At 39.0% G+C, this 143,276-nt stretch overlaps 7 protein-coding genes, 3 long non-coding RNA genes and 6 other non-coding genes across 16 annotated transcripts in view; 3 read left to right on the top strand and 13 right to left on the bottom strand.

Annotated features, from left to right (window-relative positions):
• Positions 1–3,405, top strand: part of nsrp1 (nuclear speckle splicing regulatory protein 1) — a 4,415-nt gene extending 1,010 nt beyond the window's left edge. The window contains exons 2-7 of the mRNA XM_084730335.1: positions 358–448; positions 658–714; positions 815–943; positions 1,177–1,384; positions 2,075–2,177; positions 2,280–3,405. Coding sequence (XP_084586461.1) covers positions 358–448; positions 658–714; positions 815–943; positions 1,177–1,384; positions 2,075–2,177; positions 2,280–3,114 — 1,423 coding nt within the window. The 3' untranslated portion in view covers positions 3,115–3,405. The remainder of the gene's footprint in view (positions 1–357; positions 449–657; positions 715–814; positions 944–1,176; positions 1,385–2,074; positions 2,178–2,279) is intronic.
• A 1,844-nt stretch (positions 3,406–5,249) lies between these two features.
• Positions 5,250–15,287, bottom strand: LOC146319176 (calpain-1 catalytic subunit-like). Its single transcript, XM_084729772.1, has 21 exons — positions 14,989–15,287; positions 14,746–14,833; positions 14,541–14,656; positions 14,309–14,442; positions 13,302–13,494; positions 13,152–13,226; positions 12,978–13,063; positions 12,757–12,828; positions 11,482–11,639; positions 10,462–10,619; positions 9,612–9,623; positions 9,281–9,483; positions 8,348–8,414; positions 8,170–8,247; positions 7,984–8,041; positions 7,802–7,857; positions 7,486–7,554; positions 7,273–7,351; positions 7,047–7,160; positions 6,877–6,929; positions 5,250–5,441 (listed from the first exon to the last, which is right to left on the bottom strand). Exons 1-21 carry the CDS (start codon positions 15,226–15,228, stop codon positions 5,415–5,417), a joined length of 2,136 nt encoding a protein of 711 aa, XP_084585898.1. The 5' UTR covers positions 15,229–15,287; the 3' UTR covers positions 5,250–5,414.
• Positions 15,288–26,750: 11,463 nt separating this feature from the next.
• On the bottom strand, positions 26,751–33,374 carry LOC146319175 (calpain-2 catalytic subunit-like). Its single transcript, XM_084730333.1, has 12 exons — positions 33,053–33,374; positions 32,896–32,965; positions 32,338–32,456; positions 32,068–32,201; positions 30,491–30,665; positions 30,324–30,398; positions 30,021–30,106; positions 29,407–29,481; positions 28,983–29,143; positions 27,765–27,913; positions 27,541–27,585; positions 26,751–27,455 (listed from the first exon to the last, which is right to left on the bottom strand). The coding sequence occupies exons 1-12, from the start codon at positions 33,284–33,286 to the stop codon at positions 27,252–27,254; spliced, it is 1,527 nt and encodes a 508-aa protein (XP_084586459.1). The 5' UTR covers positions 33,287–33,374; the 3' UTR covers positions 26,751–27,251.
• Positions 33,375–34,121: 747 nt separating this feature from the next.
• Positions 34,122–35,826, bottom strand: LOC146319172 (uncharacterized). The gene is made up of 3 exons (XR_014771564.1): positions 35,337–35,826; positions 35,088–35,144; positions 34,122–34,412 (listed from the first exon to the last, which is right to left on the bottom strand). It is a non-coding gene; the product is annotated as an uncharacterized LOC146319172 (long non-coding RNA).
• On the bottom strand, positions 35,221–35,294 carry LOC146319174 (small nucleolar RNA SNORD65). The gene has a single exon (XR_014771610.1). It is a non-coding gene; the product is annotated as a small nucleolar RNA SNORD65 (small nucleolar RNA).
• LOC146319173 (small nucleolar RNA SNORD49) lies at positions 35,472–35,549 on the bottom strand. The gene has a single exon (XR_014771616.1). It is a non-coding gene; the product is annotated as a small nucleolar RNA SNORD49 (small nucleolar RNA).
• Positions 35,827–36,637: 811 nt separating the features above from the next.
• Positions 36,638–37,414, bottom strand: LOC146319169 (uncharacterized). The gene is made up of 3 exons (XR_014771574.1): positions 37,347–37,414; positions 37,087–37,152; positions 36,638–36,882 (listed from the first exon to the last, which is right to left on the bottom strand). It is a non-coding gene; the product is annotated as an uncharacterized LOC146319169 (long non-coding RNA).
• On the bottom strand, positions 36,967–37,040 carry LOC146319171 (small nucleolar RNA SNORD65). The gene has a single exon (XR_014771612.1). It is a non-coding gene; the product is annotated as a small nucleolar RNA SNORD65 (small nucleolar RNA).
• LOC146319170 (small nucleolar RNA SNORD49) lies at positions 37,232–37,303 on the bottom strand. The gene has a single exon (XR_014771614.1). It is a non-coding gene; the product is annotated as a small nucleolar RNA SNORD49 (small nucleolar RNA).
• A 90-nt stretch (positions 37,415–37,504) lies between the features above and the next one.
• LOC146319168 (small nucleolar RNA SNORD65) lies at positions 37,505–37,578 on the bottom strand. The gene has a single exon (XR_014771611.1). It is a non-coding gene; the product is annotated as a small nucleolar RNA SNORD65 (small nucleolar RNA).
• Positions 37,579–37,632: 54 nt separating this feature from the next.
• Positions 37,633–41,385, bottom strand: LOC146319166 (uncharacterized). Its single transcript, XR_014771573.1, has 2 exons — positions 41,051–41,385; positions 37,633–37,960 (listed from the first exon to the last, which is right to left on the bottom strand). It is a non-coding gene; the product is annotated as an uncharacterized LOC146319166 (long non-coding RNA).
• On the bottom strand, positions 37,769–37,840 carry LOC146319167 (small nucleolar RNA SNORD49). Its single transcript, XR_014771615.1, has one exon. It is a non-coding gene; the product is annotated as a small nucleolar RNA SNORD49 (small nucleolar RNA).
• A 3,199-nt stretch (positions 41,386–44,584) lies between the features above and the next one.
• rab34b (RAB34, member RAS oncogene family b) lies at positions 44,585–54,684 on the top strand. Its single transcript, XM_084730332.1, has 11 exons — positions 44,585–44,721; positions 45,051–45,276; positions 46,575–46,666; positions 47,827–47,892; positions 49,318–49,419; positions 50,579–50,643; positions 50,756–50,807; positions 50,879–50,960; positions 51,780–51,870; positions 51,988–52,095; positions 53,435–54,684. Exons 2-11 carry the CDS (start codon positions 45,229–45,231, stop codon positions 53,494–53,496), a joined length of 768 nt encoding a protein of 255 aa, XP_084586458.1. The 5' UTR covers positions 44,585–44,721; positions 45,051–45,228; the 3' UTR covers positions 53,497–54,684.
• Positions 54,685–55,685: 1,001 nt separating this feature from the next.
• Positions 55,686–77,608, bottom strand: supt6h (SPT6 homolog, histone chaperone and transcription elongation factor). The gene is made up of 36 exons (XM_084729770.1): positions 77,462–77,608; positions 77,203–77,373; positions 75,157–75,230; positions 74,847–75,027; positions 74,630–74,711; positions 74,150–74,405; positions 72,902–73,003; positions 72,623–72,736; positions 72,444–72,533; positions 72,084–72,226; positions 71,766–71,911; positions 71,526–71,633; positions 71,128–71,408; positions 70,881–71,035; positions 69,422–69,617; positions 69,085–69,224; positions 68,575–68,692; positions 68,394–68,470; positions 68,164–68,299; positions 67,861–67,998; positions 67,447–67,614; positions 66,920–67,047; positions 66,583–66,790; positions 66,190–66,337; positions 65,351–65,493; positions 64,716–64,856; positions 64,062–64,257; positions 63,765–63,910; positions 62,460–62,552; positions 62,242–62,355; positions 61,976–62,100; positions 60,588–60,700; positions 60,417–60,494; positions 60,127–60,305; positions 58,501–58,769; positions 55,686–57,577 (listed from the first exon to the last, which is right to left on the bottom strand). Exons 1-36 carry the CDS (start codon positions 77,559–77,561, stop codon positions 57,385–57,387), a joined length of 5,250 nt encoding a protein of 1,749 aa, XP_084585896.1. The 5' UTR covers positions 77,562–77,608; the 3' UTR covers positions 55,686–57,384.
• A 2,005-nt stretch (positions 77,609–79,613) lies between these two features.
• On the top strand, positions 79,614–85,256 carry sdf2 (stromal cell-derived factor 2). Its single transcript, XM_084729769.1, has 3 exons — positions 79,614–79,845; positions 82,082–82,278; positions 83,978–85,256. The coding sequence occupies exons 1-3, from the start codon at positions 79,662–79,664 to the stop codon at positions 84,275–84,277; spliced, it is 681 nt and encodes a 226-aa protein (XP_084585895.1). The 5' UTR covers positions 79,614–79,661; the 3' UTR covers positions 84,278–85,256.
• Positions 85,257–92,880: 7,624 nt separating this feature from the next.
• caln2 (calneuron 2) lies at positions 92,881–135,307 on the bottom strand. The gene is made up of 6 exons (XM_084730331.1): positions 134,425–135,307; positions 123,710–123,834; positions 113,844–113,987; positions 109,997–110,109; positions 98,379–98,532; positions 92,881–94,240 (listed from the first exon to the last, which is right to left on the bottom strand). Exons 2-6 carry the CDS (start codon positions 123,825–123,827, stop codon positions 94,113–94,115), a joined length of 657 nt encoding a protein of 218 aa, XP_084586457.1. The 5' UTR covers positions 123,828–123,834; positions 134,425–135,307; the 3' UTR covers positions 92,881–94,112.
• Between the last annotated feature and the right edge of the window lie 7,969 nt (positions 135,308–143,276).

The following is a 143,276-nucleotide window of genomic DNA, read 5'->3' as shown; positions in this document are numbered from 1 at the left end:
GAATAACAACTTATAAAGGTTTTACATGTGAAATTTCTGTGTCATGGGTGCCTGATATTACCAGCACATCAGTACTATTGGCTGATATTGACATTAGCCCAAAATGCACAATTCTGCTGATATGACATGAAATGAAAATTCCTATTGGCTTTACAAAATTGTTACGGACAATCGTAATGTTGAGAAGAGGGTTTTAAATTTCCGATTGTATTTTCTATGCTGATTCATAATCTTTCAAGAGAGAATTGTAATGCATCAAAGAAGTGATTCCCACCCCCACCCTGATCATGCATTCCTAGTATGTACAGATGATTTTTGTTGGATAGGATTCAAGAAGCCTTGCTTGATTGTCCTCAGGTATGGGCTGATTTTGCCACAGAAAAAAGGAGCCTCAAAGACAGCAATCCTACAGAAACCCTCAGTGTTTGGGGATGACTCAGATGATGAGGTTCGTAAATTCTTGGATTTGTTATCAGAAAAGCAGTATAATTTGTCTCTTATCATTCACCAATCACTGCATGCACATCTTGCAAGTGTTCACACTGTTAAACTAAAAGAGATTTCTGTAAAAACTATCCAGGCATTTAGCAGATTTCTGTTAAAATATTTTATATATTTTATGTATTTATATATATTTGAATATGTTTTGTTTCTCAGACCTCAGTTGGGGAGAGTCTGCAGAGAGAAGCAGTCAAAAAGAAGATGATGAAGCAGGTGAGAGGAAGGATTAGAAAAAATCTTAATGTACAAACATAGTTATTCATCTGTGATTTACATTTCTCTGGTCTTTGTCTTTGTCTCTCTCTGTTCAAAGACACGTTTGGAGATGCAGAAGGCCCTGGAACAGGACAGCACTGTATATGACTATGATGCTGTGTACGATGACATTCAAAACCAGAGACTTGAGAGCAACAAAAAAATTCTTCATGGCACTGACAAAAGGGTAATCGTGCTTATGTTGAGCTCTTGTATTGCTGCATTTGTCACCACGGGTATTTCAGAATGATCTCATAGTTAGAAAGACGGTCCAATCAACATGATTCCCTGTACTGTTGTGCTGCTGTTTAATTTATATGAGTTCTGACGTCTAACTGGTAAAGAATAAGGAAAGAGTGAGCTAGAACCTCCTCATGAACATTAACTTATCTATTTTTTGTCTGTTTCTCTTTATTCCAGCCAAAGTATATCCACCAGTTAATGAAAGCAGTCGAGGACCGAAAGAAAGAACAAGAACGAAGGGAAGAGAGAAAGATCCAGAAGGAAAGGGAGGCAGAGGGAGAGCAGTTTGCTGATAAAGAGGCTTACGTTACCTCTGCCTACAAGCAAAAGCTGCTGGAGCAGAAGGAGGAGCAGGAGAGGGAGAAGAGGGAGGCGGAGATGGAAGGTTAGATACATTACAACTATTTTTAGGCTGCATGAAGAGAAGATTTAAATGAAGCAGTGAACATTCACTACAAGACTGTTTTAATATTCACTGACTATACAAGTGAATTTAAGCTCAACAACAGTGCTATGGTTTGCAGACTCATCAGTACTTATTCTGAATTTGATGCCAGCAACACATTCCAAAAATGTTGGGAGAGGTGAAACAAAAAACTTGGAAAAGGCTAATTAGATCTCTACTGTGCAAATAATTTTGTAATTGGAGTTGTACAAACACGTAGTGGGTGGAAAATATTAGAGACGCTTCGATTTCAATTTTCTTGGCTGATTCAGATTCTCAGTCTTTCTAAGAAGTATAATAACAGCATTCACAAAGATTTTTGCAACTTTTGTTGTAAAAATTTAATTGGATGTCCACCAGGTTGTAGCCAGGCCTTATTATAGTTTTATATTAAGATTATGAATCGGGTGAATGTGATTTTTAACTGTCCCTCTATGAACAGTGGTCTGCTGCTGGCTAACATTAGCCTGAAGAGCTACAAAGTTTACGGCTGACACCAGTCAGGGCCAGTCACGCTGAAAACCAGCTGGTTCCAGTCTCTGGCCGGTCGATCGGTGCATCCCTAGAAAATATACAACTGTATGTGGAACAATGTAAATGATGTGTTTGATTTATTTTTGTTTCACTTAGCTGCTTTGGATGTGAAGAAACAAAAGGACTTGAGTGGCTTCTACCGGCACCTGCTGAATCAGACTGTGGGAGAGGAGGCGATACCAGATCGGTCAGCAAACAAGTGAGTCAGAGCTTCACATTTCTATCTCATCGATAGACACAACAAACACAGACACTACTATTCTGAGCCTTTAATTGAATTTTTCTGTTTCCACTTCCACAGATCTCAACCCTCAAAGGTTTCAAAAGACACAGAGAGAACTTCACCTCTTCTCTCATCTACATCCCATGATCATCTCCAGAGTTCATGCAGCGACAATGAGGAGGGGCAAGAGCAGAAGTCTGGGTTTACAAAGCCTGCAGCAGGCTCGGCGCACTCAAAACGGCAATACAGACAGAGGTCGCCTTCATCAGGCAGCGGAGAGGAGAAGGAGAAAGAGAGGGAGAGAGACAGACACAAGAAGAGCCACAGAGATCAAGACAGAGACAGAGGGAGGGACAGAGACAGAGACAGAGAAAGAGACAGAGACCGAGACCGAAACAGGGGAAGGGAAAGGGATGACAGACATGGAGGAAGGAGAGACGACAGGGATAGAAGGAAAGACAGGGACAGAGATAGAGACAGAGACCGAGGCAGAGAAGATGACAGAAGCAGAGGCAGGGGGGACACAGAGAGGGAAGACAGGCATGGGAAGAGGGACAGGAGCCCTAAAGAAAGAGAGAGGCATAAGAATGGAGAAAGAGAGAAGAGGAGGAATTCAGATGAGGACAAGAGGAAGGACAAAGATCGGGAAGAAGAGAAGGAGAGGAGGAAGGAGCCAGAGAAAGAAAAGGCAGTGAAGCAGGAAGAGAAAGATCCAGAAAAGAAGGAAAACCGAAAGGAAAAGGAAGACGAACAAAAACAGGAAGGCGAGGAGAAGGAGGAAACAGAGGAGAAGGCAAACAAGTTTGCAAAGCGCAGCACAGATCAGACTGTGAGTTCGGCAAGAGACAGGTACATGGCGAGACAGATGGCACGCTCGGCCTGTAAGACTTACATAGAAAAGGAGGAAGACTGAGGGAACTTTGCACCCAACTCCGAACTATGTTATTTCATGTTTTTCCTGTTTTCCCCTCAACAAATCCTGTGAAAAGGCCAAAGCCAACAATTAGTTAGTTGCTTCTAGGGATGATTTGAATGCTTCAAATCTTCCACAGTTGCCATGGTAGTCAAAAGGACTGCCACAATTTCAATATTAAATTGTAAATTGTTCATAATGAGCTGTCAATTTCAACAATCAAATCAAAAAGACGGACAGGTGATTGAGAATTGAGATTGAGAATTATTTTCCCCTATCCACTCTCGCCTACTTGTGGTGTCAGGTGTATGTCCAGAGAAACCACATCAAACGCATCAAAGACGACACAGCGTAGCTTATTGCCTATTATATCATGCTTGATAACATATGATCTTTTCAAAAGAAGAATTTTAAAATGTAAATGACAGTTGTCAGGGCATAAAGCCAATGATCTGTTGATCTTTACAAATCAAGACTCCGTGGTCAAATAATGTCATAGCTGTCATTAGTTCAAAAAATATGTTTAAATCAAAAACCAAATTGATTTGTGACCTTAAAACCATCATGTATTTGCCAAAATAGAATGTGCTTGTCTTGTGCTCCTGCAGTGTTCCTGAGCTTCTTTGTGTCTGGGGAGGAGGTGGTAGAGGGAAACAACTCCCTTCAACCATAGGTCATATATTAAATAGGATTTCAACCTGTGTAATATACCGTCTGTGGCTCCAACTTGCTATTTGGACTCAGTCGGCTGTTGCTCTCTCCTCCAAAGCTTCGAATATTCACGTGAAATTGTCACTAAAGCTTTCAAGGCCCAAAAATGGTATTTGGTGCAGCCCTAGTTCCTTCTCTGAACACTGTCTTACAACGCTGCCCTGTTCGGGCAATCTTGGTAATCTTGAATTATAGATTTTCTTTCCAATACTAAATAATTGCCTAAAACAGCACTTTAGTTCTTGGCAAATGTCTCTCAGCCAGGAGTAAATAGTACATTTGCTGGAGACTGTTTTCAGCTGTGGATTAATACACATTTTGCAGAAAAAGTCAATTCAAACAACAACTCAAACTCAAATAAATGTTCAGTGTAAGAAAAGAATGTCTCTTAGTGCAACAGTGAGGCTCAATGATTATGTGTACATGCACAAAATAATCCTGTTGTTTACTTACTCCACAAAAGACAATATTCCTCCTAAGTTGTTTAGATGAATATGATTAATGGATTTTCCAACAGCTGGGGTTGGGCCCTTTTGCCCAACCACCTTCTTGAAAAGGTCAGCTTTGCAGTATTTGCATTTATCTTTCATAATGTTTAAAACTAGGTGTGTTTCTCCTGTGGGTTTTTATTTTGTGCATGTATCTCTGCCCCAGCCTTTCAAACTGGTATATATAGTTTGATTGTCCTTCATACATGTCCAAAGAATGCTCCTAAAACTTGAATAATACCGGAATATTCCATTTGTCCAGACTAGAAACTGCTTGATTCAGAATAAGGTTTAATTCAGTTACTTGACCTGTAACAAATTCAAAATATTCATATTCTGAAAAATAGTGTAAATTGTGCATAGAAACATTGTCACTAGTGTGTTTTTTAATAGTTTTTGACAACAGTGGAGGTCTCTGGCATATAATAAAATCAATTTCTTGTTAGTTTTTGTCTTTTCATGGGATTTGTTGACAATAAGAAGAAATATTGAATATTGCCAACCCTCATCCTGTAATTTTTGACTCCACCATACACCACAGTGGACAGATTCAAACAACAGAGTGCGTTCATCATCTTTAGTGACAAGAGAGACACCTGGACAGTACCTTATTTGGACTTGAATAGCAGGGTTTTTGATTTATCATTGTGAAATAAGAACACTGACTTGTAAATATGAGTTCTGAGCCTCTTGTAACATCACATAAAGGAACGAGTGTGTGCAGAAAATTTAATCTTATTGCTTAATTTGTAAGGTGGGTGAGTGTGAGCCATTGATGTTGTGTTTGATGACTTTTGTTGAGGTTTTGTATCTTTCTGATGTAGTCAGTGACGACTTAATAAAATCTTTTCTGTTCCACAGTTTCCTCTGCTACTTCTCATTTGTTCTGCAGCTTGGTGTTAACATGTGTAGAAGAATCAGGATGTCGGCTCACAATTCAGAGTGTAACAGCGTTTATTTCACAGAGATCATTTGATCATAGAAACGTGTTACTGCTTTACAGGTGTTTTGCACAGGAAGCCATCAGTTTTAAATGAAGCAGCGTTTGATTGCAAGGAATCTTCTCTTGTGTGCCTCCTGCGCTCCTGTGTCAGCTTTGGTCTAGTTGTACAACTGGACATTGGACCACTGAAACAAAAGAATAGTTTGCAGAATTGTTAGTATCTTTAATGCTTTTAATGAGGCATTCAGTGGTGTAGCTAAGTACATCTACTTAAGAACTGGACATTACTTTTTCCATTTTATACTATTTTTTACTACTATAGCGCCATATTTCAGGGGGAAATATTGCACTTTTTACAGTAACTGCTTTTAACCATCTTAAGAATTTGGTTTTCTTTTTAACATAGATAAGCCAAGCATATAGAATAAATACAGGAAACAGGAAAAGAGAAATTTTGACAGGTACCAAGCTTGCTCATCTGTCACTGGAGCACAGAATTCAATGGGGCAGGACTTAGGAAGGGTCAGTTGTTCATACATAATTCAAACATTCATTGTCAAAGACATTTCATGCCATGTCTTTGCACATGCTTAGGTCATTGCTGTCTACTTTTATTTTAATTTGTTAAGGAACAACAACAAAAAATAATTAAGAAAGCCATAATTTTTCTGTTTCTTTGTTGTTGTTTTTTTAGTATTGCGATGCATATTAGACTTATTATCGTAGTATTATCATACCCTGAGGTTTTGGTATCATCACTTGTCAATCATTGATCAAACTAGGATCAGTATAAATTACTTGTTCCAACTTTTAAAAAACATGATAAAAGTTTAAATATTCTATACTTCCTTTTGCTGTGAACCCCCTACAACCTACTCAAGGACCTCTGTTTGTACCTAGACCTCAGTTTGAAAACCACAGAAGTACTCTTACTTTTATTATTTTACATTTATTTTACTAATTAGTCTTAAATACTTGAATGGACTTCAAGCAGTTTATAAACTGGTTATGAACCCCTAGCATCTATATGACCTACATAAGCAAACAAGACCATCAGCACAAGATTGACCATTTCTATTTATAAATTGCTTTGGTAAATACTTTATTCTGATTAATCAATTATAGTATTCTAAGGTCTCTTATTTCTGTATAGCAGGCTTTGCTATGAAGAACAGACTGTTGCTATGGATGATTACAGACTCTGCATGAGCAATGAAATCATTTTCAAATCCGTAAAATCATTTAAAATTAATATTTTGAGTCACATTATTGACATTTTTGTAAGTAACCATGTAATAAGAGAAACAATCCTTTACATGATCCTTTACATGGTTACTTTTGATGCCTGCTAGCTATGTTAGCTAAATAGAAAGAAGCAGGAGGACGTTTTTCTTATGATAATTTTATGATTTTTTTATGTCATATTTTGAGGTTATTACAGAGGAAACACTTTTGCCCACAAGAAGCTCCAAAGTTCTTTGTTGCTGCTTTGTGTGACTTTTCAGCGCAGGACTTCTTATATTTTTTATTTTGCCACGTCCATAGATCATGTTCATAATGTTTATATTGTTTGTTATTGAGAAAAACAGAATACATCCATAAAAATGGAAATAGACTTACCTCCTCCCAGGTGAAGGAGATCACTCCGTTGGTTTCTTTGTCCTTGAAAATATCTGTAAGGAAAACAAACTTGTCACATTTTTTTTGTTCAGGTTATGAGGATTCGAGGTGACGACTTCATTCAGAACAAATGAAAGCCTAATTTGCAGCCTGGTTTCCACGACACTCACTGTATGTCTTGTCCAGACGCAACATGAGAATGATGAATTCTTCCAAGCTGGTGGATGAGAAGCCTGAATTACGGTGCATCATCAGCCTCACCATGAAGTCATTCGTGTCCATTCCTGGTACAGACACAAGCACTTATGTTACAATTGTGAATATGAAGCATGTTCACCTTTCTGTTATTGGTATAAGCTTAATAGTTAAATTTAAATCGATAACAAATAGTGTTACCTGCAGCCTCAATTGCCTTGCCGAGCTCATAGTCGGACAGAGCTCCACTCTTGTTCAAATCTGAACGATGGAAGAGTCTCTGCAAAGAAAGTAAAAACATTAAACTACAGGTAGAAGCTGAGAACACTTTTAACCTTTGTTATCAACTGCACATCAGAGGCAGTGTCAGAAAATTAGATGAATTAACTGGAATATGTCTATTTGCTGCATCACCTGGTATTCATTCATCTTCTTCCAGAGAGTTGAGAATTCGGTGTAGGTCATCGCCATCCTTTGGTCAGTCTTTGCATGTTAAGGACGTCTCATGAAAAACGTGTTGAAAACAGTTCAACTCCTGAGCAAAATGTTGTCACTTCATTTTGACTTTCTAGCATGATAATATAGGATGATTTGATAAGAAAAACACAGTTAAAGGCTATTAATATGAGATTCTTAACATTAAAGGACCAGTGTGATTGGACAAGACACCGTGGCTGTTCAAGTTGTATATAGACCCCTTTAAACATTTCAGTTTTTCTTTTTAGGATACATCCACCATAGCCATCATGCTCCTGCAGGTGTCCAGCATAAAGCCGTACTTTGTTCCTGTGAATGGCAAACGCAGAGGACAAAGTCACTCTACTAGTTATAAAACTGCCAAAAGATACTGAGTCGCGGTTTACATTGAATAACTTTGGATTGTGGATGTTCTGAAAGCACACATGAACTCACCGTGAGGGAAGCTGTCATGCAGGAGTCTCTGAAGCTGTCTGGCATTCAGCTCACCGTTCTGACCAGACACAGAGAAACAACAGAAACTGTGACTGTTTTGTATCAGAAAAAAAAAGGAGAAACTGGCAAGGAGATGGATTTAAAGAGATTTAAAGAGGCGAGGTAAACGCAAGAAGAATAACACACCTGGTCAGCATAGCGGTTCATCAGGGCACGGATGGGATCCTTGTCAGTGATGTCCTCCTTGTCATTGTCTTTTTCTCTCTAAGGTTGACAAGTTAATGGATCAGACATGAAACTGGCAAACGGTACTTGCTCTCTCTAATTTACAGCTAAACATGCGCTCCATCCTTTTATTTCATACCTCGGGAAGAATCACGTTCTCCTCTTCTTCGTGGTCATGTTCGTCATGATCATCTTTATCATGGACGCTGGATGCAGAGGAGAATGTGTTAAAACTCTGATTATTAGTTTTGACAGAGAAGTGGATTGCTACTGAAGACTTCAAAACCAGATAAGACTGTTAAAGTTTAGCCGGTGCTTTTAACGCTATTAAATTGGTAATTTTATTGCCACCAGCTGCCTATTTACACATTTAGCAGACACAAAACAACATTATCACTTGTTTGGATTGATAAAAGCATGCTTATTTATTTATTAAAGTATCACAGGCAGCTAACTTAAGATGTGAATAAATTTTAACTTCACTTTTAGAACCCAATGAGGGGTCTCTACCAAGAACCTTTTCATATTACAAGGGTTTTATCTAGAACCCGCTCAGGGGGTTGTATCAAGAACCTTTTAAATTATGGCACAAAGAACTCTTGGCTAAAGATTTCTTCAAGAATTTCAACAATCCTTTAAGAACTTCCTCTTCCAAATGGATGAAAATGGTTCTTAATAGAACCTTTCGTGTTAAAAGGAACCCTTAATGGAAGAGTTCAGCAAGATTGTCCACATTCCTTAAAGAACTCTTTTTTCCCAAAGGAGTTCTTTGGATGAAAGTGGTTCTTACTGGAAGATTCAATTCATGAACCCTTACTTCAAAAAAAGAAAAAGAAAAAGGATCTTTAGGAGAAAATGGTTCTGGGTAGAGCCTCAGTCCTTAAGGAACAACCCTTTTGGAACCTTTATCTCTAAAAGTGTAAGGCTGTAACTTCAATATACTCAATGATAGCTTTGACCCTGATCCATTATTGCTTTAATATCAAGTATCAATCACTTTAGCAATCATAGGTCAAATATTTTGAAAAGACCCCACTGGGATTTAGAATATATGTTAAATACAAGTCCTTACTTGATCTTAGTCTCAGCCTTGGAGTAGACGGTGAGAACGAACTCTGCGTCCATGTAGGGCTTTATGGTGGAGGGGACGACCACGTACTCTCCAGGCTCCAGACTGTGCTGCTCAATCAGATCCCTTTCGTAGGTGTAAAGCTGTTGTTGCTTCATGGGCCTGTTTGTCCTGAAGAAGTCGGACCTCAGGCGTCCTTGTGGTGTCTGGATGAAATGAACTTTAGTTATTAATCTAATGAAATTGCTTCCAGAGCATAAAATTGCATTCCTCTGGTTATTTTAACGTGGAATTTGCTTGGTGTGCACAGGTGAAGTGTGAGGTTTGCTCTTACCCCTGGTGGAACCTGTTGGATGTGAAATGGGAAGCAGAACGTCATTTTACAATATTCAAATAAGTCAGTAATACCTGTCTTTGTTACATTTGCTGTGATTACAGTTTTTTTTTTGTTTTTGTTGTATGTCCTGCTCCTTTTTACTCTCCACTCCAGTAACAACTGAGCAAACTTGAAACCTTGGTCAACTTTCTACTTTCCTGTTTCCTGTACTTAGATATGCTACATGCGAGGCTCATCTGTACTGAAATGAAAAACAAGCAGAAAACAAACACTGTATTTTAATATTAAGTCACTACCGGAGCCAAATACATTCTATTTCTGTTAAAATATCATTTTATTTAAAATTTTCCATGTTTTTCCCCCCTAAACTTAATTTATCTGTTTTTCTCCTTCTTCTTCTTCTTCTTCTTCTTCTTGTATATAACCTTTTTTTTTAACTAAATGTATCACTACTAATGTTAATGGTAATATTATTGATCATCCTTTATTTTGATTATTATCTTTTGGGGTGCTGGGATTATAGGGTGAGATGGGTTGAGAAGGATATACAGTATGGTGCCTATAAAGTTGTTTGATAACTCTGTTTCTGTACTTTAGTGAAGTTACTACTGTTAGGGACTACAAACAGATAAATATAAATAAAGTTTAAAAAAGGAAAGGAGAAAGTTGACTGAGGTACCAAGCTTGCTAAACTGTTATTGGAGAGCAGCATAAAAGGGCAGGACTGAGGAAGGGCGAATTCTTTTGGTTAACATTCAACATTTGTTTCTTTTGGGTTTCATTGCTAATATGCATTTTGTATTAATCAATCATTAGTTAATATTCAACCAAAATGCAGGATGCAAACCTTAAAGACGCTGAGTCCTATTGGGTAGGACTTTCTCTCTTTGCGATGCTCCTGCTTAGGTTTCTGCATCAGAGAGAGCAGGATGTTTTTGTCTTCCTTCTCCGTTTCATCTATTTTAGTCACCTGGATGCGATACTGAGGATTCCTCCAAAAGGAATCTACAGGTGATGAGGAACAACAACAAAGCAGATTACATTTTTTGTGTTTCCACATATAAAATAATAAAAAAAAAACTTTTTACATGGATGTCCAGTCAGTATTGATAGTAAATGTGATGTGACTAATGCAATAAATTTCTCAGTGTGTTGGATTTCTGGTTTCTAGATTTCTTCTTTTAAAAAATGTTGAGTGGCCGTAGAATTGTCTTTCTTTCTTCTTCTTCTACTTCTTCTTCTTTCTTTTGTGTTTATTAATCTTCAATCAATGAGGGGAAAAATGTACCTAAAGCACAGCTATTTTAAGAGATTAAAAACAAAAACAGTTTCACTTATCACTATACTGAGTTTACTGAAAATGAAACAATGGTTTTTAATACTTAAAATTAATTTAGTTCTGTTCATTTATTGCAATCAGTGAATGAATGAAAATTCTGAGTTGCAATTACTGAAAATATTTGATTTGAATTAATCATTTAACTGCAATCACAGAGTATATGTAAGGAATTGACTTCAAATATTTAAGCTCTGATCACCTCTAGCCTTTGAGTTTATGAACTTTATGAAATTGTGCCAATTGACTGCCTCATCTTTTTAGTACTACTAACTTATTTGTATTTACAGTGTATGTTTTGGCCATACACTGTATGTATACACTGTTTGGTGTGCAATGCATCCTGGTACATGTAGGCACTGTCAGCAAAGCTCCATGAGAAGTAAAACTGTCTAACACTCTCTCTGGGTCGATATATCACACACTGATAATTTACTATTGACGCATTAACTTTACTATCAACACTGTCTTGACATCCTTATAAAAAGTGGTGAATTTTCCTTTAAAGGTAAAAGAATGAATTGGACTCACAGTTGGACAGGCTGCCACCTGCAGATGACCCAGATACCCAGCTGCCATCATAAATCATGCACTTCCACTGGCAGGTGAGGTCTCCGTCGAGGAAGTTTGGGTTCTCACAGCAGATGGACAACATCATGAAATAGTGGCAGAACTCCTCCAACTCCATCCTGTCAGATAAAGGCAGACGCAGTGAGAGAAACAAAAGAAAAAGACCAGAACTTTATTTAACATCAAGCGCTGGGACAGACATTTAAACACGTAGTGTGTAAATCCTGCCACCAGGAGTCTCTCTCACATTAAAGGTAGTATGGGATCATCTGAGTTACCATCATTGTTGAACAGCCACCTAAGCTAATGAAAATCTACTTCACATGATTCAGGCGGAATAATGTTTAAGTCTTATTCATGTTCCATTGTGTTACATTCACTCACTTCCTTCATTCCTCACTCTCTGATGTATTCCACTTTTTCTTGGATATAGCAGCTAGCAGCTACCTTGAATGAATTACAGATTTTTCGTTGCACTCGATCATTGTTGGAAACACTTGGGATAATTTTGTGTCACATTTTTGATTTTTTGGTGGAAAGTAACCATGTAATGTAAGGGAGAATGTATAGTGAACTGCTTTGCTTTGGGGTCCTGCATCATCCTGTTGGTATTTCACAATAACGACCTGCTCACTATATATTATCCCGCTTATAACATGATTACTGACCAAAATAAAAAAAATATTTGGCACTCATTTATGTGACACAAAACATCAATTTTTAACTGATTTTATGGCTTTATTTTGCTATAATGACTTGCTTACTTTACATTATCCTGTTTGTTACATGGTTATATACCAGAAAATGTCAGTGTTTTGACACAAAATATTAATTTCAAAATGATGTAAGTGACTTAACAATGATTTTATTATTCCCCCAGGGTGTACGATCAGAACTGTGTCCATAGCAACAGTCTGTTCTCCATAGCAACGGTATGCTATAAAGAAATAGCAGACTTTAGAATGCTGTAACTGACCAATCAGAATCGAGTACTTAACAAAGCCGTGTAATAAGCGGGTTAATGTACAATGAACGAGTCATTATTGATAAATAAACCTCCACAGGGTGATGCAGATTCGTCGTGACTCATACTTTTAATGTTGCTAACCAGAACAGTGTAACGTTTTGTTAACTTTTAGACTAGCTCACAAACAATATAAAGTTTTATGTACTTTCCACATGGCTAGCAAACAATGTAAAGATTTGTAATCATTAGGTTTAATATCGCTAAATTACCAAAACTCTCCATCGTCGCGGTCAAAACACTTTTCCCGATCCTCTGGGCTCACTCTACTCCACATATCTGACCTGAACACAGGAGGAAAATTAATAAATGACAGAATTAAACATTTTGAAACTGAACAGATATTTTCCCTCACACGTCTCAGTTGTAGTACAGTGTGAGTTTTTTTGCTGTAACATGCACATATGGGTGGATATATGATCAATTCAAGTACTTGTCGCTCCACTTTCCAGACCACTCCTGCCTGCCCCATGGGTTCATGATTCGCACCAGCTTCACTTTGGAGCCGTAGTATTCAACCTAAACATCAAATAATAAATTCACAAATGAGCCAAAACCAAACTACTGCTGTCTATTTAACCCTTCTCCTCAGTTGCCATATATTTACCTCAGTGACTGCTGTGACAGAATAGGCATGTGCATCCACCAATCCAGTGTGCGCCACAGTGTTTATCAGCTTATCCTGAAACAGACAAAACAGTTTTATCACCCCAGTGAGTTAGAATGTTTTATTTCATTCTGTGAAACTGGTTCTCACCCCTTTCTGGGCAGTTCCACAGCAGATCATTGAGTTGCAACCAGTGGCTCTGTCGAGTTGGTTCCACAGTTCTTCATCATGGCCTGCAGTGTGGGACTCCCTGAGCAGGTAGCTCATATGGACGCCTCCACTGAAATCCTTGCAGGCCTCAGATGGCAACCCGGCGTTCATGTCAGCATATGAACCACACACTCTGGAGGACACAGACAAAAGTTTGCAAATGTTACTTTTGCATGTGGTTGTCAGTGGAAACCATTTATCCAAGGTGGGATTCAGGCTTCGTTGCACCAACAGGGATTCATTTTTAAGCCTGATTAATTCATGGCTCAAGCATTTGGGAGGATTGATTAACATGATATGCACATAAATGTTTTCATTGGTGTTAAATCACCTGCAAATAAGAATCACTGTGTTTTTTTCATTTCCTTAGAGGAGTTTACATGCTTGGTCAACCCGCCTAAGTGTATCTGAATAACGCATCCTTAAAATAGCAGGAAAATACTGCACCTTTGACTTTATTGTTTTGGTTGGTCAGTGTTTTTGTTGGTCAGTGGTGCGATCACTTTCTGCTTCAAAGAAGGTTAAGGGACAGACAATTAAGTTTCATGATGTGCCTTCTTCCTTTTCTCTGGTTAATCCTGTAAAATAGTCTGCCAGTCGGTGCTAGGCAGTCTCTTGTTTCCTTGCTATTCTTGCCATATAGTCCAATTACCTTGGCCAAAAAAGTTTTTTCAAAGGAGGTAAAATTAGACCTTCTCCGCCGAGCTATCATCATTAGGCTAACTAATCTTCTAACAATGTAATGTTTTGTTAACTTTTTAGGTAGCCAGTAAAGAATGGATAACAATAACAATGTGATTTAAAATTAATCCATGATTTAATCAGGTAAAAAAAAAAATCCTTGTTGATGCAACCCAGTCTAAGAGCTTAGTTAATTTAACATTTTAGGTCTTGATTCTTGTTTATGCCGCCTACTACAGCATTTTACGTGTGAGTTTGTTTCATACTTAGCATATGCTTTCTCCAGCAGAGGAACCCAGAACTCATTTCCGCTGTTGGAACGCACAGACAGCAGACGACCGTCGATTGTTGGCAGGTGGTCGTCAATGACAACGTCAACCCATTTGCCAAACCTCCAGAACTGCCGCAGAAAGGACAAATGAGATTTGTTAGCTGATGACCAGAGCACACTGAGGAAGGATTTTTGTAACATACTTAAGTATTATTCATTTTCTTTACCCTGAAGTGAAATATCCCTGCGTAGTTGTTGAAGGACTGGTCCATGGGCACAACTTGCACCATCAGGCTTTTATGGAACGTCAGTGCGGAAATTGCGGCCAGAAACCAACAGTTACCTGATAAAAGAAGTAAACAAATACTTCTCTCAAATAGTTCATATTTTCACTTAAGTATTTATTTTTTCTTGTCAGAGATTATTGCGTACCAACATTGCCTTGACCAAAGTCAAACCGTGAGGCGCCTTTTGTACAGAAAGTAGGCTCATCTTTGATGTTTTGTAGTGTCAGGATTTCCTGGACAATACAAACAAAGGAAATATATAAGATGTAGATAAACATGTAAAATTATACGTTAGAAAAAATAACTTCACAATGTAAAAACGTGTATTCCTCTACAAAAATATAACTGATTAACATGAGGAAGAAAAAAACATGTTCAATTATTTTACCTGTGGTCGAAGCCACCTCACTTTGGCTTCACGCCAGCTGCTCATATCAGGCAGGTCTCCCAGGGACCGCCCGTTAGGCGGGAAGGTGCGGTCCACAAACAGCTCCCGTCTGCGGAGGCTGTTTTCTCTCAGCTGCATGTAGTCCTGGTTGTTAAACTTGGCGGGGTTGGAGCGGCTCCCCTCGCTGCCATCTTGGTAGCGCAAGTTGATGATAGAGGTGCAAGTTCCAGATTCAGGCATGTTGACGAGAGGCTTCAGACAGACTGTGAGATACAAGAAGGAAAGATCACATGAGAGAATCCTGCATGTAATTTGAAAAGCAGAGGATGTGTTTCGGAGGACGGGTGGTGGTCATTACCTGCAACCAACTTGCTGCTTCTTTACAAGAGAAGTGACTTGGAGGAGTCAAGCCTGGTCTTTGCAGCAGACTGTGCCCAACTTATATACACACTGTCTTACATAAGTCTGTAGTAAGACCCTCCCACAGAATGTATAGAACAAGCTGAAATTGCAGTGGGCTGTTCGGTTTCTTTCAGAAAACTGGTTTTATGTCATAACTCATCACCTCCCCCTGAAGTGCCACCTGACTTTGTCTCCTGTCATGTCAAGTCTGCTAAAACTGCACAGTTTCATAACATGTGAAATTCACACTACTGTCGTTGCACTTCTTTCTATTTTTTTTATTATATTATCTGTTTTTATTGTGTACATCACTGCACTGAAGGGACACAATTTCTCTGCTCTTTTATGCTGAGCATTATATTATGGAGAAAATGACAAATTCTCGTTGAAGTAGAAGTACTGATACTTGTGCAAAAAAGACAACCTATATATTATATAAAGCAATTTCTTCACTCAAATGAAAATGAAAAAACAGAAAAATAAAAGTCCTCTTTGTCTGTTACGTCTTGTTATGTCTTTTATGTTGTTTTTCGTCTTATTTACGTCTTTTTTGGCTTTAACATCTTGATACGTCTTTTTTGTCTTGTTACATTTTATATATATCTTGTTAGGTCATAAACGTCTTTACTTATTTTGTCTTGTTAAGTCTTTTGCATCTTGTTAGGTCTTTTACGTTTTGTCGCGTCTTTTACATCTTATTATGTTTTTTTAAAAAAAAAATCATTTTACATTTTTTGCATCTTAAGTCTTTTTTGTCTTTTACATTTTGTTACCTCTTTTGCATTGATTTTCATCTACTTTCATCTTTTTTTGTCTTGTTATGTCTGTTGTGCTTGATGTGTTCTGATTGGATCATCAAGGAATCGTCTTTTCTGCATGTTATTGTCTCACCCATGATGATTGAAATCAATCTTGACATTGAGAAGGCGGCACACAGTGATGCCAAATAAAAATCCAATCCAATGATTTTCCACAAATGCAGTAAAACTCAAGTAACAAACCAATTTTGAAAATGTAAGGAGATTATTGTATTGATTATTGTTGAGTATTTTACTTTGTTACTTCCCGTTTCTGCCAGAAGATAGTTGATTGTTGAGTTGCATTTCCAGGACTTCAAATACCAACATCTTGTGCTGGTAAATCAGATTCATGTTTATTGTATACCTGTGGTTTTCATATTTTGAGCCCAGGGCAAGTCAAACAGTGAGCCAAAATCTCAGGGCACACCTGTATTACATATCTGCATAAAATAGCTTCATAACCAGTCTAACCTACAGAGTCAAGAAGTACAAGCCAATCAGAGGCACTGAGGCAGAGTTCATGAAGTGCAAGTGGGAAACAAAAGGCAAACTCTCTAATGATTCCCACTATCCAGCAACTGTGCATATGAGTCCATATAAGTTCTTATGTAGTGAATTGAACCCTGGCACGTCGTTTGGGAACCATTGTTCTATACTATGATGGTGGGGTTAGTGATACTTGCCCCTGGCAAAATATGTTTATGAGAACTGCATGTACATGACGATCTACAGGAAAAAAAAGTGAGACAATTCGCTTCAAGTAGAGATGGGAGGTTTGACTTTTTTTTTTTTTTGACTGACTTGAGTCTCTCACTAAAGAGAGTCAGGGTTTTGATCAGATTTATTGATGTTTCCAATATGCATTAATAAATAGGAACATAACTTACAGTAATAGTGAACATAATGTTTAAATACAAAACAAAAACTAATGGCAACTCCCATGCTTAGATGGAGTTCTATATAATTACCTGAAACGTGTATTGGAGTGACATAATAAATAAATACCATTGTAGGGCTGCAATCAGTGATCAGTTTCATTATTAATTAATCTGTTGATTATTTTGATGATTAATCAATTAATCATTTAGTCAAATGTGAAAAAAAGAGAAAGCTGCTCATCATAAGACCCACACCCCAAAATGATGTCTTCATATTGTCTGTTATGTTCAACCAACCTGCCAAAAACATCATAAATGACAAAGAAAATCAGTAAATCCTGACATTTAAGAAACTGAAACCAGCAAAAGTTTGACATTCGTGCTTGAAAAATATCTAAATTGATTAATCTGTTATTATTAAAATAATTGGCAACTAATTTTCTTTCAATCAACTTATCAATGCGGCTCTAAAGCAATGACAAAACATGTACAAACGTACAGAGGTAGGAAGTAACAAGGTACAAATACTCTTACAAATACAAGTACTGTTAGTGTACTTAAGTAGAGTTTGCAGGTATCTGTACTCCCAACCTTTTAAACACAAATATGTAAACTTTCTTCTCATTACATTTTCAAAACTGGCTCAGTAGTTTAGTTTTAATGCATTTGAATTATTGATCATTTTTTTATTTTGCATCAAGGCAAACAATGACGTAAAAGATGAAATAAACATAAAATGCACAAGATGAAAACAACGTTAAGGACACAACAAGACAAAAAGGTGGAGTCTGACTGCAGGGAAAAGGAGAGGTTCAATTAGCTTTGCACAGAAACAGCCAGTAGAAATGTTTTTCGATAGGCTGCTTTTTACTTTTCTACTTTTTTGTACATTTCAGAACCTGTACTTTTTTGCTTTTGAGTTACTTTTACCAGAGTCTTTTACTTCTACTTGAGTGAAGAATTGTTTGTATTGTTGTGGATCTGTCTAATGATGATTTCCTGCCTGTTGCAGAATTAATCCACTAAACCACTCATCATTCACACTCTGATCAGGAAGAACCCACTCAACCAGACACAGCGTCGAAAATGACGATGCACATTACCAGTGTCACTGTATGTGCTGCATTGTCTGTGCACACCAGGTGCAGGAACAGTCTGTACTCTGTCAGTTCTGACACACGAAAATAATACTCTTATCATGTTCTTTACTGTCAGATTTTTTCTTCCTCTTTCAGGTTTACAGTTGCCTCTAGGAGAAAATGTGTCTAGACAGGCTATACATCCCTGACAGCACATACTGCAGTACTCTATGCAAATAATCTCAAGTAATGTTACATAAAGCAGACTCAGCACAAGTTTCACAGAGGAAAAAATTGGGAATCTGTGCAAATCAATCCATAGAAACTTCAGTATTACTGCATAACCTGTATTGCTTGAATTGTCTTGTTTGATAGTGAAAGTAAAATTGAAGAAAAACCTTGAATGTCAACATGTTTTTAAGACTGTATGCCTGAAAGGAGAGTCTAGTGGTGCAGTGCCAATTCTCTGTGCTGTAAAAACAGCATGTTTTTGACACTAATGACACGGTTTAAACATAATTATCATGTTTGTGATGTACAGTGTTATGATATGGAAAAATCATAAAGGCACACTCTTTTTTTTATTCTTCTCACAGGGTTGAAATTACAAGCTTACTGAGATGCGACAAGCACATCTTTGTTTTTCCTGCCTGACATGTCAGGACATATCTGCAGACACACTGCGCTGAGAGACATTATGGACTTGACAGAATAAGTGCAGGTAAAATTTGCCCTTGGCACAAATTCTTCCTAAACAACATGTACACACGCTATGCTTACAACGAGCTTTTTATTATGGGACCTTTCACATAATCCACACTGTGTTTTTACAAGTATTATATAAAGCAGGCGTTTCCAAACTGTCCAATGCAGAGGCCATCCAATAGCATCCCTCTATAAGGCGTGTTTATAAACCCAGTGCAGCAAATGTAAAGTGAATCAGCACTATACCTGCACAGATGTTTACATCCAGCTGCACCTTGTTTGGATATATTCTGTATTATTCTTAATGCACTACTGATTATAACAATAAGCTGTTAATTTCTTATTGCCTTTTTTAACTGTTGTCTGATTTGTGTGAATGCACCAATATAATAATTTTTTTAAAATAATTTAATTCCTCCTCCAGATTCTGTGATCAGAACTGCATCCATCGCATCAGTCTGCTATGACAGACCCTACGCTGAAACTGACCAGTCAGAATCAAGATTTAACAAAGCAGTGTCATAAAAGACAATACTGGCTGCAACAGCTTATATGTTGTGTTATTATACTGTATGTGCTTATTGCTGTTTATTGTGAAAACTTTGTTATGCTGTTTTAACCCTCATCCTACTAGCATGTTTAACATATAAGGGCCACCAAGGATAAACTCCTGTAAGAAATTTTTTAAACTTTTTTCTTTCTTATTACATTATTAGTTCTACAATTACTGTCGTCTGAAGAAAATCTCCTTGACTGACAGTACATCGAGTTCTTTTGTGTGTTTGTTTGTTTTGTTTTTTGTCAAAGTCATGAAAACTTGGAATGATAGATTAAAGCACCTGTGAGAGAAGACAAAAAGTACCTCTGTGGTCTGCAGGTACCACAGTCCATTTCCATGCACTGAAGGTACACTGCAGAGGCAGATCATTTGTTTGTATGAACAAATTGCAAGAGCACAGATTTGTACATACCAAGTGAAACGTCTACATATGTATGCTTACTTTCTCATCTGCACATACATTGAAACTGGTTGCAACAGCCGGGTTCAAACTGGTGAAGTTTCCCTCTGAGCAAAGCCCTCAGCACCTGTCAATCACTGCCAGACTGTTTTAGTAGATATGCAGCGCACACACAAAGAGAAGGCGTGAAAGCAATGAAATATTACCAGTGTAATAGCTGACATGCTTTCTGTCATGCTTAAGTGTGCACTGGAGTAACTGAAGACTCAGAAGAAATGTGTCACCATATCTGCTGAAACACTAAATTAAATACTGCAGAGCAGAGTTAGAAAATACTGAAGAGCAAAGAACTAGCATGAAAACAAGCATCTGCATTTATTAAACACAATTTAAAGCATGCTTTGGCTTCAAACAAAAGACTTCATTACTCAACCTAATTACATTTTAATTAGTGATAATAGGAAATACACAAAATTTCAAATGGTGGGTAAACTTATCAACAGGTACCAGCAATTTCTGGCAGCTTTCCTTTACATGAGGAGTTATGCCAATTCTCAAGTCACTGATCAAATAATCAATTAAGCCTTTAATCACAGAAAACAAGAATGTGGAGGTGGGATCTGGGACTGCAGGTGTTTTAAAGGAATATACTGTAGATTATATACTGTCACATTTTGGCAAACATTGACAATAACACTCTGGGCCTGAGGGTGTATCAGCACTATACCTACACATATGTTTACATCCAACTGCTCCTTGTATGGATATATTCTGTATTATTCTTAATGCACTACTGACGAGCATCTACATTTCTGTAAATGCTCAGCAATGTGCAATATCCAGTGCAACAGCTGCACTACTGTTTTTATAGTGATCTTACTACACCAAACAAGCTACTCCTTACAACAATAAGCTATCTTACTGTAACGTAGTAGCATAAGTTTTTTTTCTTTCATTTTGAGAATAAAGTTGAACTTTCTGTATTAGTGTCAGGCATAAAAAAAAATGTTGAAATACCATGTCGAGAATAAAGTCAAAATAGTATGGTGTTAACTTCATTCTAGGTAGTTCTACTTTATTCTTAAAATACAAAATAAAATTTAAAAAATCTCCCCCCTTTAATTTTTCCCTTCATGCCTGGTCCTAATAGTCTTCCATACCATAACAATCTACTGGGAAAAAAGAGCAGTTATATGAAAGTGAGAAAAAGATAATGAAATAATGTGCATTTAAGATTAAATGAAACATGCACAAGTGTCGAACACAATAACGGCGACTACAACTTACAAACAATATATCCCAAATAGCCCTGTGAAAAATAAATATAACAAAATAAACCATTCAAACTGTCCTGGGGGCACTTAAAATGCTGTTTACTTGAAGGACGGTAAAAATTGTTAGACATTACCACAAAACATTACACTGAACATTAGAATTTTCATAAATAGTATTAAATATTAGAGGTGCTGTAAAGGTTTACATGGTAGATACATCACTTTTATTATTTAAACCCCCTCTAGGAACCCTACAGTACCCTCACTGGATCAGTGCAATGATCATTTCAAGCCTTTTGCAGAATTAATGCGTTAAACCACTAATCACGCTCTAATTAGGAACAAGCAGTTCAACCCGACACAGAGCAGAATGTGAAGTATTAAGTACCATCACTGTACTGTGCACACCTGCGGCACGAACAACCTGCGCTCTGTTAGATTTTCCCCTCCAGGTTCATACTTGCCTCTGGGGCGAAATGTGTGCAGAGTCTGAACGTTCACACCATCTATACATGCTACTGCCACATCTGAACTGCAATAAATACATTTGTATTTAGATAATTCCATAAATCATTCTGTTTTACAACATAGACCTTTCCCATCCTTACTCTCACATATTATTTGCATATATAGGTCCACCAAGTCTGAAATAGATTCATTATGGAATGACAATAACAATCCTGAACAGGCCTCATCACCCTGCATCAGTGGCCGACCTCACTAATTGTGTTGGGGATGTATGGAAGGAAATCTCTGCAGCCAGAAGAAGGCTGTGAAACAGAGTGAAAATGGTTTTGATGAGTGGGATGCTTGAGTGTCCACATACTTTTGTAAATATAGTAGCATGCATCTAACTTCTCAACACAAAACTGCAAGGAATTTAACCATTTCATCATGTACAAACCATGATATCATTAAAAGACTCAGAGTCTGATGAAATCTTGTAAGGGGCAAGGCCGAAAAAAAAATAAATGAAAGAATGTTGAACTAATGCACGTCATGTCATCGTGATGTAAGAGGAAAAAGACCATCCAGATTGTTACCAGTGCAAAGTCCAAGTGCCCATGACATTATGGGTAACTTGGCAGGACTTTTACTTGTGATAGAGTATTTATTTAGTATGGTTTTGGTACTTCTACTTTTTTTTTGAATACTTCCTCTACCACAGTCTGCATTTGCATCAACAACACTGAATGCAGGTATCACCAGAGTTAAATTGGTTTAAATTGCGTTTGTGCACCAGATTACAAATATCTGCTTTATCTACTAACATCTGAGTTTGTTACAAAACAGAGATGTGTTTTATTTTTCTCAACAGTCGCAGTCTTCCAAGATTTCCAGTTATGTTATGGAGTTGCAAATAGGTTTTTGGAACATGTTGTTTGCAATTACACACTGTGGAATCAAATAACTGCAAAGAAAAGGAAAGATTTTGTTTGTGACTATAGGAATATGCACCATTAAAGCTCCATATCCACTCACATAACAGGAGAGTACTGTACACAGTGTACAGAGAGTGGGAGTGGACTGGAGCCCTGCAGCACATTTTTGCCCAGAGGATCCTTAAGCGTGTGAACCTCACTGTCATGTATGCCACACATGTCAGGTTTAGATTTTACTGTGGCTTTTTTTTTTTTTTTTTGATAGTTTTATTAGAACTTTCCATCATCTATCGTTCAGTCACTCATCACTTTCAGTACCCTACAATTATGACCTTGAACACAAAGCAAGTTTTTTCATTTATACAACAGGTGGTTTTCAGGCATTGTTAAAAACAGCTCTGTGCAAAAGCATGAAAATTCGTTATGTGACAGCTTCACTGCAGACAGATTCATAGTGTTTCATAGTCACGTCTCAGCAAGCAAAGAAGACGACAGGAAAAGCACACAGAACTTATACATATCTACAGTCAGCAAATCAACAGACTGGACAAGAAACAGGAGAGATGCAGAACGGTAAGTGCAGAGTATGAGAATCCATGACGTGGATTTCGGAAAGAAACGAGGACTGAAGTGCACTAACTGATCTGCAGCTTTTAAAAGGGTGAACACACCAATGTTTTATCACTATTGTGTCTTCACACATACTGAAAAGGATAGTTGGTGGAACAGGATTTCAAATCCATTGACCCTTCGCTAAGCCCCTCCTGCAAATATCAACAGCCCAGTCATAGAGTAGCAACTGTAACTAGGGAGATGAAGGCCTGTCAAGCCTTGCGTTTCTCTCCATGTTGAAGCGGCGGTCACGTGGTGCAATGTGTGATGTATGTTTCCTGAGTCTGGACACTGGTCTGTTCTGTAATGCAGCTGTTCTATAAATGTACATATTTTGTACACGTTTACTTAGTTCTTGTTTTAAAATGTGTCTGATGGAAAATGGTCCACTGGAGTCAGACTCTAGGAGTTCAAACCATAGATTTATTAACTCGACAGGGTTGTGCCGCTCGGCCCTGCTGCCAATTTTTTTCAGTGGTCACTTGTAGTACTGGAGTGAAAATCCCCCACCAGAATCTTGACAGGACACCTCGAACTGTACTATACCAAGCCAGAAAAAAAAATAAAAAAATAAAAAATCTGTAACATCTCCACAATGTTAAGTCTTTGGGCTGAGCAGGAACTTGCAGGCAGGGGAAGAGGGGAAACACAACTGTGTGTTTTCAGTGTTATTAGCTATACATTTTTTTTTTTTTATCATCACAATTAAATTATCTATAGTTATACAATAGTCAAAAAAAATATTCAGTGTTTTACCTTGTTGCACTGTTAAAGTGAAATGTGTCATATTTTTCTTTTTTAAATATTTTATGAGAGTTTGTTGGACAAAACAAGTAATAAAAAAGTAACCACAAACAACTACTATATCACCAGTAAAAATGGATCTCTTTAGAGGCTGTAAATGGTTGTTATTACATAACCTCCACCTGCATGTGCATTCTTAAATCCTCAAATTCTTCTTCTTCATTCTTAACTGCAGTTCTGTCAGTTCTACTCACAGGTGTTAGTTATCACATGCTTAGAAGAACATGACGTGCCGTGTGAAGTACAAGCTGTTTGACTTCCATCACAGTGAAGGCATGATGGTCCACCACAACTTACGTGCTCTCTATTATCTACATCTGATATTAATGAATTAGTGACAGAACTTTTTCTTATTTCTGCCAAGGATTATTTACCGTGCAAACTAATCAATAAGAAACTTTCTTAAAGCTTTGCCAAAAAGACAGAAAGGACTTTGATCAAAGAATTAACATTTTAGTGGTGATCTGGGTGTGAAATTTTAGATGGTTATTGTTATTTTAGCCACAATGAAACAAACTGAGACTTAATTCCAAATCCTAATGGTGAAAATAAATTTCACATGACTGATAAACTGGGTGTGTTTACAGTGATTTTAGTGTGTGGTGCACATACTTGGCAGATGTTTTCTCCAGCAGGGGAGCCAGGAGTCTTTTCCACATCTGGAGGAAACTGACACAGGTACATCGTTTCCACGCTTTAAAAGAGCAATGAAGCAATTAGTACACAATTACCTCTCTCTGAAAACAAATTTTAAATCAAAAGGATCACCCAAGGATTTTATAGGTTTTTAGTTCAGTGACTGACAAGCAGTGATTACTTTACCCTGGAGCGACATATCCCAGGATACATTTCTTTGAAGCTTTGGTCCAGAGGCGACACTTGGCCCATCAGCAACTTGTCAAGAGTCAAAACTCCAATAAAGAAACCAGCAGTTTTCTGGAGGCAACCACGGATCACACTACAATACCATAAGAGATTGAAACAAGGCCTAGGCAATAAAACTATGGTGATATCTAACAGTAATAGACACTGAATCAATAGCAGTAAGAACATGGTTTGGTAAAATATTCAAGAGTCTCACTTACACGCATTTAATGCAAACTGCCATGAAAACACATAACTCCAATATGCCCTCGGTCATATACAGCCTGTGCAGGTGTGTTGCTCGGTTGCACCATCCAAATGTGACACAACAGAAAAAGCATGGAGTGAGGAAATGTTTGCATATACCTGAAAACTCTATTTAAGTACAAAGCATTTACTTTCTACCTCTGTCTAAAAAGTCAGTCTATTAAGTCTATTTCCTGTGTGCCTTGATAGATAGTGGTTACAGGTTAAAGTAAGGTGGTTAAATTAAACCTTTTTTCTCCTGGTCTTTATTAAAAACAGGTAATTAAAATTAACAGTAAGTATTGATATTGACTGAAATGTAACATATTATTGTGATAAGACTTCCAGCTGTATCACCCAGATCCTAATATCTTCATAACAGTTTGTTTTACTAGATTAAATGCTCTCTCACAGGGTCAAAGTTTTAGATTACTGGAATATGTGTCCAACTGTAAATGTAGTAATAGATGTCCTCATATCCTTCTAATATGTAACATATTGGGTGGAAAAACAAAAGTTTCTCTGACCCCATCAGAGACAAAACAGCACAGAGAGTAATCTCTCACATGAAACTTTAAAAACTCTTTTAACTTGGTCAGAAACTGTGTAGGCTGTAATAGCTCAGAGTAAGACGCAGCTGATAACATGGGTTTTCAGGGGTTTAAAAATGTTCAAATGAAGACAGACCATTGATGTAAAAAAAAGATTCCAGCCACTGTACAAAAAGTGAAGCCAAAATATCCCGGACCACCATCTGACTTGCGTTGGTGACTCCAAATGACGTCACCGGTGCAAGTCTGGTGACCTGCGTTGGAGCTGCGTTTTCAAGTTCTCATCCACATGATTGACTCATTTGCAAGCAGAGCTCAGCTGTTAATCGCGGCATGAAACCCCATGTTTATATCATCAATAACTAATTAAAACTAAACTGATCAGACAAATGAACACTTGAACAAACATCAGTGTGACAAGAACTACTTAAAATGTCTGGGAAAAATTCATTTGATGTGTACTTTAGTGCTTTAACATGGCCCATCTCCCACCTATTAACAGTGGGGAGGATTTATGACCTGTACTACAGCCCACCACCAGGGGGCGCTCATGACTTGCATTGTTAACACTCTTCTTTACTTGTTAGCAATCCTCTGTCCTGCACTTAACTGGTGAATTGCTGTGTGTTACAGCCACCTGTCCATCAGTGGAACAGTGTGACACCATTGGCAGGATTGTGTTTCACGTCATCCACATGCTCATGTGGTCAGTTGAACGAAATCCCTTTAAAATTCAAAGAGTATTTGTTCAATACAAACTTTTGATAGAGAACCACAGTTACCAATCAATACCCATAGATTTTTGTGAACATAACAGAGAGGGCGAGAAGGTATTTTGTATTTGACAGCATGTTGGAGTTTTAGAATAGAATATCTTGGCATGCCTGTAAAATGTAACAGCTCATTACTGTAATCAGGATGTGTGACTGAATTACGACTCTATATTCGAGTACTTGGCGATGATTTTTCAAGTGAGTGCAAAACCATAATCCCCACTAGTGGCTGGCATGTATTTGGGACTCCTGTGGGAATCCCACGGGATGGGAGTCATTTTCTCTAGTCATTATGGGACTGGGATGAGACAGGAAAAAACGTCAATGTCAGCGGGTGGGACTGGAATCATAAAAGCAATAGATTTTAAGATGTTTTTACATATAAATATGCAGTTCCACTATAAATAAACACCATTCTTTTTCTTAATGCTAGTCATTATGTTGTCTTTCTTTATTTCTCTTATAGGATTGGGATAGGAGGGAGTATTTTTTATGGGAGTGGGGTGGGAGGGGAGTGAAAATCCTCTCCTATCTCACCCTGTCATTCCCATGTGATGTTGAGCATTTTGTTGCATCTTTTTATGAATGTCATTTTAAACATAAGACATGTTAATCAGAGCGACTGCTGCCATCTTTTGGCACAAAGTGCTTAAACTACAGTTTCATGGTGTCTTATATTATGTAGAAATAATTCAAAATGGTCTGTAAATATTTGTCTCATCACAAATTCATAAATCACAGATGACTTTCTACAGATTTATGATGTGTCACTGAATTATTTATTTGTCATTTTTAAGTGCATACAATTCATATAATTGTTAATGATTAGTTCAACATCTTCCTGAAGGTTACAAATGACTTTTAATGATTGTTATTATAAATTGGTCCGGCGCGCTGATGAAGCTATTTTTAATCCGCTATCACTCAGGTGTCTTCACTCTATCTGGGCCTCTGCTTTGGAGTAGATGGTGATGATGAAGTCTGAGGTTTTGTTTGAGTCAAACGTGCAGGGAATGATGATGTACTCTCCCGGCTGCAAACTGTAAAACTCGATCACTTCTCTCGAATCGTGGAACAGACTGATTTCTTCAGGTTCCTCATGCTGGCAGAGCGAAGACAGACGTCGTCTTTTGGTTGTCTGCAAAGATTACAAAATGAGACATTTCCTTTTATTTATCAACATGTATGTCTGATTATTTCTTTAATACAAATTTAATATTTACCCTTTTTACCCTTTTACCCTTTATTCTATTTACCTCTGATGGCACCTGTTTAAAAAGAAGGAAAAAGAAGGATTGAGGGAAGAAGGGTGAAGATATTGGATTAGATACTTTGCAAAACACAATATCAATAATGCACAACAAAAATGTGACAGAATGACCAAATGCATATATATTTATTATTCACAGCTCAGGGACAGACAAAAAAACAAGATCACGCCACTGACCTTGTAGATGAAGAAGCCAATGTGGTGATACTGAACTTTGCTGCGACATTCTTCATCAGGCTTTTGCATCAGAGACAGTAAGACGTTCTTGTCTTCCGTGTTCTCCCCCTTCACTGTGAGACGGTACTGTGGATTTGTCCAAAACTCCTCTGAGGAAAAGTATGAGTTGATTATAGAACTTACAGGTATGTGATACTTTCCTCTTTGTTTTGGCTCTGTTTAAGCTACATACATCTATAATACTGTACTACGTCACAGTTTAATTAGTGGTTCTGTTCAGCTCTTTTCTTGGTTACACTCTGACCAAACTTGTTACTTGAGACATTTAAAAAATTGCCATGTATTTCCAGAATACCCAGAGCTGTGCAACATGGCGCAGGACTCCTACAAGGAGAAACAATACATGCAACTTGTGGAATCAATGGGCTTCATGCAAAAACCACTTAAGCAAACATTTGTTCTTATGTTGTGCGTACGAGTGATTTCAGAGAACTTGTCACATTCACTAATTTTCTTGTATTTTGAATTTTCTTTCAGATACGAACACAATTTAAAAGTGGTCCAGACCTGTGGTAGAGTCATGTGCAGTTAACCTTAAATCTCCAAACCCGTAAAGTTCTACTTTTTACTCTTTGATGCCGTTTTCTTGAATGAACACTTCCTGACATATGGGACAATTTACAGGTCTCACGCATGTGCACTTAAATACAAACAGGTGAATCATTTACACAATTATCTGTTACGAGTTATGAGTGTTTGCTATATGAGCCTTTTGTACGAAGAAAAGCAGGAGTACAAAGAATACAAATAATACAAAAAATGATCTGACATGAAGCCCAATGATTGAAGCCTACTTTCTTGGGAAATTATTTGCACAAAGGAAATGGACTGCAGCAGCAGTTGACTTTAAAAACACTTTGCTTTCCAGGGGAATAGTCTTATTGCTTGGTGGTTGTCAGGGTGGTTACCGTGCAGCTGTGGTAAAGCTCCTTAAGATGGCGTTTCGCCATGTGATAAAAAATAAAATACCTCCCCCACATTCATTTGACAGAGGGCAGCAACAGTGTTCATTTCAAAGCTGTAAATTCCTGAGCATCACATAAACTTCTGCACTGTTTTTGGAGTCTGATAAGCTTTTAAATATCGTTACCTAAACTGGACTAAAACAATTTCTAGATAATAATAATTCTGAAACAGTTATTAAAACTCGGAGCTCACCTATTTCTCTATTTGAGCCCCCTGCAGATTTTCCAGCCTCCCAGCGGCCTTCTTTCATCGAACAGTTCCACTGGCAGGCAGCATCACCATCCACAAAGTTGGGGCTGTCGCAGCAGATGTCCATTCCTTCATAATACATGCAATAATCCTGCATTTTCATCCTGAGACAGAGAGGAGGATGTGGAAACAACTCTCTAGTGGCACAGATTAAAGTCAATATAGTCAAGGTTGGTCATATTAGGAGATACAAACAGAAGAAAAACACATTTTGGGTGGAGGTGACATTCTAAAAATTGGTTAAAAAACTGTTGAATCTGCCTTTTGCTTTCATGCTCCGAGCCACTGGAACATCCTACCCGATAATGTTTGATTTGTCACAACATTGTAATACTGTTGTACGTCACGATGCTATTTGTTGCGTTACCAGAATTCTCCTTCGTCGCGGATTTTCAGACACTGGTCACGGTCCTCATCACTTACAGTTTTCCACAATTCTGACCTGAAACACAAATCAAATTAGCTTATTATTCACACACACACACACTGCTTTTTGGTGATTGTTATGGTAACTTGTGCAATTGTCTTTCAGTTGGCCTCCAGAGTGGTTTTACACAGTCCCACTGAGTTCTTCATGAAGGCTCTTAGTGTCCTGTTGATGTTGCACATTTCCAGGCATTTTCTAACTTTCCAGACATCCATACATCCCCATTCTCTACATGTAACCCTTCTCACTAGGGTTACTGTTGGCCTCCAGAGTGGTTTTACACAGTTATTCCTCTTCTGCAAAAACTACACAGCTGCTAGATGCATGTATGCATATGTACATATATATATATATATATATATGTATGTATGTATATGATATATATGTGGGTGCGTGTGTATATGGGGGGACAATGCGTCACCTCGGTACATGCTGCATTTGATGGTAACAGTGTTGTAACAGTGTTGGGACTAAAGCTTTGGACTAACATTACAAAGTAACAAAGTAACAAAGTAATAAAGAGGGCTGCTTCATGCAGCTTCACTGCTCCTTACGTGTCACTCCAGTCTCCGTTCCACTCTTTCTGACCCCATGGGTTCCAGATTCTCACCAGATTCACCTTATTCCCCTGACTCTCTACCTGTTAAATAAATCATAAACAATTGCCGTAATGACATATGAAAGTGACAATTTGGATATTTTCAAGTGGGGTTGTATGAGGTCATGCTGACTGACATCTACTGAAAATAATACACTGACTATGGATACCTACCTCATATAACCCTACTTCAAAAAATCAGAACTACCCTGTAATAACTCTCATTTTATTTCCTCTTATTTATACATACAATACTAACCTGTTTGACTCCTGTCACAGCGAAGGCATGACCAGCCACCAGACCAAACTTATCAAAAATTTCTTCTCCTCTCTCCTGAAAGAAATGAATTTCACACGTTTACAGTGGATGATGGTTATTTTGAATCCCCATGTCATAACCTAATGAAACATGGTTCAGTCTTTTACCCCTGAGAAAGTCGCACATCCTATCATAGTTTTGCACTGGACGGCTCTGTTCATGACATCCCACAGGTCAGATGGGCTTTTAGACATTGTGTAGTTCATGTGGACGCCGCCACTGAAGTCCTTGAGAGCCTCAGGGGGGTTGCCAGAAATCATGTCTCCATAAGATCCACAAATCCTGAAGTAAAAGCAAATAAATAGGAAACTTTGACTGTACAGTGCCTATAAAAAGTATTTACAATCTTGGATGTTTTCCCCTTTTATTGCTTTTACAAATGGAATCATGGTCAATATAATTTGGCTTTTTTGACAACCCCCCCCTTTAATCCAAAGTGAAAACAGATTTCTATTAAATAATGTCAATTAAATAAACATATATAATGCAAAATAAAGTGATTGCATAAGTATTCACCCCCTTCAAGACAGTATTAGTATAGTAGATGCACCTTTGGCTGCAATCACAGCACTGAGTCTGTGTGGACAGGTCACAATCAGACTTGCACATGTGGAAACTGCATTTTTACTCCATTCTTCTTTGCAAAACTACTCAAGCCCTATCAGGCTGCACAGGGATCGGGCGTGAACGCCCCTTTTCAAGTCCAGCCACAAATTCTCTATTGGATTGAGGTCTGGGCTTCGACTCAGCCACTCCAAAACATTAATCATGTTGTCTTTGTTGTCTGTGCTTCAAGTCATTGTCTTGCTGGAAAATAAACCTTCTCCCAAATTGTAGTTCTCCTGCAGACTGAATCAGATTGCCCTCCAGCATTTCCGTATATTTTGCTGTTCATTTTACTCTCTAACTTTACAAACCTTCCTGCTGAGAAGCTGCTGAGAAACGTCCACACAGCAGGATGCTGCCACCACCATGCTTCATAGTGTGGATGGTATGTTTGTGATGATTTGCAGAGTTTGGTGTCTGCCAAACATGGCTTTTAATCTGAGGGCCAGAAAGCTCCAATTTGGTCTCATCAGACCAAATAACCTTCTTTTGACCATGAGCTCTCCCACATGCCTTTGGGTGAACTCGAGAGCCGAGATTTAATGAGCTTTCTTCAACAGCGGCTTTCTCTTTGCCACGCTGCCATAAAGCTTTGCCTGGTGAAGAACCTGGGCAACAGATGTTGTTTGTTTGTTGTTTGTTGAGTCTCTCCCATCTCAGCTGCTCTTTCAGAGTTGTGAGACTACAAGCACCAACTGGTTAGACCTCTGTTGAATTTTAAAGAGGGTGAATATTCATGCAATCACTTATTCTACATTATATATTTTTATTTAATCAACAGTACTTTGTAGAAATCTGTTTTCACCTTGACATTAAAGAGGTTTTATGCAAATTTTTGTGTCAGAAAAGCCCAATTATATCGACCATGATTCTGTTCATAAAAGCAATAAAAAGAGAATACATCCAAGGAGGTGAATACTTTTTATAGCAGCAGTGTTGGTTTTGTCAAGAAACATGAACATTTTTGTGACATAGGTTCTTCCAAGGAATAATTACAGAGGTGATCTGGATCTGAAAGTGCTGTAGCCAAACTCCTAGTGCTAAAAATAAGCGTAACTGTGCACAAATTCTCACATACTTGGCGTATGCTTTCTCCAGCAGGGGGGCCCAGAACTCTTTTTCAGATCTGGATGAAACCGACACAGGTACCTTGTTGAGTGTCGGCAACAAGTCATCGATGACAACATCCACCCATTTCCCAAATCTCCAAAACTATTAAAAGAGAAATAAGGTACTGTAAAGTTACTTACATACTTGCATCTTGAAAACAAATTAAAAGTTAAACAGATTGAGTGAGTGATTGTTTTGGGTTCTTAGTTCACTGATTGATAAGAAAAGATTGCTTCACCTTGAAGTGAAATATCCCAGCGTAGTTATCCTTGAAGCTTTGATCCAGTGGCACCACTTGTGCCACCAACGACTTGCGAAGAGTCAACGCTCCTACAGAGGAGAGAAACCAGCAATTGCCTGCAAGCAACCACAAAACACAGAGAATTAAACTAAGAAAGGCTTCTTTGTCTGTGTTTTACAGTTATTGTTAATGATAAGGAGGACAGGATATGTCCCTATTTTCAAACCCATCTCCAACTCCACCCAAATGTTAACATAAGAAGACCGAAATAAATTCATACATACGTACTAGAGTACAGAAATTCACAACACAGAGCACACACTCAAATGACACATGGGAGCTGTTATGTTCATTGTTACACAGCCACCATAGCTGATGAAAATCTATCTGAAATGACTCGGTGTTATTCATGAGTTAAGTTGTGTGTGTCAAGCAGTTTCAAACACTTTAATCAAAATCCAAGTACTTTTAAAACCTTTAAATCTCTCAAATTTGTTTTCAAGGATCTCCAGTGCCCATAAAAAGAAAGATTAAAGTAGTGAAAAGTTTACCAACCAACATCTCCTTGTGTGAAGTCCAACCTTGAAGCTCCGTCCACAACAAACGACGCATCAGGGTTAAGCTCCTATAAAAGGTGAGAAACATGTACATTTCTTCCATCTAAAACACTGCACCTCTTTGCTAACTTTAGACAACAGATGAGCTGACTTACATGTGGTCTGAGCCACTCCACCTCACTGAGCTGCTTTGCGTCGAGTTCCTCCACATTTCCCAGAGAGGTGAGGTTTGCTGGGAAAGTTTCATCCTCAAACATTTTCCCCTCATTGAGCAGAGTTTCCTTCAGTCGCTCGTAGTCTTGACCTTTAAACTTCACAGGATTAGAAGGGCTTCCTTCACCTCCATCCTCGTAGAGAGTGTGAGTCATCCTGACACTAGTGCGTATCATGTTGAAGAGCAGTGGCAGAAGTGTCTGAAATCAAACAGCAACTCGTCAACAGCTTTCAAGTAAAACTGAATGTAGTAAGTAAGCATCAACACAGTGAGACTGGAGAGGAAATCTTTCTATTTATATATCCACTGACTGCATATCAGGCATACATTGGTCAGTGTATCACCGCCACACCCAGTCAGATCTGGCAAATAAATAAAAACACAACATACGGGAATTATAAAGGACTTACTCTTAAGTTGTAGACAAACAAACATGGCTGCCTCATCATGTTCAAAGGCAACAACGTCTTGAAATATCACTATATTAAAAATAAGGTCAGGTGAGGGGTGGAAGTTCAATGACCACTTGTTCATTGCAGCCTTTCAAGTATGACAGCAACATCTGCTCATGTCATGAGAACTTTAAATCCTGAGCGCTCAATGCAGTGTCAGAGAAATCCTTCAAACAGCCATTCCATGGTATCAAAGTAATTTAATAACATTACACAACACAGGGTTACATTGAATGAGTTGCAGCTCCTTTGTGCTAAACACATAGGCAATACAAGGAATTCAATTCAGAATGTAACAGAATAAAAATATAAAACAATTTAAATATATGCTGTTATTTCTGTATAAACATCTACATCACAGAAATAATTCTGTAGTGCATTTTTGAATTTGCATCTGGTTGCAATTTAAACAGCAGCGACAAGATAATATGGTCTTCACAGGACAAAAATTCAAACATAATCCATCATCTGTGACTGCATTTGGGCAGGAAGCATCATTGATGTACTGTCATGTACGTTGCATTACTGTCACCTTGCATATGGTCCACCTGTTGAGTGCAACCCCTTGATCCTGTGGTGGGCATACCAGTCTCGATTTATCATTGGTTGGCCATCCTCAGTCTCTTGTTGCTGTCCGTGGTATTTCAACAAGCTGATCTGGCTCGATATTGAAAGATGGAGTTCAAAGTGGAGGCTCAGAGAAGTAACACCACTGTTTCATATCAGGCTATTTTTTTTTTCACTTTATTGCCGTTATACCAAACATTTTATCAGTCTGCTTTATACAAAAATGCACCAAACATGTTGACATCAATCTTGACATCCTGTTCCCATCAGTCCTCTTGTCACCTGAAGGAGAGTGAGACCGATTAGTCTTTGAAAAACAATGTACTTTGAGTTAAATGAAACTGGTCAGAAAATCAACAGTCACTGCAGATTGTTCAAACTAACATCTACAGTATTACAGTCACCGCTGAATCAGGATGGCAAACACCTGGTGGATAAAGATCAGCTGATCTCAGACTGCAATAACTGATTGAGAAAAGCCAGGCAGTTGTATTTTGTCAAAATTTTAGTTCACTGCAACAATACCAGACTATATTAGCTGATGGGAGTCTGGATTAAGTTGTAGGAAAACTAATATTCCACTGATCTTTGCATTTTCCTACTTTAACATACAGAGAGAATTCACCAAAACTTTACAAGATGGCAGGGACAATTTATATAAATGATTTAATACAAAAACCCTCAACATCGCTGCAAAACCGTAAACCTGATCCAGAAAGCAGTTTGCTTTACAAACTGGTCTCTCTGGAACAGGTCTGTCACGAGTTTAAGTGGATCCTGTTTGTAATTAATGTTGCAGTGACCCAGTTTACCCTGCAGGGGTCAGCCTGAGCAGCACTTCTGACAGCGAAGGGATTTCCTTGACATTTCAGCAGTGCAGCTGATCCAATTTTAAAACTGACATTTTCTAACCGTTTTTCCATTTTTAGCTTACAAATGAACATATTGACATCTTACCACATGTAGCTTTGCAGGTATAGCCCTACAGAGTCCATGCAACCACATGATCCAATTCTAAAGGATGAAAAAAAGAGGTGGTTAGAATGCAAATTATTTCATGCAGGTGTGCTGTGAGATGCTGCTGTTTAATGTTCAGAAAACCGAGAGTCACCACTGAACAATCTGCCGGTAATTCCAGCTATTTCAGTTTAGATTTCATCATAACAATTGACAACTGGCATTTGTGTGCTACAGTTTGAAAGGTACCTGTCAAATTCACTTGACAGCAGACTTCAGGATCAGACTGGAAGAACGACACCTGAAATAAAACCAAAGATGGAAAAATTAGAATAGACAAATGTATTTTGAAACCCAGCTTTCATGAAGTATAGCTTCAAAAAGTCTCAGAAAAGTGGATTAGAGACAATCGTCAGTTGTCGCATCTGACGGCACTTCCTATTCCAGGTTTTCATCACTGACAAAGCTACACAAGGATTCATTTACATCTGAACAAATAAGCTTTTCAACGAACTCACCATTGTGTATCAGTCAAAGCACCCGTATTTAGCAGTATTTTTTATGAAGTGTATCAGTATTAAATTTAATTGTCACTGCTAGACAATGCTCACTTCACATCCAAAACATGTCTGGTCCTGTCTAGTAGCATTTAATTGATTAAATAACAAAGTATATTTATGTGTTGGAACAAAGCATTTGTTAATGCAAGATTGTGTGCTTGAATGTATTTCTATCCATTCACACTGTCTTGTCTACTATAGTCATACCCTTGTAATATCATTCTCGTGTTCAAATCTACAGTATATAAAAAAAACAATATTATGACTCTGTGGGTCATGTGTGATTGTGTGTGTTTTCCTTTACTGCAGTGTCTCCTCTCCCCAGTGTGTGTGTGTGTGTGTGTGTGTTCCTCTCTCTCCAGTGTGAATTGAGAACAGGTGGCGCTTGATTTTGATGATGATGATTGCTGCAGCGCGATTGGTCAGGGGGTGGATCCCCAGGCCTATTTGAACACCGGTGGCCTGCACTCTGTCTCTTTTCCAGCCTTTCCACCACAAGGAACTGCCAGCATGGTGCTCTGAATTGTTTGGTTAGATTAAACTTTGTAGAAGAGTCGACGTAAGATTATTTGTACTAGGACAGAGTAATTCTTTGGTATATCGCTTGGAGCATGTGTAAATTGAAGTAAGTCTCAAACTTTTGTAAATATTGTAAATACTTGTAAATAGTAGGGCAGTTAAGTGGGGGGGGGGGGGGGTCTTTTGTTTTGAAACCAGTTTTCTATGTTAGGAGTTTAGTTTAGTAATTTGTCATTTATTTTTCTTTGTTTTCATTAGGTAAGTTTAGGGTATTTTTAGTTTGTTCTGTCTGTTCTTCCCCTGAAGCTAAATAAAACTGCACCTTTTTGAACTTGGCTTACTTAGTCGCTAGCCTTCTTTGGAGTGGGAAGACTGGGGGAGCACCATTATCTGTTATGTCAAGGGTTCCCCTAGACTGGAGCATAACATGTAACATGAAAAAAGAAATTTAATATCTGAACAGACTGTGCTATGTTCTTACAATATGTGCACAAGTTTAAGATTTCAAATCTCTGCCCAGTTTATCCGGTGATAAACTGGAGTCAAATACAGAGTGCTTTCACTGAACACAGGTGAGCTTCTAGAAAAGCTTATTTTACTATGCTACATTTAAGAAAATCAAATTTAACTCACAAGGATGGCAGCTGCATCTCATCTGCATCCTCCAAGATGAATCACTTTCTTTCAGAGGAATCTTCTTCAGTAACCAGCTCAACCTTGAGAAAATGGAACAAAAGTAAAACTGGTTTAAAACTAGCCGTAAATCAAATCCATCCAAGACTAGATGTTTCTGTAATCGTGTTCAGAAAACCAATAATCACCACTGAACAATCTGACGGTAATTCCAGCTATTTCAGTTTAGGTTTCATCACAACAGAAGGAGCAAGTTGCCATTTTTTCGACAAACAATGCAAACTCACCTGCAGGAAATGAATCTTCTTCAGTCGGCTGGTTTAGTTGAGGGGAGGCAGGGAGCTGCGTCGCAACTTAAAAGGAAAGAAGGAAAACAATGTTAGACAAGCAGTAGCGAAGGGCAGCTATATTAATTTAGAAACAAGAGAAAAAAATCAGAAAAGTAGATAAATCGTCAGTTGTCGCATCAGACGGCACTTCCTACTCAAGGTTTTCATCACTGCAGTTTCACATTAAGAAGCACTGCCACCAGGATGTGTTTACTTACCCATAAAACACTGGCATCAGGTGCATTTTGCTGGCTCAGACATCTCCTGTCTCATGTTGTTTTTGTTTTGTTTTTTTTGCTGTAAAGGTAAAAAACAGGGTTATGATTTGTTAAGTTACATTTTGTTCAGTTATTTTGAGAGAACTGCATCATCTACTGTTCAGAAAACCGAGAGTCACCACTGAACAATCTGCCGGTAATTCCAGCTATTTCAGTTTAGATTTCATCACCACATTTAATAGCTACAGCACATTTTATACAAGTATAAGTGAATTATTAAACCAACCTCATCCTTTACTTTGCATCATCTGGACGTGGTCCATTCTGACCTGAAAGAACAAAAATCCAATGAGTAACCTTCATTAACAGTTTGAAAAGACTGATCATAATTACTGAAATTCAGTTGCAGTTTTAGAGGCTCAGATCAGTGAGTACGAAACATCGTCAGTTGTCGCATCAGACGGCACTTCCTATTCACAGTTTTCATCACTGACACAACTGCATCAAGACAAAGAAGGCTTAACTTCAGCATCACTCACCTTGCAGGGACATGAGGCCCCATGTGTCCAGTATGAGATTGTTAAATTCATGCGGAAAGTTGCCAGGAAGTCCATCTGAGGAAAAACAAGACGTTCCTTGTTAAGAAAATGATTTAACTGTCTGGGGCCATAGGCTGGCAATTTAATCAATACTGGACAAGTATTTAAGGAAATTCTAGATAAAACCGTACAAAATTTTCATCATTAGTGACCAAAATTATGTTACCAGCAGTAACTCAGTAGACACACATTGAAATCATTTCACCTAGATTTGTACAGAAAATTGAAGATTTTGATTCTTGTGATTTTTTTTACTGCCTGCATCTAGGACACAGATACAGAATTTACAGTGAGTTGTTTTTTTTTAAACCATGCTAATCAAACACTGTTTACAATTTGAAAGGGTAATGGCAGCTGAGCATTTTATTGCAGTTTACTGTGAAACTACTTATTGTTTCAACCATAGTGGATATTAAGTCAAAATATCATTCAGCATCTTAGGATAAGCAAAGGATAGCTAACAATGTGTGGGGAGTCTGTACTGTGTTTAATGAAGGAATCTTCTTGTGGGCAGGCTGGGCCATATACAGGAAAGGCAGGGAGAGCATGTCAGCTTCCTGCAAACAAGATCCTGCATAATAACCTCATCGAAGGAGCTGCTTAGAAAACCATTTAATTTTGATGACAATCTATGCTCATTTTGCGAAAAAGAGGTTGAGACCACAGATCATGTATTTTTCTCGTGCCAGTTTGTACATGCATTCTGGAATGATGTCCATGAATGGATCAGGGAGAAAATCCCATCCCTTCCAGAATGTATTACAATAAACGACATAATATATGGTGTACTGTTGAAGAACAAAGATAATGAACTCTCCCAAATTTATTGTTTTTCTAAATGAATTCAAGCTATATCTGAAATCCCTTAAAACACTGAAAGGAACACAAGCACAAAAATTATATAATTATTTAACAGGATTCTCTCTCTAAATTAGGTAACGGCTGAAACCTTATTCTCTTCCCTTAAGTATTTATTATTTATTTCCCTTCTCTCATTTTTGTCATTCCATGTTACTGGTTTCCTTAGACCTAATTGACTGTTTTCTATAATTTTCCTATGTTTAATCATTATTTACTTAATTATTATTTATCTTGTTTGTTTTGGTTAATTATATATGCATGTATGTGTGTGTGTGTGTATATATTTCATATTGATGGATCTGCGTACACTGTTACCTCTGGCAATCCCCTTGTATTGTTTGGCATATGTAATCATTTACTGCAGCCATGTTTGTTTTGTACATGTGTAATAAAGCTTAAAAATAAATAAAAATAGATCCTGCATAATATCTGGGCAATGCAGTCCTTACACTGTATTACCACCAATGATTTGCAGTGCTGACCTTTTTTACACTCAACATAAATTACAATTAACCATGGTAATGTAAAGGTGATTGTTATTTTTCAGTTGTAGCGTGAATGATGTGTGAGAACCCACACACACACACACACACACACACACACACACACACACACACACAAACACACACACACACACACAGTATTCACGTTGTTAAATAACGTCTTAATATTATTGTAAATCGATTAAACATTAAGATTATCACTTCGTGATTATGTTAGGCTTTTCATTGCTAACATCTCAGTTTTACATACTGTATAAAGTCGTGAGAAGACTAAGTCAATTAATTATTAAATTGTACAGTATGGAGCGGCGAATAATATATAAGAAAAAGACGACCAACTTCCGGTTAGGACTTCCGGTTTGGAGTAGAGCTATGGCGGCGCCCTTGTTTTGCCTGAAATTGCAATACGTGACACAATTATTGGAAAAGATCAGTTTCATGATGCAGTTTTATTTCTGGAGGACAAGATTTTTCAAGTCATCTATGCAACACTACAGTGCCGCACAGTGTCGTTTGCTCATTGTCATTATTTCTGTGTCAAAAAGTTGCAATTTGGTTGTGCAATTTGGATATTGCACCTGGCCATATTGCAATTTTAGTACGATAAACTCACGGCCTTGTCTGAACTCAATAAGAGCTTTTGCCTATAGGAAGATGGCGGACAGGGGCGCCGCTATAATTCTGCTCCATATCCGAAGTTTGTTTTCTTTCTTGTATATTATTCGCCATTCTATACCGCATAATTTAATAGTTAATTCAGTCTTTTCACCAGTTTATACAGTATGTTAAACAGATGTTAGTACATATGAGATATCATTCATGCTAGAACACCTTCACTTTAGCATGGCTCATTGTAATTTATGTTGAGTGTAAAAAAAAAAAAAAGGGAGGCCAGCACTGTTGGTAATACAGTTTAGACTGTATTGCCCGGATATGCAGGATCTTACCTTTATTAGTAAATTTACAACACAAATTGGCATAGTACAGTGTGGTACATAAGTCATCGTAATAAGAAAATAAAGTCGTATAAAATAAACAAAAAAGGTCCATAAATAAAATAAATGCAGTAGGGAATAAGAGCATAAAGCATAAAGGTTAAGATCATCTGCTAACTTGCAAAGTTTCATTGCATTCTTTTTCTCAGTTTATTTCAGTCAAGAAAAGTAACGACACATTTCCTTGTGAAAAACAGACATCTTATGCAGGACCTTGTTTGCAGGAAGCCGGCATGCTCTCCGTGTCTTTTCTGTATATGGCCCAGCCTGCCCACCAGAAGACTCCCTCATTAAACACAGTACAGACTCCCCACACATTGTTTGCTAAAAATGCATAGTAGAAAAGCTTAACGATCTACCGTCTGGACGTAACTTTTTTTTTTTTTTTTTTTAAATTGTGCGATCTTACAGACACAAACAAATACAAACTTACAAACACACAGGGGGTTAGAGTAGTTAGATTACATAAACAAACAAACAAACAAAAAATCAATGTGTACAGTGAAACTACACACACACATTTGATATATAAAAAAAAAACTGACAAAACTAAATCTCAAAACTCGCTTTGACTTTCATCTTGTCCATCTTTCACTCTTCCCCACGTGGCTGCTTGAGGCCTGTCAGGATAATGCTAACGTTACACTTTAACATGCAGATATCAACTTACATAAACTATATTAACTTCTATCACTCAACTAACGTGTTATTTGAATTGTTAGTACAGCAGTTTTCTTTTTACTGACCTGTCTCGATGAGTCCGATAAACGACTGCCGGGAGAAATGGAGTTACGGAGCCGAGAGATGAATTCAAAAGAAACAGGAACGATGTTGGCGCACATTTTATACACTGACCGTCGCATGAATGTGACGTCATCATCTTCTTTTTACGAGTTTCCGGCAGACTGGATGCCTTGCGGCACATTGCTGCCTCTAGCAGGTCGGGGTGAGATCGCAGTTTTAGTCCATGGCCAGGCTTTCACTGACCTTGCCTGGTTCTCAGTGGGGTTAAGAAGACGCCTCATTGTGACTGACTGCGCTCAATCACGTGACAGCGTGGCGTATAACGGTTCTCTTTGCTCTGCACATCCATGTTTCACTGTTTGCTGTTTCCTGCAGGTTCCACACATATCCATCCTCATGTTTGCCCAGTCTAGGCCAGTCCCACAGTGTCCCAGTCTTCGTCTCGTCATTATGACAGCGTGTTTTCGCTCATGGACCAGGTAGCTCTGCTCTGCCTTCACACTATTCAGTTGCCAACTGTCAGCTCAGAATCCCTCCATAGTGCCCTTTTAGCTGCCATATCTGCCATCTCATCCCCCTCTACCCCAACACGGGCAGGCAGCCACAGAAAACCCACCATGCCTCCGGCCTGCTCAGTTTCTATACAACAGAGTGAGAACCTCCACCACCAGGTCTGGTCTGGACCAGTGGTGGAAAGAGTACTGAAAATCTGTACTCAAGTACTATTACATTGCTAAAATATTACTCAATTACAAGTAAAAGTACTAGTGTTAGAAAAATACTTATACAAATACAAAGTAAAAGTACAAAGTATGCATCAAAAAAACTACTCAGAGTATTAGTTACTTTTAACCGATGATGTCACCATCACCTCTCCAGACTAGGGCTCTAAATTTTGTGTGTTTTGCTCTACCAATAGTTAAAACACTAACAATCAGTTTTGATTGGCTGTTTTTTTTTTTGTCTTTTTTTCCTCTCATTTCAAGTTTTTATTTCCTTATTCAGCAAATGTCTCCAGCAGACAAAACAAAGCTAGATGAGGTGCAGTTACGGCCACGATTATTGATTAAATATCCATGAATACATTTTTAACTGATTAAATTCTTATGAAAAATCAATTAAAGATCAGTCATTAACATACTTTTGGTGTTTTGTTTTTTGTCCATATGTCCTGGTTTTCACTGGCTTTTCTGCTATCGAGTTATTTTATTGGCTACAAAAAGGCAGATGAAAGGTCTGGATATTAACTGAAATTGTACTCAGTACTCAACTATGATTTTAAATGTAACTAAGTAGATTACATGGCGTAATGGCGTAATATTATGGCAATTAACCCTACACTGACAACCCCTCAACCAGTCGCTTGACCTTTACAATTTTGAGGTCTGGGATGAGCCTGATTTTCTTGTTTTGGGAGCTTGGGCCCCATCTCTGGAGATACTGGTCCTTGCTTTAGTCTTTCCATTACCAAGTCTGAGGTACGCAGCACTTTCCTGTGTTTTCATGGTTTCTAGTATACTATAAAGTCTAGTTCCGTTGTGGGTAGGAGCCTTTGTGGTAAAGGTGACGAGAGGATTTGATGGGCCACCCCTTCCTCTTCCACATCCCAGCTTCTCCACATGTTTACCCGCATTAAAAATTACGCATTTTCCTTATTCCCACTCCCCACACCCACGCACCATCCAGTACAGTTTTTGCTGGGTGCTCTCGCCTGGTTGACCCACTTCCACACGCAAACCTGGGACTGGTGTTGTTCGGAAGGCCCTGCAACATACCCTAAGTGCCTCTGCCTGCATTACATCCAGCATTTTTACATTTGGCGCAGTTCATCTCGAACGAGCCTATTACCTGAGCCTCCCTGCCACAACACCCCACGAACTTCCTGGTGGAGAACGCATCACATTTATCACTTTCACGCACTTATTTGTTGTAAATATGCCTTTTCATGATTGATTTTTCCATTAAAATGTACACCCCAAAATGTTAATTCTCTTAATCTCTCAGCAACTTCCATGGATATATAAACCCTGGGATTCAGTTTTCTGTTGCCAAAATCTCACCTTGGAAGTGTGTCCAGCTGCAGCCGTTATGACGAACGTGAAGGAAGTTGGAGGAAGTTTAACCTCCAAATATGGTCCGTTGGCTGGTTCAGTCGATGTTGACGTAGAGAAAACGGGCATGAGAGCAAGAGTACCAAACTTCTACCAAATGTAGTTAACGAACTTACAGTCAGTGGTGGAAAGGGTATTGAAAATCTGTACTCAAGTACAAGTACTATTACAATGCTAAAATATTACTCAGTTATAAGTAAAAGTACTAATTTTAGAAATATACTTAAGTAAAAGTACAAAGTATTTTTCCAAAAAAAAAAGCTACTCAGAGTATTAGTTACTTTTAACCGATGATGTCACCATCACCTCTCCAGACTAAGGCTCTAAATTTTGTGTGTTTGACTTTACCAATAGTTCAAACACTAACAGTCAATTAATAATTGATTTGATATAAAACAAATGTTTTTGTTTTTTTTCCCCTCATTTTGACTTGCTGTCTTTTTTTCTCTCATTTCAAATTTTTATTTCCTTATTCAGCAAATGTCTCCCGGAGACAAAACAAAGCTAGATGAGGTGCAGTTCCTGCCACGACTATTGATTAAATATCCATGAATACATTTTTAACTGGCTAATTTCTTAATGAAAAAACAATTAAAGATCAGTCATTAAATATACTTTTTTTTTGTTTTGTTTTGTTTTTTGTCCATATGTCCTGGTTTTCATTGTCTTTTTTGCTATCAAATCATTTTATTGGCTACAAAAATGCAGATAAAAGGTCTGGATATTAATTCAAATTGTATTCAACTAAGATTTTAAAAGTATATCATCATCTAGCTTTTGTTTTATGTAATTTTTGCGCTTCTCTTTTTGCTCATTTTCTGTTGGTAATAGCTGATATATATCAGCTATTATATATATATAGATATAGATATATATCTGCTGCTCACACCTCTGGGCTTTTGGTTGTATGACCTCAGAGAGGGAAAAAAAGCATGTTGTACTTGTATTCATTCATTTACTGCAGGGCAACCTAAAAAATAAAATAAAATTAAATAAATAAACAAATAAATAAATAAATAAATATAAATGATAAAACTGTAAAAATAATAATAATAATAATAATAAAATAACCTGTAACTATAGCTGTCAAATAAATGTAGAGTGTAAACAATACAATATTTGCCTCTGAAATGTAGTGGAGCAGAAATATAAAGTACCTCAATACTGTACTGAAGTACAGTAACTCTGTCCTTATTACCTGTGTTGTGTATCACCTGCTAACAAAGAAAATAAAGAGAACTGGAATAAAAATAATGGCAATAAAACACTCAACACGCTATGTAGCCTCGTCTTATTCCTGGTGACATAAATAAAGATATTAATCCATAGTAAATTGAGTCAAAGGCGCGAGGTGGCGCTGTTTGACAGGTTACTCTCTGGGTTTCTTCACTAATTACATGGAGAGTCTCATTAATTGAGTCCTCGTCTGCCTGGAGACTCACTTCGTTGCTGTGAGCGTCATTTTGTTCTGGATTTGATTTCTCGGAAGACTTTGGATTTAACATCACATCTCCAGAGCCGGAACACGTTTCCTTCAGCATTTTATCTGTCAGCACTTTCAGGTAAAGTTGCTCAACTTACTTAAAACCCTTAACTGCGTGTTTGTTGTTTCACACAAAGTGTTTTTTCCCTGCGCTGCTGAAGCTCCATCCTTGATTTGCAAATACTCTTAACACATGGCCAACAAATTAGCCAATAAGAAATGTCACTTAGCTGTTTTGCTTGATTTCTTTGATCTCTTCCAAATAATCTTCTACATTGTCCTGGGATGCTTATTGGGGTCAATATGTTGATAGAATGAAAAGGAAAAAAAAGAAAAACAAATCTGATCTACTATTCACCCAGCATGTATTGAAACAAACATTTTAACTTCTTACATGCTTTATTTCAGGAAAAGCTGGAAGACATTGATTGTGCCCTTCTGTGGTTTTGTTGAAGGAGTGGTGAAAAGTGTGTGTGTGTCTTCTTGAAGTGAATGAGAAGTGTGTTGTGTGTTTGCTGTCAGTGAGAGGGGCAGCTTGAAGGTGTGTGTGTGTGCGTGTGTGTTTGTGTTGATCCACTGCATCAGCATGTTGGCACCTGTGAAAAAGGACCGGATCATTACTCAACTCCCACGGGTTAGTAACACACACACACACACACACACACACACACACACACACACACACACACACACACACACACAAACAAACACATGCTCTGTAATACAATTACAGCTAACAGTGTTACTATTGATGATGAGGCTGTTGAGTCTGAAATGCTGCTCTTTGCTTCTCATGAAAAGTGGATGGCTGCAAATTTATTAAGTGTCGTCCTCAGAAAACCTTGTCATGATATTTTTGTTTTTACTCCATTTTAAGGTTCTTAAATGTTCCTCTGTGGATCTAGTGAAATAGCCAAGCTAGCATGGGGTAGCTAAAAGGAGGCATGGAGACTTACCAATTTAAAAATCACATATGTCAATATTTGACCCCAAATTAAGGTATTTTAACTCAAAAACTTTGGATTATATTGCTGAGCATGTAATACTGTGAAAATCTCCAAATGGTCTCAATCAAAAAAAAAAAAAAAATATTCAGACTCCTGAGAATCACAGCACTGAAGCAAATAACAGAAGGGTGAAAAAAACACACTTCCAGACTTAATCAAATGGAAAAATACAAGTCAGAAAGTGCAATTTATAGAGAAAATTATTAGCGGAATAAAGAATATGGACAATGTGCTTGAAAAAAGATGGATTTTCAAAATGAGTGCAACCGACCACTGCCAGTGATTATTTTTTATGCTCAGGCATGTATATATGTATATTTATTTTTGAATGTGTATGGGTAAAGGTATTGATATATTAATGTGACTGTATTTAATGTGCATAGATCCCCCCCTTAGTTTTTCTCTCCCCTATTTTGTTTCTCTTCTCTTTGTACCATTTGCTGTTTATGTTTACTTGTTTAATCTAAAATTTGGTGCACTAATTTCCATGATTATGAATTGTAATTTTGGAAGTAGCTAAGCTGCAGTAAATGGTTTTATTTCCAAATCATTGCATATTTTTCCAAATACATGTCTTTTTTTTATTGAACATAAGCCTAAAAAGTAGCCAGAACATATTAAATTCTGTATGTTAAAATAAACATTTAACATGTTATTTTTAAAATTAATCAATCAATGGCAGCCCTAATAGATAGATATATATTTGAATTAGATCAAAAAGTTGGCAGCTGGGGTGGCAAGGCCAGCTCAGGCCACCCTTTAGACTCGTCCCTGCCTCTGTGAGGTGAGAAAGTTTCCCCACCCGAATTAAACTCTGTATTTACATTTTAGAAGTTGTTGTTGTCAAAATGCAGGCAAGACTAATGCTGCTGCTCCGTTCATCTTTCTGTGTCTTGACTGTTTCCTCTTCCAACTTTCTTCACAGTGTTTTAGTCCGAACGCAGCGCTGCACACCAAAGATGGCTTCCACCCACAGGTGAAGGCTGTGTGCCAGGTACAGAAGTCAGGCACAGTGGGGTAAGATCACAGAATATTTAATAAGACAGCACGTCCCGCTATTTACACAAACTGTAATATGTGTTTTAATTGAATCAGTTAGTTCTAGCAAGGCCCTTTAAGTTAAGCTGTGTCCGCTGTGTCAGCTGACCGTCATCGACTACACCCATCACATCTGACTGCATGGATGTGGTGGTTTATTGAAAGGATAACGCTGGTGATACTCTACTGGTCTCACATATGGACTAGGCTGCACCAACAAATATTAATTTAATATAAGATACGTTCAGCAATTAAATTTGCACAATTAAACATTAATCTCTGTTTAGTATATCCAAGTGTGGTGATTTAAGTTTAATTGGTTTGGCAATGCTTGCTTAGCCAATTTTAAATAAATATATTTGAGTGTCGTCAGACCTATAAAAGGGAGAAAACTGTTGACTTCCTGCCTCTAACTGGCTACAAGGTCAACAAAAATTTGCATTGTTTGCTAACCAGCTAAAAAAGTTTGATTTTTCTTCTCCACCTGTTTTACTTCAGCTCATTTTCTAAGCAGCTTTGATGAACATTTTGTAGAAGAAACTCCACGAAAGTCTCTACTTGACAGCCCTCTGCAGAATAATTTCATGGTTTACTCGTGACTCGTAACATTAAATAAACCGATAGCCGAGTTGTGACCAGGTTACAGCTCTCTTTTTCTCTCATAATCAGATTTATGCAGAACATCTTGTCAAAGGAAATAGGTTTATGAATTTTAATTAAATTAGATTGTTTTTAATTGAAAGAAAGATTTCCCAGAAAACGTTTACTGAATTAAAATCGCAGAACAGACCTTTACTTTGGGCTGTGCTTTTTTAAGTTGTTCAAAAATGTAGAAAATACACATCCTTTAAAAAAAAAACTTCAGAATGCCTCAACAAAATTTAATCAAACCTAAAATAATTAAGTCATTAAAGTGATTCATGTTTAATGTGAGAACAGATGGACGACCATGAAGGTCTTCATTCATTTGGTTGGAAGGTTGCTTGTTCTAGAAGATAAGAGGGCTGTGAGGCATTATGTAACTGAAGGGGTTAGTGAGTGTCAGTTACTGCGATTTGTCTGCATGTTATTGATCATGTTGCTGTCTATCATGCTGTTATAGGCCGTTGTTGATCGACAGTATTGGCTTTCTGTTGCAGCTTCAATATCGCCAAGGTGATTGTAGTGGGAGATGTCGCAGTCGGCAAAACATGTTTGATCAGCAGGTAAGAAGCAGAGCCACGAATGATTAGATTATTATTATAGATTATGATTATATTCAAATTTGGTCTGATTTGAACTGTTGACTTTACTGAAGTGTTTTTCTTTTGGACTTGTATGTAGCTGCAACTGTTGTTTTGTAAAAAACATGGTTGAACCTAATTGTGTTTTGAAGTTGAGGTTGAGTGCTACAAATGTTTTTTTTTTTTTTTTAAAATTATAAATCAATAACATTTATAGGTACCACTTTACAATAAGACTATGCTTATAAACAAATATACATGTTTATAATTAGGTTGTAAACACTTTTTAAGCCATTAATAAGCAATTAATTTGAAAGCATACAACTCTGGTAATTTGATTTAATTTGATGCCAAATGAAACCTTTTTGATTATTAGGAAATGCTAATGTCAGTAACTGATTAATAAATATTTGATGATTCTGACACGTATAAATGCTGCTGATGCAGAAGACAAAGTCGCTATCTGGTCACTGTTGCAATTTTTACAACCTAATTAATAACTTATTTATAAACTATTTATAAATCATTTAAATGTTGTAAAGTGGTGCCCATTTACAAGTATGAGATCACTAATATTGTTACTGGTAAATACTTATTTTACCTTTTAACTTAAAGACCCAACCAGTGAAAATCATGTTTTTAACCTTCTTATTATGTCCATGTGACAAGACGTATCAGGAGTGAAATAAGAAATAAACGCCATGTCTGAGCATTTCTTGCTTTATAGTGAACATGAGAAGTCTCAAAAAAAAAAAAGATTCAGTCAGTCTGACTATATGATGTCTTAAACCTAAGGATCTAATGTCATTAAAGGTGGGGTGTGCTATTCTAATCCAATAACACCTTTTTATCAGATTCAGTGAATATCTCCTGTGTGTTTCTACTCTGCTCTGGCTCTGTAAATGGGGTTTGTGTGCACTACTACTTCATATACTGAGCTAAAAATTAGAAAAGCTTGAACAGTGTCCATGTCCCCAGCTTGAACCCCAAGTAAAACTGGCCTAGAACCACCACTGCAGGGACGCGTTGGGAAACTCCCAACAAGACACACGTGTGACGTTAAGTAACTTCATCAAAGCTCCAAATGTCAAAAGAGTTCAGTCGCAAATGGAAAAACACACAGTGAACCTGTGCACACAGCAGAGGCTGATGTTTTCTTTGGGAAAAGGCCCAGATCATAATTAAGGGTTTAACTAAGTTACTTCAGCTTTATACAGGAGAGAGATAAAGAAAGTGAAGTCAATTAGATCTCCTGACATGTCAGTCAGGGTGAAAACCATAATAATACTCTAAACCTTTGACCATATATTTGCTCTCCAATATTTTGCTCTTTAACAAATCAAGTAAGATATGGAAATGATTGTTAGTTGCAGCTCTAATATAGATTCTTGTTCTTGTGTCTGTGAGGTTTCGCAAGGGTGTATTTGATAAGAACTACAAAGCAACCATCGGGGTGGATTTTGAGATGGAGAGATTCGAGGTGCTCGGGGTTCCCTTCAGTTTACAGCTGTAAGTATGTTGCTATACCACAGAGAAACTTGGCTGAACAAACCAATCGTATACGGTGCGTTTGTGTGTTTAACACTGCCTGACTGTCATTTGATCACCTACAACGTCTGAACAATCTGTATATAAACCAAACCTCATGATGAGGTCATTTTGAGGATATCTTCTATATTTCATTAGTGTGTTGTTTGGACTCTTAAGTGGGCCTCAAATTGCGTTTTTCCTTCACTGTGCTGACTTTGATCATGAATCTAAGTCCACCTGTGAGGAGTTAATGTAATTTCAAGGTCACTCTGTTCCAGAGAGAGAGAGACTGCATGGGACAGTTAATGAACTCAGTCAGTCAACCTGAAGTCAAGGCGGTGATTATATGTCTTGCCTCACTTTGCTCTTTTTCTCCTTGTTGAGTTTTCTTGCTGTTGTAGCGGTGCGGCTCTAGGGATGTTGATGCTGGTTGGTCCATCACTTTGTTCCTGAAATATCTCAACAACTCTTAGATGGTCTTCTATCAAGAGTCTGGACAAACATTCATCATACCCAGAATGTAGTTCATAGCCTGGTATCTGGGGCTGGGTATCGTTTAAAAAAATACAATACCAATACCATTACCCTTGAAGTGATACTGATACCAAATTGAATACTGCGTTCGATACCTTTTTTAGAAGGTTTTTCTTTATGAAATACGCTTGCTGTGATTTACCGTGAGCAAAACTATTGTTTTCTAACTCTGGGTACCGAAAAGAATGCAGGTCATTTGACTGGACAAGTTTCGATACTACTTGGTGCTGGGATATTTTAGTAAATACATTATTACAGGTATACAGGTAAACATAAACGTATTGCGCATTGATACCCAGCCTCAGTACTGCAAATTCATCTGGAACCTCTCTGTTCATTTCTGATTTCCAAGGGCTAATTGATGCACTAAAATAGGTTTCTGATCGCTGCCCAGTTTTAAAGTAAGATCTGATTTACCTTTTCAAATATGGATCCTTGACGCTCCTCTGTCAGTCATCATGTAGAACCCATCTCTTATTAAATGTTGGTCAGAGGCCACCATCATGACAGGCTGGACGTGGCTGCATCCCACGGCTCCTCTTTCTTTTCTTCCCTTCATCAGAACAGATTCGGAACAATTAAATCTGCATCTGATCTGTTTCAGGTGGGACACGGCAGGTCAGGAGCGCTTCAAATGCATCGCTTCAACATATTACAGAGGAGCACAAGGTGAATTTAGCTCAGTCTCTACTGATACACCTCTCACCTTTGACTAAAGTAAATGTTGTCTCACACGTTGACACCTCATCCTGCTCTCTGTGTCACTGTTTCTCTCCTGCAGCCATTATAGTGGTGTTTGATTTAAGCAGCGTGAGCTCTTTAGCGCATGCCAGGTAAGTGATATGAGCTAATCAATACACCATTAAAATGCTTTTTGAAGTCTAATTATTGTGTGTGTATGTAGGCAGTGGCTGGAGGACGCCATGAAGGAAAATGACCCATCCAGCGTTTTACTGTTCCTTGTCGGTACCAAGAAGGACCTCAGTGTGGGTGAAATTTCTCAAACATTACTAAAACTGAGATAAAAGTTAATTAGTCGAAAAGCAGAAAATTAACCGGCACCAATTTTGCTAATCAATTAAATATGTGGATTTGCTGCTTTTCTCTGTTTTCTGTTATTGTGATTTAAATGTCTTTGCGTTTTGGACTGTCGGTCAGAAAACTGTAAAAGTCACTATTTTTTACTAACCTTCATGACTAATCAAAACAATCAATATTACATTAATAAACAATGAAAAAATAGTTGGAACCCTGAAAATAATAGTGACAGATAATTGTCAAAATACAGTAAAGCATTCCTATGGAAACACAGTACTTATATAAAACTATGTTGTGACCCAACATTAGTAAAATGATGTCCAGTCCTGTGTTTTTGGCAAGAATGAGTTTAACAATATTTAAAAAAAACACTGTCTGATTAACTGTTCAGTCCGTATACCTTCTGAAAACAGTAAAACATTTCCATGCCAATTTCCTTGAGCCCAAAATGGCGTCATCAGATGTCTTTTGTCCCAGCAACAGTTCAAAGTCCCAAAATATTCAGTTTACTATCATATAAGACAAGGAAAAGCAGTTGTGTCTCACATTTGAGAATTTCAAAATGGCACTTCTGCTTTGAATGTCAATATAGTTGCTGATTTATTTTCTGTTGATTGACTGATCGTTGCAGCTCTGAATATCTGACTTCTAGATCATAATCAGACTAATCATTTAGTGACCAGTGGCCTGAGGTTTGTTCTTTGCTTCGCGGCTTTCCTCCTCTACTCGAGTCCCAGTCACTTCTCTCTGTGTTTTCGACCCCTCAGTCTCCTGACCAGTTGTCTCAGATCGAGCAGGAAGCCATCAGACTGTCAGAGGAAATCAAAGCAGAGTACTGGGCTGTGTCTGCGAAGTCAGGTGAGATTAAATAAGAACAAATCCTCATCTCCGACCACTTTACTCGACCCTTTTAATTTTCTGTCCTGTTTTTGTCTCACTAAACTTTTGTCTCTCTCTCCGTCTTTACTGTTCCAGGAGACGGCGTCAAGGACTTCTTCTTCCGTTTGGCCTCTCTGACGTTTGAGGCCAACGTTTTGTCTGAGCTCGAGAAAAGTGGCTCGAGGAACGTCGGTGACATCATCAGTGAGTCAGTTTGCTCCGTAAAGTCTCATTTATTATGAAGGAGGCTTCTGAATGAGCTCAAGTATGATCTGTGAGATTTGAATCAGGAAATTTAGAGAATCAGACTGATGATGTTACTCTATTTTTCTTACTGCTAACAAATTTATGATTTAAAAAAACAGAAAAAACAGCCCTGTTTTCAGCTGCAGATTAATATAGATTTTGCAGTCTAGTGCTTTGTTTGTCAAACGCTTTTGCTTGCGCCATGAAGTTAAAGGTGCCCTGTGGACCTTTTTATGCTTCCACGCTGGGGAGGCTTTATGCTTTTGGGTTGTCCGTCCATCTGACCGTCCCATTTTTGAGAACATGATAATCTCAAGAACGCCTTGACGGAATTTCTTCAAACTTGGCAGAAGCAACCACTTGGACACAAGGACGAACTGACTAGATTTTGGTGATGAAAGGTCAAAGGTCCATCCCATTCTTGTGAACACGATGTCTCACCGAACGCCTTGACAGAATTTCTCCAGATTCAGCACAAATGTTCACTTTGATGAACTGATTACGATTTAGAGGTTAAAGGCAAAACATGTTTTCATTGTGACAAAATTTCACTTAACTGTCTTATAGGATAAAATGATGAGGTAATGACATTTTATACCCAGAGGGTCAAAGGTCAGCTTCACCGTGACATCATGATGTTCAGTTCTGTGTCAGTCCTCGGTCCTCCTCTGAAAAAAAAAAGTGAAGACAGCATGTTTCTCACTGGAAATTATTCACTGGAATCACACGTCAACATCATTATTTCCATTTTCCCTCCAAAATTACACTTGCATTTGCAGTCCTACTCTTCCCTGTTATTTTTTCGTCTTTGTGTGTTATCACTTTATGTGCTCAAAACAGGGACCTATTTAATTAAAAAGTGATTGTTTTCCTCCTTAGATTTATTTGATTTGAAGGATTTTTAGACATATTGGATCAAAGTATCCAGTTGGCCAAAGGCAAAGGTTAGAAAAAGACTGATTTTCTTTCTTTCTTATCCCTTTAATCATTTGTGACCCCTGAGATTTATCTTTGCAAATATTGTACGTGGGATTGAAATAAGCCACACTGCCCATGGTTATCATAATAAAGGAACATTTCTCCCAGTACAACAGTGTCTGTAAAGGTTCTAGGATGTAGGTTGTAGGATCAGGTCATTGTTTTTGATCTTTTCGTGGGATTTATTGACAGTAAGAAATACATCTTAATACTGCGCATTTATATCATTTAAATATGTCCTGCTGAAGCTCACCCTGATCATCTGTATGCCCAAAATATAAATGTTACTTTATTTATTTATTTATTTTTTGCAATCCAGGGCTCACAGACAGCACAGAGGCCAATCACAAACCCAAGAAGACGAAGTCCAACTGCTGCTGATGAGAGAGACCCAACGGCTAGATTCACTTTACTACACATCTACACAAAACAGCACACTGAAGGAGGAAGTTACACTGAAATATGGACTCAGCACGCTCAGTGTGGATAAACTAAATGTTGTTGTATTTGAGGTGTTGTGCAAACGGCCTGAGAGGAAGTTGTAGGTTTGACATAATGAAGTCTGTTGAGGCTGTGAACAAGACGTCAGTCAGCAGAAGCCGGGTGTCCTCTCAGGAATGTTTGGCCAAAGACACAAGTAAAGCTTTGTGATACGCTTGGTAAACGTTGATCAAAAGAGGAAGATCATTTTCCCACACATCTTTCATTAAACTGCACTTTGTTGACGCTTTCAAAAGCATGTGCCCGTGTGTTTGTCTGAAGCAACATTTTTCTCCCGTTATTGAAGAAAATGTCAGCGCCAGACCTAATGTTTCCTCACTGGTCTTCTTGTCATGTGTCTGCGCTGCTAATGTGATACGTACGCCGGCTCCCATGACCGCCATCATACCCACAACGCATCTCTCCCCTCTGACACAAGGGCTCTCATGATCTCGAAAATGGAGGGATTGTTCACAGGGACGGAAAGGAGCAGAGAGTCACATCTGAGGCTAATTGATTACCTCACTGTCAAGTGAGACAGGAGGAAGAAATGTGTGTTTTCGCAAGCTTGCGTATGTTCTCCAGTCTTCTAAGAAACACAGATACACCTTTCCTGTTGAATTGTGCTGAGAACATCAGATCTGTCTTAAAAAGAACATGACAGCAACGTTTTTCGTTTGGTCTGTTTACAGCTAGATCAGTGTTCACATTCTGGAGGAACAGGGTTTCTGCAGGTTTCAACAAATGAATTTAAGACTTTTTAATACCGTTATTAAACATTAAACACAATTTGAGACCAGTTTCATATCCATACTGGGAAACAGTATGTTAATTAATCTCTTATTAAGCAATTAATTAAATTGTCAAAATAAAATCTGCCAATATAAATTGCGTAGTTTAAGACTTCTCGTGCTTCCCAGACTTGAAGGTGGAGCATGAAGCTCGCTGGGTTTGCTCTGATTAATTCTGACCAGGCCGCGTGATTTGCATTAGAGGTTATTGGTTCAATGTCAGTTTCATTTTGTAGTTGTTGCAGCTTGATCAGTAATATTTTTTCCCAAAACACTTTAAAACGAGTCTGGAGTTTATAAAATTGACATTAACTTTATAATCCCATCATTTTTTAAGACCTGTCAAATTCATATGTGATATTTCAAAAATGAAGATTAAGATTATTGGATGTTAGACCCACGTTTACGGCTCGAGGAAGTGACGCTTCACCTTGAAAAAAACTAATGTTCTCTGAAAAATGGTTAATATCTATTATAATTTGGCTGCCACGTGTCGGGTACCTAAGAAACAGCTCATAGTGGCCAATCCTCATGTAGGTGACTGTCCATCATTACATTCCACCTGTTATTTTTATTATTATGCATCTCAACCTGTTTGTTTGGCAGATACCACATACTGAGCAGAGAGGGGGGGAGGGTGTGTTCAGAGTTTCTTTTTTGTGTTTATGTTGGATAATATCTGTTGTGTTCTCTTGCTTTTTTTTTACTCAAATGAAAATGTAACAGCTCACATTATGGATTGTAAATAAACTGTTTTTTGTCTTTTAAGTGCAATTTCTTTAATCTTTAATTATTTATATGCAAGTTTTTGCTTGTTTTTTATGTTTAAAATGCAATTTTTTCCATTTAAAACTTTATCTGCATGTTCTTGCTTGTTTTTATTGTCTTTTAAATGCAGTTCTTTCATCTTTATTTGCATGTTTTTGTCTATTAAATGCAATTCCCTTTAGTTTTTATTTGCATGTTTTCTCTTGCTTTTGTTTTAAATGAAATTTCTTTCATGTTTAAGTATTTATCTGCATGATTTCACTTATTCTATTTTCTTTTAAATGTAATTTCTTAAATCTTAAATTATTCAGCTGCACGTTTTTGGCACGTTCAATTCCTTTCTGTCTGAATGGTGCTATATAAATAAACTTGCATCTATTGAAATAGAAGAGTATATATAGCATAAACAAAGTGGAAAAATTCCTCACATTCTGTTCCCTGTTAATCATATTTCCGCCGTGACGAAAACACATATGTGTGTACATCACATGTCCAGGCTGCTTCCCAAATGAGCATGAATCAGACTCAGGGTAGAATATGAACACTTTTATTAAAGGGATCACAGGTAGAAAAGGTCATCAGCAGAGCCAGAGACATCATTTCTCCTCTTATCACCATCTACTGCTGAGAACCAATCACAGCCTCGCTGAGAAAGATGCAGTACGTTACTGTAATCTGGCAAGAGACGCAAAACCAGGTTAAGGTTACTCATAAACCATAATTATTTAAAACAATATGCATATTATGGGACCATGATACTTTGCACACTGCAAAATGAAGCACACCATTGAATACCAGCGCAGCTTGTTTGTACTGTGGCACAGAGGCACAGCCAACAAAAAAAAACATAATAATAAAAGAATGCATTTAAGTCAAGAGGGATGCAGAGTGGCCTAAAACTGCCGCACGACGATCACAGGAGAGATTCAATATGTTTTTAACGACGATATATTCATACTGAAGTAGCTGCGTGCAGTTGGGAATATTATACAGAGTTAGGAGTATAAACACAGTGGGAAGTCAGCCTGATAGTATCTTTTGCTGACAGTGTTACAGTGAGAGAAATGTGAACTCTGAAACACTGGTAACATCTTAATTTAATGGCTGATACTGTCTGGGACTGAAGCACAGCAGCGGTGTGTGAAGAGATCACGGCAAACATGACAGAAGTGAAATACTCACTGAACCGCAGATGTTAAAGACACAGGAGAGTCAAATTTTACTTTTAAAAATGACCGTCTGACACTGCCATGGACGCTCGCGTGGCACGGCGAGGTGCTTCCAACTTAGCCTGTTACGTGTTGTTACTAAAATCAACTGCTTTAAAATATGAGCCGACTTCTTCTGCGCATTCTCACAGAAAAAAAATGTGGCACGCTGTTAGTGTCCACACAGTAATGGTCAAATAAGAGTCAACAATACATTAGAGTCTATCTACAGGAGCCAGCTGGTCATAATACAGCGTGTGGTGGAGACAGACAACTAGCAAGAATCCATATTTGAGAGAAACTCCTTTCTCCTTGAATTATTTCTGCTTTTTTTAAAATCAGCCTTGGCGTGTTTGTGTGTCTGTACAGTCACATATGTGTTTGCATTCGACAGATGTGAGGAGAGGAGGCTTAATGTTGAAACAGAAAAAAAAAACAGTCTTTATTCATTCTGACGCATTCCATACAAAAATTAAACTTCCGGATTGGCTTGGCAAAGTGGCTCTTTTGGCAACTGCTTGCAAAAGCCCACCAAACCATACAGGAGGGAAAGGTGGATTGTGGGAACTGTAACCGCCCCTCTCTGTCAAAACCATTAATGGCTCAAACTAGAACCGATCCCAAAAATTATAAAGATGGTAGGACAGCTTGTCTGACATAGTCTGTAGGTCCATATCCTATATGTAACTGCTGTCATTGGATAGTTCAAGTTTTTTGTCGTTATCCTGACTTTCTGAATGACATATACAGTGTTACTCTGACTATACAAAATACTATGCAGCCACAGAGAGTCGACTGGAGGTGAAACATTTGGGATGAGATGGGTGGACAGGAGGACAAGAGGAGGGAAGGAGCCGAGATGAACCATGATACCAGACTAATGAGGTGAAGGGAACATCAGTTAGATGAAAGGGCTGATGGGTGGTGGGAGAGACAGAAGGTGGAGGGTTATCCGGATGAAGAAACAGTACAGAGGATGGAGTTGGGTAAGGGGGGGGTGTGGCGACGCCCCCCTACATGTCCTATCGGTCCATTTCATCTAGCAGGGGTGTGGCGTCTCCGGCAATCGACATGGGTGTGCTCTCGATCATGGGGCTGGGCGACGGCCGTGGCGTCATCCTCTGGGCTTTCTTCCTCCCCTCCGCTTCTTTCTCTTTCAGCCACTGCTCCGCCATCTTGCCCCAGTCCACTGCAGAGGCGCTGCTACCACTGGGCCTGCAGGGAGGGAGGAGAGAGGAGCGAGAGAGGGGGTGGTTTAGTCAAAGACAGCGTAGGAAGGAAAAACAGACAAAGGCAGGCGTCTGCTCCTCAGCCTTAAGATGACTGTGAGTTTAGCTCCATCTAATGGCAGAACAACTCCTGCAAACAGACATCAAGCATTTTGACTGAAACAACATCAGAGGTAGAGCTTCAACAATTAGTTCATTAATTGTCAACTGTTAAATTAATTGAAAAACAAGGGATGTCAAAACTTCAACATGAAATCAAAAATCGACCAAACTTCACTTTTAGTTTCAATAACAGTAACTGAAATCAATCAGTGATGATCCCAATATTTTTTCCCCTCGCCTACTCATGGTGTCTGGCCCGGGTATGAAACAAAAAACAAATAAACAAACAAAAACACTGACTTCAAAGGTGACAGGGCATAGCTTTCCATATGTAAAATCACAGGTCAAAGTGAATCATGGATTTAGAGAATCGTGACACCCCTACTGATATTCTGATTATCGATTAATCACTTTTTTTAATTAAATATAAAAGAAACAGTGATCAACATTTTTCACTATTTTCTGACATTTTTCAGGTCAAGTTTTCAGGTTGATAATGAAAATAATTGGTAGTTGCAGGCCTTATTAGAGGAGTAACTGTTAAGATCATGACATGACTGGTCAGTTTGATTATTAAGGAAAAGGCTATAGTAAATGTAACAGTAGTTGATCAAACAAACTTGATCAAAATAGGATTTTAAAAAAGTTTGAATCGAACCATACTGTGACCTTCAAATCAAAATTTGGATCAAATCATGGATTGGGAGAATTTTTCCATTCATATCCAGACCTAGAAATGACCAAAATCTAATTCTGTACTTCTCCATGCTGCCTAGGAACCCTGCACACTCCTCCTTCTGTACTTACTTTGGCTGCTGTTGTGGTGTCCGTCCTCTGGACGAGGTGGAGGATGATGGCGTGCCGGACGAGTGGCCGTGGTGGCCGCTGTGATGGCCTTGATGGCCGTGATGTGACATGTGGCTTCCATGTGGATGGGCGTGTGCGTGAGAGTGCGAGGACTGCGGGGTGGAGCCGGGGTACTGCGGCGTGCCCAGGGCCTGCTGGCTTGGTGTGGTGTATGAGTAGCTGGGCGTCATCATGGGCGTCGCCATGGGCTGCTGAGGCGTGGCAAACACCTGCAGAGGAGGAAGTATAGGTCATGAGTGTGGTTCACAGAGGTACTTGAGAAAATTCAGTATCAGTATTCATAGAATCTCATAAAATCCAGATGAAATCACATTAAGTCATCGCTTTTTGCAGTCAGAATAATGTCTGTTCTGTTGTTAAATTTTTGGGACTTTGGGAAACATCAGAAATTCTCCTTTTCATGTCATCAGCCATCTGTGTTTGATTGGCAGCAGTTGGCACAAAGGCATCAAAATGAACTGTTTAATGTGCGGCAGCTAATTACCTTTCCATCTTACATTCTAACATTAGCAGTGCACTTTCCCCGCTGAATGTTTGTTTGGTTGCTCGTTCATCAACCTGAGGTGCAGCACATGACAAAGTGTTTATGTTTGTAAGTTGGATCAGGAGGAGCTCTTGTGATGTGCAGCTGCTGCTGGAGCTGTTAGTCAATGTAACCTTCTGACTATTTGGAAACAAGCTCTCAAGCTACGTAGACAGACAACTGAATAAAAACCAACATCACGCAAATGAATGATATTAGAGAAATCTCTACCTATTGGTTCCTGATATGCTTCTCAAAGGAGATAAAAATGTCATGTGATTTTAAGAACAGATATGGATGCTTTGACATTTTTCTCTTTAACTTCATGAGGTTATGAGGTTTAATGATTTTACGTATTTCAATTCTTCTATAAATGAGTGGAAACAGCACAAAACTAAATGGTAGAGTAACAATTCAGCTTTTCATAAAACTGCTTTCAAAACATTTCACAATAAAGACACACTCTTGTGATGAAAACATGTCATAAAGAACCCTGACTGAGCTCAATTATATCGTGCTGGTATGGAAAAACCAACATACATTACTAAACAAAAATGAAAACAAAACTACTGGAACAAGATTATAAAGTGTAGTGACCCTTGTAATCCTCAAGATTCTTTCTACATTTTAATTACTGTAACATCTGTACATTCACCTTTGTTTAAATTATGTTTTTATCTGCTTGACATTTAATTTGATGGTATACTGACTGACCATTTCATTAATGTATAGTTATATACATACATACATACATACATACATACATATAGTATACTGTAATTGTTGCTGAGTGAATAAATAACATGTCTTATCTCATGTTAGAATTCTGCTTTGTAATTCAGTTCATTATTTCAAGAAATATAAAATATTAAGCTCATGAATCCGCAGGTCACCAGATCAACTTACCTTCTATTCTTAAGTGGCCATGTACAGTTTATTAAGACCTAAAGCGACTGTTGGGTCAGGCTCTTGGGAGATACTAACATCTCCACAACAGCCTCTTCCCTTCCACAGTAACTGTCAACATTAAAAGCTGCACTTACATGATAAGCAGAGGAGCTCCCACCACCTCCTCCTGTGCTGCCACCGTAGCCATACTGGCTGGAGCCCCACTGTGCGGGGGTGGTGTTGGGGTTCTGGCCCTGGCCTGTGACTGCGGCAATGGCGCTGAACATCTGAGAGGTCATGTTGCGTGGGAGGGCATTGACAGCCCGAGTCAAGTCTAGAGAGGAAGGAAAATATTAGGAAACAGTAAAGTGTACAACAGCCCCACTCTTGTTGAAAATGTAGATTTGCGCGTGTGTGTGTCTGTGTGAAAGAGAGTGGGACTCACCTGCAATGTTGATATTTGCTGGGGTGGCGTTCAGTGATGCAGGTGTCCTTGTTCGGCTGCTGTTGCTGGGAGTGATGCCTTTGACAGAGGAGGAAATTTTTAATGATAACCTACAATGTATTTCAACTGCCCGAACAGACACTACAAACAACAGGTGGAGTGCTTCCATACCTGGCACAGGCTCTTGGTAATGATCCTTAAACCAGCGAAAAAGTCCATTCACTGTAGGGAATATCTGTGAACGGTAGCGGAAGCCATCGGGGGTGATGGTCACATACTCGATCCTTGAAAAAGACAGAAAAACGGATGGCATGCTGACATTCAGTTCTACAAGTAGGCAAACCTTGTTGTCAATCAAACTAGTAAACATCTAATAAAAATGTCTTGGCAGTGAACAAGTTGTGTGGGTGACTGGATAAGAACTGGGTGCTGATGAGTAATTTGGCAGACAAGTATGACATGACTCAGAAAGATTGAGATTTGCTAATATGAGCCACTGTAGTAGCTGTGGACCTTTACATGTCACCATATGTCACTGTGATTGATGAGTGTTCACAGCACTGAATGGGATCGTCTGCCGTTTCTGTGGTTTTAATGTGAGCTTGAGCTGCTTTGACGAAAAGCAACGTCAACAATTACATTTTAAACCACTTCAAACTTGTTTCCTCAATATTTTCTACCTGTGGCATCAGTGCATCGCCAAATCTGCTGAGCTCATGTTTTCATTTGCTTTCATTTGCAAGATTTCACCAATCTTGGTTCCTTCTGAGCCCATCACAACCATTTCTGGGATGGTTCTATACAACTTAAGATATGCCACTGGTCCAGATTTGAAAAGTAATATGTCACGTTTCACTACACTCCTTGGGGACTTGCAAAACTGTAACCCAATAAGTTGTTAATTGATCTAATCTTTTAAACACAAAGAGAGGTTATGCCTGATTGCAACTTCAAAAAGAGACAATTTTTTTTGTTCTATGTGCCTGATGTGCTCCTTCAGGCACAGCTGCAACTGTAACTGGACTTGCCTGCAGATTTTCAAATAGCTTTTGGCTGACTGTGGATGAATTCTCAAACTGACCATTGTAATGTTATAATGAAAAAAAAAAAGCTAAAATATGTTGACAAGATGGACTAAATTATATCAAACAACACAAACATACTAAGATGTGGGGTTTGTATTCTCATGTCAGTGTAATATCTCAAATCTCAAATGGGCTAAAGCATCATTTAATATTCTATCATTTCATATCTAGTTTGCCTAATTTTTCAAGCTTTAAAAATAAAATTAGCCTATGCTTTGCCAACTTTTTGTCACATAGTCAGAGCACTGGCTGAGACATCATGGAGATCTGAGTGACCACTGTGACATCCTGCAAAACCACGTCTATCTAAGCAAAAAAACAAGTTTTTAGGGAAATCAGTTTTGCTGCGCTGACTGGCCTTTACAATTGCAATGAATGGCCTTGAAAATGAACCAAGAGGCTGCAGGCTAATCATTATCGGTAATGCAGCAAATAATGAGAATACAGAAGAGACAAAAAACAGTTGATGCTCACCGTGGTTTTCCGCGAGGCTGGTAGCCCAGGATAAACTTTCCTGGCAGATCTTTACATGCTGAAATAAAGTAAGGAATAAAGGTAGGCTTCTCCCTCTTTGTCCTGACCAATAACTCCTCCATTTTCTATTAGAGAGAGAACAAAAGGACACAAAAGGAAATGTAAGAGGTGCAACTTGTAGCAAAAACAAGTTGCAGAATGAGGGGAATATGGTTCAAAAGCCACAAAAAAATACAAAATACTGAGGAGAGAAAATCAGTATCTACCTCCTTGTTTCCTCCACTGCACTCCTGGAAGTACTTGTGCCCCAGCAGATCCCGGGCAAACGAGGCCATTGGCTGAATGTACCGAGCAGTGATTTCATCCAGATCTTCAAACTCCTTTAAGAACATGTGGCAGACAAAACATCAACACTGATGTTTCATAGCAAATTTTCTGCAGCAAAAGACCAAGCTGAACTAAAGAGGATGACAGAACAGCTTACTTCATTATTGATCCAGAGAGTGTGCCCTAAGCTGAATGCGTTCTCCTTGCCTTCTTCTCTCACGTCCACGTGCTGATAGATATTATCAGCCACCTACAAAATATCACACATGTTGTGTCAAACAAAGTCTGAACAAAATATAATGACTGCGTTACAAATTTTCTATAGACTAATTGATTTCTGTATCCTGGGGGATACAGTCATTCAACAGACTGTGGGAGGGGGGGCATTTAGTGGGTGAACTTTATAATTATCAGAAACACTGAAGGGGGGATGGGTCAAGTACTCAGGTCATGTGACTTAATGCCAGCATTCAAAAATATACTCCTCATTTGTATGAAAATTAAAAATGACAGCATACACAGAAAAGACACTGCTCATGGTGTAAGTCTTGTTTAATGTTTTTCATGTTTATTATATTTTTGGGTGATTTTGTTGTAGAAAATATGTTCAGGGTGGTTTTATACATTATTGTTGAAAGATAATGAATTACAGTTTCACAACTTTGATAATCAGGCACTGAATGTCTGTATTGTGGAGGATACACTGCTCAGATCAGGGTATAAAACAGAAATAATCATTCACATATATACTTGATGATTTGTGGCCTATACTCTGATACAGATAATCAAAATATAAAGGTGTGAAATATCTATTGCTTTTTACTTTTCTCTTTACTGTATATATGTGTCTTGCTGATTACTTCACTGTTACTTTTTCCAGTTTCTTCAGCTTCCATTGTTTATAGTACATGACCAGTGAAGGGAAGATGGTAGTATAAAAACAGTAATAAGAAGCTCATTATTTATTCAAACATCAGATTTGTTTCCAGTGTTCTAAACGTATGCGAATAACCACTGTTCAGTTTTTTTTTCTCTTTTCAAAACTTTGTATGTAAACCATGAATGAAAGTAGCAAATTGATTGTTTCTAAAACGTAATAAAAGTTTGCACATGAACTACTTAAAATGGCACATTTTAAACGTATCAACTAAAATAGTGTAAACTGGAAAATAAAGGTCATATTTTGAAAAAAATAAAATCGTGGAATTTTATTATTTTAGCATTAATACATTAAAAAAATAGCAATTCATTAATTTTTCAAAATATTCACATGTGCTTGCCTATTTAAGGGTTAAATATTTACTCACATTGTGTTTTTATTTCATCTCCTGTTATATGTTACTGCCAAGCTTTGCAACCTCCATGACAAACTATGTGTCTTTTTTCCTCATCCATCCATTCAGCTGCTTTTTTTTAATTTTACCCTTTATTGCCCTGCTGTACCCCTCTATCTGTTTCTTACCTTCCAGGTGACAGTGAGGTGGTTCTCTCCTTTGCTGCTTGGTCTGATGATCAAGTCTCCCTGGTCCAGGGTCTCCATCATCTTCTCTGCCTGGTTGAAGCTGATATTGTGGAAGTTGGGGTGGGCGATCACACGCTTTATGTACGCTGGAGACAGAAAGAATGCCAAGAAGAGGCGAGCGGTATGAGGACACTGATGTGGAAGTAAATACTGTTTGATAAAGTGTATAATTCCCGAAAAGTAGCAGTAGAAGTACTTTTACTAGCTATTCTGATTTAAATAACTTTTATTACTAACGTGTTCGCTGTTGTTTCTTTTTGAGCTCTTCCTCATGTTTTTGGTCTTCGGACTCTGTGTCAAAGTCGTAGTAGCTGTCCTTGGGGAGCTTCCACTCGTTGGCCTTGTCCATTAAATCTGAGGTGCGGCACGTGAGGTCGACGCTGAATTTCTCTATGTCGATTTTCATGATGCGGCAGTGAACTGTCATGCCCACCTGAGGGAGGAAGGAGGAAGGGGGACGTGGAACAATCAAGTATTTACACAAGTGCCACGACAGAACTAAACAAGACATGAAGGACAGAAATAGGCCTCAGTTAATTATAGATTTTGATATTCCAAGCAACTAATTTCCCTGTTGATTATTTTTTTCCATTTAGACTGGTTAACTAGTCCAAACAAATAAACAAACAAATAAAAAAAAAACTCTCAAAAGCTCTTGTCAAAAAGTGAGCACAATTTAATAATCAATATTTAAAACATTGTCCAAAAAAATATCCTATGTATTCACGACCTAATCATGCACGTCCCCAGTGTAACTGACACCGATAGGGAACTATCAAAAACATTTAAATTCTGGAGGTGAGATTAACAAAGGAAAAATAGAAATGCACATAAAACTGAAAAACATCAGCAAAGCACAATTAAAGACAACAACAAAACAGAACATCTCACCTTGACCCTCTCCTCAGGGTGTTTGACTACTTTGTCGCTGAGAAACTTGGTGGGAATGAATCCCTGGACACCGTTATCTAATCTGGACCGCACACCAATGGTCTGACCCGGACATGAGCCGCTGTCAAAGTGATTCCACACCTAAAGTAGGAACACAAAACCGATGATGTTTAGATGTGAGACTTTCTGCTGTTTTCTAAAATTAAAGGGATAGATATTTTACTACTTAGCTTGCTGTCAGACAAAACACAGAAACCCACAATGACACAAACAAACTAACCTAGACAGTGGCACATGCGCAACTCCCGTGTTCTGTGAGGTAAAATAACAGTTTTTGCCACAGGCATTGGGTGGCTTTGGAGAAAGTAGTATCTGTCTGGTATAACAGTGATTTTCTGTCTGCAAAAGTTATCTGTCAGCAAGGTTAAGTGGCGAAAATATTCTAAATATAGTGAAAGGATAGTGATTTTTTGATAAACCATTTTTTTGGTGGCTGAAATACAATTTGCTGCTGACCCTGTCCACAGCAGTATATTGCTTAACATCCTCATACAAGTACCTCATACAACCCCACATTTAAAAATACGAATTATTCCTTTAACATGTCAGAAGAGGAAAAGTCAGGTGTCTGGTACCTCGCTGAGCTCAGGGAAGTTGTCCTGCTGGCAGAAGGGACACTGCCACAGCCCTGTAGCATCGTTGCGGATGGCCTGGTCGTAGCTCTCTCCCTGAGGCCGCCGGTGAGCGATACCAGTTACCACACTGGTGATCAGCTTACCTGGAAGACAACGAGGCAAAAGTTTAATTCAAAGGATAAATATGTGCACTCTGGTGCTGTGATATTATTACTATTATTTTCATTGTCGATTAATCTGTTGATTATTTCTCGATTAATCTATTAGTCAACAAAATGTCAGAAAATGTTGATCAGTGTGACATCCTCAAAAATATTTAGTTTACTGTCACAGAGGACTAAAGAAACCAGGAAATATTCACATTTATGAAGCTGAAATCAGAGAAATTTATTTATTTTTCTTAAAAAGTTACTCAACATGATAAATCGATTATCAAAATAGTTGCTGATTAATTTAATAATCTATTAAAAATCAGTGACTGCAGTTACAGTGTAGTGTGTATCAGGGCTCCAAATAACAAACATTTTCATTAACAATTAATCTGTTATCATTTTGTGATTAGTCGACTGTCAGAAAAAATTCTTGATCACTGTTTCCCAAATCCCAAGTTGCTGCCCTCACGTCTTGTTTTGTCTAAAACACAAAGATATTCAATAAACCTTCATAGAAGACTAAAAAAAGACCCTGAAAATATTCACACTTTAGAAACTGAAATTAGGACATTTTTACATTTAAATGTCCAAAATGATCAATGCAATATCAAAATAACTAGCGATCAATTTATTAGTTGACAGCTAATTGTTTAATCGAATAATATTTGCAGCTCTATTGTGTATTACCAATGTAAAAGGTCTCTGGAGTCTCCTTGGTGAGAAGGTTGAAGACCTCCTCAGTGTTGGGGACTCTGTAGGGGACTCTCAGGTCTTTGTACCTGCAGCTCAGTTCTGCACGGATATCATACAGAGTAATTCCCTTGTTGCCGTAACCCTACAGGAACAAAACAAAGAAAAAAACAAGAATGTTAAACTTTGTGAGAGGTGAGTGGATGTGAAGCATGCTAATGTTTCTATAGCAAGGCTCGTGAAACACACATTGATATGTTTTTTTATCCAGACTAAAGAAAATTCTGCTCTGGAATATATTTATTTTCAAGCTCTTTAAAAACGTTACGTTGGCAACAGAATGCATGAGACATCGCTACAGTCAAAGACGCAACACACACAAACACCGACCTGTCTCTCAAGCTCTTCAGCGAAGGCGTCCAGGTCCAGATCTTTGAGACGTTCTGGATTTTCTAGGATCTCTTCCAGAGCTCCGGCTGGGTTGGCATCTTCTGCTGACTCGTCATACTCAAGGGCGTCCACAGCCATCTTGCGAGCCCACTCGTATGTCTCGGGGTGGACACGAGATCCATCTAGCACTTCGATGTAAGAGTCCGTACTGTGTGGAAGGATTGAGAGAGGAAATGACAGAGCTGATTTAAAATAATCTCACAACAGGCTACATGTTAGCACTGTGGGAAACATCTGGATGGTTTGAGCATGTAAGAGACCCCTACAAGGAACCAACCTGTCCCCAAGTGATGCAGTGTCAATTTTGATGAAACCAGCACAGTTGATGAAAACCTTTGGTCCCATGTGGCACATTGTGACCAGCTGGGTTCTGTTTTCCAGACGAGTGTTGTTCTGCTTCAGAATCTGCAAAAGTACAGCCACCACAATGTCAACAAAGTCAACAAAGCTTTACTTTCAGAACTGGTTCACTTTGACATGACAATATGTATTTAGCATCTAAACCATTAATAAACATCCAATTTTAAGGTCTCTCAGAATCCAAGAAATAGGGCTTCTGTCTAAATCTGCTTTTGACAAGCATGACACTCAGAGCAGAAGAGTCAGAGCTAATAAAACCACTTCTTCACTGACAGAAGCTGAAATAGATATGAACATCGTTTTCCCAATGAGTAAAACAAATACTCTGTTGCTATTACTGTGACACTGCTATTTCTCCCACCATCTACACTAGCAAAATAAGTCCTGAAATTAATTGAACATCACGTACTTTATTTAATGAAAACCAGCAGTGCCTACACATACCTTGAGCAGGTGGGAGCCTTTCCTTGGTCCCAGACCACAGACATACTGGACGAGGCTCTGAGTGTGTGGATGTGCGATGGCCTTGTTTACATCCACTCCAACCTCGTTGACACGGTTGATGAATTCACAGTAAAGAGCGGAGAGCAAATCCTCCTTCACCACATGTTCCTGAGATAGAAGGGGAGGAAAAACATACATGAGTGGTGTTGGATGTAGCTGCAGAATCATTATTTGTTTATTTCTACAGTGTATGATTGATGCAATAACTGCAATTTTGAAATATGGTGCTATTGAGAAGTCAACCAAAGGGAACTGTGAGCAACCACAACAACCGCTACGTAATTTTTTTTTTATTTCTGTGATATATAAATGGAGATAAAACCACACAAATCCACCATTTCTTCAGTGTCTCACCTGCAGTGGGTGCAGCTTGAGGCAGAGAATATCATCATCGGTGCTGCAGACCTGAGCGTACTCCATCAGGGGATCCTGGATCTTCCTGGCTATCGACACAGCCTGTCGCAGCAGAGGAGGGTAATCTCTATAATCAGCCTGCACAGAGAGAAAGCAGAGGATCAGGGGAAACTGAGAAGCAAAGGGAACACTGTGTCACATCTCACATCCACCTGTTAGTAAACTTGCTGAGATTAACACCATAGTGAAACAGTGAAATCACTGATCTGTCTTTGATTGTGTACAATATGAGGAAGTATTTACCTCAGACTTCTTGCTGTTCATGTACAATGTGGCCAATTCATTGTCAACAAGTTCCACTCCCACAGCGGGCAGAGAGGACTCTTGCTCGAGCTCGCTGACAGTCCTCTTGATGTCCTCCATGATCATTTGGGCGTCTCTGAACACACAACAAGTTTTAACATTTCCACCACAACTTCATTATAACTTGTAAATGCTGTGAAAAATGTCTACAAAAGGAAATAAATTTTTACCGATTTTCCCCAGCAACAGCTACCACATGAGGTTTCTTGCTGGTCAGAAACCTCTTGAGATTCTCAATGTCGTGGGCCTGAGGATGACACCCACAAATGAGTGATGATGTGTCGAGTAACATGTTTTTCTAAAACAGAAAAGAATCTGTTGACTGCACAGAAGTACAGTCTCTGTTTGTACCTTCTTCTCTCTCTCATCCTCCCTGAAGGCGTTTCTTCTCTTCATGAAGTAGGGCAGACGCAAGAAGTCGACCACCTCTCCTTCCCCGTTGATCAGAGCACAGAAGACCGGTGTGTCTCTGTGAGAGCAAAGTGTGTAAGTAAGAAATACACTGTTACAAGAGCGTCATTCACTCAACATTGCTGACTCTTACATGCAGAGTTTGTACATCTTTTCAAGAGTAAGATTCAAGCACTTTCAAGGTACCTAAACCAAATATTTCAATGCCTTTATCATCACATCTAAATTATTATAAATGCAATCGTGAAAAAATTTAAGTTAACAGAATTCATTTAAACCCACAGCAAACAATGTATATTATCATTTTAACTTTTCTAGGCTTTGTGCGAACCCTTTACAACCGTGTTGCAATTCAAACATGCAGTATATCTCCCACAGCTGAAAGTGGGCACAAATTCCAGCTACTGATACATCTGAGGGAAAAACAAAAACATTGTAGGGGGCACACACCTGCTGGGTGCATAGGCTACACCGAGCACCCGAATGCCTTTGCCCTGACTCTCATCCATCAGATCGTCATCTTCTTCAACCTGCTGATCTGGCCTGTAAGGAGCCACCTTAAGCCAGTTATACAGACGACGACAGCAAGACTGCAAGAAGAAATGGAGAACAATCATGAGGAAAAAACTCTAATCACGCTATACATTGTGGAATAATTTTTAAAATATTTTTGCTCTATAATTTTCCAAACATACTGCATGTGCTGGGTGTTTTGCCTTTCTGTGCATAACACTAATACAATAATGTAAGATTACTATAAAAGAAGAAAGATATCAAGACAAATTACCCTGACAATGCTCTCTTTGGCCTCAGCAAGCAGTTTGCTCTTGAGTTCCTTTGACATCTGAGGGTAGAGGAACTGAGTGAGCGCTCTCTCAATGGCTAAAGTTCGCTGCCGGTTCCACTCCTGCACCTGATGACTGAACTCGTCCCTGTAGTAGAACTGTTTGATCTCATCAAAGTACGTCTGGTCCCCGGCATATCTGAGGGAACATGCAGAAGGAAGCAGAGACAGAAAAGCAGAGCCTTAATATTACCAGCATCATAATTCAAAAGGCTTGTGCTCTGATGACAAGGATGTGGATAAAAAACATAAGCTGCAGCTTAAAATTTCAGAACATTAAACTCAGGGGACCTATCCTACTTATCAACCTTCCTTTCCTCCAACATCCAAGCAAAGTTTCTATACAGACACTAAAAATAGGACAACAGTTAGTCACATCAGGCCCTGTGCTCCGTAAATGTCTTATGGCTGAGGAATAAGAATGGAAAAACAAAACTGACAGGATTTGTAAGACCTTGATGTATTTGTATATTTATGATTTGCCTCATCTGGTTGCAGGGACCAAACTCGTTTAAGGGTAACTTCAGTATTTTTCAGCCTGGGCCTGATTTTGTTTTTGTGTTTGTGTGAGTAATGGGGACAACAATTTCTGAAACTGGTCTAGTATTGAGCGAGACTGCTGCAGCCACCAGAAACGGCTGCAATGTAATCCTAATGGGCAATTCTAAACTGTAAAAGCAATTGCATTGAAAAAGCCTTGTTTTGCCACTGGCCAAGATTGTTATTCTAAGTAATCCCAACAGAGACAGACCTTTTTATCAAATAGTACGATACCTTTTGTTTATCAGAAACGCCGGTTTTATTGGAAAACCCACCAGATTCCATTAGTGTCTGTCTTAGTGTCTGACTCACTTGCAGTTGAGACAAGGGATTAGAGAGTGAGGAATGAGAGGGAGGTTGGACATCAGAGAAGCAGCGGGTAGAAACAAAACGGTAAAGGCAGAACACTTTCACATTTACCTCTGTGAATTAAGGGCTTACTTCAAACAAACCAGAGTTGGTCATTGTTGGAGCAGTGGAAAGTCCCTGACATTTTTGTGAGTCTGAGTTTCTGGTGAATCTGAATGAACATTTTATGAGAATAAATCTACAGTTCCTGTAAATGGAGTCTGGTGAGTTTGTCTAGATCAATAAAACAGCTGTCATCAGCTGCAGCAGTCTCTGTAAATACTTGGCCAATTTCAAAAACTGTTGTCCTCATTAGTCACTTAGACACAAAAACATGGGAAAATAGTCTGGGTTGAAAAATAGCAAAGTTACCCATTAATCCTTGGTCTGCTTCAATAAACACCATACATCTGGATTGAGGTAGTTCATTTTAAGAACATCTGGCAGACGGATATCACTGACCAGATCTTTCTCCTTTTTAGTTTATGGTTGTCAGCATTATTGCTATACTCACCCTTTGACCCCGATAAGGTCGATACAAATGTCAATGGTAAGCAGCCCCTCCTCCTCTGCCAGACACATCTTCAAGAACTGATCTCCATTCAGCTCTTTTACAGGCTTGTTTTTAAGATACTTGAAGGAGTAGGCAAAATGAGCCTCATCTATCTCCTATGGAAGATAAGCAAATGGAAGAACAGGTTTAGAACGGGGCTCAGAGGACACTCCGCAAGTTCAGAAAACCTTCTGCTGTGTGTCTGTACCTTTTTGCCCTTCTTCGTGGGCTTGATGTTGATTTTGGCCCTCTCCTGAAACGTCTGTCGGAGAACATGTCTGACCAGAGGTTCACGAGCAATCTGCATGGCCACCATGTACCTGGTTCCTTCCAGCACCATCTCAGGAGTGGAGAACTGGCTGCAAACGTAATCTTTGGCAAGCTCGACAGGCTCAGCTGGGAACTGCTCTGTTTCGTGACGCTGGTAACTGTCTCTCAGATTTTCTCCAAACTGCTCTGGAGTTAACCCAAACTTTTTAGCCAAGCCATCTGCAGTAACAAAGAAATAGAAAAAGAAGTTAAAGTATGACCACGCTAGCGCAATAAAAAGGTCTACAAATATCTGAACACTGAGATTGTGGTATGAGAGGGCAAAAAGAGACTAACCAAGTCCTACGCTCTGACAGATGCTGTACATGTCTCTACGAGACGCCAGCTTCAAGTCAGGTCCCTTTTGTTCTTCTTCTTGTTCAACCTCCAATTCCTCTTCTTCACCTGAAGAGACAGCCCATCAAAATCAGTCATGTAGCAAATTATTAAAATATGTCAAAAAACTCAAAAGCTGTTTAGAACTGAACAAGTCTGCAGCATCTGTCCATCATCATCTATTAAACATAACCATCTCACCATCCTCTGACACTTCTTTGATCTTCTTCAGCTTCTTCTTGTTGGCCTTGGCAGCGTTCTGCATCTTGGGGATGTCTCGGCCATAGTAGAGCAGGAAGTGATTGTACACATCGCCCAGCTCCTCAAGAGTCTGCACATCTTTCAGCCTATGAAAAAAATGATAAAACAGGTTTCAGTGAGACAGAAAAGGAGCAACGAGGACAGGTGAATTGCATTATTTATCTTTTATCACCATATGAACATTCTTGCAATTATTCCTTGTCTAATGCAGTCATAACCAAAACAAACCCTCAGCCCTTCAGTGTTATTGAGACGTACCTCTCCATGTCAGCGGTGTCCAGAGGACGGATGCCATCAGCCAAAGGTTTGTCAGGGTCGGCTGAGATCTGCTCAAACTGGTAGGACTGCATCTTCTGAAACAAACGGGTCAGGTTCTGCTTTCGGGTCTTCAGTTGGGTCCACTGGTGGGTAGAGGAAAAAAAATTATTTGTAAAGAAACAACAAGTGGCATATATACACCAAGTAATTAAAATAAATGATTGAATAACTTTAAACAATGATTAATTAGTTGAAGACGTGATTATCAAAGGGTTCATATAACATTCATACTGAATCCCAACATGTCTTCTCAATAGCCTGTTATCTATTCTTTCTGTAAAAAAGCAACAGTAAGTCTACCTTTTCATCCCACTGCCACACCTTCCACAGGTCATTGATGTTGAGCTCGGGCTCCACATATTCTTTCCTGTAGAAAGCTATGAATGGAACCTGAAAAAAGACAAAAGTTAAGATTTCAGACATTAACTCAAATAAAGGAAACAGGTGATCATCATATGGGTAAGGTGAGCTCACTGTACCTCAAACTGTTGATTCCTCATGAAGTTGAGGGCCTCTTTGATCTTGGCAATTGTGCTGGGCCCTTTCCTGCTGAAGTTTGTAGTTGTCCCCCTGTCCAGGTAATCAGTGCTCTCCTGTTTAAGGCAGAGAAAAAACAGAAATTTTCACATCTAATGAAATCCAATGCTTTGTCCTACAAAAGCGGAATCTAATCAGGTATCACAACTTAAAACCCAGAAATTAATTTTTGTAATCTTTGTGTGCGCATCTTTCCTTGGTATGAATGTCAAAGGTCGTACCTGCATTGAGATAGTAAGAGTGGAGAATCCATGTCTGAAAATCCACTCTGCTTCCTCCTCCAGCTCATCATCCTCAGCAGGTTTAACAGGGATGGATCGCAACTATAAGACAGAGAACAGATAAAGACAGACACTCAGACTTACAAGATCAGGCAAACATTGGATAAAAAGGCTTTTAAAGGCATAATTACGACCAGGGCTCAAGATTAACAATGTCCCGGGAAAATAGAAAATATTTTTGAAATGGGAAACTTCTTATTTACTGTATCAAAACACTCTAAGCAGCTGGTTACAACTAGCTAACTGATATCTGTAATTTGCAGGGGTGGAAGAAAAGAAATTGATTCTTTTAATTATTGTGATTCTTTTTGTATGATTCACTGAATAAATTTGTTACATATAGAAATAACAAGCGCTTAGTCTGTTAGCTCGATGCCAACACATAATAGGGATTTCCATTAAAGCACTTTTACCTCACATGCTAAACATGTGCTCAGACTTTGAGGCAGATATTTTAACAGCTACTAACTTCATATTGTCAATTCAACATACTCCATCTTATAACACTCCACTCTGACCAGCTACAGCAACCTCAAAGGATTAAAACTCAAACTTCACGGTTTCAAAGTTTAATTTCATATGTGAAGGAAATGTGTGCAGTTTTTCAGAGCCTCTATTCACTTTGGCCTAACATCTTACTGATTATTTTCTTATTGCATTACTTTGAAGAGCAAGAACTTAAAAAGTGTTTGATTGAACTTTTCCCCCTGGTCTATTGTTAAAAAGCAAACAAAGTTGCAATAAATCGTATTTTTAAATCATAAAGCTTAGGAATCACAATATATATTCATCACAGTTTGAAATCGGGATGTAAGTATATGATCTCAGCCCTGGAAATATGATAACAAAAAGAGTTTGTACCTGTTGATTACAAAGTGCTTTACATAAACTAAATATAAAACAATAAGGAACATGCTAACTCAAAATAAATAAATGTAATAATTTCCTCAACATTTTAATGGTGATTTTATTATGCCACGAAAACTAACACATATAGATAGTAAAGTAAATAAACAAGATTTTTATTTTGGGAAGGTGGACATTTACTTCAGAACAATTAAAATAATTTTTCAGGATGGTTTCAGGGAAGTGGGTAAAAACATTAGTGTAGAGCCCTGATTATGACCTTATATGGCCTGTATAATAATGTAACAATGGCGCATCATAAACAAACAAACAGACACTCACCTGGAACCTCTCAGGCATGTCTGTTGTACGGATCTCATTGTCTTGGTCAGTCATGTGACTACTTTCCAGCTCGCTGGGCTCATAGATCTCAAAGATGCTCTTCCTCCCTTGCCTCCTCTTTGTCTGCTTCTTGGGTCGGTCCCAACCCTCTTCATCCTGGTCCTCTTCCTCCTCCTCGCCCTGGTCGTAAGCATCTGCATCAAAGTCGGCAAAGTCAAAGTCGCCACCGAAGATTTCTTGGGCCTCCTGGAGCGCTCTGTGGGAGGAGGAAGTTGGATGTTTCAAAGCAGCTTTCCATTTGTGTTTATTGTCTTGCTATTACCTAATATATAACAATGTTTTTTATTGAATACTTGAGCCCAACTGAATCATTTCATAGTTAAAGGAAAACATAGACAAAAACAAACTACTTGTCCTACAAATGATACATTTTTTAAGGCGAGAAATCATTACTTTTTTTGTATAAACTAGAGCACTTACGCATCTGTGTATCCTGAGAACTTCTTGCCCCTCTTTTTGGTGATAGGTTGGCCATCATCATCCACAATAAAATCATCTATATCTGTGGGACAAAACACAAATTTTAAAACAAGTCAATTCTATATACCATTTAGAAATCAATTGTGGGCATGAGATTACATTTCTTTGCTTTTCAGATTATTCAAGACAGATCAGAAATGCTTTATTTCTGGCCTACCTGACTCCTCGTCCTCTCCCTCTTCCTCTTCCTCTCCGTGATGCAGAGGCTCGTCAACAGCCTCGCCCTCCTCCAGCTCACCCTCTGCATCACCATGAAAGATCTCATCGGCAATCAAGTCCTTCTCATCATCATCTTCTTCATCATCATCAAGTGTTTTCACACGGTCATATTTCTTCTTCTGTGAACACAAGACAGGTACAGCATCAGCACCACACAAAAATGACATGAAAATGGTGGAAATCAGGAAAACTGTGGAAGGGTAGAATAACTTACTATAGAGAAAATAGCAATGAGAAACAATTCTTACCCTCCTTTTCACTTTAACACCCAAGTTTTCCTCAATTAGGTCAAGATCATCGTCATCCAGGTAGTCATCATAATCTGCAAAGAAAAGAATTCTCAATCAGAGACATGCTGCATTCCTACCACTGTAAAAAAAAAACAAAAACAATGCTTTTGTTCTTCTGATAAACGGGATTATTTTGAGGAAATCAAATGCTGAGATATAAATGTACAAGCTTTTCATCACAGTGACAGAAAATCCATATTTTCAGTCTACAAAGCTGCTGCACGCAATTATCTATTGACTGGGTTCAATTCAGGTAAATGCAGCTGAAACAACCCATTCACTTTCTTTGATAATAGTGACAAAGCAAAAATATGAAGGAAGATACACGACAGCAGAGAACCAACATCAAGCACCACCCGCCCAGGTTAATGTAACCAATATGTGGTTGCATATGGCTCCACAACATATGGAACTGAAAGCAGAGGAAGAAAAGAAAAAAAAAAAACACGAGGACACCTGTTGTTGTACCTGCCCCACAGATGGCAGAAATACTGTTTGTTTCTTTCTTTTCTGACTATTCATAAAGGCCTTTACTTTAAAATCTGTCCAGCACAAAAAGATAATTGGTGATTGCAGTATTGTGGATTGGCAATATTATATTGGGAAATCACTACTAAGATAACTGAGAAAATACCAACATGTGGTTTATTTTATCATTTCTGCCGTACAAGGTACATTTCAGGAATACAGTCAGACTGATATATAGGCTAGCCAAAATGATTGGCTCAATATTGGGCTATTGCAGCTACACTGGTCTATATTGGCATCAGTCTATTTGTTGTCTGATATGAAAACTTTCTTTTTTAAACAGAACATAACCGAGATCTTTTTTAAGTTTGTATTTTTTATATTTATACTTATTTGCTCTTCAAAATATGGTAAAGTACTTCACAATAGTAAAATATAAACAGAATCCAAGAAAATTACAAAAAAAAAACCCCATACAATGTAGAATATCCTTATGGATTTGTTTTTCTTTTCCTGCTATATCATGCTCACACTAAACTGTTACTCCTAAATGGTGTACAAACCAAAGTGTGACTTCTGTATACGGTTACACCAATAAACAATAATAATAATAGCAATAGCAATAATTTCGAACATGTCTTGCTAAATAAAATCGAAATGCTGATATGAGGATGTTTAAATTATCAGTTAACCAATCAGACTTAATTTATACAGCACTTTTCATACAAAAATAATGTAACACAAAGCGCACATGATGCGAGTATATCGCAGTGTAGAAGGTTTCAGAGGAATCTGAAACTGATAGCAAAGTATTTGCAGTGATTCTCAGTATCAGGTCACGTGAGCAGGTGCCAAATCACATTTCTTCAACACAGCAAATTTAATTGCAAATCTTAAGAGCCGTCATCTCTATCATTATGACAAATTACGGAAGAACAAAGTGTACATTTTGGAGAGCATTGTATTTTATGTCTGCATCTGCCAGTGGGCCATCACATTAAGAGTCAGCATAATAATAATAATGTTATTTCTACCACAGGAGAGACTTGGTGTTCTCTGCAATTAGATGAGTGGAAAAAATATGCACATATCTCAGTATCAGCATAGGCCAAATGTGTTAGAAAATATTGGCATACCAGCAAAAATACAATATTGTGCATCCTTGTCATTTACTAATGACATAATACAGCACTGACACTGTAAACTTCACAGGTGTGACTCAACAAACCTGGACAACATTCACTAACAGAGTGTAGAGATGTCAACTATAAATGGGATGTTTTGGGCTTTTTTTTTAACCATGTTCCTACTTTAACTACAAGTAAGACACCATTTTACAAAACACAAATATTACATATATTGCGAACTACTGCAGTGACAGAATGTACAAACAATGACCAAAACATATGATTTTTTTTAATTTAGAGCCCTGTAGGGGCTGATACAAATAAGGAGAATGTGATTTATTTAAATTAATCATAACCTGCAACGATACACTGCATAATGGCTGCAACCGATTAAAAACATTGAACTTACTGCGCTTTTTACGTCGATGCTTCACTTCCTCTTCTGAGTCACTCCCCGCTTCACTCCGACTCCCTTGGCCTTCTTCTTCATCACCCCCCTCCTCATCGTCTCCATCGTCAATGAGTCCACGTAAATTTCCTTGCTCATCCTGGTCCTCTGTGTTATCCTCTTCCTCTTCATCTGTTTAAACATGACAGATGAGTGGTCCACACATCATCCAACCCCACCTCCACCACACATACAAAGAACTAAACAATTCAAATCTCACCATCTTCTTCCATAAACCTCTGGGTCTTTTTAGGCTTCAAGTCTCTCTCTTCAAACTCCTCCTCTGACTCCTCAGCCTCGCTCTCAATGAAGTCAGACATGGCTGCGGCTCCTGAGGAAAAGAGTAATATGCTGTTATTAAACTTTTTCAAAGTCATCCAAGCATAACTTTCTTCTTCTACTTCTACCAGGCTACACTGGGGATGAAACAATTAGTGGTTTCACAATAAAATTGCTCTTGATCCTGCTTCAAATCTTAATTATCACTAAATCCATGTTTGATTATAATGGTTTGAAAATTCAGTCAAAGTAAGCAGCAGTCTCCCAGAAGCAGGTGCAGCATGCAACATTGATTTGCTTGGCATTGATGAAAACACTGACATCACAGAGGGCAATGCAATTTCAAGTTGTTAAGAGGCTTTCAATTAAAACTTTCTGAAAATATTTCAACGTGTTCCACACATTTTAACAAAAATAACTGTGATCAGTTTGGTCACTATAATCATGATAGGAAATTCTCAGACTATTTAATCTCTAGACACAAACATAAAAGACAAACACATAATAACTGACACGATATGTCCATATATGTTCTGCTGTAATTTTACTTTTGCAACTTAATGTCAATTTCTCTGTCAATCACCCTTTAAGTAATTTTAACACTGGAAAAATCATCTCTCATCATTGTCTGACGGTATTACATTATATTCTTCATCAGCTTGTTCCAGTTCTTCATTAACGTTACATGATTACATAGAGTAATATATTAAAACCAAGACACGTTTTTTTAATGGTTGTGCCATTCTGCCAAAGAGAAATTATCTGTTGTACTTAACAACATTACATATTTGGTATTTTATACACCTCCTCTACAAAGTTCTGTGGGTTTGAATAATGTCTGGCTGAAAAGTATGTAACATTTTATAACTATATTTCAGAAGTCAACGTGAAAAAAAACGTAATTGCACTTGAAAACAAGGCTTTTCGGCACATTTTCAGAACTGCTTGATGTGCATCGTGCTGCAAACGACATTAAACCAATTAAATAACAACTAACAATGCTGTATGTTCATATTTGTATGACCTGGTAAAGGTTATTACATTATAAGTTAAAAATGTTGGAAGATGACAAAGAGACTGGATATAGCTGCCAGTGAGCTTAAAAAAAAAAATCCAACACCATGGTTGTCGCAATGCGCACACACAACATCGACAGACAACCTATTTCATTACAGTTAACTGCTTACAATCTGATTGTACCTAACGTCGTCAAGGTCATATCTTTAGGTTAGCTGATGACCGGTCTGAGGACAAACATTAACGTTATATTGGATTTTCTTGTTAATACCGTTATCCAATGTTACTATGGCATTGAGCTAGCAACCGATGCTAGCAACGCTGGTTAGCTAGTTAACTGGCGAGCAACCTTGGCCAAGTGGCGGATATTTAATTTTCACATCGCTAGGTTTAACTATATTGTACAAAACAAGACACTAGCTGACAAGACATGAACAACCGAAACAAATTCGCCGTTGTAGACACAGACCAAGGCCTCTGAGCCAACTTCGCAGTCTAACGATAGTTAATGCTTTAGCATCTCAGTGCGTTAGCCTAGCATTAGCTGGAACGACAACAACATCCAACTACATTAACGTGCTAGCTCGTCAACGGCCGGTAGATAGGCGGCACAAAGTACAGATCGCAAACGGCCACAGTGAAATTAAACTTACACAGTCCCACTGCGGAGGTATAGTCCGTAAATATTTGCAGTGATGACAGGACTGTGTTGTGTTTTGTGTTTCGCGGAGCTTGTTCTTATAAAAATGGCCGAGAACGAGTGGCGTGAACACAATTCCGGGATGCAGTGAGGGAACTTCCATCCATTTCAGTCGGGAGGTAGCGCCCCCTGCTGTTTTACACAGAAACTACCCTAAACGAAACAACTAAATAACACCGCAAAAAAAATATTCACTGGTAATATATAACGGAGGTACAATCACATGATCATAAATATCAAAACATGTCACAGCGACGCCAAATAAACCCAATATAAAACAAAACCCTACTGGGATTCGTGCAGTTACCACTCCAGGCCGCTGCGGGCGCTGTGTCCCGAGCCTCGTATTGGCGTACGCTGCCACTTTCATGACGTAGCGAAAAATATTACAAATCTCAAAGAGGCAGCTTGGGCTTTAGGAGGAATGGGTAACTTAAAGTGCGCTGTTCTTCCACATTCTCTACCAGCACTTTTATTATTTTTAACGTGTATATTTGGTCTGTCACTCGGTACGGAACTGAGCTTTGTAACATGTGGATCTGTTATAAAACTGTTAAATATAAAGCACAACGTGAGACTACACTCGCACGACGTACGCTACGGCTCCGGTGAGTTTCCTCTCATTAACCGATTTTTAAGCATTAATCATCAGTTACACTGTGTTCTCCACTAAAATGAATTTCACCCCCCTTCACCTACCTCTGTAATTAAAAGCGTATTGTTGGACGAAGATTAGAAATGACTGATTTCTATGTACAAAGGTTATCTGTGTCAGTGTGACATTTAATTCATGCCCAGTATGTGTACGATGAAACAATGGCACACAAAAGATTGGTGACAAGTGATCTATTTTAGGTGACACTTAGCAAAGCGAAATTTTGCCCAAGCGAGGAAAAATGAAGACAAAACACAATAATGGAAACATTTTACCCAGACAAGCTCATAATCAGCATAGTGAACACATTGATGTACATAAAACAATAATACGGGACAGGAGATATTTAGGAGAAGATAGCAGGCAGCAACGTATATCGTTTTTCTTGCTATAAGTCTGTAATAAACATCAAGCTTTGGTTAGGCGCCCATTCACATTTTGAAAGTTTGGAGTAAATTAAGTATAGTAGTATATAGCAACCATTATCAAGCTCTCATACGCTGTTGCAGCAATTTTGGATTGATGCCATTTTAGTATACAGGTCTGGCGTAAATTGAACACCTAATAATTGATAAAATGGTCATAAATCCCTCTAAATACCACATTAAGGCACAAAGATCTTGAGGAATATCATAAAAAAAAATCATGCTGTGATTTAGTATATAAAAAAATGTTAAATGAAATTTCTGTAAGAACTGAATTTTTCTATGACTGGATGGCGAGCACTTCTGTCCTGGCAATTTCTCAGAAACTCCCTTATTGTCAGTATACATAGGAAAGCCATAACAACCTCTGAATACCCCAGATCTCCAGTTTGTGGTTATGGAGCTTCATTAGTGAGTGATTTTCCTAGAATACACAGAAGGTAATTTTATATAGTGAGATCAAGTTTCCAAAAATTGTTATTATGGGGAATCGTCATACGTTAATGCAGCTGGAATTATGAAGTCCACAAGAGTCTCAGCTTTCCAGCCATATCCAATGTATGCAATCCCAGTAAACTTTAGGGATGCCAGAATGCAGACATATTGGAACAGAACAGGTGAAAATAACATTTATACAGCTTGCAAAACTGCACAGGATTAGCATACAGTGGGCATGTCATTTAAAGAGAAGACTCCAATACCCATTTTCATTCAGAGATCTTGATATGAGAGGTCAGTGAACTCTTTGAAAATTGCAACGCCAGTTTTTCTCTTGACAAAATTTAGCCTAATTTTGGAGTGTTATTTACCCCCCTTCCTGACAAGCTAATATGACATGGTTGGTGCCAATGGATTCCTTTGGTCTTGTAGTTTCTAGAGTAGCTTCAGGCTGTAAAACTGAGCTCACTAATGCCTCTGGAAGACAGTAATGTTGGCTGCAGACTTGGCTTCCCTGCGGAGTTAAAGAAGTCAAACAAAGGCAAGCACAAATTTACATTAGCTCTACTATGACAGGATTTATCCAACTCTAAAAAGGGTGATAGTCAAGTTGAAATAGTCAGGGGCTCTGTCATTACTATATGTTATAATATAAGTATATTATATTACCATTTATAAGTTATACATAGGGTTGTAACTAACTATTATTTTCATTATCAATTAAGCTGTCAGTCCCTTTTTTTATTAATCAGTTAATTTGTTTGGTCCACAAAATGACAGAAAATGGTGAAACTTTTTGATCACTGTTTCCCAAAACCCAAGGTTATATCCTCATATGTCTTTTTTTTTGTCCTCAGCCCAAAGATACTCGGTTTACTGTCACAGATGAGTAAAGAAACCAGAAAATATTCACATTTTAGAGGCTGAAGAGAATTTGGACATTTATTCTAAAAAAAAAAGACTCAAAATGATTAATAGATTATCAAAATCGTTGGTGTTTAATTTATTATTTGACAACTAATTGATTTGACTAATCCATTGCAGTGCTACACTGAAATGTAGTGGTATGGCTCTAGCTTTTAGAGTTAACCACTTGAGCTGTTGGTTTGCCAACATGAGCCTCTGGGTTCAAAGTCAACCTGAACACTTTAACTGAACAATAACGCCGTCCGTGTGTGTGTGGTGTGTGGTGTGTGTGTTTACAGACCTTCATCCCACTGAGTAGTCAAATTTTTAGCCAAAGTTCTTCTTTGCTTGTTCACTTTGATTATCTTTGCAAGGCTCTTCTGCTCACTATGTGTTTGTGTGTTTATGTGTGTGAGACAGGTAGCGGGCAGCAGTCTGTAACAGGGGTGACTGCAGTGGAAGACAGCAACAGCTACTGGAGTGTTCGAGGCACAAGTGACGCCTTCTGCCATCGAGGCACCCCGGTCAAGTGTGGCCAGACGATCCGCCTCACCCATGTCAACACAGGCCGTAATTTGCACAGCCACTACTTCGCCTCCCCGCTGTCCTCTAACCAGGTGGGTGGTGTCAAGTACACAGGGAAGGAGGAGAGGTTTGGTGTTATGTGAAGGATTATCCACACAGCTTCCTGCTGAGACTGGGAAGAGATGTTAGTGTTTAAAAGATGGTTTTGACATTAATTCGGATAATTCACCACTACCCTGCCAAGCTGAAGCCACTGTAAGCTTTTTTTTTACAGCAACATCACTGATATGGTGTCAGAGATGTAAAATACCAAGAAGTTTCCTTTCATATTCAGAGAAACCCAGGGAAACATTTTGAGGTGGACCTGAGCTGACAGCAGCTTTTACACTTGAGGAAACTCTGAAATTCTGCAGCAAAACAGCCCCAGGTCAACAAAAACCTCTCCAATCATGAGGAAGTGTGAAAACACTGTCTATTCAAAGTGTTACAGTGTTGGGAAATGTGTACCGTGAGATGATAGAAACTGTCATCAGACATTTTGGTGTCCTCTTTATACCAAGGTAGCTATTCCTTTCACATCTCTGGGTATATTAGATGATTGTGGACATTGTTGTTTGTTCTATGGCACTAATTTACAGGACTGCTGCATCAATGTGATAAGGCTGACAAAATACATGTACCAAAAAATAAAATGCAAGCATAAACATGTCACAATAGAAGATTTTATGTACATAACCCACAACAACCGTTGTGTTAAGCCTGATACTTTAGTATCAATAGCGTCACCCTTCACTGCAGACTAAAGGGTGCACATCACAAGGTGAAGAAACAAGACGTCATAGCGTGGTAAGGTGGGTGGGTAGGTGAAGGTTCTAACTAGAACCATAAAGGGTTCTTTGGCTTGTCTGATTAGGAGAAGCCTTTTTGATTCCTGGTAGAACCTTTTATAAAGGTTCTATGTGGAACCTTTTAGAGAGTTCCACCTAGAAGCCAACATAAAAGGTTATACCTGGAACCCTTGATGGGAGGTTCTAAAGGAGAACCCCTCTACGGTTTAATGGTATGTCACTGGTCATTCTATCCAGAATCTTTCCACCTTCTAAGGGTGCTAACACCCACCCCAGGGGTTCTATCGAGGACCTTTTTATGTTCCAAGGGTCTTATTTCTGTGGGGTTCTACTCATAACCTTTATATGTTCTAAGAGCTTCATCTAGAACTGACTTAGGGGGTTCTGCTGCCTACCTTTACATTCTAAGGGTTTATCTAGAACTCACCTAGGGGGTTTTAAAGGGAACCCTTTAATATTCCAAGGGTTTTTATCTAGAACCCACCCTATTAGTTCTGCCAAGAGCCTTTTTATACTCCAAGAACCCACACAGGGGCTTCTATCAAGAACCCTTTTATATTATGTTACAAGGAACCAATGATGGAAGATTTTTTTTGACATTTCAACAATCCTTTAAGAATTCTTTCTTCCAAAAACATTGTTAATAGAACCTAAAGTCTTATTAAGAACCTTTGTTGCACCCTTTCTTGAAAAATGTTCTGCAGAAGTAAATTGTTCTGGGTAGAACCTCTTCCCTTCAGGAAGAACCCTTTTGGAACCCTTATTTGTAACAGTTTATTGTCACATTGCACATTCCTGTTGACTGTTTTGGTTGGTAAATAATCGGATCTGTGAAAGGTGTTTCTCATTCTACAACAACTTAAGTCAGTATTATTAAAATGGAACCAAAAAGGAACCTCATCCTCCATTCCTCGTCTACTAACCCCTTTTCACTTGTCCACAGGAAGTGAGTGCGTTTGGCGATGAAGGCGAGGGGGACCACCTGGACGAGTGGACAGTTCAGTGCGGGGGATCTGTATGGAAGCGTGAGGAGGCTGTCCGCTTTCGCCACAGGGCCACTGAAGCGCTGCTGTCAGTGACGGGGGAGCAGTACGGACGGCCGATTCACGGTCAGAGGGAAGTTCACGCCATGTCGAGCCCCAGTCAGCACAGTCTGTGGAAGGCCATGGAGGGCATCTTTATGAAGCCCAGCGAGACCCCGGCGGGCAGCCGAGACTACAGTCACCCTCATACGGAGTTCTGACCTCGACGTTTCCCCTCTGCCTCTGTCACTTCCACTTTTTCTCTCCCCGCCTATCGCTGTACTCCTACCTCTGCTCCTAATTACACCTGGACCAGCAGCCTCTACCCCACCTCCTTCTCTCGTCTCATTTCTCTCCCTCATTAACTTTTGACTGTCATCGTCTGAGGAGACTGTGCCAAAGTCTGTCATGAATCAGGGTGCAATGACTTCATCTTATCAATCCTTAACAACCTCTCTCACATTCATTGTGTTGTAGGAAACACTACTTGAATCCTCACAGATCCAGCAGCTACACACAGACAGCTAGCAGTATTTCAGTTTTTCATAGTTTGCCTTAACAGGTACAAGAAGGCATCTCAAAAAAATGCCACTTTACAGTGTAATTTTTTAGTAATTCGTGACAATTTAAATCCAGTTCCTCTCAGCTGTTATTTATTGTTAAATCACTGCCATCAGCAGCTACAGTGCAGGAGGCAGTCCTGGTTTTGCAGATCAGTAAATCATCAAGTGAGTCTTGTGTTTTGTTGGACTAAAAAAAAAAAAAACATTGTTACACTTGTGCCTTTATCCTTTTTTAAGAAGTCGTAGGTGTTTACATTGTGGAGCCTTTTAAACTTTTGGAAACATAAGAATTTTATTGTGATTTTATGGTATTTGTAAGCCATGTTCTACTCAAAACAACGGATAAGCAGTGTTACTATGGTAAATTACCTTTTATGTCCCCCTTTAAGTCAGACTCAGTGTTGCATATAAAGTATCCCACACTAATTGACATAAGAGAATAAGCAGTTTTTTTATGAACATCATAGAACTGGATGCTGTTTATTGTCATCATCTGATAAGTGCTGGGAGAAAGTTCAGTGTTTAAAATTCATGCTGTCTGTGCATGCATACGTGTTAGATCAACTCTTTGTTTCAGAGGTTCATATGAGCTACAAACATGCAATGAATACCTCATATTAAAGCAGTTTTTTATGCATACTGAGTATCAGTGTGACTTCTTTATTGAATATTCTATGTTTTAGCTTATTTCTGCCAAAGTAATGAGAACAAAAAGATCCTGTAAGTCACTATAATAAGAAAATAAGTTTTAGTATCTCAAAGTAATGACTTAGTGTCTGAGTCATTGTTTTGAGAAACGTTCTCATTATTTTGACAGACATTATTCTGAGATACCAACTCAGTATTCTGAGCCCAGTAACTCATTATTTTGAGAAAGTTAAATAACTCTTTATGTTGAGATACCAACTTATTATTTTGAGACACTAACTTATTAATTATTTTCAGAATGTTTCTCATTATTTTGTGATAAGAACTCATTTTTAGATTATATATAGATTTAGAAATTATTTTGATCTTGAGTCATTATTCTGTAATGAGTCATTTTGAGATAGTATTTCATTACTTTGAGCCAAGTAAGTCCTGATACTGAGCCATTATTTTGACAGTTTCTCATTATTTTGACATACTGAGTCATTACTTTGAGATACTAAATCATTATTTTGAGATTATATGTCAGTATTTTCAGATACCAGCTCATTATTTTGAAAAAGAAAATCATTATTTTGAGATACTAAGCCATTATTTTAGTGTAGTAACTCAATATTTTGAAAAGGTTTCTTATTCTATTGAGATACTCATTATTTTAAGATATTAACTCATTACTTTCAGAAAGTTTCTCATTATAATGACGTGCAGGATCTTCACCACAAAGGAAGAAATTTCCTTCCTTACTGTTGAGAAGGTCTTTGCTCATGTGATCCTTCCTGTAGGATCACGTGAAATGAATCACTGATTTCATCGATGACTCAACTGTTACACTTCATTCTCATATTCAGAATTCAAAGAATCAGTCAAGTCGGTGGAGTGGGCAGATTCGAAAATCTGGGCTCAGCAAATTCACAATTTAGAAATATAAATTATGAAATAAAGGCTAAACAACAGCACTCATCAGTGTAGACAGTGAACTGTTTTTTTTTGTGTGTCCCATTACTTGATCATTCATACAGTAGCTGAGCAAGTTGGAAATGACCTTAGAAAGTCCAACCCCTTAATTTAATCCACAAAGATGAAAACAGACTAAAGGATTCGCAAGTAAGACAAGCTGTTAATGTCTGCCTGGACCATTACACTAATGCCTTGTTTGTCCACTTAATGGCGTGTTTTGGTTCATTATCTGCCGGTTAATGGGGTTCGGGTACATCTGCTATGAGGCTGTTCTCACTTGTATTTGACCTATGCTCCCTAATTATCATGATTTAGAGTGAGTGCTGATGCCAGCGCAGCTCCACAGGAAACTCCTCTCTGACAGGAGCTGACAAACGTGTAAATTCACCCCTACGCCTCACCTACAGAATTAAGCAAAGCAGTTTTTAAGACGCAGATCTTAACAGTGGACGGTTGACCTTTGTCTGTCAGTCACACCCACCAAGGTCAGTCCATTCAAAGTGGTTAAGTAGCGCTGAATGACCTGTGCGTATTGTGTGAAGGTGATGTCTTTCTGCACTTGAAGAGGCTGCTCTTCTGACACGCACGGCTCCTTCATGGACGCTCTGGTACCTGCAGGAGGAAGCAGCAGTGAGGGATGCTCAGTGAAAACCACGCTGTGTTGTCATTCTATTTATAGGGCTGGTATTTAAACTGACACTGCAACAATGATAACAAGTGACAAGCAAACCAACAAGCTGACTTTATACTGAGCTTGAGAATTATTAACGCTGAAAATATTTCTGCTCAACAGATTACTGTGAAACATGTTATGTATGGTTTAAGTGCCCTATTTAAAGGGACAGGTCACCAGAAAATCAAAAATACATATTTTGTCCTCTGGCATGTAGAGATATTCATCTTAGGTTGACCAGACGTCCTGAAAAAATAAAGACGGCCCTGAAATACAAGCAGCTGTCCCAAATCCTGAACTGTCCCCAGAATTAACCATTATAATAATAGATAAGATGAACAACATATGAATCTGTGAAAATATTCTTGAATCTCTTTAATCTGCTTCAATTTATTGAAATGTCCTGTTTGTCCTGATGATTGTTGATGTGTTTTGACTTGTTTATTGCACTGATCAGGCTATCATAACTGACAGACTGCAGATAACCTGGTTGATTCCAGAGAGTGCATCCGCCTCTGCAGGAGGAATTTATGATTAATATATCTAAATAAATATGATTGTTCGCCCCTACAGCTTAATGGTAATTTTATTTGCCAAAAAGAAAAGATAAAATTGTTACACATCTGCCAACTATGAGTAGTGGTTCATGCATCCTGTAAACAGCCAGGACAACACGAATTTATTCAAAGCTCAACTTTAAAGTGTGTTGCACCAAGCAAAATCTTAAAATTAAGATTTTAAAATTAAATTTAAACCCCTGATTAGTGTTGACTCTAACTTAGCTGGCAAACAAAGTAATGTTTTTTTTTGTTTTTTTTTGTAAACTTTTGGCTTACTGGCAAACAATTAAATGTTTTGATGAACTTTTTAGCTAGCTCATAAACAGTGGGAAGCAATATAGTTTAAAATTAAGATATAATATAATCTGGTTTAAAATTAATCCTTGTTGGTTCAACTCAGTCTAGCATTGTCATTATTGCATTTTTCCTGTTGTTGATTTGGAGCCAAGTCATAAACATCATTCACAAATAAGCACAGATGACTCATATTTCTATCAAAACAAGGTTTTATTGCATAAACATATATGGATATATTTTTTTTTAGATTAAACAGATTAAACTTGTTATTTGCATTTTTAAATATCCATTCAGTTGGTGACTATTGCTGTTTTCTTTCTCCTTTTCTAAGCAGCATGCCAAGGTTTGTATTACATATCTGTGTTTAGTTTTTATCTCTATACAATCTACAAGGTAAAAACATGTTTTGGTAAAAACAAATCTCAAAAGCAACTTTCAAAAACATGAAAATCATGAACTGACTCCGTCCTGTTACAGATGTACAGTATAATAATGTAAACTTCAAAAGTGTTGATAAAAGGTCTTTCAAACAAGTTTCCCTCACATAGCCATGCAAGGATGTCTGAATGGCACAATTATTAGAGAATTGTCAAGATAAAGTGGTCTATGCTGGTTTCAAAAGGACCATGACGCTGATAGACAAAGGTGAAAACATGGTCCATTGGTCAAATGTGCTGAGAATATCAAAGACATAAAACTGACTTACGAGGATAAGTGTAGCATACATTATACAGCAGTTAATACAGGACTATGAGGCAGTGAGTGACTAAAACACACAATATACCGTATTCAGTGTTAATTTTAACCATCCACAGTGAGGCCTACAGACTCTATACCCATAATGACATGGAACAGAGATGATGATGATGTGACCTTGTATTTGCATATTTATGAAAATGCCCTCTCCTGCACTCTGATTTGATTAATAGCTGGTAGAAACTAGAAAAAATGGCTATTACAGTATAAACTGGAAAGTCAAATATGTGACAGTAGTACATACATACCTACATTGAAACCAAGGCTGTGCCACCACAAAGAAAGATTAAATGGATTTCCCTGTCTTTCAAAGACATGAAAATCTAAACAACAACATGCATACTGATTTACAGTATAATACATTTTTGCTGTGATACTTGATCTTACAAAGCTATTTTTTTTTCATTTTAAAAGAAAGCCCTCTCCTCTTTATGCTTCTTTGAACCCGGAAAGCATATGCAACTCACGTGGTTGCTTTGATTAAAATATCTACTTTTGATTTCATCCATCCTGGCAAAGGACAAGAGAACAAATAATCGCTCCAAGGTGTTATTGGGAACGAACCAGCCTCCAATCCAATAATGACCAAAGGGAGCACCATGCAATTGAGGAATCACACACAGTTTGTTACTGTTATGGCCTCTAAATACCGTAGGGCTGGGCGATGTAGTTTAAATAATTGTCATGATATTTATACTTTTTTTTTTTTTTTTTTTTTTTTACAATATCTATAAATATCACAAAATAATTACATATAAAGTAATAGTTATGATGTTCACTGTATAAAGTTGGTTACACTGACTTTAAAGGGACAGTTCACCCTAAAATTAAAAACATATTTTTCCTCTTACCTGTAGTGTGATTTATCCATCTAGATAGTTTTGAAGTGAGTTGCAGAGTTTTGGAGATACTGGCCATAGAGATGTCTCTCTTCTCTCCCATATAATACTAGATGGTATTCTGCCTGTGGTGCTCAAGGTGAAAAAAAGGAAAAAACATTTTTAAAAATTAATATCAACTTGTCTTTCCAGGAATCATGACCCAGTTACTCAAGATAAACCATAGGCCCTGTTGTGCACAGTTTCATATATGTTCTATGGTGGAAAAAAAGTCGTTCTACAAGAAACTGGCCACAACAAGGTCTATGAATAACCAGGCCATGATTTCTGGAAAGAGACATTTCTTTTGAGATTTTTTCTTTTTCTTTCTTTCTTTCTTTCTTTCTTTCTTTCTTTCTTTCTTTCTTTCTTTCTTTCTTTCTTTCTTTCTTTTTGCTGCTTTGAGCATGAATACCATCTAGTTCAGGGGTGGGCGATTATTTTTAATGGGGCGTCCACACGAGAAATTAATCAAGCTACCATTAGCGAGACACTAATGTGATATAAGGTCCTAATAATGGCCAATCTCTATTAATGGAACAGTCAGAAGTGTTGTACACAGAACACAATGGCACACAGATGTCTGTGAGCTAATAGCTAGCTAACATAGCAATGCACCTGCACTGTTGGTCATCCTTCTCAAGTTGCCATGTGATAGACCTGTGGGCAAATCCAAAACTTGAAGTTTTACAGTATATCATGCATGCCGGTTGCAGGTTACAGCAACAGTAGTGACAACAGTTAAAGAAGAACAATGTAAACAACATGTATGTTAGGGCTGGGTATCAATACTTTTAAAGTATCAACTGCAATAATCCACTACTAAGTAGTACTGAATCCTCTGCAGTGGAACAATACCTTCATTTGATCCTTTTTGTCCCCAGAACTAGAAAAACATGACTTTTTGTATGGTTTTGCTTTTTAGTGATGGTGTGTAAGTTTGAAAAAGGTATCAAATGAAGTACTCTGTTGCGATCGTTAAAACTTTAAGGGTACTGGTACTGATACTGGTATTGTAATTTTTTTTAAACAATACCCAACCCTAATGGATGTACAACATTAAGTGAATAAAGTTACAGATAAAAACAGACAGGTAAGAAGATACAGCTCATTACCAATGAACACAATGCAGACCCTTTTCAGAATAAAGGTCCACTTTAACAGTGAGCAAAATGCTATTGACTTTCTATTAGATATTTTTTTACATGTGTTCATGACCGCCTTGCAAGCCACAGGTCTGATCTAGTTTCAGTATAGTTGAGAGAAGGCAGAATCTTTGTGGCTGATATCTTCAAAACTCTGTTACTCACATCAAAACAAGATGGATAAACAGCACTACAGGCAAGAGGAAAAATACGTGTCTTTGATTTTGGGATGAACTGTCCCTTTAATCTCAGGTAATCTTAGTTTTGAATGACAATTCTTTTTTAGACAGCATAATTTTGGAAAAGAATAACAGAATATGAACATGAGTACAATACTATTCCAGTGACAGAAGGTGAAAGATGGCATGTCTTTATCGCCCAGCCCTACACACCCACATAAAGAACAAACATCCTCAGATTTAATTTGTGGTGTCACTGGGATGTTCGACCTCGGGCGGCTCCATCATAAATGAAGAGGAGCACGGCTGTAAACTCCTACAAGGTCCTTTCCAAACTTTTTTCATCCCAGCAGGCTTTATAAAACTGCAGTGCTCTCAGGTCTGAACCATAAAACATAGCTATGACCCCAGAAACTACCGCAGGTACAGCAGCAGTCACCTTCAGTCTCTCATCCAATCCTGAGCTCTACACCGGTGTGACAACATAATTTGGGTTGCGGAAAAAATATATTCTATTCCAACACAGACCAAACTGCCCTTGTGACACTGACACAACACATATCAAAGCTCAAAATCAGTGGTGTTGTTCTTCACTTTTGAACTCTTTGTAAACATGGCTGTTCAAGCTGCAGTTCTCATTTTAACCACTGGGATGCAACCTTTTCCAAGAAAACAGCTGTGCTGACAATATATCACAGCTCTACTGTACTGTATATCCCTGATTTATCTCACTAGTTTCTACTCTTCATACATTCTGCTGTTGAGAAGAAGAATACATTACACAAGCTAAGTAGTACTATATATACAGTGAAATCCATGGGAGACTGGAGTTAGAGTAATGTTTGGTATGGCAGTGTATATACTGGCATGCTTTTGTGTGGTTTATGTTCACCACAGTTGGGCAGTATTACAATACAATGAGATGCTGAGGTGAAACGTTTTCTACCAACACATGGCTAAAAATTTCACATTGTATCTCAGTCTGGTCCTATTGTAATGGAAGAGTACTCGGGCCAGATATAAGGGGAAATAATGATAGGAGGAGGATTTTTTTTTTTCAAATTTTGGTGGAATACTGTGAAATGTTGAGAATAAAGTTAAACTTAGTATCAGAATATTAGTGCCAAGCTTGAGAAAAAATAAACTGGAGGAAAAAGAATTGGAGGAAAGGAAGATTTTTTTTTTATTTCGTTTTTTTTTAGATTGAAGTCAAAATGGTAATTTTAACTTTATTCTCAATATTTCAACATTTCAACAACAATTTCCTCCAATGTATTGTTTCTTATGCCTGGAACTAATAATGACTTTACTTTCAACATTTCAAGACCTTTTTTAGACAGTTTCTAGTGCACGATCTAAAGGGCATGGTGCAAGTGCATTTAGGGCGTGTCCAACTCCACTTTGTGAGTTAAACGGCACATAATCTGGCGCTAAATATGGCGCAAGGCGCAAAGGGGTTATATTTAGCCTCTTGATTATAGATAGGTGTGTTCTGGGAATCACTTGAATGAAACCAATCAGGGTTTCATCTCTCATTCCCTTTAAGAGCCAGGTAGTGCCTGTGTCTCACACACAACAGAGATGCTGAAATGACCTTCATAAAGATTAACATTTTGATTAATAGTGGATGGGTTGCATGTGGGTGAAATAGGATGAAGCGTCTTCCTGTGTGCAATTTTGACGAGCCACAGCAGCTGACTGCTGTGACGCTTTGTGCATGGTATTATTACAACAAAGTATGTTCATTACTGACAGCAGCCTCTCTTATCAATCAAGTAAATCACTAAAGCAAACACGTATACATCAATACAACGCACAATAAAGAAATCACCTGGAAAGCTTGCGCTGCTCAGCCTAATTTAAAGGCTGGTTAAGTGATTAGAGAGGCTGCTGTCAGTTTCATTTCCTGTGCACTGTAACATCACTGCTGCAGATATCGTTTATCATCTCTGTGTCACGTCATCGTTTGAGCAGCAAATCTACAAACTGTAGTTACTGACTTGATAAGACAGAGGAAACTTTACAGAGAAAATAGAGGAAATAACTTTTCAGACTTTCCTCATGGAAGCCGCTATTAATCAAAATGCTAATTTTTATGCCCTAGAAGCAGAGTGTACACGTGTTGTAAACTCATCTATGTAGACACATCTTACTGTGTGTACTGCCCTTTAAATGGCAGGAAAATACTGCACCATTAACTTCAGACCAGGTTTTTGTTGGTCATTGGTGTGATCACTTTCTTCTGCGCCAAGATAGCAAGGCGCCAACAATGCGTCTGACCACACCTCTTTTTAAGACCAACACACCCGAGGGCGCGCAGATAAATGCAAGAACATTTGCTACCTACACGACGTGGGCGCTGGGTGAGAAAATTACAACTGCGTCGGTCAGAAAATAGAAATGACAGCTGTGCTGTGCTGTGTGCAACTTTGCACCAGACAGAAGTTAGAGCCCTTTAATTTAATTCCCACAATGAAAATTAAAAAAAAAAATCTTCCTCCTGTCATTTTTTTGCGCTTATGCTCTAATACTCTTCTGTGTATTGTTAACCAAAATCATTGCTCCAGAGGAATCTGATTCATGTGTTTTGTTTTTTTTGTACCTTCATACATTGTACTCCTCTCAGACAGCCTGAGCTCACACTATGTGTGTGGACAGCACTGTCTTCTACACATCCAAACAAATCAATCAATCAACCAATCAGTGTTAAGACTAAAGAGATAATGGGACAGCGATGATTCTTAAGTGGTCCCTCACTGAGTATCGAGTTGTGCTCCTTGTAGATACACATAAAGACTTCATGTGCCCCAAGATCAGTAGACTAAGCTGAGGATGTCGATGTTTCACAAAAGTGTGATGTTTATAGATGACTATATGAGGTGTGACTGGGTTTTACTATTCATTTAAATACTGTGCCCACATTCACTCATTTCACATTCAATGCCACTTCTCTAGGGTAAATACGCAGTTGTCTGTAATAACCACTGTTTGTTTTTCTAAATTAGGAATGGCTCAAAGCACCTGATAAACATTTTCGGTAATTAGAAAATCAAGTTTAAAGGGTGGTCTTCTTCGTCTTGAAAACAGCAAAATAAAACTCACTATTTATTCTCACAATTTATATAAAAACATAATTCTTTTCCAGTCCAGGTTCCCCCATAAGTCCAGTAACTCTACATGGTGACATCTTCAAAACAAATACATCCCTCTTTGTTGCACCCACATTGTCGGCCTCTACAAGGTAAGTTCAAATTAGACTTAAAAAACAAAACGAAAACATAAAAACTCAAATGATTGTTTAGAGAAGTGCTTGGGTTGTGGCTGGTCCAGCTTTGGCTGCAAAGACAAGATGTGAGGTCATGGCTGTTCTGTCCACTCCCCATGCTCACAGTGCAATTGGTTACTCCATGCCGTTCCGCAGCATCTGATTGGCTGCGATAAGCATGACACTGATGATGAAAGCCATGGCGAAGGCGCAGATCAGGCTTTTCCTGACACACGTCTGCCGGTTCTTCTTCTTAGGATGGACTGAAAGGAGTGAAAGAGAAAAGAAGTAAGTGATGGGAGCTTGTGCCTCTCATGTGATGATGATTAGTTAATTAACTTATTAGTTCACAGACAACAATATACACTTAAAGAGGAGACATAATTAGATCTGGACCCTATTTTGCCATGTTTTTGGGTCTAAGTGACTGTTCTGTTTTAAAGTGGCCCAGTATTTAGCAAGACTTAAATGTAATCATTATGAACAACTACACACCATCAAAGTATGTCAACTAAAAGTGTTTGTTTTTACCACTGACAGGCTTAGATTGGTATCCTAAGTGGCTGACAACATTATGGAAAGGATCCCAACACAGATAGACCTTCTTTTGAATAGCAAGATAAGTTTTGTTTAACTAGAAACAGCTGTTTTATTTCCCTCGCCAAACTCATGGGATGCCATTTACAGAAACAGTGATTTTATCGTTGTGAAACACCAAAACATCTTTCTTTCTTCTGTTCCAACAATCACCAACCAATATTCTGGTTGTACCCACCATTTCTCCCCGCTGCTTCTCTGATGTCAGACCTCCCTCTCGCTCCTCTCTCGGTATTTTCAAATCTAACACAGTGAATAAAGTGTTTATTTTGGCTAAACCTGACTAGTAGGTTTGGCGAGAGCAATAAAACAGCTGTTTGTGGTTAAACAAGATGCAACTTATTTTTGACAGAAAGGTCCATCTATGTAGTGATCCTTTCCATAATGTTGTCAAATACTTAATCGCCAATAAGGATTACATTTCAGCCCTGTTTTGCTGGTGGCAGTCACTCAGTACTGGACAAGTTTTCAAAAACTGTTGTTCCCATTACTCCCAAACAGGGGCAGAGATATTTTTTCAGCTCAGCAGCGCTGCTTTGTCCACCAGTAGAGAGACTGACCTCTGGTAGTGTGTGCTGTGTACTACACTACAGCATCTCCCTTTCAGTTTAGTAGAAAGAGAAGTGTCTGTATTTTTTCCAGTAATGAAAATCATGCCATAAGGAGTTCTTAATACCTGGGTGTACTGTAAGTAAAGACCCATCAAAAGAAGTTAGTCCAAGTAGCGCCATGGTAAGGGTAAAAAACATTAAGGGAGTTAGACCATGAAACTGGTCTGCAAGTTTTGATGCGGCTGACAAGTTCAGACTCCATGATATCATTAAAAAAGTAAGTGAAAGAGCAACTAACATTCCTAATTGCCATTTTTTGCAGCTTATTTCTGTGACCCAAATCATCAGTGGAAGTGTCTCAAATGTAAAAATGATGAATGCACACAAACCCTCTCTAATACTCTCTAAGCTGCATCAAAAACAAAGACAAGAGGAGTGAGGTGGAACTTTTCCTCTTCTACCTATCTGTGTGGGCTGAAAGGCCTTTTTTCCCCCAAAAGACATAATCTCTGGAGATTGAACGGGGAAGAGCTAAAGAGACAGATGCGTCCTCCAACAGGCCTTGCAGCGCGAACAACAGCCAAAAGTTTCCTCTCTGTCAGCCCCCTTGTCTCAGTTTATAAGAATCACACACTGCATCAATAAATCAAGTCAGAGCTCTGAGTCGTGGATCTAAAGAGGGCCTGTAAAAGGCGTTACAATCCCACTGGACAGGAAGAAGATGGAAAGGAAGCAGGCATGAAAGAGGTACGTTGAGGATGTGGAAAGAGGGTTAAATATGGGGAGACATACAGCTGTTCTTTAGAAGAGAGGCTCTATACCTCTTCATCTCCACTTTATCCCTCTTCTGCCTACTTCTCCTCTTTCTAGTGTTCTCATTCCTCTCCCTGACTCCACGTCATGCCCTTCCCTCAACACCAGAAACTTTGTAAAAGAGAGTGCCAAGCCAGCAGTTCCCTGATCCCTTCTTTAGCCTCTTATCTCCTCCTTCACTGTCCCTTCGCCGCTAAGTTTCCACATTTCCTCCCGGCTGTCTCTTTTTAGGACTCCCTGAGACTCTAGGCCAGTACCCAATGGATTCATTAAGACTTTTCAAGTTTTGTAGCACTTTTGATCTGGCTTTACCTTTGTCCTAGTCTAGTTTTGTTTCCCTCCTCTCCCTAAAGCCACGCAACTTGGTCTTATGTGCACTCTTAGAAATAACGGAGCTAACTGGGGTGCAACGGATTGCAAAATTCACGGTTTGGATCGTATCACGGTTTTGAGTCATGGATTTGATAATTTTTTAGATCAGCAAAAAAGAAAAAATGAGGTGGGATTAGAGTTAAGGCGACAAGATGTGATGGCTTCAGTCACTCTTCATAGAGTTGCACTGCAGAGTAAAACACAGCATGCATCCATCCCGTCTTTCACTGCAACTCTGCACTGAGATTTCAGGTGTTGTAAAAAAACAAACAAAAAATTTAGTAAAATGGGAGATAACATTTCAACAATCCTTGAAGAACTCTTCCTTTTAAAAAAGTTGCTTGAAAAGGATTCTTCATGGAACCTTTAGTTTTACAAAGGAACCATAACATACTTACATTTATTTCTATGATACTGACGTTTAGAGAAAAATTCATTGTGTGTTTCCATTAGGCACTCAAACATTCTTCATTCTTGTCTTTGAAACTCAAGTGTGTAGATTTTATTATTTGGATTCTGTTTTCTTGAGTGTGCGTCAGCATTCTTGATCTTTCTCTGAGGAGCAGCACCTTACAGATAAAACTTGTGTGGAGGATATTCATGTTGGTACAGCAGGATATTAAAAATTAAGGATTTCACCTTGAATTTGGCCAAGCAAGACTTATAAGTTATTCAGTGTGTGTGTGTGTTTTTTAAAGTTGTAACCCTATCACCCTCAACCCTACACTACGCTCCTCTGTATTTTCCTGCTCTATTTCTTTCTGTCTCTGCCACATCTCCTAGCTGACTCCACTTTTCTGGTAGATTAAGTTAGTGGTGTCGACCTGTGGTCACATCAACAGCTGGAGGCAGCAACAGATTTGTGAAACTGTCTGTTTGTCTACCACTTAGCCTTAAATAAGTAGTTTGACATTTTGAGAAAAATACTTTTGCTCTCTTGCAGAGTTGAGAAGATTATAACAACTCTCTCATCTGTGTCCTCAGCCGAGACGTATTCCCAACTTGCCAAAAACAGACGAGTTGAAAGAGACGCACAAGGCTTTTAAGTGACTTCAGTGTAAACCTACTGTATGTGATGAACCAGACTGTCAACACACTACAAGAGTGGCGTTCATTGAATGTGGTCATGTTTTTGTAGAACGGTGAACTGGACAGATCAGTTTGCAACTGATGAACACGAACATGAGCATCGTTCTGTGAGCAAACAATGCTCAGTTGCTAAAAAAGGGTGATGCAGATTTGTAGCAGAGAGAGTATGAAAATATGGGCTGATGTATTAACATGATATAAAAAAACTGTCTTTTGATTATGCAATATGCAGCGTATGACCTGGGCTATCCTGCAGAGTAGAGTCTCTGTTACAGTGAGAAATTCACTCGCCTCCTCTATCTCATCTCCCTCTTCATCTCTGTGCAGTTCTCATGTATTATGGTACATTCAGTTTGAACTTAAAAAGTCAGATTATTTGAGTTCCCAGTTGGAATTTCAACAGTAATTTCAGGTTCTCTGTCTCCTGCAGCGTAAAGCATTCATACTATTATGAATTGTGGTTAACAAGTATAGATTTAAGTTATCCTGGCCAGATTTACAAATGATAAACTATGAACTTATACTTTACTACTTATACTTTGAGTGTGAACTTGCAGACACTGCTTATTGTAAAACCAAACATGGTCTGCTCCCAAACCTACCCAAGTAGTTTTGTTAACCTATCCAAACTGCGACCGTTTCACAATGTCGCAGGGGCTGCACATGACAACCACGTGGCTCTCTATTATGTAAGGCTACTTCTCAGAGCCAACAGCATTAGAGCTATCTAGCCTCTTGGCTCTAGCTTTGTACCTAGTACATACATTTGACAGTTGAATCAATCTTATCAGTCCCCAAGCAAATAAATAAGTACCAAAATGTCAAACAATTTCTTAAACAGTTTGAATGGAGGAGAATGTTTTATTGATGGATATGTGTACTGAGCTCAGTGTCAAATTACTGCTTAAAATATCATATTTATTTCAGGAAGAAAAATACGTTTTTATAAGCACAGGTATTTAAAGAACAGCTTCCTCACCTCCCTCATACTCAGGGCAGTTCCCTGAGGTTTCATTGAGGCTCTCCTCCTCGGTGATGATGATGTTCTCTATGTCCTTCATTGTCAGGTGGTCCCGGAAGGCGTGGAACAGCACCTGCTTCAGCTCATCCAGAGACAGCTGCTGCATGTCAAACTGCAGGGGCACACGGCGATCAATGCAGAGACACAGTCATCCACAAACCGGCTTCATGAGGGCAGATAAATATAGACGATAAGAATGAGGTGTGAAATGGACAAGCTGTAAGAAATTATGGCATGAATTCGTGCTGTATTGTCTAAATGTGTACCGATAGAGTATGCAAGTAGGAAATGTGTCAGTTATAATGTAATGGCAGCATGTTTGCGCATGCATCACTGGTGCTATTTTTGGGTGCCTGAATCAGTATGCAAACCTGTGTGTGTGCATTGATATGGCTGGATAAATATATGCAAGCACAAATGGTTTAATGGACATATCAATTAAAATGGAAATACCAGCACATTTACTCTCTTGTAGGTGGTTATATTCTTAATTGTGCGCGCATGTTCGTGTTTAAAATGATTTACGAGGCTCTGACCAGTCACAAAGTTTGAATCTTAGCCTCTGTCCTGTTCTCTGTCTGCCCTTCCAGAACCATCACGTCCTTCTTGCCGCGCCCCCCACCCCTGCAGATCCTCCCCCCAACAATCCATAAACGCACATGCAAACAGCACCCTCAAACCCACTTTATCTCACTGACAGCGTCAAATACAATCAGTCGCTTGGTTTAGCACAACAGATGGACATAGTGAGGCAGGCAATGCAAAGAGGAAGAAAACAGGGGGTTGATGGAGAGAAGAAGAGAGGAAATAGGGAAGTCTGGTGAGGTCAGAGAAAACTGAGATGACTGAAGTAGTGGGAGACAGATGGAGAAAACAGAACTGGCAGACAATGGTGGCTGCGATGGCGAAGAGGGGATGCTCATTTCGACTAGGGGACGATAATCCTCATGCTTTATTGCACTTCTCGTTAAACACTAAAAACAACATTTCTCATGCTCAACCACCTCAGCAAAGCAAAAGATATTGGTTACCAAAGAAAAAGGTGATGGAAATTGCACTACTAGGAGGACTGGGTATCAGTCCTCAATAATGGTACTGACTAGGAGACTCACGATTTGATTTGACTTTTGATTTCAAGGTCACAATAAGATTCAGTTTTTTTATTTCAATGTATGCATTTTTTAGCACTGACTGATGCCCATGTTAGAGTATCAACAGTACTGGGAGAACTGCAGATTCTGCCTTTGATTTCGAATACTGAAATTGAAAACGATCTTCGATTTAAAGGAACAGTTCATCCCAAAATCAAAAACACATATTTGTCCACTTACCCGTAGTACTATTTATCCTTTAAGATTGTTTTTTGATGTGAGATCCTGAGTTTTGGAGATATCGACTGTAGAGATGTCTGCCTTCTCTCCGATATAATAGAACTAGATGGCACTTGGCTTTTGGTGCTCAAAACTACTACTGCTAGAAAGAAAGTAGTTCCACCAGATTCTACCCTAGAAAGAAAATAGCTCCTATATGAAACTGCTCTCAACAAGGTCTGTGGATTATTTTGAGTAACTGCGGGCTGATTGCTGAAAAGAGACACTGGTGTTGAGTTTTTCAGATGCAATATTTTTCACGCTTTGAGCACCACAGCCTCACAGTAAATACTGGTGCCTCCATCACGCAGACTGATAACCTGTGAAACTAAGAGGAGAAAGATGAAGGGTGGACTGCCAGTTCACCACAGCATTAACTGTGCTGAGAGCTTTCATGTATGTGCTATATAGCGACGTAATCACCCGTTGTTCTTTTTTAGTTTCCTTGAAGTCTTGATGTCACTGTGAGGTTGCCAGGCAACTAGCAGAGACTCCAGCAAGTCATTGCTCCTGGCCAAAAAACAGTCCAGGACAGAACACCCTGTATAACTACAATATTTAATTTTTACACTTTGGTTTTTATATGCATTGAACAAAAGATAACATGTTAATTAGTAAAGGTTAAAGGTGTTGATAGGTGGGATATGTTTTACCTTTGGAAGAGCCAGACTGAGCCAGACTTCTTCCAAGCTTTATGCTAAGCTACACTAACCATCGCCTGGTTGTAGCTTCATATAAGATATAAAATATAAAAGTTGTATCAATGTTTTCATCTTATTGGCTTTTCAGATGGGGAGCAATTGATGTGCCTCATAATTCACATTCAGTGGGAGGTGAGCGGGCAGGTAGGGAATCGTGGGTAATCACACAGGAGCAATGACAAGTCAAAGTGACGTGGCTTTGGGAAACAGTGATGAACACTTTACACCACTGTCTGACATTTTATGGACCAAACGTCTAAGTGATTAATCAAGAAAATGATCGACAGATTAACTTGATAATGAAAACAACTGTTAGTTGCAGCCCAAAAACAAAGCTCAGGTATTGTTTTGGCAGTATCGCAAAAAATTTCAAATTATACCCATTTCTGTTTACTATGTTGTTGTTCTCTGTAATGTCAGATGACAACACTGCAACAAAGCAATCAGAGGAACGTAACAAAGATATCAATGCAGTAATTCAGAGGGGTGATATCTACCAACATACATACACAGAATATGAAGCAATACACACATGCAAGAACACTTTTTATGTACACATTAAACCAGGATCGATGCCGTTATTATGCCTGCTCCTGGTGTACCACGAGAAAACTCTGCAAATGTGCATTGATTCCAATCTAACTATTAATGTTGCCTTTTTCAGGTGATTTACGCTGCAATTATGGAAACATGGGTGTGGATGTATACAAAAACACACACACGTGCACGCACAGGAATAAAAACAAACACACACCACATTAATAGATAACCTGGGACATTACAGTAAATAGAGGAATCATTTCACAGACAAACACACTCATTAAACTGTTCAGCCTCTGTCTGGGTTTTTATCTCTGCCTCTTCCCTTCCTGACTCACAGACGCAGACCCACACGAAAACATGCAGATACTCTGTTTCTTAGAGCATGGCATCAATATGATTTAACTTATATCAAAAGGGCTTGTTTTCATTTAGACTTTTTTTTTAAATAGCAAACATGCAAAAGTGACTGGAGAGGACAAAGATAACACAAGAAACAAGATTCAAAAGTACAGTATCATGATTTGTAAGTACTTTAGAAAAAAACATGCAAAAAACCATAATCCAAACTTTGTCATTCCACTATAAAAATATAAGGAGATGGAAGCTGTTGTTCCTCCCAGTTTGACTGACAGATGTTTTAAGCATCGACTACACTAGACAACAACTTAATATAAAGGGGATGCACGTGGCGTCAGAGTATGCTGAAGTCACTGCAGTTTCACCCACTAAGCGGCAAAAAAATGACAGTGGCAGTGATAGACGTGAAAAAACACATCTTAAATGGAAAGAGCTGTTGTACATTTGTCTGTACAAATGGATTCAACAAGATATTAGTGTGATCTTTTTGCAAACTGCCAAAAGTGAAAGAAAATAGGAGCAAATGGATCGCTGCAATTCACAGAAGTAACCTGAATCCAGGCACTGAATGATGCTGTTAGATTGCTGCTACACTGCATCTTTATTAGAAGCGTGGCCTCCTTTGTGTGTGTCAAGCCAGAGAGCAAACAGTTTTGTGACTGCTGTGAAAATTTTGTTTTTGAAAGGTTAAATGCCAACAAATCTGGAATGTGGGAATTTTGGAGTTATTGGAATTCATAAGTTCAGATCACACAGAAACTCTGTTCAGCATCCTCCAGCAGCTGTGCTCTAGTGTTGTTAACTTAAAAATACATGTGAATTTTGCAGGCGTAGCAGTTAAATGTGTCCATGTAAAAACTGTTTTTTTTGATCAGATACCTCAGTTACAGCAAGACTGAACTTGCAAAGCAGTTTTATGTTTTCTTGTGTGGTATTTATGCAGTTTGGGAAATCCTACAATCTAATAATAACCTTAGCTCCAGTTGGCTGGCCGACTCAAGAGGGACTGGAAATTGTTTCTGTTTCTAGATTGGCTCTGCCTATTTGCTGGAGTAGTACACTAAGTTTCATTACATAGTTCTTTTGATGTGACTGATGGTTTTCCAGTTAGTAGTCATACCCCGTGTGTTTTCAGGGAAACAAAGATAACAATAGCAAAAAGTTTTGGTTTTTTTTTGAGAGAGAATGGCCCCACAATATGAATACATTCTGATTCTATCATTTATTTTTTGGGTAACCGGTTGTATAATCACAATATTACACTCAAGTGCTTAAGTGATGCTTATTGATCTCAGCTCAAGATCCTTGTTCCTGACTGCATCACTGCCGTGCTAATGACACTGAAGCAAACCGACCTGTGTACTATTGTTTAATTGATTAACCTGCTTATCAATTAAACATTTAGCATCTTTCATTTATATTCAGTGTAACTGAACCTTTTGTGCACACACGTCTCTCCAAACATGTCTCTCCAATAATGTAAGAAAATAAAAATATCAGTACAGTATCCATATACAACCAGAATATTCTTTGGTGTCTTTGTCACTTTAATTTTGCCAACAAATCCAGCCTTGAAGTACAGCCAAGCGTCAAAGCTTTTTGCCTTCAGGCTTTGTGTATTTCCCCCAGCGTCTAAATCAGGTACGTATAAATGTCAAAAAGCCTGATTCCTGGCCACTTGTCAATGTCTACCAAAATTTCTTCGTTAAGTTGTAAAGATCGGATTGTCGAGTTCTTTAATTCAAGTTCTTTAATTTAAGCAGTTAATTTTTTGTTTTAATCTCAATTTCACCTTTTCTCTACCAAAAGCAGTCCCACTGCAGGATGTTTTGCTCTCAGCCCGTCTGAGGGTGTGTGTTTTGGTGGGACATCGACGTCAGTGCATTCCCTCTATTTTCTGATGCTGTTTAAGGTGTGTTTGCGGTCACAGATGCAAAACAGGCCACATGTTCGATAACGAATTTTGTCAATGTCTATGTGATAATACACCAAATTCATATGGTCAAACAAAAGTATAGATTGGACCTTTAACTGCTCTGACTCATGCAACCTTGAGTGGCACTCCAGGGCAGAGCAACGGGGAGTGGCAGCAGCAGTTGGAGGGCCTGATTTCTGCTCTCCTTCTTGCCAAAACTGTCTCAGCCTTGAAAGGATGCTGGGAAATGGAGGAACAACTTTTTGGACTGCAGCCGCAGGATAGACAACATGACAGCTCAGAGCAGGAGCATGGAGAATGTACAATGTTCCTGTCTGTCTGTCTGAGGGGGGAAAAGCCACAGAGGAGCCGCTACCTGTTACCAACCAACAGAGTGATTTCTCCTCCTGCCCCGGTCTCTGAAGGACATCGACGTCCACACACACACACACACACACACACACACACACACACACACACACACACACACACACACACACACACACACACACACACACACACCCACACACACACAGTGATGAAGAGGGGATGCAAAGACTGGAGAGTTCGCCTGTCAGAGCATTTTGTCTTTCACTGAATGAACTCAAACATGGGATCTTTGTGTGTATTTGGGTGCCTGCAAGTGTGCGCGTGACAGAAAAACAGCAGGGGACCGTGAGCAGTGACCGGTGACATACTGAAGGAGCCAGGACACATCAATCAGAAGAACAGGTGCTTACACGCTGTCCCTCCCGTCTAATCCTGCCTTGCCCTCGAACAGCAAAAGCTTGTTTCGTCAGTCGTCCACCTGCTTTGTCTTCTGACCCTTCTCTAAAAAGTCACCCAGAGTGACAACCCGCAAGCATTGTTTCTTTATTTCCGTGTACTCTTTTTCTTCTATTTTTTCTGTCTGACAGTAGTGCTGTCAGGGTTAGTTGACACCTTCAGGTGCAAGAGAAGTTTCTGTCTTTTGCTTGGAAAACAAACCACTTTTGTATCAGAGTGCTTTAACCAGAAGGAAAACATACAGTAAGGACACGTTAGTAAGAAACTGCAGGTAAGAGAAGATATTTTTAACAAAGACTGCAGAGGTTACAGCCAATTGCAAATGAATAATAGATAAATTAGATTCACAGAAACAGAATTTACCACAACTGCATGTGATGTAATGAGAGACGATTCTTAAAAATATCAGATTTAGTCAAACTGAAGGAAAATGTTCCACAGTCGAGGCTGTCCCAGTCACTATTTTAGACACTAGTGTTTAAATAATTGCACTTATGGTACTACACTTTCCAAATCCACCAAATGGCAGGTATTATGTAACACAGACACACCATGTCTTTTTTTTTTTTTTAAATTACTCTACAGTTGGCTTCTCTGGTCATCAGCATGAACACTGCAGACTGTCTCAACAGATGCAGACGGCAGCGATAATCCTTTCGCTGGCCGGCTATTTCATTCTGCTTCCGTCATCCGTCTTCCCAGTTTTTGTTTTTATTGACAACTAGAAGACTGCACTCAGTAGAATGCAGATCTCTGACCAGGCAACCCGAAAAGAATATTTGGATGTAACCCCTTTGTAATCACCAACAATATGATAAGTAACAGTGATTTAATTACATGTAGTAAATTACATGTAGAAGTTCCTTCTTGAAATATTGCTTTCACAAGAATAGGAAATACGGTCAGTGTTTGAAGAAATTACAGGTTAAACTACAAGTTAATGGCAAAAAACTTAAAAACTTTATATAACTTTGACTTAACATTTATAATATAACTTTTGATACAAATGAGTGCAGACTGGATGTTCACAGGTCAAAAAAATCAGAGCCATTCGATTTTCACACTGTGGAATTACAGTAAATGGACACAGGCTGCTTGGACAGTCATAGGTTGTCAGTGTTAGTTTACCTTTGTCTGTTAAGGGACCTCTGTCAGTTGTGCAAATAATGACTGTTCTGTCTTATTCACAAAGGGGGAAGCAGAGTGCATGTTACTGTATATTACTGCAAAATGTCTCGGGGAGAAGGTCAGGGTGATTTTGGTTGCTTGGGCAAACAAACCATCTTACTTTGACACCCAGAGTCTATGGATTTCATTAGTCATTCAACAGGCTCTCCTTGACTTCCCCTTGGCACTTGCCCTCAGGGGAATCCCCACAGCCATCATAAGTGTCATTTTGTCAACAACGTTGATCGCTCCAGAGGTGCATATCACCGACAATGTATTGCAGTCATGCATTTGGAGCTAAAAATACATCCATGGTTAGATGGCTGTAATGTTATTTATTTATTCATTGACTTGTCAGGGAAAATGCATGTCAAACTACATTTCAGTTTCTTAATAAAATCGCATCGATAGCTGGATATTTATTGAAAAATGTTCTATGTGTAAATTTCAGTTCATATTTTCTTATATCACTGTACTGTTCAGCTTGTGTGATTTCTTTATTCTCGACATTATCACGTCAATGCTGTTTTGCAAGATATCATAAGCCTGCAGCAATAACAGTTATGATAATCACGATGCAGATTACAAACAGAAATGTCTAAATCAGTAACTAATGCAGCTCATTACCAAGTGCAGAAGATGCTTTTGCCTAATTAAAATGAGTCTGCAGATATTTATGATCATTTGTAAAAAGTATAGCACGGAAAGCCTACGACTTGCAGTCGATGCATGATAGTTTAATCTGGAAGTGTACAAGGGCAGATGTGTGCCATTCACCGCTCCTCCCTCAATGCTTTCTTTTAACTATGACCGCAGTGTTTCCTTAACATTAAAGGAGTAGTTTGACATTTTGGAAAATCTACATTTTCGCTTTCTTGCAAGTTAGATGAGAAGAACGCCACTCTCATGTCCGTCTGTTCAATATCAAGCTGGAACTATGAGATAGTTAGCTCAGCTTAGCTTAGTTTAAAGACTGGAAACAGGACAGGACTGTTGCTTCACTGGTTGCAGTAACATTCTGGAATTTTGCCATCACCATGAGGTTGCCAGGCAACCAGCAGAGTCTCCAACTCCAAAGAGTCACTGCAAGGAATTTGCTGCATCCTGTGCACATGCCCAAAATCGTTCAAGTTTATACTATTGTGTAAATAAACACTACTATTTATCTTTTTGGACACAATACTCAGCCCGTATTACGTTACTTCTTAAGTGCCTCCTTTCTAACTGGAGTCACGTAACCTAAATTTGAAAGTTTAACATTTTTAAATTTAAATTGAAGCATTACACCAGAGCTACCTTGGTCACTGTACACCTTGTCTGTTACGTTGTTGTTGTCACTGCAGTGCTTGCATACTGTAATATTTTTTTGGAAATAGAATACACCTTACATACTGCTTTTTTTTTTACGATACGATACGATATGATATGTGGCAGGTTTGGCAAATCTCTGATTTCTCCTTTCTACGTATTATGTCAAGTTTCATTACACAAGAACCCCAAAACTGGAGCTCCTTAAGACAAAAACTGTCTTACAAATGAGTGTAATGCAAGACTAGACACAGATATCATAATTTTTTTAGTTATTGCTTAAGATTCTGCAGGCCTCTCTCCTGCACCCGCTCAGCTCAAACATATTCTTTATAGACTGTAAACATTGCTATGATATTGGCTAAATAAAATGTTTTTTTTTTTATCTTTAGGCACTGTAGCTTAATTTGCAGGGGAAGAGTGGGTGCTTCCTTTCTCAAATCTAATTTACTGACTGTCAGCAGAAATGTGGTAACTTGAGTCAGGAGTTTTTCAAAATCTAAATCTCCCCGAGGTTTCGCCCAGACCATACTACGGTAGGAAATAAACAGAGAAACAGAGATGTTTTCAGCTGTACACTGAATCAAACAAGATGGGGAACAATCAAGAGGACACACAGGATTTATTCAACACACACACAGACGAAAATGTGATTACACACAAAACTTGCCAACTCCAGTCTCCCCGATGAAGTCAATCATTATACATCTCTCTGTGCGAGGAGGATATTATCTGAACACACTGAACTGAGTCATTATGGCCCACCATGATGTGCCTCCTTCTCCTCCATCTTTCTCTTTTCATTCTCCCTCTCCTCCTGTCTCCCTCTGAGGTCTGTGAAATATAAACAGACACACACACAATACACACACAAACACACTGCTCTCATAGTCCTCAGAGACACACTTCCTCCCACCATTTCATCCCCCTCCTCCTCGCTCTTCCTCCTCCTCCTCCTCCTCCTTTCTCTTCCCGTTTTATTTTGCTCTCTGCCTTCATTCCTCCTCTCCTCTAATTTTTCCTTCCCCTTTTTCCTGTTTTCTTTTTGGTTTGTCTCTCTTTGTGGGAGGTGAACATTTTAAATCACCCCTGAGACGCACACCGTCTGCGACCTTCATGAATCACAGTGTCTCGTACCTTCTTTCGTTCATTTTCTCCCACTCTCCTCCTTTGTGGTTTTTCTTTTATATTCCTGTATCTCTATGTGGGGCATCCCCCCGCACCACCACCCTCCTCCTCATCCCCACATATTGTCCAGCTCCACTCTCTATTCCCTCATCTCTCTCAGCCTCGCTGGCTGGCTGGCACGCCGTAGTCCGTCTCGCTCCATCGCTCCTTCATGTATGCAGTGTGTCTCATTTATAAAAGGTTTTTTTTATTTCACACAATTTAGAAAGAACTGTCCTAATGTTAAAATCAGCAGTTTTTGCATTAGTTTAGTCTGTTTTCTGATGTGAATGGCATAGATGGTCGTTTTTTTAATCATATTTTCTGATGTGGAATAAGGATATAAAAAAACGTCTGTGTAAATGTGTGTAACCTGAAACACACACACACACCTCCTCATTTCAGTGAGTCACCCTCTAAATGTTTCTCCTCTCATTTGACTCAAGGAAAAGCAGAGAACAGCTTCCGGAAAGCTGTCACCCTGCTCAACCAGCCATCCCCACACACACACACACACACACACACACACACACACACACACACACACACACACACACACACACACACACACACACACACGCACACACACTCAAAATGCTGCACTTTTCATTATTGTCGCATGTCTTACCTAAGAGGCAAAAAAAACTCACTCTGAGAGCAGCAAATTTTCTGTCCGGAACAATTTTCAAAAACAAAGGATGCACGTTCAAAAGCATGTAGATGAGCTGCAGTCTTAATCACCACTGAGCCCAGTCTGGACACTTAAAAGTACACGAGCTCAGACTTTCCACACACTGGGCCACATCCCTGAGATCTTTATTATGGTAATACCTGCACTCTTACAAATCAAGGTGCTAGCTAGAACAATAGAGGGTTCCTTGGCTTGGTAAAACCCCTTCTAGAGGTTCCACCTGGGACCCAATCAAATGGTTATACATACAACGCAATGCCTCTAAGGTGTAACAGTTCCACCCATAACCCTCTCTGGGAGTTCGTCTAAGAACCCTCTTATATTCCAAGGGTTTCATCTCAAAACTACCAAGGAAGTTCTACAGAGAACCTTTCCATGGTGTAATTGCTTCACCCAGAACCCTCTCTGGGGGTTCTATCCAGAACTTTTCAACCTTCTAAGGGGGGTAACAAGTACCCACCCAAAGATTTCTACCAAAAACTCTCTTAGATTCCAAGGTTTTCACTAGAACCCACCCAGGAGGCTCTACTGAGAACCGTTTCACAGTGTCATGGTTTCACCAGCCCACTCTGAGGTTTCACGAGCCCACTCTGAGGATTCTCTCCAGAACCTTTCAACCTTCTAAGGGAGCTAACCCTTTTATATTCCAAGGGTTTCATCAAGAACCCACCCAGAGGGTTCTACCAAGAATGCTTTTAAATTCCAAGGCTTTCATCTAGAGCACACCCAGAGGGTTCTACCAAGGATCTTTTATGGTGTAATGGTTCTACCCAGAACCCTCTTTGGTGGTTCTATCGAAAACCTTCTAATCTAAAAAGGGGGCTAACAAGAACCCACCCAGAGGGTTCTACCAAGAACCCTTTTAAGTAACAAAGGTTTCATCTAGAACCCATTAACTGATATCTAAAATACCCTTTTTATAAGCATTTACCCCATAACCCTCTTATCTTCTAAAGGTTCTATAAAGAATCAAATTATAATCTACAGATGAGGCAAAAACACATAACAGAAGTAAAATGAGTTGATTAAGGGAATTCCAGATACATCTACATTTAATAACATTAAAACATGAACACTGGAATATTTTGGTATGAGGATCTTTTAACACCCATGCCTAAAAACGGTTCTCAGTGGAACTGTTATTCTTAGCCTCTGGGTAGCCCGTCAGTGAGAACTCTTTTGGAACCATTATTTCTAAGTGTGTACTGCAACACTGTGAATGATAAACACACACACACGCCACCGAACCCCAAAACATACACACACTCATACTCTTAATTCTCTGCAGGTCTTTTTTTTCCTTCAAGGCGAAAGAAAAAACGAGTCTCTGTTTTTATCAGGGAACAGAAGACGCAGGTGGGGGGTCTGAGAGTGTGTTTTTTGTGCATGTGTGTATTTTTGCACTTAAGTAGGTGTGTGCTTGTGCAGAGTCCCTGCAGAAACTAGGACTGTGCTTAAGGATGACTGCTGAAGTACACAGTCAGAGTAAGTGAGAGGAGGCGTAAAGGATGGAAGTGATAAATGATGAGAATTGTGAGAGATGAGAAACACACTCCAGCTTTGCCGTTCACCTGCCAGAAGATGTTGTCAATGGTGTTGCCCAGGAATCCTTCTCTGTTGTCGGACGACAGCAGCTTGGGCCCCAGTATCGTCATGAACTCCTCAAAGTCCACCTGGCCGTCCCCTGCGGGTAGACACGCACAGAGAAATGCAGGGAGACAAACCGGGACAACAGAAAATCAGATTCACGGACAGGAAGGCTGGCAGACCGGAGCTAAATAATGCATTTTATGCTGAAGTTTACTTGCTTGCTGAAACAAAGGAAAGCGCCCTGAGACAGATCAACAGATGGATGTGCCCTCATCCATGACAAACACCACTAATTCACCTTTCAAATCAGGTGTGTGCACCTGTGCGGGTGCGTGCTCGTGTTCGTCTGTGTGCCAGCGATTGTGGAACCATTTTTTGCGTTAAAGTGACAATTGAGGGAACATTTCCAAGGGCAAAGATCTCATTACAACTTAGTGGGGAGCAGTGGTGAAATTCAGCCCTGGACTTGTCTGCTTGGAGCAGTTTTAGCTCCACCTCCTATGTTACTTCATGCTGTTTACAAGATTCATAATTTAGGTGAATTATTAACGTTACATACCCTCTGCACTTGGCAGTCCTTCGAGTGGACTCGAGGCTGTTAAACTAAACTCCATTCAAAAAGCATCTGTTTTATGGTAGGGACATATTTTTTCACAGTTAAAACTCTAATTTCTCAATCTATGTTGCATCCATCTACAGGAACAATTGGCACCTGTCACTTACTCTGTAACATCATTAACTGACCTGTGAGGAAGTGTTTGCCGTACACACTTGATGTGTACTACGTGTATCAACTGGACCAGCACAACAGCGCTTGTTTTTACACCATGAGAGGAAAGTGATATATGGGTTCATAACACTGAGAAGAATAAATAGGGGGGACATAAACAAAACCTTGAAAAAGAGTTGTGTTTCTGTGTGAATTACTTCAAAAGTGGTGTCTATACTAAATACAATATATTCTATTAATATATACTTTGAATTACATCTTCATGTTCTTTAGAAGTTCAGGGATTCTCGTCCCTCCTGCTCCCCCTGGATCTGCGCCCAAGAACTTTTTACAAATTTAAATTCAAGGGACACAACTTGCGGGTGTTTGCATTATGTATTCTACTGCTGCTGGTTGTTAGAGATAGCAATCAACAGGCAGTGTCCCGTGGAATTAACACTCTGTGAACATCTCCACTACAGCTTGTCTTGTAAACTGAGTTACTGCATAGTCTTTTATACAATATATTACCAATATTGACTTTACCACCAGTTTACAGTGTTATCTTGTGTTCTGTTTATTGTTTCTTATAATAAGCAGCAGATCAGAAGCATTAGTAGCAGTCTGCACAGGTCTCAGTGCTGCTGTGTTAGTATTGGTAGTAGGATAATACTTTATTTTATGGGTCTGTAATTTCTGAATCATTTCCAAGAGGGTTCTTGGAAGGAACTATGTAATTTGGTACTAATTACGGGGGAAATAGACACTCTTCAAGTGGTGCTCTTGCAGTAAATGAATTATAATGAATTGCTGTGTAACTTAGAGAGTCTTAGTCAGTGCACAGCAAGCCAGTAGAACATGCAAAAATGTGAAATTTGAATCAGAATTATGTTTATTATGAGTTGGTTTACACAAATACAGTACAAAGCACAAAAACATGAAGTGAGATAAAGAGCAAATACTTCAAGTTAAAAGGCACAAATTGACAATAAGATATGGAAAAATATTGTACAAATGATAAAATTAGAAAAAAAAAAAGCACAATATGTTATTTACATGCAGGAATGTGCCAGGTATTCACCAGAGAATGTGCAAAAGTTCACAGTAAACGGTATGAGAATATTTAAAGTGTGCAAGACAGTAATCTGAGAAAGATGTGTGCTAATGTAACGCACTGACTGATTGTGTAGACCAGTGACACTCAACTTGCAGCCCATGGACCAGATACGGTGCCAAGTGGCCCACTGAATCACAATGAAAGTAAAGTGACTGACACTGTTTTTTTTCCAAGGAAGGAGGGACAGACATAACTGTTTTGTATCATGGGGCTGTTAGTAACAGAGAAGACTGATCTTTGTGTGACGGACTTTCAGACTGTAAAAAGTGGGATCAGAAAATGAGCTATGCAGCAGAAGACAACTATTAGCTGAACAGGAATAAAAGTTACACAGAAATGGAGATAATATTGATCCCATAAATGTGTAGTTCATACTAGAAGAGCTTAAATATGCTATGTATTCTGTCACCGGAGCAGTTTATGATAATGGTTTATGAATCTTTCCTACATTGCATGATAGAAGAGATTACAGCTGTTTAATGTTGTATAAACTCTTTCAAATGTTACTAAAGCATGTACTACTAAAATGCAAACTGCAGTTATTAAATGCAGTAAAATATCTTGTCTGACAGTACTTGCACCAAGCTAATTTAGTTAACAAGTGAAGTTAATAAGTCATGTAACTGAAAAATGAAGAATTTCAAAGAATGAGACAAGCTAAAGTCATCTTAATGTTTATTGATTTTGTCTGATGTTTTTGATTAACTGGCCTCCTGACACTTTGCAAAAGTGGTCCACGGGCAAAGCAAGTTGACGTTGATGTTAAAGTAATGTGTCGTAAGCCTTCATTTTAAATGTATGGAGAATTATGTTTTCAGTGGCTGCTTTGTTCTTTCAAGGAAATTCTTTTCCAGGCATATTAGTGCCAAATTGCACCGTTCTTTCCAGGAAATGTCTTGGAAATGCTTAAAAAATGACTTGGAAAATGAAGCGTAAAATGAAGCATTACCTTGTAATACAGTATATTACTGGTATCAAAAAGCAGTGAGTTCTCTGCTCTGAAACCCAACTGCACTTTCTTAAAAATGCGGCTTTAAATTAACATAATATAATCTTACATTTTAAGGCTACTTTGCCTAAACCCTGGATAAGAAGATAATGCCAGAGATCAGTGGATTAAGAATTCCGCAGGCAGGATTTAATGATAATATAAAATTAATCATCTGTAGGGCTGCACCGGTTTGTCTAACACCTGATAATAATTGACATTCTTAAACTAATTGTGCCTGCGACTGCTCTCAGTGCTTTCCTAGTGCCGACATGGAGACGATAGAAGTCAGAGGTAGAGGACTTAGAGAGCGATGCTGTGTCTCCTCAGAACAAATGGCCGCACTGCTTTCAGATGTTCAGACTACTCATGGAGGCAAAAGCAAAAAGCTTTTAGCTTTGACCTTTGATGTTTACCGCGAGCTGTGGAATCAAGAGCAGGCAGATAAGAAGCAGTTGAAAGATTGACTAGCTTGTTTGTGATGCAGGGACTGCTTAAGAGTAATTGCAATCCTCTGCGAATTTACAAGCAGAGCTGGAGTTTAAGGAGCAGGAGCGGACAGGTTCTTATTGTCTCCGGGGGAATTTGTTTCTGACAATTGACCACCTGCTGCTCTTCAGGCAGTTTAGAAACAGTTTTGCATGCAGGAACATTTTGAAGGAAGTTGTAATTCAAAATCCCATTTTGCCTCAAGCAAGTGCAAGATGCATTAAGTTCTGTATTTCTGGCATCATTAAATAGTGTTTTTATTTAAATCACATTAAAATTCAGCACATAACAATATTCATATAGCTGCTTTCTTTGGAAGGAAAATATTGTTCTTCAACTTGTACACATCATATTTTAAAATGGACACATTTACTATAAACAGACATTATGCACATGCGGTTTATGTTAAACAGCCACTTCTGTCCTTCTATGAAGAGGTTGACTCTGTGTGTCTGCGTGTGTCTGCATGTGTGCGGGCATACTCTGAGCATGCACCCAAGTGTGTGTCCTTATGTAGTGTCTCACCATCCATGTCCAGTCTCTGCATGATGATGGCCAGCTCCACTTCACTGGGCATGTAACCCAGGGAGCGCATGGCCATGCCCAGCTCCTGTTTGGAGATGAAACCATTTCCATCACGATCCAAAACACGAAACGCCTCACGGATCTCTGCATGACAAACACACAACATATTACTGTACATTACTGTCCGTCTTTACCGTCACACATCATTGCATTTCATTCTGGGAGTATTTTACGAAATCTATTATATATATTTATATAAATAATTATATTAATAAATAGCTTATTATACAATATTTTGTTGACATTGTGGTGGATGTATTTATTTTCTATATGAAGTTAAATGTGTGATTTCTGGGGCTGTCCCCTGAAAGTTAAAGATTCAAATCATCAGTCAGAAACTTCTCAGTCAACTGAGATTCTTCAAGTCGAGCAGTCATTTTTGTTTGTTTTGTTTTGTTTTTGTCAGTCAGTGTGCAGTGTTCTTCAGGGACGTTTTGGTCCCCAGAAGCAGCTGCAGAACAGGCACTCCTATCTCCTTAAAATCATTCAACTACAGCAAGTCATGACAGGTACAGGCAGCTGCAGACCCGCACCCAGGGTGAGTCTGAAGGCCTGAATATACCCCAAAACTGATGCCTTATGGACAGATGCTGACACCATGGATGCATATTAGCGAGTCAGGCCCTGAGGTAATTTTATCCTCTGCCTTCTGCTCAGAAGTGGTGAATTTACAGCTCACAGCAACTTAAAGTTCCCATGAAATGGCTAGCAGAGTGCTTATTGCTTACAGGTTTCCTGTAAAACAGGTAGCTACTACAGACATTGATTGGTTTTTACTATAGAAAACAGCCCTGAGAGTTACACCCCCGCACCATGCAGCTAAAGCGGTCTATGGATGTAACGCTAGGAGTGAGAGCCGTCCTATTAGCTGTCTGTTCTCAGACTGAGAGCTCCCAGTGAATGCAGGCAGACTGGGACCAAAACAGCCTCCAAGACCAACAGAGGCCAGTTTGACAACAGAGAGTAGGCTACAGCACAGTACTGAGGACTGTTGACAGGACGCCTCAAACTGCAAACAAGGTTAGTTATGACTCATACTACTATGAATTTTTGATCCATGGAGTTCCTATATTTGTAAAACTTTCCCAGAACCGAAAAAATCAATTTAAACGTCTGTGATGTCATCACAGTGTAATGTCTGCAGGCCAAGTGAGAGCTTGCAGGTGGGGACAAGGGCGAAACACTACTATGCATTTTCAGTGGTAGGAAGTAAACCTACAAGAGAAAACTGTTTTGGCTTATGTGCCATTCAGGCAATATGCACACACACACACACACACACACACACACACACACACACACACACACACACACACACACACACATTCCACTCCTATGATATACTCTCCTTCCTTGCTCTGCAGCGTCATAAGTGAGAAATAATTTTATTTCCCAGAGTGCTGAATGAGCCATCAACAGTTTTTAATCATTCCTCACAAATAAACCATACCATTAAGATAGCATTAAAAAATACCAAGGAATACCTACAAAATGATTTTTGTGTCAGAGCTAGGCCAGATTCTGGCATATAGGCAAAACATAGCCCAATACATGCCCAAAATGCTTGATATTAAGTGTAAAAAAAAATTCTGATTTGTTGTTAGCATAGTAAGTACACATTAGCATAGAGTGTGTCTGTTGGGAAGTATGATCCAGACTTTAACTTGATTTGTTTGTAGGTAAGAGTGGCTTGATCGTCTAGAATGAAAGAAAGAGAACAAACAGTCAAATATTCACATTGAACAACCAAATCTAATTCAGCTGATTTGAATTCTGGATAGTGTACAGGACTGGTGATTTCTTTGTCATATTGGTGCTGATTTGTGGCTCTCTGGTTACTCCGGGACAAGGCTGGGAGGTGTGCAGTGAGATGTGAATGAGTCTTTCAGCTCTTCTTTACTTTGTCATTTATTTCTCACTCCGTGTTTTGTATGTGTCCTAAAGGTCAGGGGCTTGTTGCAGCAGATGAAAATATCGGTTCATCTTTATTCTTTATTGCCATTTAAAACCCAAGGCCGGGACTTCATTGATTGACTGATTTCTCTGGTCTTTCTTGTGTGTGTGTGCGCTGAAGAGGTGTGTTTCCCTATTTTATTCGTTTCCTTTTATTCATCCACATTTGCCATGCTGTGACTGACTCTCTGAAACCTTTTTATTAGAATATTTCTTTTCATTTTTACTGTACACGTTCAGTAGATCTGACTTGTATTTTTTGTGTCATTTTTCCCCCCAAATTGCCTCCTTGACGTGCGTTTGATCTCTGTGTTCCTGCATGACGTCTGTTATCATTCCCTTGTGCTGCGCTGCCTGTTACACTACAGACAGATCTCGTGGTCGTGTGAATAATGACTGTTGCCTCTCAGGAGAAAAGGCAGAAATAGTGTGATGTTGTCATAACGTTGCAATATCTCCTAGGGAGGTGGTTGGGGTGTGGCACTGGGTCATCAAACTGTGACACTGAAGACTGCTGTTTACATCCTGTCTGTTACCTCTGTGGTGGTTTGTTTTAATCATTCCCACAATCATTCTCTTAGTTGAAATAGGTTATAATCAATCAATAATGACCACTTGTATGATGAAGGGGTCACTTGTAGTGATAAAGTCACAGAGAACTATCACCTGACTCTGCAGTCTCTTTCAGCTGCACTATACTGAGTTTCAGCTCATTATTTTCATTTTCCAGTCCACAATTTTACTGCTTTTGGCGTTTTCCTGATGCAGTGGGCAGCTATTCTCAGCGATTAAGCTGTAAAAACCCACTGTACACTACCTGCTCAGCAGACAGACACGGTTAGTGACTATAGCTGGTGAACATGGTGGAGCATTTAACAGCTAAAGAGCCAGATATCTAGACCAGGAGATGATGGAGACCAAAGGCAGAGCTACAAGAGAGAAAATATTGGACTTAAAATCAGCAGGTGGCCACAAACACAACTCCAAATGAAAAATAAATGTTGCTCTGTAACTGCCAACTGAGTGTATGGACCACTAATGAAAGTCTAGTCATTCCTGGGCATCAAGTTATTGCAAATGCAAACCTAACATTTCCTGCTGCTTCAGCTTCACATTAAAAGCATTTAAAGTGAAAACAGACAGCATTTAAGCCCCCTCACATTTCCCAGTGGTATTAATGGTTTGCTGCCGTGGCAAAGACAACAGGTGATATATCGAAATTTGTTTCCCTGATGATATGATCTTATGTTCCTCAGCTACGTCTAACCAAATCCTATCAACTGTGGAGGGCACTGCTACAGGAAACACTATGTGATGGGGGAACGCACTTTGACACAATACCAGATGGCTTTCTGTTTCCTCAGAGCCTAATTGCATGAAGAAATGATCAACTCCACTTTGAAAATAATAGAGAAGAAAGATGCAAGAAGCACTGAAGAGGTACATTGAAATTGTCACAAGTTTATATTGAATTTGGGAACAGTCATAAATTATTGTAATGATGTGCACTGCATTGTAATAACATAGTTAGAGTTATTGCTTTGCACCAAGAAGGGTTTACATCGAGCTTGGGAGGGGTAACGTTAGAAGAAAATATTAGAAGACAAAGTGTGATTTTGTTTATTATTTTAGTCTATAATGGAGACATATATTTCCTGGGAAAAACATGCCCAGTGGCATAATTTGATATCACTATTCTATGGCCCTTACACTGTGCAATCAACGTTTACTTCATAATGATAAGTTACAGCAAAAATGCTTCCACTTTATCTGGTGAAACACACTTTGATGTATATTTTGAAGTAGTCAGAGGAAATGCAACATGTTTGTCAGTGAGATAAGTACAATCTAAAGCTCCTTTTACACTGCACATAAAACCCACAAACACTCACTAACATCTTGCTGTTATCACACATGGGACAGGGTCATTCCTAGGTCAAATGATTCATGTGTATTAATCATCTATTTTTGCCCCCTTTTTTTCATCAGAGGCAAAAAACACTTGTCACCTTCAACAGTAGTTCTGCAACTCTTTTGCTCTTTTTTCATACACATGACTCGATGCAGCAGCCCAAACAGTGGAGTATTTTTGCCCTGACACCTGTCATTTACATTTTCAACTGGAATGTCTACATGGTATCAAGTGTGTTATAACAGCTGATAAGATATGCTGTTTTGTTTTTTTCTTCGGACATGAATGTCCCAAGTAGGAAAGCAGGAGAAAAAAGTACTGGAACAATTGCCAGTTTCGGCTTCCTGTTCTTGAAAATGAAGGCTCTTTTTGACCGATTTTCGATTTAATATTTCAGAAATCCTGACACCCCTAATTATAAAGCAACAAAATCAAGAAATGATGGGTTTCCATCAACAGTAACATAACGCGACTCCTTTCCAGCTCAAAGTACACATGAAACAGTGAAATAAAGCAGATACCCGAAAGTACAAACATCGATGCAGTAGAGAAATGAAACTGCAAACCACAGACATTCAGTTAGAAGCTGCAGAAGTACTGAGAGCTGAACACACAGAGACTTTTAAAATGCTGTTCTCTCTGCTGTTCTGCATGCACATGAGTTGACACAGAAAGGCAAGCGAGTCTATTTGCACTGAGAAAAGGGTCAGTCGCCTATATTTAGTGGGTTTTAATCACATTTAAAAATCCTGCATATGGGTGCTAATTGTAAAACGGTATTAAGGATTCTAACGTCAAAGTTCAACTTTGTCAGAGTTGTACTCACTATGTTTACAGAACAGTTAACCAAGCACTTTGTTACTGACCAAACCTTAACAAATGTAGTCGCAGATTAAGACCATATGACTTATTTTTAACCATAACAATGTTGTCTTGACAGCAGAGGCACCAGATCAGAAAATGCTGATAGGTGTCAATTTTAAGGGCAATGACAAAGGATGTACTTGCTGTTAAGAATTGTAGACTTGTTAACTTTTAGCGCAATACCAAAATTCTGCGTCCAAAAAGGAGTACTGCAGTCCAAATACTGAGTTGGAGCCACAGACTTTATATTAAATAGGTTGAATCCCTATTTAATAAAAAAAAAAAGCCCAGTTGAACTTTAGTGGCTGCCTGTTGCCAGCCAGACAGCATTAACAAATTACTCTGATTATCCGTTATGTTTATCCGTTATAAATATCTACTCCTTCCAAAAGATTTTAATTGATTTCTTGCGACTCATAAACAGATACTTACTCATTTGGCGAACATTCAGCATTTCTTTGAACCCTAATTAACATGAAACAGGCAAACTAAAACAATTATTCTGGCTTGGATTAGATATGTCAAAGAAGGACACCGCAGCTGTTGCATTGTTGTCAGAGTAGCAAGTATTTAAATTTAGCATGTTCCCTTAATCTCTGATAACACATCATGGTCATTTTATGATAAAGTACAGCAAATATATTACAGATTTGTCCTTTAAAGACTCACACAGTGTTTCATTTGTATGACTGTGTCACCAGCTTCTTAAAATCCCAAACTGTAACAGTGAGCGATCAAATGATGTGAGTGAGAAGGACTAATCCGTGAGATAAAATGAATGATTAACAGATTTTTAGCAGGTAGATGGTGCTGAAAGGTGCTTCCCCGGTGCTGATAACAGGCTTTCCCATTAACGGGAAGCGCTGCAGCCTTTCTCTCAGGCAAATCGAGGTGAGGGTGATCTCCCACCCTCCCTCCTTTCCTCTCCCCTTCTCTCCCCCTCGCGCTCTTTCCTTGTCTCTCTTCATATCTATACACTTATTGTATTTTACAAACCCTGCGGGGCCTGTACCAATCCCTCCACACAGCACAATCACCACCAGTATTGCCAAGAGCATTTCCGACTCTCTCCTCCCACATAAAAGGCTTCCTTCTGACTTGAAATTGTAAGTAAACGCACACAGCTATCTGTTCGTGCAGCACAATTACTCAAACCTCTGAGGACCCTCTTACAAAACACCGTGGTCAATCTCTGGCTAATTACTTGTCAATCAGTTGGCACTATCTGCGTGGGGGTGGAAGGGGGTGAGGCGGAGCTTTGGGCTGGGGTGGAAGTGGTCGAATTTATCGACTTGATAAAGACAGCAGGGACAGGAAAGACTTTGCAAGTCTTTATTCAACATCTTTTCACAGGCGAGCACTCCATTCTACTGTGGATCTCCAACACTTCAGGGGTGGGAGAGGGTGTCATTTCAGCTGGCATTCAGCGTTTGTGCAAATCTTTACAGGAGAAACACAATCAAGAAGAGTAATAGCCTTCCGCACGATGGAATTTAAATCACAATTTCCCCAAGACTAATCCTTTTCCTAACTTAAACGATGAATTTTGCATGAAGTTCATCTCTCTGTGTCTCTCTCAGGCTGCGTGTCATTAATATTCTTGTCCTGACATGCTGCTCCTTCCTTTCCTCTGTGTAATAAGTCCGTCTTAGATCTGCCTCCTATGTCTGTCTTTGCTCTGTCAGCTGCGCGAGAGTCGAAGTTCAGTCGCAGCCCCCATCTGAGCCTGTAAATATCCCCCACGGCTGATAACTAGACTTGAACGCCGTGCCACCGCCTCTCTTTCTCCATCGCGCTAAATAAAGTGAGAATCAGAGGCGAGGGATTCGGGAATGCGGGTGAGTGTGGTGTGCGGCCTCCCAAAACAAAGTGAAATGTATTTGTATGCAGCTCAACAGTGAGGAGTACATTTTCAGTAGGGTACGAATGAGCTGGTCCGTGATGTATTGCCGCGCGATGCCTGTGTGTTTGTACGTGAGCATGCAGCCTTGCCTTCGTGCGGCTGTGTATTACGGAGTCAACCCCCCAGGACTGTACATGTTCTCACTCTGATTGATGAAATGCCTCAAAAGCAGAGAAAAGGAGAGCGGCGATCCAGCGCAGGGGTGATTAACTAGCCTTCTATCTGCGCTAACAGATGATCCTAGAAGAACCTTCAGCATCTCTCTGAAGTGGGATTAGGAGTTTTCAAATGCTGGCAGCAAATACCACGGATATTTTGTCCACATCAAACAATCCCATTGGTTGCATTGGATCTGTGGCTGACAGGGCCTAGATAATGCCTCATCGTAATGTCTGGAGTCTAAGAGTCCGGATTCAATTTATATAATAGCTCTACATAGGTCCAAACTACTTTACCCTTCATGCTGTCCTTGACAAACAAAACACAGACACAGAGGCCAATCGTACTAATGATGATGAGACGCTTCAGTCGCTGTACCAGCTTCAGTGCTCTAAAGCAACCGTTTCAATGAATTGGGTTGAGTCAAGTTGTGCACAAGGGACATTGGATTAAAAGATTTATGAGACAAAGTACTTCATACCAAAGCTCATTCGAGCAAACTACAATAGGCCACATGTATAAACACAAACAAACAGCTTCAGTCAGAAACACGCTTTAATGCTTGCGGTCCTCACTCGGTGAAAGGATTAGCTGTTTAGCTTTCTCGCCAAAGAAACCCGCGTCAGAAATGCACGCACTCATTACAGTGCAGAAGTTTTTTTTTTCCGCAGCTCGTCAAAAATAGCACGTGTATGGTTACGTCACAGGATCGCCTCAAATCACGACCCAGATATAACCACACAGAGTATGTTTAGGATGCCTCAGCATGCGGTCAAACTGAATACACTGCATGAAAGTCCTCCTGCAGTTTATTACTTCTTGATCTTGGGTTTTAATATGCCTCAGCGCTGGCAGCTTTTGTGGCCAAAGGCATCATGTTTTTGGGTTGTCTGTACGTGCACACGTCTGTACATTCATCTGTACATACATGTCTGTCCATCCCATTCTTGTGAATGCGATATTTCAAAACGCCATGATGGAATTTCTTCAAATGTGGCACAAATATCCACTTGAATTCAAAGATGACCTGATTAGAGTTTGATGGTGAAAGGTCAAAGGTCACTGTGACCTCACAGAACATGTTTTTGGTCATAACTTATAAATTGACCTTATAAATCCGCTAATTATAACAACAATGTTTCACACAGGGATAAAATGAAGAAGTGATGGCATTTAATATGCAAAATATCAAAGGTCAGTTTTACTATCAGTTCTCTGTACTCCTCTTAAAATATAGTCTTTTGGTGAATTATTATTCTGTGTTTTATCACCGGAAATTAGTCACTGGAATCATACAGGTCAATATAGTAATAATGTACATTTTGACAAAAAAAAGCACATAATACAGTTTATTAAATTCTTTCCAAGTTTTCACTGCACATTTATGAGTCTCCACTGACAGGGATGTAAACTGCAACTTAACTCACTGGCAGAGTAATTCTTGGCACATTCCCAGACCTCAGGATTCCCTTTGGTGAGGACAGGCACTATATGACTAAAACCCATTTTTAAACTAGCTATGGTTTATTTAGCTCATTAGGGTTTTGTATCACATTTAGTCATTGTTATTTAAAAGGGCTTTATTCATCATTCATCATTCCAATTTTGCATTATTTTGTCTGTCAGTCTCTTTCTAATAATTTCTTGTTATTGTTTTCTGTTTCTGTTTTGATTAGTGCTTTTTAAAAACACCAATGTGTTAGGATCCTGGGGGACCCCAGTCGAAAAACACTCAATTCTGCCTGTTTAGTTTTCATAGATGGAACTATTTATTGATTGAGTTCATGTTTGCCATGGGTCCTAATTCAGGATGACACACTGTCAGGGCTGCAGGGGCAATCATTTTGAAGGAGACGGACACACAATTTTCTTCATGCGCTCTGTCTATTTTTATTTTACACAATATGCAAATTTACTGTAGCTTTCCTAAAATAATAATAATCTCCTTTTTCTTCAGATGACATTAATTACATAACTAATAATGTTCTGAGAAGACGTAAGTAAACATTTTGCTATGATCATTGCTTCTTCCTGTAGTTTATTCTTGTGGTCCCCAGGGACCCCAGTCAGTATTCTTATTAAAATATGTTAGTAGGATGAGAGTTAATCATACGGTGTTATATAAGAAAACACTAATATGGGTCCTTTTTGAAGTAGCTATATTTAGAAACCTTGTTTAAAAAGATTTATTACCCTGGTAGAAAATAAATATGCTCAGTATATTAAATTGTACTATGTACTGTACTTGCAGTCAGAGTAATCATCAGTATACGTCAAGTGTGTTAATGATTAGTTAACTTGAAGTTTGCTATTTTGGAACATCTAATTTCGAACTAAGTACATTTTAGTTGTAAGTAAATCGTACCCCTAGCAGCATAATTTCATGTTGTGTGTTTAATTATGCAAAAAAGCATCCCTTTATACAAGTATGTTTGTAATAACCTTTGTATTCATATAATATATTTCTAATCTACTTAAATACACTTTTTACTTTGTCTGGAACTTACAAAATAAATAGATGAATTAAAAAAAATACATTCAAGCATCTAACCATAATCAACCAACAAACATTTAGTTGTTTACATACTGAACACACGGCTTTACTGCAGCTCAGATTGTCAGTTTGCAGTTTCACTTTTATACAGTCTGTTTAGCACATCGAAACACGCCTTCGTGAGCACTGGTGGCTTCAATTTTTAAGCAAGATTGATTGTAAACTTGGATTAGAATACCAATTATCAATACATCCTAAGTATATTTTATTCCTGTCACTTCACTGAGTCCTGTGACTGATTTTATTTCCTAAGCACCATAATTGGAAACCAATGCATCCAGTCAAGCTCTCACAAAAGGGCTAAATGGAAAAACTTTTCCCCAGGAGAATTGGAGCGTTGTAACTGCATTGTTCCTGTAGTGAAACATTAATTGCTAGTACCTCACACTTTACCCCCCCCGCCCCCCCGCACCTCCCACCCTCCACCCTCTCCCTCTCTCTGTCTCTGTCGGTGCACTCACCGCTCAGCTCCTCTGTGGAGATGCTGGTGAGCTGGAAGGCTTCGCTGCCCTCCGTCAGGGAGCTGCTCAGGTAGTTGTCTGGATAGAGCAGGCCCGCCCGCACATGGTGGAATGGCATCTTCTCCCTGCAGAGCACACACATGCATACAGAGTCTAAATAAACCTTGCATATGTGTGCGTGTGTGTGTGAGCGAGGAAACTACAGGTAAGAAGGATTTGCGTGTCAGTGTGTGCATGTGTATTCAAACCGTGGATACGGTCAGGAGCCCTTTTTAGAAACACAATCTCCTGTGGAGGGAACATTGTTCCTTCCACTCTGCTAATGCTCATTTCTGGGAGAAACCGCTGTCTCCTCATGGCACAATCACAGTGACAAATTATGTAATCACATTATAATTCAATGGAGTCACAAAAAAAAAAAACATTCCACTCTTATTGTTCTGATAAATACCATCACAGTACAATCAGGAACTTATCTAGCCATCATTCTCATGCTGTCTTTCTCCTGCACGCTTTTTGTTCAGCTTCCTGTTAAGATCAATGAAATACTGCCATGTTAACTTGGAGATTTAATTAATTTTAAGAATTAAAGGTCCTGTAACCAATTTTGGAGAAAGACAGTTTAAAGTGGAGGAAGCGATCCTGGAGAAAGCTATTTGATTGTTGAGTTCCCAGATTGTCAAATAACGATACTTTGGATTAAACCAAAAATGGCTCATAGAAAAAAAACCATTAATTAAATGCATTAAAACAACATAAAACAAAAAACAACCAGGAGGTTGTTAGTCCTCTGGAATGGCTGCTGGCTCAACTCCCGCCTGTGACCCTTTGCTGCGTGTCATCCCCCCTCTCTTCTGCTGTCCTATCATGATAAAGGCAAAAAAGCCCAAAAACATAACTAAAAAAAAAATTTTGTTTCTTGGTCAATTACAGCATTCTCTTCAGACTGTTGCTACGTATAACAAACCGTTGCTATGAAGAACAGACCGTTGCTATGAAGAACAGACTGTTGCTATGGATGGAGCAATAAAATCATTAACAATATACTAAGCTGGATAATGTTTGGTCATTACTGGGAAATAAACCCTGGCAGAGTGTTGCAGGATTTCAATAAGCATGAGGATGCTTATTTCAGTTATTTATCCCTTACATATTATATTTATTCCATTCTTTGCTATTAATCTTGGTAATATGTCAATATGGTGCTTCACATTCTGAAAAATAAAGTAATAATAATTTAAGAAATACTAATTCTTTGGGTTGGTGGCTCGGACAGAGACACTCAACACAACAATGACACTCAACAATCAATCCAGCCCATAGCAATCAATGTTTGAGTAGCTGGGAATAAGACAAAAATCTTCCCCAGAATCGCTTACCCCACCTTTAGTTGATGAGTCTCATCATTGCGTTGTTAAACATCTACATTTTGGAAATGAGACTCAACTATCAAATACCTTACCAATCTGTGATTGGCCAAAGTCTCCCATCATAGGCTAATATCAGAGCCAAGTGGAGAGGCAGAAGTCTAGTTTTCTCTTAGACCACTTGAATTACAACATGCTTAAAGATTATCATAGAACTTCTGCCCAATGAATATTAAATAAATAAACCCATAAATATTCACTCATTTTGATTCTGAGGATTTGATTTCACTCAAAGACATTCGCACACTAATGGCAGAGGCTGCAATGCAAAAGGTGCCTCTGCTCCTCGGAAAATAAACATTCATACGCACGCAACATATGCTTCCATCCAGATAATGTCTTTTTCAGAGACGTCCCTGCTTACTTCAGCAAGACAATGCCAAGACACAGTATGCATGTAAAGAGTTCAGAGACAGGCCTGCCCGCAGTCCAGATCTGAAAATGTGTGGCGTATCATGAAGCATAACATACGACAACAGAGACTGTTGAGCACCAGACGTCATATATCAAACAAGAATTTCACATCAGCAATTAGTGTCCTCAGTTCCCAAACGCTGGTGATGTATCACAGTGGTAAACATGCCTCTGTCCCAGCTTTTTTGGGACATGTTGCATATTGAATATAAGTCAAACATTTTTTGCATATCCTTGCATCCTGTTTTTATTTACCTTTTACACAATATCCCAACTTTTCTGGAATTGGTAATGTAGATGTTGCTGTGCAGCAGCAACTTGCTGACTTTTTGACTCCCCTCTACTAGTGTTTATACACTGTTTTATAATTTTTCCTGTATAGTCTATATATAGTCATATATAGTATCAGAATTATCTAACGATTATTCTTGTGGTGTCTTTCTCTTCCTCACTCTTTGTTCAGCCTCCTTAGTCCACAGAGGGACAGCGCTAACGTCCTGTCAGTCGCCATCGTTTCTTCTAACCCCCCTTCATCAGATCTCCTGACTTTCTCTCCTGCCAGACACCTCGCCGAGAGACCTCAGGGCTTGACAGGGCATCAATCAGCCACGACCCACAGCTGTCCCGTGATCAGAGCGATTCTCTGATTTGATTCACGAGAGTTTCCCCCTCTGAGGGCTTTCCCGGTGTAATATTTTGACACTTTGGCAATCTGCTTCATGTAATATTCCTGCCAATAGTACACGCTGAACTGAGCCGAGTCGAGGTGAGGGAGAGGAAGACAGATAGAGAAAGAGCGAGGAAGAGATAGAGATCCCCGAGAGTATTTCGTGAGCGGGCTGCTGCTAGACAGGAGAGATAGAGATATAAGTGGGGATGTCTCTGTCGCAGGAGACATGGTCAAAGTATAAACATTCACTCTCTCCTCTCCTCTCCTCTCCTCTCCTCTCCTCTCCTCTCCTCTCCTCTCCTCTCCTCTCTGTTATCTGAGACCTAAATTCTTTGTGTAACTTGGAATCAGAGCCAAGAGAGGGAAAGGACACAGACTGAGCGTTAAGACAAAGACGGTGTAAAAGGTTAAGAGCTGTGGGATGGGTGCAAGTCTGCGCCGGTGATCTGTGGAGGACACCAGGTGTGAAAATGGCTGTGTGTGTGTGTGCATTAAACACAGATAGACAGTAAACAGTGCACAAAAAGGTGTGTATGTGCTCATAGTTTGTAAGCTCTGAGGAAAATTAATTAGTCTTCACTCCATTTTCTCCTGCATTTTCTGCTGTTGTCCCACCTGCACATTGAATATATTCAATATCTGTTGAGTATATATCTGTATCTGTTTCAGCCAACGAGATGCAAACAGTTTTTAAAAGCGGAAACAAGTCTGTTTTTTTTTTTTTTTCATTTTCCCAGGCAATGTTTGAGAATTAATTAATTTTAAGATCTAATTAAATGAAGAAAAAAGATCATCACTGAGAAGATTGGCAGCCACTCTTATCACATTTTACCATGTGCAACATCACATTTGTTAGAAACAGCAGGAAAGCTTTTTTTTTTTCAGATCCTCACATCAGTAGATAAAACAACTTAAGTAATCACTGCGAAAAATGACATCTCATATATTCATTCTAAAGCAATGAATAAAACTATTCGACAGGAAACAAGAGCAGGAAGCAACAGGTTTATATGTATGACTACTAAACAAATTATCATGACATTGTCTGTTTTTTCTAATATGCTGTCAATTACTTCTGTTATTTCTGGCAACTGATTAGGATTTCTGGTATGCCAGTACACATGCATATATTTGAGTAAACATGTAGGTAATACGTGCATATTGCTTGTTGCTGTTTGTGAGTTGGCATATATGTGCAGATACAGCAGATTTACACATGTATATATTCATGTATGTGTGCACATGCATACATATATAAATTGTTTGAGTGTACTTCTGCAGAAATGGTAAATTATTGAACCCATTGGCATGTTTACATTTCTGTGGGTGAATTAATGCATGCAGTTCAAGTTCATGTGTGGAGCTGTGGAACATGCAGGTACTGTAAATGAGATGTACAGTTATTTTTTTTTCCCCCATTTAGATGGCGGTGGTGGGGACACTTTGTCAGAAGGGAATGATTTGCATTTTCATCATGATAATACAACTGCAAAGATAAGTTGATCAATCGATTTGTTGATTAGATTTGAAAATGAATCACCAACTATTTACATAATCAATTAATCTATATATATTTTTTAAATTCAGTTATTTTCCAAGCCAAAATATCCAACATATGTTGATTCCAGCGTCTTAAATGTAGGAATTTACTGCTTTTCTTTGTCATTTATGAGAGTAAACAGTGGTGTCACTATTCTCCAAATTCAATTCATTTAGATTTTTCAGTAAAAACGTTTTTGCACTGACAGTTATTCCGTTGTAAGACTATCTAGTCCTGATTTGTAAACATCAACAGAACATTGGTTTTAGGCTCCAACAACTATCACTTATTTCAAAATTTCAAATTTGAAATTGAAAGTTCCTTTTGATCGATTTTGATTTAATATTGAAATGTCTTTGCAAAGAATCTTTGGGTTTTGTACTGGTACAATAGCAAGATTAATGAGTAATGAGAATAATCATTAATTGCAGACAGTTCATCAATATGTATCTATATAATATGATCTGGTATGCATTTAAAAGGGAATACATTCATGCAAAACTGACTAAATCAAGAACTGCTTAAATAAAAAAATCATGATGCAAAATGATGAAGATTTTATGGCTGTTCAATAAATGAAATCCTCCCTAAATTCTTAAAGTCCTCAAATTAAACAGGGTCCAGCAATTATTTAATCAGTGGACAAATTAATAAGACATATGATATGAAATTAATATGAGAATGTATTTTAACAGTCCATCTGCTCTAACAATTGTTCCCCTGACAGAGACACCCACTCACTCATGGCAAAAACCAGCAGACGCACATACACATACATCAAACTCAGTCACACGCTGAGTCTTTCTCTTTTTTTTTTCCTTCCTCTCGCTCACTCGCTCCCTATTTTTTCTCCCATATATTTTTGGATTGTGGTTTTTCTACTCGTGAAAACACAGACTGTTGTCACAGAGACGGACATGAGAGCTGACAAGGACAAGCTTTAGCAGAGAGCCTCCATCTGATAAGTCTCATCGCCTGGCAGAAGGGAGCAGGAAAGAGGAGTGGCAGAAGGACAGACAGACAGAGAGATAGACAGGTGAGAGAGGGGAGGAGGGGGGGGGGGTGAAAGGAGAAAATGAAAGCGGGCTGACTGACAGTGTTTGAACTGTGGGGTCACCTGCGCCCCAGGGAGCCCAGTTTCAAGTCTTCAGTGTGGTGATCAGAACGAATTTAAGCTCAAATGGGAGGGAAGAGGCTGAGATGAAGGGAAAGGAGCAACGCAGACTGAGCCATGAGCTGGGAATGGGGAGAAAGGAGAATCATGTTTTTTTCCTCACCTCCCTCTGTCCCCATGGAGAGAAATGCATTAGCAGAATGGCAGAAAAAAGCTGAGGGGTCACAACAGTAGTTTTCCCACCAACACAGGCACGAGGCTGCCATCACAAGCAGGCAGTCCTGACAAGACAACAGCATTCACAGAATCGAGCCTTATCAAGCCGAAATCAAAGGAAACAGGTTGTTACTGCCGCAGCCACCAATTAACCATCAAAACATGCAAAGCTGTGTGATTTAACTTCATCCAGGGACGCTCTGATCTGTTGGCTGTCCAGGCGGACTTCAAGATAAATCGACAAATTATTCTCTTTTTACTTCAAGCCACTAAAATGTCAGTTAGCTCTTCATGTCTTCTCCAGTTCTGGAGATAAGTTCCCTGCCGCCTGCCAAAAATAATGAGAGACCACTGTTGATCAGCCGAAATACCACTGTTTGATGAAAGGTAAACTGCAACTCTGCGATTTTTCAGATTAACCACAAAGCTGCATGAAATGGACAGGGGACCAAACCCCTTTTTGCTCTGTGTTCTAGTAACAGTTGAGCGCGCTCGGTCAAGTCAACTTTCTCCTCTCCTTTCTTACTTTCTCTTCCAGTCGGCTTCATGTGTTGAAAAAAATAAAAGAAAAATGTGATAAGGGACATATAGTCACAACTACAAAATCTTCTAAACCAATAATGTGTTCTGAGTGTTATCAATCACCCAGCCAGCTTCAACTGATTAAAAAATTGTATAAAATTAGGCCTGGAAATCATAAAAGAATTTTTCCATGCTGCTGTATCAGTGCCAAATGCCACTACAACCTGAATGCGACCTAAAACTTGGACGCTCAGTGAAGCAGCTTTATTGGACATGTCCAGATATGTTTGTGCCACCAGATACCAAAGACAGAGACAGGATGTTTTTTTTCCCTTCTGTGTTGGGTTTTTGGAACTGGAGTGAGCTGAAGTGAACTGCTGGAAGAGTTACTGATGCACGTACGTAATGAACCATTTGGGAGGAGGGAGGCGGTGTCGTTCATTTGTCACTTTGTGGGGCTTATGGGGCAGTTTCCTGCTAGCTATTGCTAGCTAGTTGCTATAATGTTTGGGAAAACATGTGACCTGTCAGAGAGTGAGGATTACTTCCTCAGTGCTAATAAACTAATAAAACTAATTCAGTCTCATCTGTGAACATAATATCTGCATGAGTCATGTCAGATAGATTTTAATTAGCTTTGGTGGCTGTTTAAAGGTGAATTACAATGCCCATTATCCCATGCCACTTAGCGATGTCATCAAACTTTATTTTTTTTATCACTGTTTCAATGGGAGAGAAACCCCTGAAATGAAACCCCAAGCAGTGTGTTTGTGTGTTTAAGTTAGCTGATGTAAGCAAAATGCTATGGCTAACTAGCTAGGAAATAATTGATGTAGATTAGGTAGCTTGTTAGCCAGTGTTTTGCTAATGTTAGCTATAAGATCTAACTAGCTAGCTAGCAAGTGATGTAGGTTAGCTAGCCAGTAAGCTAGTCTTTCTCTAAGATTAGCTGCGTCAGGATGTGACTACATGTCACTTGTACAGGTCCACCAAAAACATCTTTTAACCATCTTTAAAATTTGGCTTTCTATTCAATACATATAAATCTAGCACATAGTATATCTAGGTTCAGGAAACAGGAGAGGAAGAAGTTGTCTGAAGTTCCAGAATTGGCTGAACTTAGGAAGGGTCACTTAAGTGCTGCACGGATGTATTTCCCTCCACAGAGCCAATGGGATTTTTTCTTTGAACTTTGGGTTAGAGCAGAAAATAAGTCATTTGGTGAACAAAAATATATGCTACTGATACATGTTTTTTTTTTTTTAGCAAGACAGTCTTCACAAATGAACACCACTTTTAATTGCCAGAAGTAAAAAAGATTAGGCTATAAAAAAATTACACCACAGTTACGTGACTCAAGATCATGACCACTAAGTGTTTGGCGTGATGACGTTTAATGTCTGTGCAAACCACTGTACTCTCATTTAGCAACTTGTTAGTAACCACCTTTTTCAAGGCACGTAAAAGCTTCAAAATTCACAAATGAGATATTTGTATGTCCTGGAACAAAATGTGAAAATTTAAACGTTAACCTCAGACCTTATCTCAGGCAAATAACCAAATATCCATTCAAAAAACCCATTGACTCTGAGAGGAGGGAACCGGAAATGCTGATATGCACTTCCAGTTCCCTAAGTGCTAATATGCATATGGGTTATAGGCAAGGGAACTAAAAAATAAGGAAGGATTATAACACCACTAGTGAACATTTCTTTTCTCCGCACTTTGGTGCCAATTCTATTGAGGTTATTGAAGATACACTGTCAATCATGCTATTTGGAGACCGACATTAAATAAACAAATTCACCCTTTTGGGAAAATTAGTCATGTTATTCTCTGAAGTGTGTTCTTTCATTTTTAGAGGCATTTCTTCATTAAGGGCGATTCGATGTATATTGGGTTTAAATGTGCTTCTCTATGCGTCTCCTATAAGCTTCAATAGACCAAAGCCTGGCACCAAGCAGAGCACAGAATATCCCTTATTTTCCTTAGGTTTTAAGACTCATTCCTACAGCACCCTATTGTAGTATCAAAGAAGTACCTCAGAACCTCAATAGGCAACCAACAATAAAATGGCTTCTTATTAGATTTACAGCTAAACCAATGGAGAGTCACCATCCCTCTCCTTCTGATGTGCCCCATGGGACCTAACTTCAGACAAAAAAAATATGAATGGTAGAAAGTTTAAAAAATTGCCGTTTGTTGTAGATTGTTTTGTAGTGTAGTTTTGTGTAACTGCTCAGTTAATTACACACTACTGTCACACAATATATGTCATCAGCACCAATATTGCTGTCCCTTGTAACGTTATCTTATGGATTTTATCCAGTGACTCTCGGTCCTTTCATCAGACAGGAAGAGAAAGAATGACCTGGAGGAAGGACCTGTTGCTTCTATGACAGAACGTAAACACACAGTCACCGTAGCTTCAGCAGCTAATGTTAGCTTTTGGAGGGAAAAAGTCATGATATCACGCAACAGTTGAGTGTGTAGTCTTTCTAATTATGCATCATCACAGTCTTATAAAGCTCAACAGGTTCCAGAAGTGAAAATCTAATTCATGATCTGCATCCAATGTGGACTCACCGTGAGCTATGTGACTGTCAAACGATGGTGCACGGTCCTGTAGACCACACAAGTCCTTATGATATCAACCTTGTTTTAAGAATAATATGTTTTATTTGCATTGTTATGGAGAAGTACTACACTACCTACAATCCTAAAGTGCAACAGCAAGGTCTATGATTAGCAAAGCTCAGTGTTATCATGGATTATATACCTGCACACAGTTAGTTTTGTTTGCAGCCTAGGTAGTTAGGTAGCTAACATGAATTGTACTAATGTTGCTATGCGGAAGAGAATATAATTTTTATTTACATGCAACACAAACTGCAGTGTATTACAGGACTTGCATTTACAGTATAAATACTATAATAATACAAAAGTTACATTTAAGAAGAAGTGGTAACATTCACAATGGATTGTGGGATGAGTAGTTTCTTCACTCTTAAAATAATTATGTACATAGTCTTGCACCTTTTCCTTTTGCCATTTTCCAATCTTTGTTTTGCTCCGAATCAGATGTTTTGATGGTCACAATTAATCTTGGAGCTGGATAGTTTGGTTACAGACTTAAATCTCTTTTTTTTGCTGAAACATTAATGTTGAATGAATGGGATATTTACTTCTAGAAATGAAGTCGCTATAAAAGCTGGCAGCCACTGTTGAGCTCTGTTGCTCATATACAGTTTTAAGACAAACTGTGACTTTCTTGACTAAAGTTATCTTCTAAATTGACAAACATATGTGTAATTTGTGGCACGATGAAAACGGAATCACTAAATCATTTATCCTCGCCATTGACTATCATTCATATTTTTTGCTGAAGTAAGGTCCTATGGTGGTCCACTGGAAGGGAAGGGACTTTGATTCTCTATAGTAGCTTCAGAGAAGAGCCAACCAACAGTAAAATGGTTTCTTATTGAATTTACAGCTAAACCAATAACAATGATTAATGGATTTCAGTGACTTGCTGTCTTTGCTGTTTCTGCTCAATGTCACATTGTCAGTGTCCTACTGAAGTGTCACCTTGGGCAAAGACAGGCAGCCTCCACACAGCTGTGATCTCTGCTGTCTCTCTCTTACCCATCAAGGCTGAACTCTAAAAATGTTTCCTCAACAGAAGCTGCTGGGTGGACTGCCCATCCTGTCGCCTCCAGCCGCCTCTCTCCGAGGTCAACCCGGGTCAGCCAACACGCTCCATCTGACCCCAGCACCACCAGCTGCCAGCTGTATATCTCTGGCACTTCACCACCAGCAGCCCAGGCAGAGAAGATGTGAACGTGTGCGCCCTTGATCTCCTGTCAGGTGGTCTGAAACGACGCCTGTTGGATGTTAAAAGTGTCCCCTGCGACTGGGAAAGAGTTGGACACCCATGATGCTCTGCCACCCTGCGCGCATCTGCAGCGGAGGGAGCGCAGCTGGACTCACACACCGCCTGATGTTTCAAAGCTGCTGCTACATGTCACCCTCATTGCACCGAGGATGGGATGCCTGAGAATAAAAAAAAATAATAAAATAAAAAAAACATGCGCGCTACCCGCCAAAAAAAAAAAGCTCGCACCCACACCGCCCAACACCATGCACGTATCGTAACACCCTCCATCCTTACCCATCCACAGGCGGGTCTCCTCCAGGGGATCAGATGATGAATGTGTGTGAGGCAGGTGACAGATTTGGCCATCACGCTTTATGACTGTGGAGTTTTAGAGCATCTGGCAATGAGGATGAATACAACTGGGCTTCAGACTGCAGCCAGTCCCCATTTATCAGAACCAATATGTGAGCTGCTACAGCTGAGTGAGCATGAGCCACCAAGCATGATGTATGTATACTGTGTGTGATGGAGTGCTTTACATCCTGCTCCGTGTTGAGACAATTATACTGTAATTACACTTATAGAGAGTATGTGATGGACCTATAATCACCTAATCACGCCGATCAAACCCACGCAGCGCGCACCGCGACGCGCACAAACAGCTGGAGGGAGATTTTCAGGAGCAAATAGACACAGATATGATTGTGTTGTCAGGGTGTCAGCCATTAAAACAGCTCATCTAGACTGTCAACACACACACACAGAGCTCTATTTACACACGGACGAGCATCCACACAGATTACAACAGGTGCAGTCTTCTGCGCGGCTCTGCGGCCATCAGCGGCGCCGACGCATGGGCGGTCGGTCGCGGTAATCACCTTTATCACCTTTCACACACCAACCCAGAGGTGACACACTCATTAACCGTCGCCTACCTGCCTGTGAAACGCCTGCTGGTCCCCCGGTGTGAGAAGATTCACCCCGCTCGGTTATCAACAGAGCACCGTTGGCGGAGACGCTGAGGGTGTTTTGAATTGCCAAGATGTGTTTAGTCTGTTTGCATCCGTCCTGCGCTCTTGAGGAGTCCGTCCGACAGCCAGAGATGGACTCATTCAGTCTGTGTGTGGGACCTGCCTCGGGGATTCACCAGTGTGTCATGTGCGCCGCACTTTTTAGACAGTTATTTTCAAAAAATATCAACTGGTTAGGTGTGGAGGAGGAGGAGGAGGAGGAGGAGGATGGTGGTGGTGATGGTGGTGGGAGATTCTGTCCGTTTTAGCTGAAGCCCAGACCCACATGAATGGCCTCCCATTCGTTTTCTACATCTCACTTCTTCTTCTCATCGCCATATCTTGAAATTTTGGGGGGGATGAAGAAGCAGTTGGTAGGTAGAGTGCCAAATCTTCGTCCTATCAGCTCGCCCAGACGGACGCCACCCAGCCGCCCACGGGTCTGGGTCTGAGAAGAACCGGTGCTGCTGCTGCTGCTGCTGTTGATGCTGCTGCTGTTGTTGTTGCCTCTTAAAAAAAAAAAAGATAAATCACGATTTAAAATTCAATCTACTCTGTCGAAGCGGAGAGGAGAGGAGATTGTGATGCCTTTGAGTCGGTCAAACAGCAGCGGATGGATGGCAAGGGATCTCCCGACGCTCCCGGTGCATTTATCTCGGCGTCTCCCGGTGACACAGTTAACCCATTTATCGTTTGTCCAGTCCGGTAAGGGAGGGGCCACATGGGGGCCACGGCAGCCAGCAAGAGGTGTGCCTGTGTGTGTATAGGTGAGCGGGAAATATGCGACGCCGTGGCGCTCAGTGGGAGCTGCCCTCCTCCTCGCAGGTGTGTGTGATAGAGAGAGAGAGAGAGAGAGAGAGAGAGAGGGAGAGAAAGAGAGAGAGAGGGAGAGAGAGCCAGAGTGTGTGTGTTTGTCTGTGTGTCAGAGAGAGATAGAGACAGGGTGTGTGAGGTCCGAGCAATTAAGGTTTCAATGGATCAGTGCAGCTACAACATCTCCCCTGGGGACGCGTGTGTGTGTGAGTGTGTGTGTTTTCATTTAGCCATTCTTCATGGCTTTAAGAGTCATTGATGACCAATTATGGTGCTTAGGAAATGACATCAGCCGCAGTACTTAAATGATGCAGTGTCTAATCTCCCCCCTCCCTTATCTTTCTTTTCTCCCCACCACCCATCCTAATTCTTCTTCTTCTTCTTCTTCTTCTTCTTCTTCTTCTTCTTCTTCATGGGCCAGCCATAAAGATTCAAGACACCTTCCTCCATCCAAACCTCTTTTTTTTCAGATCAGGCTTTTTGTGTTTTTCGGAATAGGGGAGGCTGGGGATGGCAGTAACCTTTTTTGTTTGAGCCTCACTAACTCAGGGGTTGTTTGTGCCAGATCTTTAAAACTTTGATGCAGGGTTTCCATATGTGTCAATAGAGAGACAAATAATTTTTCAAACTAGTTTGAAATGAAAGGCGCCACTATAGCTCACTTGGTAGGGTGAGAGTGTTGAGGCTATCAGTCCTCTGCAGCGACTGCCAGTTCAATTCCCGCCTGCAGCACATTTGCTGCATGTCATTCTCTTTCTCTCTCACCCTTTCCTGTCATATCTTCAGCTGTCCTAACGGAATAAAGGCAAAAAGCCCAAAAAACAATCTTGAAAAAAAAAAACATTGATTGAACAGCCACATTAGACCATATTTCACCAGGACTTGCACCTGTGAGATCTGTAATTCTCTCCATTGTGCAAATAATAGCATATCATCACTTTTGACCCTCACTAAATAACTCCAAATTTCTCAGTTGAAAGCCTGAAAAAAAAGTTGTCAGACACAGGGCATGAACCCCAGTGGCCAGAATCAAAGTCGAGCCCACTGTATAAAGCTATAGTCAAAATATCCCTGATATTAGCACTGCCATCTTGCACTGGTGACGGCATTTAAAGCCAAACATTGGGGAAGCAGAATGTATGAGCTACACTGCAGCCAGCCTCCAGGGGGAAATCAAGATGCTTTGGTTTGACTTTTGGGGAGCTGTCATGACATCCATTGCTATATATGCATTCTCTGCATAGTCCCCATATTTGTCAGTAGAGAGGCAAAGTCCCTCCCCTTCCAGTGGTAAATATGAACTGTCTTCAATTGTGAGAGACAAATATTTATTTGATCCCATTTGAATTGTGCCACGAACTACACATATGATGTTTGTAAATTTAAACGATAATTGATCAAGTCAAGAAAGTCACTGTTTGTTGTAAAACTCTTGAGGCGTAACACTGTGATGATACGTAATTAGAAAGACTACACACCCACAAGTTGCGTAAATGACATTGTGACTTTCTCCCTCAAAAAGCTAACGTTAGCTGCTGAAGCTATGAAGCCTGTGGGTTTTCGTACTGAAATGTAGTCACATGAATAATGGGTCTTACCCGTTCTCTCTTTTCTTGGCTGATAAAAGGATCAGGAGCCACTTCCCCTGTGAGCTCAAAAAGGAAATTGTGTATGCCGATAACATCACATCAGCTCTTTTCTAACTGCTTAAAGTGTTGCAGCTAACCCAGTGTTACAATAGTCCCTATTCTCCCCTACCCCGCCACTATGCCATTTACATGCCCTATGCTAATTATATAATAGCCTGTGTGAAGTTGCTGTTTTCCCCTGCCAGCAGCTCAATTGCAGTCTTAGCCTTGAGGTTGAATGCGTATAATTAAAAGTGGTTACAGCAACTTATTTAACCGCTGAATCTGTCCCCCTCCCGCTGATTGCAATGGGTTAATACATTAAGTGTGCGCCTTAGGGGATTTAGCAGTGTGATGGGCTACTAGACTGCTGTTTTGTCACTGGGAGTTGAAGCATCAGTGAGAAGTAAATATAACACAAGTGAGTCATGGATGCTCCAGCAGCTCTGTGGGCATAACTAATGAGCCTGACAAAGGGTTTGAACAGATTTTCTCCAGGTTCATGCAGAAATTAGGCCAAATCTGAGCTAGAAAATCATTGAATTTACCCTTTAATTCTCACATAGAAATCATGTCATTTAAATGAGAAGAATGTGAAGCTGGAGAAGTAGAAATCCCCCCCTGTAGATGTGATTACGATGTATTTTGATGCCCTATTTTCTTGGCATTTAATGTGTGAAGGCACAGATTAGATAAATAGATATATAAAGAATATAGAGAGAATATATTTAAGGTCATTATGACAGTGATTTATGTTGTATTAAGAAAGACTAGTCCCTCAGGGAATTGCAATGTTGCAGTTGCAACAGTTAATACAAATTCAACCAATCCCTGTGAATTCTGCACATTACAGTTTTGTGCAATCACCACAACATTACTGCAAAATTGACCAATAACCACAGCTTCCGGCGATCATTCATGCCATGTACCTCTCAATGCAGTGACTCAAAGTTTTATTATTTATTTGTATTTTGATCTTTTTTTTTATTTAATAACAGGTACTGATAAAACCCAAGGTTTGCCATTGTTTTTGCCATTTATCAATGCTCTGTGCACTTTTATATTTTATAATTTTGTGCTTAATTTTTGAGCTCCAGAAAGATTTTGCCCCTTTGTGGAATATCCCCCAGGTGCACTTCTTCATTACCAAATGAAGCATATTTTGCCACAGTATTTGTTATCCTGAGCCGTCTTGGTAAGGTCACTTAAAACACTCATAACAGAGTGGAGTGTGGTTATATTCTACTGGGAACAAGTTGCCTTTGATTTTTAATGAATTATAGAAAATTTTTACTTGCTCCCACAATTTCATTGCAAAAAACACCCAAATAAATGTTGCATCATGCATCACAGAAATCATTTTAGGCCACAGAAATACCAAATCCTGGAGTGACTGACTATTTTTACATGTGTATGTATGAAGAAATTATCCAGTTTGCTATGATTTGTTGAGCAGTTTAGCTGTTTATGTGGTTGTAATGTGTATGATTGTATATGTGGTGGAGCCCAGGAAGAATAGCCAGTGCTTATGCTGTTTCTAATAGGTATCCTCCTAATAAAGTAAATATTACAGAGGTGAGGCCTCTCTGAACACGTTCTTGTCTGTGGTGCTGATTTTTTTGGGTGCTGTCCATGGTGCTGAAGGGCTTTCTTCACCACAGGCAGGACAAGTGAAGGTGAAGTGATGCGCCTCATGTCAGCATTTACAAACAACCGGCATGACTGTGATTTCTGCCCTTTTAAATTAGATTTGAATTTGTTCAAAGGCACAAAGACTGTCCTGAGAGAGCGTTACAGGCTATTTCGTTTTCATACATCAACGCTAATTCTATAATAAAAGCCATAAATGTCATTTGATAAATATACGAATGTCACTGATGATTGATGACCCCTCATATCATAACAACATTATATATTCCAACCCCAAAATAACATTTTATGACCACTTTATGACAGTTTAACAGCCAAAATCTCCTGTTCAATAGAGACCATGTACAGCTGAGGGACAAATTAAAGGAGAAATCAGCATAACGTGGGTTCAGGGTTTTTGGCAGTATAGGATGGAGGATATTAAATCACCCAGAATGAATAAAAATCTAATATCTCGACCTAGACCTTTTTATTTTGTATAGTTAGAATTGTGTGCTTGTTAATACAGCATAAACAACCAGGAGTTATTTATGTTGTCTGTATTTTTTGTTGGGACAATCTTTTAGTTTACCTTGTGAGGCAGCTGGATTCACAAGATCACACGAGAACCACCAGAAGTGGTGCACCCAGTCAACGTCCAGACCACCGGCAGCTACGGGTGTGCTTTTTGGTGTGATGCCACAAACGTCCATCAGTCATATCAGAACTGGAGAGTATTTCTTCATTGAAAGAAGAGCAAACAACAACATTTAAGCCTTTTATCTATGGAAAAGATGATGCTCTTCTCACAACCAGCTTCAGCAAGAGTTTGATCTGATTAGTTTGACTGGTTTCTGATTGGTTGTCCTCCTTTTACCAAATAATTTCTAAGGACAACGTTCCAGATGGCTCTGTGTAACAAACCATCTGGCATGTCAGGTTATGTTTTAGTGCTGCTCCTTGGTCAGGTCTCTCATGACTTTTACCTGGTGCTAGAGCTGCAACGATTAGGTGATCAATCATTTAGTCAACTGAAATTCAAGCAAAAAGAAAAAGTCCAGAAATATGAGAATCTGCAGATTTTGGACTGATGGTCAGACAAAAAATGATGCTTCGTGGGTGATGGGTGTTTTACTTTTTTAAAATGTTTTTTATGCCAATGAATTGACGACCGCTGTGGCTGGAGACTTTAGGTTTTCAGGTTGTCAATGTGTCTGTCCATTCATCGTGATCTTGTGAACGTGATATCTCAGGAACACCTTGAGCAAATTTCTTCACACTTGGCACAAACCTCTATTTGGACTTAAGGATGAACTGATTAGGCTTTAGTAGTCAAAGGTCGCTGTGACCTCATAAAACACATTTTTGGCCATAACGCAAGAATTCAGACACTAATTATAACAAAAATTTAACATAAATGTCTAACAGGATAAAATGATGAGGTGATGACATTTTCTGTCCAAAAGGTCAAAGGTCAACTTCACTGTGACATCATAAATTCAGCTCAGTCCTCCATACTCCTCCGTAAAAATAGTCTTTAAGTGACAGAGCATGTTTCTCACTGGAAATTATTCACTGGAATCACATGTTTTGCCAAAAAATACACGTAGTACTGTTTAGTAAATTCATTCAAAGCCTTCAATATTGATTGGGAGCAGTTAAGATTGGGAGTTTAGCTGAAAATATAATCAGCAGATTAATCAAGAATGCGTGCTGAAGACCTACATGGAAACAGAAACAGTTCCAATATATATGATGGGATAACCTTGTTGGATTACCGTGCATTCAAAATTCAAGGCAATCACTGTCCAGCATGAACCAAAGTTAGCAACAGTCTCCCAGATGGAGGCTTATTATCAGTAAAAACAGTGACATCAGAAAAGACATAATGCCACTGGAAATGATGGAGAGGATTTCAATATGAAGGTTGGTGAAATGATTTCAGTTTTAACATTTTCAGTACATTTAACAACACTGCGATGATTTTAGTCACTATATGTGATATACAATTTTCATACAGTTTGATCTACAGCCTGATTAAATGAACTACTTGAAGGAGGGTCACAATGTCAATGAGCAGCCACCACAAGCCCAAGATATTGTCTCAGCTGGTGCTTTAGTGATGGTGATGAACTGTTGTTTAAGACATTGGTCCAAAGTCTGTAATAGGTGTTCAGTTGGGTTGATATCTGGTGACTGTGAAGGCCACAGCTTATGATTCACACCATTTAATCACTCATCAAACCATACAGTGAGTCATATTTCCTTTAGTTTGTCACCCATCAGTTTGAAGAGTAGACTGACGTTTTTAACCACTATTGCTTCAGTAAATTCACAACAGAGATTCTAAAATATAAAATTGTGAATATTGGACTGTCATAATTGAGGTTCAGTCCACACCGCTGGGTGCCATCCAGTACCTTGCTCTCTAATGGTCGCCGTGTTACTGGAACCCATCTGCTCTAAATGGACACAGCTGTGCGGCGGGTATCTGGCCAGGTGATAATCTAAATCTCATGGTGAGTTGAGCACAATTTCTCAGGTGTTGAGAAATCCAATTTACTGCTTATTTTTTCGGTGGGGGGTGGGTCGGTCATACTCTGTTGATTATGCAGCAAACATTTGCAATTCATTCACAAGAAGAAGAAAAAAACACTCTGACACGTAAGAACAAAATGTCAGCAGCTACTCTTTGTGTTTCCTTCAATAAAAACCCACTGAGTCAAAGAAGTTGACTTATTTTCAGCTTCCTGATTCACTGTGCTGCAGTTCCCTGCTGTCTGACTGACTAATACACTTCACCCTGAGTCTAACATGGATCATACATTCACAGCTGGATTCTGCCAAGTAACCTGAGAGGACTGACAATTGGCAAAACCTCAGGCTTCACACATTTAAAGAGCAGAGTCGAGAGAGGAGGTCTAAACCATCGAATAGAGCCACAGGGAGACACTAACATGGACTCTGACCTCGTAACAAATCAATACAGGGACTCATGTCTGCAATCAGGAGCGGCTGCCCCGTTTTTTTTTCCTATGATGTTTACTCTGTCAGACTGCTTATTGCTCACTAATAGAGATATGCTTTTATCCTGCCTCCTGAGCTTTAATCACTACACAAATGAGACCATGACGAATACACAGCCCGAAGTGACAGGATTCACACTCCAGATTTTTTTAATTAGATTGTTGACAGTGGAGAGTGCCGAGAAATATAAGGGAATGACATGCGGTAAAAGGTCTTCAGAAGGTTGATTTTAAATAGTAGAGCAATTATCTTGTCTGATGGCCACCCCAACACCACAAAAACTCAATGTACAATATTAACACAATAAAATATTTATATTATACTTATTGTGCTATTAAAAAATAAAGATAAATGAAAACTTGAAAAAATGTCAAATAATAAAACTGACGTGTTTAGCTTTGTTTTTGGCTGTTTTTTTTTTTGTTTTGTTTTTTTTAACTGAGAGTGCTTCTGTTTTCCTTCTTTAATAAAATAAAAGTAGCCAGCTTGTCAAATACTGAAATCTTGTTACTGACCCTGTCAGTTTGTGATGAGTTGGGATGAGAACGAGTGGCCAGCCATGACCTAAGCATGTGGGAAAAAAATGGAAATGGACAAAATTTGTCAGACAATGAATGTTTAAATTATTATTATTGGCACTTTATAATAACCATAATTCAGTCTGTAACACTCTTGTTGTAGGATTAACCATTTATTGCAGCAAATGGAAATACAGATATGTTTGGCGCTTATGGCTCCTCTCTTAAAATGCTCCCTGAATTGACCAAACAGCATGCTAAGCTAACACAGGGAGCACAATGCAAAACCACCCAGGGTGTACTAGAGGGAGCCCTATGCAAAATAATTTCTCTTTTTTCTTTTTTTAAACTTTGAGCCCTGTGATGGCCAAGGCCACACAAATGGACAGTTGAGGGTAAAACCATGCACACACTCACCTCACTTCTTTGTTCGGGTTAATTTAATTTGCAGTCAGCCACACCCCAAACAATTCAGGTCCACACTACAGTTTATTTGAGTTATAATTTCTTTATTTTCCTCTAGCTTTACACTGTTTAACTGGAGTGCACACATTGTCACACTGTAAGGTTAAATTTAGTCATTTTCTGTTGTATTAATCATTTTTCTTTGTCTTCTTTTGAGTTACCATGCTGGTGGGGGTGGTTTCTTCCTGGACAGGCAAAAGGTGTGGCACGGGGTGGAACCTGTTAAATCCTGTGGCCAGCTCATCAGGCCGTACCATCTCCAGCCATGTCAGAGGGGGGTTTGGGTTTGGTTAGTTTTTCCTGTGTATTAGTTTTAGTGGATATCCATTTTGTTTTCCCTTTTTTTGTTAGTTGGTTTGGTCAAGCCAGTATATATGTTCCCTCATGTTTCATTTTGTTAGGTCAGTGTGTTCAGTTAACGCCTTGTTTTGTTGCTGTCATTTTGAGTATAGTTATATTCTGTTGACCTCTTTTATAGGCCTTGTTATTAAGTTCCTGGTTTATATTGTTTGGCATTTTTTGGGTAAATAAAAACCCTCCTTTTCAACAAATTCCTGTTCTCCTCTTTGCCTCACTGCTTGGTCCCTGACAAGCCCTGACTCTTAACTAAAAAGATAGAGGCTGAGGTGGTGGCAGCAAGCCGTGTGTGCAGCATTGAGAAGAGAGAGATATGTATGAGGACAGCATCATCTTTAAA

Source organism: Lutjanus erythropterus, chromosome 11 (assembly GCF_056507025.1).
Source record: "Lutjanus erythropterus isolate fLutEry1 chromosome 11, fLutEry1.hap2, whole genome shotgun sequence".
Classification (NCBI taxonomy): Eukaryota; Metazoa; Chordata; class Actinopteri; order Lutjaniformes; family Lutjanidae; genus Lutjanus; species Lutjanus erythropterus.
Note: the sequence above shows the minus strand (reverse complement) of the source record. Positions and strands in the feature narration are given on the sequence as shown.

What these genes read in the sequence shown, in the direction of transcription:
- LOC146319176 (XM_084729772.1), bottom strand. Translation starts at nt 15,228, where the DNA reads ATGCCTGAATCTGGAACTTGCACCTCTATCATCAACTTGCGCTACCAA. An exon ending in CTGGAGAAAGCATATGCTAA is followed by an intron (nt 13,495 to 14,308) that starts GTATGAAACAAA and finishes TGTGTCCTCCAG; the next exon opens with AGTGTGTGGTTCATATGCTG. An exon ending in AGAACGTGATTCTTCCCGAG is followed by an intron (nt 8,248 to 8,347) that starts GTATGAAATAAA and finishes TGTCAACCTTAG; the next exon opens with AGAGAAAAAGACAATGACAA.
- LOC146319175 (XM_084730333.1), bottom strand. Translation starts at nt 33,286, where the DNA reads ATGATACGCACTAGTGTCAGGATGACTCACACTCTCTACGAGGATGGA. An exon ending in CTGGGATATTTCACTTCAAG is followed by an intron (nt 32,202 to 32,337) that starts GTGAAGCAATCT and finishes CTCTTTTAATAG; the next exon opens with TTTTGGAGATTTGGGAAATG. An exon ending in GATGTGCGACTTTCTCAGGG is followed by an intron (nt 30,399 to 30,490) that starts GTAAAAGACTGA and finishes CATTTCTTTCAG; the next exon opens with GAGAGAGGAGAAGAAATTTT.
- rab34b (XM_084730332.1), top strand. Translation starts at nt 45,229, where the DNA reads ATGTTGGCACCTGTGAAAAAGGACCGGATCATTACTCAACTCCCACGG. An exon ending in GTACCAAGAAGGACCTCAGT is followed by an intron (nt 50,961 to 51,779) that starts GTGGGTGAAATT and finishes TCGACCCCTCAG; the next exon opens with TCTCCTGACCAGTTGTCTCA. An exon ending in GGCTGTGTCTGCGAAGTCAG is followed by an intron (nt 51,871 to 51,987) that starts GTGAGATTAAAT and finishes TTACTGTTCCAG; the next exon opens with GAGACGGCGTCAAGGACTTC.
- supt6h (XM_084729770.1), bottom strand. Translation starts at nt 77,561, where the DNA reads ATGTCTGACTTCATTGAGAGCGAGGCTGAGGAGTCAGAGGAGGAGTTT. An exon ending in ACATGCCTGAGAGGTTCCAG is followed by an intron (nt 73,004 to 74,149) that starts GTGAGTGTCTGT and finishes TCTGTCTTATAG; the next exon opens with TTGCGATCCATCCCTGTTAA. An exon ending in TCAAGCTGCACCCACTGCAG is followed by an intron (nt 67,615 to 67,860) that starts GTGAGACACTGA and finishes CTTCTATCTCAG; the next exon opens with GAACATGTGGTGAAGGAGGA.
- sdf2 (XM_084729769.1), top strand. Translation starts at nt 79,662, where the DNA reads ATGGGTAACTTAAAGTGCGCTGTTCTTCCACATTCTCTACCAGCACTT. An exon ending in CGACGTACGCTACGGCTCCG is followed by an intron (nt 79,846 to 82,081) that starts GTGAGTTTCCTC and finishes TGTGTGAGACAG; the next exon opens with GTAGCGGGCAGCAGTCTGTA. An exon ending in CCCCGCTGTCCTCTAACCAG is followed by an intron (nt 82,279 to 83,977) that starts GTGGGTGGTGTC and finishes ACTTGTCCACAG; the next exon opens with GAAGTGAGTGCGTTTGGCGA.
- caln2 (XM_084730331.1), bottom strand. Translation starts at nt 123,827, where the DNA reads ATGCCATTCCACCATGTGCGGGCGGGCCTGCTCTATCCAGACAACTAC. An exon ending in CTCCACAGAGGAGCTGAGCG is followed by an intron (nt 113,988 to 123,709) that starts GTGAGTGCACCG and finishes TTTGTCATGCAG; the next exon opens with AGATCCGTGAGGCGTTTCGT. An exon ending in GCAGAGACTGGACATGGATG is followed by an intron (nt 110,110 to 113,843) that starts GTGAGACACTAC and finishes GTCTACCCGCAG; the next exon opens with GGGACGGCCAGGTGGACTTT.